At 44.2% G+C, this 144,179-nt stretch overlaps 1 protein-coding gene and 1 long non-coding RNA gene across 4 annotated transcripts in view; both read right to left on the bottom strand.

Moving 5' to 3' along the window:
• Window positions 1-3,662, bottom strand: part of LOC134174927 (uncharacterized) — an 8,293-nt gene extending 4,631 nt beyond the window's left edge. For both annotated transcript variants that reach the window (XR_009968841.1, XR_009968840.1), the window contains exons 1-3: window positions 3,470-3,662; window positions 1,833-1,998; window positions 1-176 (exon numbers count right to left, since the gene is read on the bottom strand). The exon at window positions 1-176 is cut by the window's left edge. This is a non-coding gene — a long non-coding RNA (uncharacterized LOC134174927). The remainder of the gene's footprint in view (window positions 177-1,832; window positions 1,999-3,469) is intronic.
• A 37,572-nt stretch (window positions 3,663-41,234) lies between these two features.
• BRINP1 (BMP/retinoic acid inducible neural specific 1) lies at window positions 41,235-127,689 on the bottom strand. 2 transcript variants are annotated; one of them, XM_062640345.1, is made up of 8 exons: window positions 127,436-127,689; window positions 100,473-100,740; window positions 67,990-68,180; window positions 62,714-62,883; window positions 61,332-61,437; window positions 55,122-55,358; window positions 49,418-49,640; window positions 41,235-42,920 (listed from the first exon to the last, which is right to left on the bottom strand). In XM_062640345.1, the coding sequence occupies exons 2-8, from the start codon at window positions 100,688-100,690 to the stop codon at window positions 41,780-41,782; spliced, it is 2,286 nt and encodes a 761-aa protein (XP_062496329.1). In that variant the 5' UTR covers window positions 100,691-100,740; window positions 127,436-127,689; the 3' UTR covers window positions 41,235-41,779. The 2 variants fall into 2 exon arrangements, with proteins under 2 accessions (XP_062496329.1, XP_062496330.1); XM_062640346.1 differs by lacking the exons at window positions 100,473-100,740; window positions 127,436-127,689 and adding an exon at window positions 80,445-80,657.
• Between the last annotated feature and the right edge of the window lie 16,490 nt (window positions 127,690-144,179).

Genomic DNA, 144,179 nt, shown 5'->3' with positions numbered 1-144,179 from the left:
TGCCTTCTCTTGTCCCCTAATTACTCCTTTATTCACTTCTTCTGATGTGACACAGCTATAAAGCCAGCTTAACCAGGTGGCAGAAGATTGCTGGCCTCTGGGAAGCCTGCTGTGATAAAGAACCTTCAGTATGGCTCCTGCAGATGGGAACTGATGCCAAACCTTGAGGGCTGTGTCTGGGGAAAAGAAGTGAAAAGACAAATAGTATTGCTGAGATAGAACTCCCTCAAGTCTAAACTTCTGGTTTGTGGGAGTAGATTAAAGCACAAGGGTTAATAACAATGTAAAAATAGATTCTAGACATCTCTGTTCCTTGTTGAAACCGCATTTACTGTACAGGACTTCAGTAAATCCCTGGACATAGCTGATCCTGCTTGAGCTATACCTGATTCTTCCAATATCTCTCTTTCCTCTCTCCTTTTTCGCATTTCCTGACTTTACATGCAATATATTTGTATTGCTGTTGCTGCTGCTGGAGTTCAAATTAATCTTTTAAGGAAGGATGAGCCACATGAACTTTCTTTTGGTTTCAGAAATCACATCCATATTCATAATCCACTAATCATGTTTGATAAATCAGAATTCATTGTGAAACATACTAAGCCTTCGTGTTGCTTCAGTTTTTAATCTTGTAGGAGAAGCAATCATCTATGCACTGCATTTGAAGGGGTTGGGCTGGGCTGTCTTGGGTGTCTGGTTGAGTCAGCTTCCTTGTTTGTACAATTCAGCTTGTGCTGCCGAGTCTAAGCTATCATCTAAAAACATAATTAAGTCTTCAGCACTTCAGTAACAAGAGGAATCTTCACAGTGTGAATCAAACACCACCTTCTCAGTGATGCTGGCCTGAGTCTGCAACTTGTCTGGAAGAGCAGCTCTAAGCTTTCCCCTCCTTCCAGCAGTGCAACCACACTGAAACCTCAAGATCTTATCCTAGCAAGTCAGCAATGGTAAGTATTTTACCTGCAGTCAAAGAATAAACGGGGAGATGACTGTTTATAGAGATCAGTAGTGTCTATTATTAGGCAGTGATTTGTTTAACCTGGGTACAGTTTGTGGCTGATCATAGAATCCTAGAATGGTTTGGGTTGGAAGGGACCTTAAAACTCATCCAATTCCAGCACTCTGCCACACAGACACTTCCACTAGACCAGGTTGCTCCTAGCCCCATCCAGTCTGGCCTTGAACACTGCCAGGGATGGGGCATAAGAGTAAAAAGTTGGTCTTTTTACCCCTTCCTCCTTTGCATATGAGTGCACATGTTCAGATGCTTTTTAACTATTTGCAGTATGGGATATTTGGCAGCACCTGAAAGAATGCAAGTTTAGCTATGTCACAATTTTTTTTCCACATCAGGATTCCATGAATCCTGACCTTTCCCTTCACGAGTCCAGATCCTACAGTCTATTCTGCTTCTCTTGCTGCCTGTTCCGAGGTTACCTCTTCTTCCCCATCACCATGTGGCAACGTGGCTGAGACTAGAGACAAGCAGCCTGTGATAGGGGAAGGACAGTGACCAGGTGAAGAACTCTGGACCCCAGAGCACCTCCTGGGGATGGCGCAAAGATGGCCAGCTCCAGTCCATACACTGTTCTGCTTTTCCCACAGCCCCAAGATTCGGGCACCCATGATTTCCAAAAGAAATATAGCTGTTATTTGCTGAAGCAGATTCTGAGCCTGCCACACTTAATAATTCAGTGGTGAACTTTAGAGCTGAGCGCAGGTTGAAAAATAACTTGCTTTAGTAAGTACAAAATCTCCATTTCTGCTGCCTTTGCTTCTCCCTCCTCCTCTCACCCGTGGCCCCGGCAGCCCCCTGCAATCCAAACACTCACCATTATTATGCGGTGGAGCGAAAAGGAAAGACGGGAGGGGGGGAACTTCATTTCCTCTCTGTGGGATGTTTATTATTTCTTCTGCTCTAAGCGGTCCCAAGGTCTCTGTCGTTTTACGTGGTGTTTTATAACGGGAATTGGCTCTCATAGGCACCAGTGAGTTCATCTGCAGAGACACACGGAGCCTGGAGATCTGAATTTATACCTCCCTGATGCCGCTGTAATTGGGACTCCCAGGAGAGGAAACCCTGGCAAGTGACACAAATAAACCCTGCCAGACCCCTTTCGAGACCTGGAGCATCAGTAACCCCAGGAGGATTCCCATGATCAAATTACCCTTAAACAAATGCTTGGGCAGTAAGTAAGGCTGTAGCTGCTGAAGGTCAACGAGGTGTTTGTAGAACATGTTTACCAGGTTTATTTCCCATCGCCTGCTCCCATTCAAAGACTGAGTTGCAACAGTGGCAAAATGGAACTGGAAGAACGCTGCAGGCCTAATTAAAACTCATGACTCCAAACGGCTAGGAATACATTCATATAGGCCTTTGGTACCTCTGTAGCTATTCAGGCGTAATTAAACCAGCACTGTTTCCCTGAATATAAATAAATAATAGAAAGCACACACATTGTCTCTCCTGTGAACTGAAATTTGGCAATGTCTGTGACATTTGTTTGGGGACTTGATGACAACAATGTAAAGCTGTCTGCATCTCAGTGGAAAACAGGAGGTTAAGGAAGACTGATAGACAGGCAGACAGATACGGATATACAGATAGATCCAGACATATACAAATTATTTAGTTTGCTGCCTTTCTCCCACCCTTTTGCAGTCAGTACCTTTTTTATGCTGGGAGAACTGCACTGCATTGCTGCAATCAAATCTCGACAGCCAAAGCAACTGATCTTTAAATTCAGCCTGTGCCTCAGGTAAAATTATTTGCTGTTCCTCTCATGATACCAACCTGTGCGGCTCTGGGTCAGCCCCTTAACTGCTTGCTCCTGGTTCTTTTCTTTCTTTTTCTTTATCAGATTGCAAGCTTTCTAGGGAAATGACCTGTTGTATAAATGCATGTTATTTCCATGTAGGGGGAAAAACAATTAATACTGATGTGTCATTTAAACAGCTGGGAGGGAACGCATTTCAGGTGCTGCACTGCTTTAACTGCTGGTTAAAAGGGGGAAAGGCCCCATAAGTGACTCACAAAGTGTGCTGGTGTGAAAATTCTGTACTGACTTTGTACAGAACACAAACACCTCCCTATTATAAAAATGACAAGACAGAAATTACAGGTGTAGTTAAAAAATCATGGGATGAAATGCTCAGACCACATTATAAAGGAAGTTCAAACTTGAGGACCAAAAGAACTCATAAGAGTTCATATTCTGGATGTCCTACCAGAGGCTGCTGGGTTTGAAATAAGCTTATTTGTTGGTTAGCACAGAGCTTTGTTTTGAGCTCAATGGCTCAAATAGGTGCTGTATGATAGGTGCTGTATGGAAGCTTGATGGGACCCAGGAACTTCAGCAAGATTTTCTTAGCACTGTGTCAAGGGGTTCCTTCAACCCTTACTCGTTGTTTATCACTTAGTCATTAATTAACTGTTACATTACTGGATCTACCCCTGTTGACAGCTCACCTCTTGGGGTTTTGCTGCAATACAGACCATGTGCAGGCTCTGGATCTCCCTGGTCGTGTTCTGATCATATTCTTGTTAGTGAGCTTAGCTCTTCCATGCAGCCAGAGGAACAACTTGTGCCAAGAGGTTGGCAGTCCCAGGAGCAGAGCACAGCCAGCAAATGTCCCGTTCAGGACTCAGCTGCTGAATATGAGCTCCTATGAATACAGGCTGAGTATGAACTCCTGTTGTCCACATTCTAGTAAAGAGGAAGCCCAGAGATCTTTTCTTGAATGCTGGCCCTACAACCCAGAGGATGTGAGTGAAATCCAGCCCTGGTGCAGACCATGTGCATCAGCTCAAGGAGATGCCCAAAGGCACATTTTGAGCAAAGCCCCAATAGCTGCACCCACACTACCATGCAATACACAGTCTGCCCAGTAGCTCACCAGGTGCTGCACTTCCCAACAGGCCTAAGTTTACCCCATGCCCCAGTTATTCAATGCATGAGATTGTTCTGCGGGGTGATAAAAACTGCAACCACAGAATAGGCCTTTTGTGTGTTTCACTCATCTTACAATCACCAGAAGATGATTTAATTGCACGAGAAAATGTTCTTTTTAATCTCTTAGAATTAGTCATCTCTTCCTCAGTTATCTCTCTATATTTTTGGTTAGAGAGACTGAAAATCTTAATATATCAGTGACATTTATAGCACATGTTAATATTATAAAACGTCAGCGCTCTATTTGCAGAAATGAATACTGATGTGATGGGAGTGTTTTATTATGTCAATGACTTTTATTATAAATATGATAAAACTGTGTCATCTTCCTTTTTTTTTTTTCCCCCCCAAATAAAAAATAAACCCACCTAATCATTTATCTCAAGGTTACTGCTCAGCTACCTGGTTAATTTATTCAATCATGCTGTTAGGAAAAAATACACCCTGCAATGGATTTTCACATTGTGTGGTCATTTGATGGATGTTATCATTTACCTGCATGTTTGTTTAGGATTAGAGCGTGACAATGAATACTGACACAGTGGTTTCCTAGGGACACAAAGCCAGGAGGTGCAACCTAGCTTAAGTGAATAATTAATCATTACCAGGGAGTGAAAGATGGTTTGATATTTTGGATCTCCATTGCTCTCTCCAGCATGGCTATTGAAGCTGCCATGCCTCGATCCTACTAGCTCTGTCTGTAGATGATGCTCCCCTGGCCCTCAGGTTCATTGCCAGACCCGTAGAGATGTAGAGGCTCTGAATGGTATCTTGAATGAACCCATTGTGCTTTAAAACCATCATACTAATTAATCTTTATTCCTACAGCTAGTATTTGCAGTTGTGAGTAAGCTGAACCGATCACAGTAGGTAGCTGCACTTCCAACCCCAATAACAAGGTGGCAGCTTCACAAAAGGAATCGTTGGTTCATTGTAAGGATAATATTTTATGCAAAAATATTGGTAAATAATGAGTGTTAGTATGAATTTCTGCTCTCTGTTGAGATTTCCTTACTCAGTTTTTAAAATTGCAGTGCCAGAAGAATCATCTTTACAAGAAAACAAACAACATATTTAAAAGACAGAATGAGAAATCTTTATTTGATTCATTCAAAGTGCCATGATTCCAAAGACTGGGATTTTTCAGAATACCAAGAAACATCATGAATATGCCTCCAAAGTTGAAGGCAGCCGCCACTATGAATCAGCACATTCTTGGTCCTTGAGTTAACACACGGCAGGATGAGGGATCTATTCCCCTGGGGAGAAAGCACAGGGAGGACAGAGACTGCAGCATTAAGATCCTGCTGTTGCTATGGATAGTTGTGTGCAAGATTGAGGATTTTAGGGGTTTTATTTTAACTTCTAACTTTTTTCTTCTCCTCCCCTTCCCCTTCTGTCTCTCTGCTACCATCACTGGAAAGGGAAACCCAGGATTCCAGTCCTCATAAGGAAGACATCTGTTTTGTCTATCACCTCGGAGGAGGTCAGGAATGGGCTGTCGAGGATGACTGTCATACAGTAGGTAAGGGTGAAATTTAATAAGTGGGTGTATTTAATGGTAGGAATCTGTCTATAGAGAGACACCCAGACTGTGATTTCAGGAGACCCCTGTAACACTGCTGAACCCAGCAGAGTCATTGCATGCATGAGAAGAGCTGTGAGAGGGGTCTGCAGGGAGCATAAAGGGGCTGTTGAGAATGAATGAAGAACCAAGGAGCAAGAGAGACAGCCTTTTCAGATGCCACGGAACCAGAGTAGTGCAGGGCAAGGAAACTCCCTCAGCTGCTACTTGAATGAGAGATATCTCCAAGCTGGCTCCGCTCGCGTGCGCAGTGATTTGATGCTTTGGGGGAAGAGAAATAACTTTCTGCTGGTCTCCAATTCAGAGATCACCTGAAAGGGAGGACATGAAGTGACCGTCCCTGGGGGCACAGTTGATGGTACGCAGTGGGTTGAACCAGGACCATCCCCTGTCTATGCAGGAGAAGCGTTGCTCAAATGCTGCCTGGGTTATTAGGCTGTCTCAGCAGTGCGTTTATGATGGTTCCCCAAGGAGTCCACTCTGAAGTAGCACAGACACACAGGCGTAGAAGGCTTCCACCTCCCAGAAGTGAGCTACAACAGCACTTTAGCTGGAGACAGAGCAGCTCTTTAAAAGAAAATGCTGCAGCTTCTCTTTTAAATGCTCCACTGGGCTCTTGAGGTTTGCAGTCCTCCACAAGGCTCTGAATGCTAAAGGATACAGTAATGAGCCCTACTAATTCACAGCACTGCCCAGCTGTACAAGCAGCGAGTGCAAAGGTTGCAAAGCAGGATGTGGAAATCAGCTCATTTCAGTTTTCTTTACTCTCTTTCTGTTCTTAAGCCTTCAAAGGGGAGAGGAGATACATACCTTCATACATACATAAAATAAGGCTTATTCAGATGATTTCCTAATTAGACCTACAGGAAAGCCTGATCTCCTTCCATTTATACTGCTCTCAAACAAGCTGCTCCTGGTATCATATTATTATGAATGAACCACTCTCACTATAGACCTTCACTGGGGTCTTGTAATTGGAATTTAGCATATTTATAAAGCAAGGTCTATAGAAACACCCTTCTGTACAGCATCCTGTTACACTCAGGAGTTTAAAGACCCATAGGAGATAAGACTAGAGTAAGATCTCTCAAGGCACAGGTAGATTTTTAAGCCCCCAGAGACCACTGTCACTTGGGTTCTCCAGATGTGGCTGCAGATGTGCTGCTGTTCTTGGACCCTGCCAAAAAATAATGGCATTAATGCAAAAGGGTGGGAGAAAGGAAGAGAATCTATAAACAATATTTATATATGTCTTATCAGTAAGTCTATCTGTATCTATCTTCCTACCTATCAGTACATTTCCTTGCAACCCTCCTCTTGACACGTCTCCCATCTGCCCTTCAGCAGCAGTAGAGAGCTCGCCTTCCTCCTTGTTCAGCCAGTCCTGATGCACAATGTTGGGCGAATGCCAGTTGTGTCCTGACCTGGGCTGGGTTTTGTTTGCATTTCTCCAGCAAGGGAGCTTTTATAACCTCCACTTCTAATCTCATGCTTCAGGAGCTGGCTGTTGGGAGGGAGATCGCATGAGGAAAGAAACTCCCTTGTGTATATGCTGGGATTTCAAAACACAGCATGGATGGAGCACTAGAGAGCAAAGCTGACTGGAGGTCACCCAGGAGATGCCTTTAGTGAGTTCCAGAGAGAAAAGCATGGCGTGATGGTGCATATAATACCAGCAAACCAGTGGACCCTGAAGCAGAAGAGTGTCTTCAACCTGGTGGTAACTCTGGAATATAGAAAAGACTGAGACTGAATGGCTAAAAGGGTGAAAGGTACAGCAAAGGGCAGCTCATGGAGGGAGGAGCATGGGCTAAAGGTGAAGGGGAGATAACAATACGGAAGAAACCACTGTAATGACAAAAAAGACAATTAGGGGATTCAGTGAAGAATCAGAGGAAATGTCTGAAGGGCCTTAATACAAAGGTGAAACTGCCAGATCCATGATGTCGCTGATAAACATGAATAGCAAAGGGAAGGAATGAGGCATCTCAGGGACTGAGAGAAAGACTGGGACCAAGGATTTTGAAGAAAGAAAAGCTGCACAGAGATGCTAGAGAAAACCAGAAGCATAGCCCTGAGGGAAAGGATAAAGGATAAAGCAGAGAGATTGATTTATGGAGAGAGGAGGGCCTGGGAAAGGAGGACAGCTAAGGGGAAACACTGGCAAGAAGAATTCATTTGAGGGAGAGCTAATGCCATGGACAGGGACTGCCTGCCAGATCTTGGCACTGTTTTCATTTGAGTTTGTCACTTTGCCGTAATTTCACCTCCATCTACCCTTTCTGCACCCACCTTGCTGAGTTTCTTAAGGATGACTCATTAAAAGGAAAAAAAAAAAAGGCAAAAGAAAAGCAATAGCCACCTATTTCTTATTTACTACGAAAGGGCAAGCTGCGTTTTCTATTTGGGCTAGAAAATGCCTTTCAGATCTCAGCTGGCATTGGATCTGTTTGTTCTTTCTCAGGACTCTTGCTCTCCCTGCTCCTGTTTTTCACAGTTGCTCCTAAGAGGAGGGCAAAGCCAATACCGGCCAGGCTAGAGGTGAACTTTCAAACCCTTAATATTGGAGCAGGTTCAGAAGGAAACAAACAGAGGCTGCTCAGGCATAATGTAGGAAATGCCTGGAGACAGATGGCATTTGGAGCTGAAACAAGAACAGGAAGACCATGAACTCTGAGGCAGCAGGAGGATTTTCTGCTAGTTCCAAGAAGCCACCAGTGCTGTCTGGGGGATAAAGAGGGGTGCTAACAACATCCCCACGTGTGGGATGGAGCCCAGGTAACAGTGGCCTTTCCCTTCATGGAGATGTGACCTCGGCACTGTGGTGACAGTGAGTGGCAATTAATGATGACAGCTTTATAAGCGTATCTGTAACGCGGAGGCTTAGCTCCTGAACAGCTCCAAATGGGACTTTTAAAAGCTATTAAACCAGCTGTGCAGTATTTTTTGTTCCATAAGAACAGCAGTGGCAGGCTCTGTGCCAGTTTTCATTGTGCAGATGGATGTACATGTGGACTCACATATGTATGCATAAAACCTGGAAGGGTTGCAGTGTACTAAAGTCTTCCCTGCTTTCTCAGGCTACTTTCTGATCTCAGGTCTGATCAGAGGAAGAAGGGAGCTGGAAACACAATGTCCTTTGAAAAGAGGAGCATATCTCCTGGCTGTCCATAGAGATGGGGACACAGAGGCAGAAGAAGATAGATGTTTCACTGCTTCCCTACTCCTGGAAGAACATTTTTTTTTCCTAAGCTCACACTCTCAGCACTCATGGATGATATTTTCCTCTGGAATAAAGAGTTTCTGATTACTCCAATTAGAGGACAACAGATAAGCAGGGCCTTATGGCAGGTTGTAGTGGGAGAAACCAGGCATAAATGAGTGGGTATGAAGAAAGGTTTATCAAGAAAGCAGCTACAAGAAGCACGAGGATGTCAACCTTTGACACGAGAATACATCACTTTGAAATGGAAAATAAGAGTAAAATATCCTCATGTTTCACCTGGACAAAATCAATTTGAGAAAGGATATGTCTGAAGGAATCCAAGGAATGTGATTTGCCTCCTGGGAGGTGTTTCACAAGCCAAGAATCTCTGCTATCCCATCCACCTACCTGCATCCCACACTCAGTTCTGGGAGTCACCCATCACTTTGCCAAGCTAAAACACACTCTGGCAGAAGACTCACCACTCCATCTTATCCTTGTCTTGCCTCTGCCTGCCTCCTAGCACAAGTCCTTGCAGAGCAGCCAGGCCGCCAGTATCTCTTTCACTTTGGGTTTGCACAGCCTTTTCCTTGGGATCCAGGGGACTTGTTTGTATTAACATAATTGGCAAACACATTGTTCAAATATTAGCAGTGGCAGCAAAACCATTGTGTGGGGCTAGTCAAGGCAAGCGGTCCCTTCACTCGCAACAGTTAAAACCTGGGCGCTGCTGCCAGGCATGTTAGGCACTGAATATGATCCAGAAAAGCCATCCAGCTCTGAAGCTGGCTCAGTCGTAGTCAGTATTAATTTGACGGGGGATAAAGCTACATATAAAGGCCTCTTTCTGCAACCAAAAGCAAGTGATGAAACATTCAGCCTCATGTTTGGTTGCCTCTGGTGCAGGGAGTGAATGAAGTGGTCCTGGTGCAGGAGCAGGATTAAAGGAGTTGTGCACAAGGAGCTTTCCTGTGTCTGCACACCAGGTCCATTGCATCCCTCCTCTGCACAAATTCCAGCTGCGTTGTCCCAGGAAGAGGTGAAGCAGGAGGGTTGCATAAGGCTGGAGAAAGGTTTGAATCAGCAGCATTAACAACCAGAGGAAAATGTCCTGATGGCTTTGCCACTGCCCTGTGATTATGTAAAATACGAGTAAGAAGGTTTTCCAGATACTTTGTTAAATAGGACTTCATGGGAAATGTTTATAGCAATAAGTCAAATTCCACAACCCCACTGAAATCAATGGCATTTTATGCCAGGTATGAACTGGGTCAATATTTTTATGATGATGCCTTCATTGATATACTGTTTGCCTAAAAAAAGGAATGAAAGCTGTCATAAAGCTCAGTTTTTATGTTCAAACGTATGGACGTGTGAATAATGCAGTTCCTATATGGCAATAAAAAGGGTGGGAGGAAGATCTTTTACATTCTTTATTGATGAATTTAATGTAACAGACAATACCGAGTCAGTGGCATGATAAAGGGGCTAGGGTTGCCAAGTGCAAGACTCTGATTCGAGCCAACCCAACGTGGTTAATGAAAGTGAGAATTTGGGTCATTAAGTTATTCATCTCCCTTCTGAGGCTGTGAAAAAGAAGTACCAAGAGGATCACATTGATTTCCAGATTACTTTCATGTAAAACTCAGTGCCCATAAGAGGAAGCTGAAGAAAGCATCTATGATAGTGAGGATTAATAGGAATGTACTTAGATCTCACTGCACTATATACAAAAACCCTGGCCTTCTCCTCCTTCATCCCACTGTCCAATGGTACTAAATTTCTTTGGTCCTTCAGGCAATCCCCAGTTCTTGGGGACCTGTATTAAGGAAAAAGATTGGTTTTATATAAGAAAACGTGTAGTGCTTTTTTAATGTACATACAGTTGGAACAAAAACAACCCACAACTTCCCCCCCCCACCACGATCCCAGCATATCCTTAAGATTTAAAACAGAGAAGCCACATCAACAAGAATTCAAAACGTGATTGTAAAAACCTCATGCATTTTTTGCAGCTATTCTCACGCTGTTTGAACATGAAAAGTTGGGCATTCTCTGGATACAGTCACCATATCTCCCGCTATAGCTCTGTTGGAGTTGAGATGAGCTACATAAGCAGACAATTTGGCCCTTCATTTTCTTCATGATCAGCAACTTAAAACGTAATCACTGGAGGCAGTGGGTGTTTGCACACAGTTATCTCTGTTTATGATGACCCTTTCCCTTACTGCTCCACCCTGCATGTGCTGTTTAAAGCCTTGGCAATAATACAGCCTGGAGATGGAGTGGCTCTCCACTGTGTCAGTACTACCCAGACCACACTTCTGCTCAGCTAGGCTGAGGCTGGACTACAAAAGTTATAACCCCCTCCCAGCCCACCCTCTCACTTCCACAAACACTTGCCACCTGAAAGAAGTCCATCCAAATCCATCTACCTCAGATATATCACTCTGCTCTGCTCTCATGAGACCCTGCCTGGAGTACTGTGTGCAGTTCTGGTGTCCTCAGCATAAGAGGGACATGGAGCAGAGGAGGCCATGAGGATAACCAGGAGCTGGAGCATTCCCTGTACTAAGATAGACTGAGAAAATTGAGGCTGTTCAGACTGAAGCAGAAAATCAGTTTGGAAACCTCATAGCAGCCTTCTAGTATCTGAAGGGGGCTACAAGGATGCCAGAGAGGGACTTTTCACCAGGGACTGTAGTGATAGGACAAAGAGTGATGGGTTCAAGCTGAAACAGAGGAAATTCAGGTTAGATCTAAAGAAGTTCTCCCCTGTGAGGGTGGTGAGGCACTGAAACAGCTTCCCCAAAGTGGTAAATGCTCCAGCCCTGGCAGTGTTCAAGGCCAGGTTGGACAGGGCCTTCAGTGACATGGTCTAGTGTGAGGCATCCCTGCCCATGGCAGGGGGTTGGAACCGGATGATCTTAAGGTTCTTTCCAGCCCAAACCATTCCATGAGTATATGTCACACCAATGTCATGTCCTCCCTTCTTCTGTGGGTAAATTGAGGTATGGAAGGAACACCTCTACATTAAAAAGGAAGTATCTATAATAATAGAGATTTCATCCCCAAACAATATAACCTCTCATTGGAGTAATTTTCTTCTTACATCCAATCTTACGCTTTCACTGAAAGCCTGTTTAAATAAGAAGAGAGTGAAACCTGTGGTTTCAGCAAAGTGTTTCTGTTAGAACTGGAAAACCCTGGAGCTTTGGGTACATTATTGTGTTCATTTCAAATCTGTGAAAATTAATGGGGTAAAATAAGGGAATGAAAATCATTAAAGGAGGTTTTTTCTTTTAATATATAGAAACTCAAAGAGCTTGATGAACTGAGTCCTTTTTTCTACACAACTGTTCTGTTAATGAAGCATATTGCTGCTTATTTACCTTTACAAATACCCAAGCACAGCTTCACAGCAGGGTTTATCATATTCCCCAGGAAGCAGAAAGTTTGTGGGTTTAGGAAGATGCTTTTATTTAATGTTTATACCAGGGTACAGATATGATTCACACATAGAATTCTGTCCCACTACAATATCTCAATAGATCAACAGGATTGATGGCAGGAAAAGTTAAGCATTAATGGAATTTTGTTGCAAATAAAAGATAGTTTGAAAAATGTTCCAAATATTAAGTTAAAATCTTCCAGTTATGTCAATTTGCCTTATGATAATGATATTTTGGGGCACATTATTCTCTCCCATGGGCTTCAGAGTAGGGCTTATACCTGTCTACTGCAAAGGAAATGTTGAAGCAATTTCTGTGATGCTGATATTTTTCAGGTGATTTTTTTTTTTCCCCATTTTGATAGAAACCAAATACTTCTTTGCAAATATTTTGATGGAAAATCCCTAGCAAATTCCCACAATTCAATTACATCAGTTGGAGTCCTTAAACTGTCCAAATTCCATGAAAACTAGCACCCCAAATCTGTGTCCAAGGGGAATATGTGTACATTTTTAACGGGTTTATTATGTTTGGATCACATTGTGTCCTTGTGCCTCCCTCGATTTCGGCTGTTCCCAGCAATGATTGAGCACTATTATGAATGCTCCCCATCTGAGCATCCTGCTGCTTCTTACTTCCAGACAGTGACCTGGACTGGTGCAGAACATAGGACAAAAGGGAGGATTCCTTTGAAGAACATCATTTCAGATCAACATCAAACATCTGTGACCACCTATCCCTAAAATGCCATTTGCCTCCCATTTCCCCATCCCTGGAAAACTATTGAGAGCAGTCATATTCATTGCTAGCCCATTGCCACTCATCTTTCCAGCCTGTATATACTGATATACCTGTGACAACCACAGGAACAGGAAATCTTCAGATGCAGCTGCAGATTCTGGACCATTTGAGATGTTTCCAAGCTCCTTTTTCTATCTCTATAACCTTACTTCTTTGCTATGAAAAGCAACCACAAAACAATTGGTTCAGCCACATGAAACTGAACACATCTCATTCTCCTTTTCCCTCCCTGGGGTTGTATTTCATACCGAGTTTTAATGAACATTAGGGATATGTGCCCCTGTATGATCTAAAGTTAATATAATAACTAGATCCTGAAAGTACTAGTAGGATAATATATGGGCAGAAAAAGGGGCAGGGGAGACAAAACAAGCAAGAGACAATAGGAAGAAACGGTGATGAAAAAAATAAAGAAGAGGAAAAGAGGGATAGGAACAAAAAGGGAAACATGAAGTGATGCAAAAGCAAAACCAGGGAAAGGATAAAAGGAAAATTGCAGCTGGAGGAAGCAAAACAGAGAAGATGAATGGGTGGGCTGATGGAAGGTAAAAGAAGGGGAAAGCTGAGTAAGGAGTGATGAAAGAACTCCAGAGTGATCAGTTTTGCAGGTGCATCCCAGCAGGTTGCCTCTGATCGGCTCTCTCAGGGACACAGCATGTTACCTGGACTAATTTCTAAAGGAAATGAAAAGGAAATGGACTTGTTATAATGAACACCATTTAATTCACCCCTTCAGACTGCACTGTTTGAGCAGAGAGTATCAAACTACTCAATTGTCATTTGTCTATTCCATTCTTCTCTGTTGCCTGTTGGAAATGACTGGGGAGCACATACACCCCTGAGTAGCTGCACAGCCACTAATTAGCATATATATTGTTTGTCCTGGTACAAATTTATAGCAAACAGCAATATTTTACACTCCAGTAAAGTTAATAAATGAGGCTTTAGGCTATAAAAATTTCATGTGCTTTTGTGCAAAGGTCAATTATAAATAGTTAAGCACAGATTTATCCAAAAACTCCGGGCTTCAGCACTGGAAGTACAAACTATAGTTCGGTCAGTCTGGTTTGCCAGCTGGACAAATTCCTCTCATACAACCTCTGAGACCTCTCTCCAAAAGTGTTTTCAACTGTAGGGTGACTGATGTCCCATTTTAAGTTAGAGTAGAAATCAGGTGCATTCACTCAACAGCTCCAATGATGCTACAAAGGACAAAAACACAAGAAGAGCTAAAACTAAGGAATATGAAAGCCCTTCATTTCCAAGAAGGAATGAAAATCTGGGTTTAAGGATATCACTCCTCAAGACTGAGAGCTTATAATGATATATGGGTATATTTTCTTTCTAGTACAAGGTGAGAGGAAAAGCACTGATCTTCCCTGCAAGAGCCTGGCCTGTGACAGTGTGACAAGGTAACTCAATTGGAGGACATGGGAGATTACAGGAGAGAATAGACAGAACACTGAATGCAGGAGGCTGATACACTGTGAACAAGAGCATCTGAAGACTTGACACTGCAGGAGGTAGGAGAGGAGAAGGCTGGAGCCCAGATCACGGAGGAAGCAGTGTTAAGTAAACTGTCATCCAGGATTTGTCATCAGTGTTAACCTGGTAACCAGGCAACAGAGATATGCAAGAAGCTCACTGCATCATCCAGAGTGAAAGGATGTGTTTGGAAGGGATGAGAAAGGGCTCAAGAGCTTTGTGATTCATGGGATCAGCAGCACATCATCAGGTTGACATCTCAGGGGACACACACACACAGACGCCATAGGGTAGACCATGGGGGATGCAGGAAAGCATGGAAATGAAGGGAAGAGATCAGCACAGATGAGGGCTGTGCAGAAGACCCTAAGCTTCACTCACTGCTATCACCAGCTACCTCTGTGCAGTTCCTGCAGTTATTACTTTGGTTTTGCTTTTCCTCTTCAGGGCTGTGCACCCAGTGTGTCCCTGTGAAGCTTTGTTCTCAGCTATGGATCATTTCCAGGCACTCATATCATCCCTCCACCACCCAGAGACCATGTCAGACACCACCAGCTCAAACAGAGGCAGAGCCATTGGACTACAGTGAACTTCCTCACAGCAGCAGATAGGGATGGAGGGATAAAGTTGAAATAGACCATTGACATCCTGAGACTGGCACAATCGCAGACTGGAGCGTGAGGGCCTCCAGGTTGCAGTGATTTTATACAAGGTATGGTTTGAAGTTCCTACACAATAAAGTTTGGCAGGAAAGAGAAAGCTGTGTACAGAAGAGCTGACATGAGGAATTCTTGGCAAATGGAGACACAGAAGGGGTTGAGGACAAAGAAAAGAGTACAGAGAAAAGGTAGGAGAAAAGGGGAGATACACATCGTGCCACTAAAAGGGTTGTTAATGCTTTACATGCATCCAGAAAGGAGACCAAATCTTGGCTTTCCTACTCACCCTGCTTTTTATCAGATCTCTATGAGGAGCAGCAGTAGGAAACACTCTGGACACCACAGACTTCTGTAATGGGCTTAGCGATAAAGCTGACTGAAACTAACCTGATTCCATCATAATAGCCTATGAGTTCATTTCCCCACATTTCTACCCAACCCATTTTATCTGCTTGACATTCAGGGAGCTCTGCAGTAACAGGCAATCCAACAGACAGCAATAACAGGATTGGAAAGGAGAACCAGTCACCCAAGGTCAGCAGAAGCCTTTGGCTGCTAGTGCCAGGGTGGCTCATCAAAGGTCACACCAAATGGGCAGAGACTCTGTTTTGCAAGAGGTTGCACAGTGTATGAAGGAGACCAGGTCTGAGCTGAGCTAGTCGGGGGTTCAGATGCATCTGGCACCCAAAAGATAAGGGATGCTGATGTCTGCACTTGGTCAGAAGAAGACAAAGATCAGCAAAGAAGACAATCCAGCTGTGACTGTCACGTTGGCTTTGCTTCATTTACAGAACCTGTTAATTACACAAGGTTTGTGTTGGGAACAGCTGGTGAGATCCCTCCTTCTGTCCTGCTTCCACATGAGCTCCTTTGGTTGTGTTCTTTTCAGGATGTCAGTCCCAGGTTATTTGTTTTATCATTTCTCTCAAAGATGACCCAAGTCAGACCCTGGAGGTTCTTGCTTTGGTGTGTTCAGGCACCAGAGTTCTCATTCTTTTCATCTCAAACCAAAAGGATTGACAAAAGAGGGGGGAAAATTAACCAGCATCTTTTCTACTTGGACAGTCTCAGGGCCCCTGTATTCTTCACGTTACAGCGACTCCTAGAGTCAGATGATGGAAGTGTTCAAGTCCCAGGACAGGGCTTGAAGCAACGTGGTCTAGTGGAAGGCATCCCTGCCCATGACAGGGGGTTAGGACTGAATGAGCTTTAAGGTCCCTTCCAAAACAAACCATTCTAGGATCCTCTATTTGTGACTGGAGAGCTCACTTCAAGAAAATGCTTACAGATGATTGGAAATATAACTGCTGGGGTTATAAGGCACCTAAAGTAAGTTTGTGAAGACTTTGAATACAACCTGGAGCTCATTGTAGAAGAGCAAAGGCTTGCATTTACCTACCTGTGAACAAAATCTAGTCTGAAGGTGCTGTGCGCAAGCAAAAGTGACAAGCCTTGTGACAGCACACCAGGGAAGTTAGTAGAGGTCCTGCCCGCCTGGAGTTCGAGCAAAGTGAGCAGAAGTCCACACAAAATGTGTACATATGGTAATATCCTGCATTAAGAGGAGATTTGGATGAGGGTGAATACTGGTTGAGAAGAAAACAACCACAGGAATGTCCTTTTTGTGAGACAAAGTCACTTTCAGTATCTCCCAGTTTCAACTGATGTCTTTAAACTTGCCACCAATGGTGTGGGTCCAGCCCCTCTCCTGATACTGCAGAAATCACCTGGTTTTCAAAGTACTGAATGCTGGGCACTGCTGTAGCAAGGGCAGGATAAGAGCTGCAGCAGCTCTACTATCCTGAAGGCAAGAGATGTTAGAGGAAGGCACATTCATACTAGAGCACATCCAGCTCTGCTGCTGTTACTTCTAGCTTGGAAGTGGGGCTGCACAGGGGGCTGGAAGGAGCCCAAGGAGTATGAGAAGGGGTGTCCTGTGATCCACATCATCTCCTGTAGCTGCAGCTGTGGTGATGCAAGTGGCTGATAGGTAGAGGTTAGCTGTCCACTCTCTCACCTGGATATATTAACTCCTCAGGAGTTCTAAATCTCATATAGATTCAGAAATTTGGAAGCTCAGGCTGGTCTCACCAAAGCTTTCTATGCTCTTACCTCTGCTAGGCAAAGGAAGAGTCCAAACACCCCTCGGAGTTCACCTGTAATAAACAGCTGTGGGGCAAGGGCCCTGTTATTACATCTTCCCTATGTTCAGTACTGCTCCACTCAAACATCTCTGAAGCACAGGGGGCTGCTGGTGGTGATGGGGATCTTACTGAAATTAATTCCTCATCCAAATTAAAATCAGTGCATGCAGTTTACCTTGAGCGCTTCTGCTGGAGCAGAGTAAGGCCAGTGGCTCTTGGCAGTGAGAAAGCTGGGAGGTGGACACCGGAGACTCGCTACCTGAGAAGATAAATGATCACTGAGCTGTTGCAAACTTAAAACTAGCACAAATTATGCCTCTCTTTCCAGTAAAGTCAATAGTCAGGCTTGGACAGCAACAGGATTGCCTTCAGACCACAGTCTTACGTGGTGCAGCAAGTGTCATTTACACCTGGAGAAAGCTTAAGCAGGAAAAATGCCAGTCCTGTGTCAGTATGCAATAGGTACAGCCATCAGAGTGACACAGCAAGGCTGGGTCCCAGAGATGCTGGTCAAACCACTTTTCTCCTGGCAACAGCCATGCTCCAAGTCTAACCTCAGGCTCTGCTGTCCCCTCTCCACTGTGCTGAGAAGAAATAAAACCATCCAAATGTCTGCCACAGCCACAGGTCTCATTTAACATATGACAGGGGCAACATGAGGGAGTTTCCTCCCTGTAGCAGGACTTGGCATCTCCTGATAATATGAGGAGATGCATGAGGAAAGCAGGCTGGTAAAGTCCTGATCAGAGTTATCTGAGTGACTTAGAGAATCCATTTGACCAAATAGCTGAAGGGGTTTTGGGTAGGTGTTCTTGAGCTTGTTCCCAAATCTTCTATCATCATCAGTACCAGAGGAACAGAGCCTCAGCATCTTCAGTGGGAGAGTCAGTAGTGGGTCTCCACTGCTATTCACAAATCTAAATTACAAATACTTCCCTTTGAAATCTCCTTTCAGTTGGGAGTAGAAGCATGGGCTCCAGGGTTTATGTTATGTTTTACTATTTTATTCCCATTCTTTCTTGTCTTCAAAAGGTGCTCCTCACAATGCAAGAGGAGGATCTATTTCCCAGTTTAAGAGGGGAAAAAAGTAAATGTGGAACAATACTTGACAAAATAAGCCTATAAGGAAAAAATCTTCAAGCAGTTTTGCCTTTTATTACCAGTTATTATGTACACCTCCTGCTCTGACATTATTTTATAATCCAAAATACTGCCACGCAGTAAAAAAAAAACATTAAATACAAATATAGTTACCTCTTTGTGTGGCTTAATGATGGACACTTTGGCTAGGGTTACATGCAAGGTATAAGCAGCTGGCGTCCCTACTGCCTTCAACAACTGCTCTTATCCCCTGCTCTGACTCTGCCCCTCATTTCTATACACTGCAGAGCCTATTTACTTGGCCAGCAGCTGGGAGCCTCCCAACTGAGGGAGAAATGCGAGCATACGAAGCTATTTATTGTCATATATATACAACCTCTGACATCAATTTCATGTCTTGTTTTTATTGACCCATTTCATGCTTCCGAAGTCAATTTTCAAAGCCTGTTAGGGGCAGATGTGCTCTCATGTCCTTGTTAAATGGCCATTCTTTTTGGAGCTCCAGAAGAGCATAACCAAGCAGCATCACCTTATAACCAGGGCTCGAACTCCTGGCGCCAGCTGCGGCACATCTCTTCCCTGGAGTGGGAAAGCTTCTGGGGCCATACAGGGAAAAGGTGTGATAGGCAAAGAGGATGGAGAAGGACTGGAAGAGATGCAAGAGAAAGGAATGGCATTAAAAGAATAGCAGGGGAATGTGATTTGCCATGGCAAATGGAGATGGAAAAAGAGAAAGACAGAAGAGCAGGAGGGTAAGATGGTGTTAACATAAAAAGGGTGGTGCAAAGGTGATGGAGGTGGAAGAGCAAAGGTTTATGGGAAGGAGAAAAGGGAGAAGGCAAAAGGAAAGCATTGCAAAATAAGTCTGAAGAAGACAACAAAAGAAGGAAAATTGTAGCAAAGAGACTTTGTCCTTATTCTTCACTGAGTTGCTGGATCAGGTCTGTGGATAAGCAGTCTGGAACTGTGCTTCAGAGGCTTTTCTCACTCACCCATGCAAGTGTCAACATTCTGGGCTGTCCCTGTAGATGGTGGCCTGGTAAGAGAACACTACAATAACTACTAATACTGTAGTTACTACAGCAACTACAATGTACAATAACACTACAGTGACCACCAAAAAAGGTGTGTTTCATCCAAAGGTGAGCTCCTCTTTTCCAGGACATTGCTCTGAGCGTGCATGAGAGTAATATGGGGCTTTCTACACCATCAATAACACTCCTGGCCTCAGGCCAAACACCCTGTGTCCAGCTTTGGGTCTTACTAGCCATACCCATGGGATTCATCCTCAGAATACTCAGCCCTGCAAACTGCTAATTCTTGTTCACAGTATATTCAGAGCTGAACAGGTACTTCAGTATTGCAAAGAACTAGAGCCAGTATGCCCAGTACTTCACAGGATCAATCCCTACCAAAGCAGCAACTTAGGTTTTCATGTTCTAGCCTGCAGCAGCTATTTTCATGTACACAGACATTGTGGATATCATAAATAGAAACATAGATGACAAAGCAGCAGGAATGGAGGGAGTTTTACAAACGTTTAGCTAAATTCTGCCATTATTACCCTATTACTGAGGCCAGATTCTCTTAGGAAGCTCCTAAGGAAAGTGCCTCTCAACCCATTCCACTGTCTTTCAGCAGAACTGGGACCATGGATACAACCATTCCTGGGCCCTGCAGGCTCAAAGCCAGCAAGGGCTGAGCAGAGACTATAAACATCTCCTGCTTCCTCACTTGAAATCACTACCTGCCACCCCCAGCAACTGCTGAAATATGCTCTCCACACCTCCTCTGAGCTCCCCACTGTCAGGAGCCTCTCTGGATTTCCAATTTAACTCCTCCAGGGACAGAGTGCCTGGAAGGAAGGAACATCAGCTTCCTAAAATGAATCTCTTAATCACTGTCATTTTTTGTCCTAAAAAACCCAACCAAAACAATGTATATTTTCTGCAAACAAATGGAAGTCCAGAAGTGAATTCTCCCTTCATCTGATCACATCCCTCTAGAGAAATCTTGCTTGTTGTGCTCATTATACTTTTTTTTATATATATAAAGCATATTTCCTTTGGCATTTTTCATATTCAGTAAGGTGACAGTGCTAGTCTGAATGTTTTATTTCTGTGCAGAGAGCAAAACAATGTGTACACCAAGGTTTGAAGCCTTCTTGACTGAACATAACCACAGCGTTCTCAGGAGGATCCAAACCCAGGGCATATCTTGACAGATGAGGCTGTAACCTCCTACTGCTACCAGTTTGGGCTAAGGCAGAGGACTTGAGTCACCAGTTAGGTGCAGAGTAACACAGACTGGTATTTCCAGGTCACTATTGATGCAGCCATACTCACAATGCCATTAATGTCGCCCCTAACTTCCAGTTGGTCAAAATTGTGATACACCCCATATGAAGCATCATAGATAGATGGACCTGAATGGACAGAGTCTTATTCTCCATGTGAAACTGTCATAACACATTCAGGGTACAGGGGGCAGAAGTAACCCATCTTTCTACACACTGTGGAGCTCACAGGGTTTAATGATGTTCAGGTTTGGCCTGGTGATCCTATGCACCCCCTGTGAGTGAAGTGCCAGTAGATTTATTGCGGTTCACCTGGGATTTTGAACAGACAACTGGTATAGATATTGTCTCCTTGCTATTAATTGTCCTGGGGTAAGTCTCACCATGAAGAAAGGGCTCTGGTTATGTGAAAACGATCTTTGAAGAGGAGACTGAAATGAAATAGCAGAAAGCTCAGTATCTGCAGTGACATTACCTGCATGCCACACACAGAGAGGAAATGGTATGAATCAACAACTGAGCCCTACCTATCATCTATGCAGTGGGCTTCCTACATCTGGGGAATGTTATCCCAGATTTATGGAACAAAAGAAATGCAAAGAAGCCCCACTATCCTCTGCTTTCTCCCCCAGCTGGAGTCAAATTGTGTATTCAGAAAGCAAGTCGAAATGGATTCAATTTAATAAATTCTGTTTGAAAGCTGGGAAGAGGTTTGCATCCAGCAGAGGAAGGAAGCTCTGGAGCAGCCTTCAGCAGGAGAAGTGGGTGGCGGCAGCAGCAGCCTGACTGGTTTGATGATGAAGCTTGATCAGATTACGAGTGGGATTGTGTGGTGTGGTTGCCTGAGATAGCAGGGGACTGGATTCAATGACCTTTGGAGTTCTCTTTCCATCACGTGTTCTTCAACTGCAATGAAGTCACAGGATAGAATAGTCAGAGTTTACGTTTCTTCATGGAAACCACTTTAGTTTATGCCAGCTAAGAATCTGCCCTAGTGTGGCCAAAGTCAAGGCCAGCCACCTTTAATCCTTGTAATGTGTCACAAGACCTCAGTGTTCTCTGCCCGGACCTGGCTTCCTAGTAATACCCATGATGTCTGTATTCTGCAATGTCTTTTTCCATTGTAGAGATGTTAGCAACGACCTCTCTGGTGGCCACATTCAAACATATGTATTTCCTTTTGTCTGGCAATAAAAGATCCCTTGAAAGAGCAAGGATGGTGGTGAGAGTGTCAGGTGGGGTCACAAGGCACAGACATTACACAACAGGGAGCAAAATAACAATGAGAAAATACCTCAAAACACATTCCAGAAATAACAGCCTAATTAATACATCTCTTGTTTGCTCAGTGGCTGAACCTCCTTTTCCTGTGTTTAGGAATGACAACTGGGGAATATTAGACGGAACTCGACTTCGTTTCTAAGGTTTAGCCCTAACAACCAGCTTTGATAAGAGGAACGTGTATGAAATCAGGGGGACCAATCCACAGCATGTGAACTCTGGGCTGCCTCAGAAGCAACCAGTGCAACATGAAGATGGGGTACTGAGTACTAACAATGTACTGCCTATTTTTGTATATATGTCTACCACACAGAGGGACAGAGTGGCCCCAATCAAAGTGCCAGACGGTCCACAAACACAGAACAAGCCAGACAACCTGCAGCAGCTCAACAATTCAAGTTATGACACTGAAAAACAACTGCAGGAAAAAAAATGCTTGGCAAATATATCTGAAGAGCTGATGATCTCACCTGTAGGAGAACTCACAGAAAAGCAAAATGAGACTAATAATTGAGGAAGGATTTCTAAAGCTAAATTAGCCTAATAAATCTGTGGCTAGAAATTAGTCACTGCAGTGGACAGGTACAATGGAACTGACCCTGACCATGGTAAGTGACTCAGTGTGCATGTACCAGCCTGGACACATCAGAGTTGAGGAGTTAAGTGGGACCCAAAGGTTTGTTAACCTCCTGTATGAAACTCTCCCAATCCATTGCTCATCAGGCAGCAGATGTCTCAGTGTCCATTCCTGATAGGAACGGACTGGGTTTGTAGACCTTGAAGATTTGTAAGACTTCCAGCTTTGTAGGGCTTTCTTCTGTGGTCAGCCAAAATGGCATCTGTTGTGATGTTGTTTCTCTAGAGGTCTTCAGAATTCTGCTGTGCAGGCACTGCTAGTTTAAACTGGCAGTGCTGGACTTAGCCCTGTGCCTTCCAGGATACCAAAAAAAGGATCTAGTTTTATAACCCCATAAAATTTGTCCAAGCTACAGAGGAAAGCAAGCCCAGTGGTACATTTTTTAGATTAATTGATCCTATGATGGGCAGCAGCTCAAGGGTACAAAAGCTCTGGTTGTTCTTACTGTCCCATATTACCAAGAAACACCTCTGCTTTTGCCATGGCAATGGCAGAGAGATGTACTTCCATCTAATCCTGTGAAGGGACAGATTAGAAGAGGAAACATGCCAGGTCAGGATTTTGCAACTCAAACTATACAGAAGAGGGAACGATGCTCCCAGATGGATTTCCTGCTCTTGCCAGCACACACAGCAATGTTTTCTGTGCATTCCCACTGCTAGTGAGGAAAGACTTGAAGTTCTGTCTAAAACTCCACTTTTAAGAAGCCTCAGCAGCTGTCCATGGACACAGGTTCACTTAATTGCTGTATCAGTACATTAAAATATAGTTGCTATCTCACTTATTGGCCCTAGCAAAATATGCAGTACCCATTTGCCCTTGAAAGCAGCAAATGATCGCAAAATGATTAGAGTAGTCTTGCACTGGATGGACCAGGTATGTCTTTTGTTCTGCTCCCCCAAAAGCCAGCATCCGCCTTGCCTTCCTACTAGTCACGACAGAGCTCCTTCCTTGCAATTCATGTTTGCACTCTTCTTTTTCCCCTCAGACAGCCTTTAAGACACAGCATTCAGTGACCTCTGGCAAAGGAATGGGAACAGCACAAGCACTAGGCAGCAGCTGTGACAAATTGGTTTACTCTTCTGACACTGGGGGTTTTGAGTAGGGCAGGGGGAGTTTAATAGCCTGAACTTACTTATGCATCTGAAATACACTTTGTAATCTCTCTGATGTCATTTAAAATACTTCAAGCTTGTCGATTTGGGCTTGTCTATTATTGTCTTGGAATGCAGAAAGTTTTGCCCAAATAGATGGAAGTGTCTGGTGGGAAATAAACTTGTTATCATGATATGTTGGGATTTTAATATATTATTTTTTTTTAACAGCTAAATATACATGTTCATTTCTGTATGGATGTGTTCAGCTCTGCCGGGAAAAGGAACAGCAGACACAGTCACAACCACACTTCCCAGCACGAAAATATCCAGCCTTTTCCCAGTGAAAATTGATCATGGAAAGAAAGTACTTTTCCCACTTTGCTCCTCCTAAACCGAACAGAAATAGCGCAGGAGATGGGGATGATTCTTGAAAGTACAAAGTGACGATAACGATGATTTCTGGGTTCACTGTTGTGTGTTTTCCTAGCGCCTCTCCTGCCCTCCAGCACACACACCCCTATGAGCACTGTCACCCGAACCAAACGAAATCTGGTGTTCAAATTCAATTAAAGCTCCACCAACATCAACTCCAGATTGAGGATGCCACATGGACTCATCACTACACTGCTGACTCAACGATTAATTCTTCACGTTTACGGAAAATGATCCAAAATGCGCAATCACTCACCTAATAACGGAGGACCCGCTGCTCCGAGGAGGACCACTTCTGTTCCTGCCCCGGTCGAATCTGATCCGTGGTCACACACAGTCCGTAGCTCCTCCTTGGCTCCTCGAGGACCCCACTCTTAGCCCCGTTGGTAGCTGTGGCTGGAAGCTCTCATGGGCTTTTGTCAGGACTTTTGTTGGGTCTTTAACAGGTCTTTAACAGCTCTTTATGAGGCCTTTGTGAGGGCCACAAGCACATCCCCCTTCGGGGGGTCCTCAGCAGAATGGCACAGGAATTACCGCAATGATTTCCCATGTGGAACTCAAAACGCTGACCCTTTTTGCAAAGCCTGTGAGACCTACTAATGCAAAGCGCTATCAGGTGGGTTTTGTTACCATTGTTGCATTCCTCACTGATTTCAAAATCAAGGACAGGTTATAACACTGGAGAACTTTTCCCTTAGGATCTACATAACGATTTCTTCAAGAACATTTGTATATTTGAATTCTCACCCTGCTCATCTCTCCTCAGTGCACTGTCAGAACAGCGTTTCCAGTGTTCCCATGTCGCCCCTGTATCCTGACCTCAGCGGGATGATCCCAGTGCGGCCTCAGAAAACTGCATGCTCCCTCCTCCGCTTTCTTTTTATGCCTGATGCTATCTTCTGTTATCTTAATTATATGCTTTAAGGATGCCTGCTGCACAGATCATTGATGGAGTTTGATGTTTGTTAATATCACGTTGTGTTATGAAAATCTGGTACATTAAGACCTTGGTGTCTTTCCAAATTATTCTGAAGATATAAAAAACTTAATAAGCAACCCACTTTAACTAATACAGACTAATGGGTTGAGAAGGAAGAGAGTGAGTTTGGGAACACATTGATTTGAGGGGTTGTGAGTAAATGATTAAAAAAATCCTTGATCGGGACTTGCTATTGAAGGTCAGGATTTAGTGTCAAAATTAGGGTTAGTACTGGTGGGGATAGTAGATACCAATTTGTGGTCAAATCAAGTCAACCTTCATGCTTGTATTTAATTTTTCCCTAACCAGCAATTTGTCTTTAAATGCAAACACTTGGCTAAATCAGATGCAGATGGTTGTTTTTATCAAATGAATGCTGCTTTATCACTTTAAAAGCTTTCGGGTTTAGTCAAGTGAAGGAAGTGGGCAGCAATCCCTTGTTTTTGAAAGAAGAAGAGCATATGCTTTTTAATTTGAAATGTAGCACTAATAGCATTATCCACAGGGGGATAGGCTGTGCTATTGTGGCTTGTGGATAATGCATTTATGCTCAAATATCCTTTATTCCCTTCTGAGTGAAAGAATTTAACAGCATATTGTATTACCATGCCATGGAGAATATAGTTTACTCTAAAAGTGAATTTTTTGACAGTATTAACTCTTCTTGTAACTCTGTGTTGAAAAAAACCCCCTTCAACCTATCATGAACAATGAAAAAATACTGTCAAGGGGAGATCTGGAGATAATGCAGACAAGAGCCGGAGACAGCTTCAAAAATAGCTTTACTGACATACCCTTTCCTTCAGTTTCTCAGTCTCTGCTCTCTCCTCCCCAGAAGTTGGTGCTCATGCTACAATGGTGCCAAGCCGGGGGTGCAGCGACATGGAGAGAAGCAGGCTTGAGACAAGCAAACTCAGTCCATTTGTGACTTCTTCTAGCAAACTCCTTTTCCCCAGAGCTGTAAGACAAATGGTTTAATAACCCAGAATGCTGTGCTCTTTGCTTCAGCAAAGTTGACTCTCTGCATTCAACCTTATTCACAGGTATCTTTAACAACCTCCTGGGAAAATGCTGAACAAACAGAGATCAGGGCTTGGAGGTCGGGGGCTGGCCTTGCATTGTTTGCTTTTTATTGTAAGGCTTATCTGGCTGTGTCATATGGTTAAAAACTGGAGCCTTGCCTCCAAGATAGCAGTAGGAAGGCAACAAAAGCTTGTGCACATTTGTCTTCGGGTCAGTCTTATAAATGAATGTACTGATGCAGCCCTCAACGAAAATGCAAGGGAGAGACTACAAGAGAGAGCAAGAACAACTCCTGACTTCTTTCCCATCATGTGGTTTTCTGGAAATGAAAAATCTCAACACCGCTCTCACACTCTCTCAGCAGAGAACTGGCTGCACTCCAATAAGCTTGTGAAGTGCTGGGCTGGGTACTTCCACTCTGAAGCAGCAAGCATGGCCTTAGCTAGCCCAGCTGGAGGTGTATTTGAAAATGAAAACAGGTCTTGTAGTCAGTTCCCACCTGCCCCAGGATCTTGGGATGTCCTAATGGTGTCAGGGACAATAAGCCAAGCCTGCTAGAGATATCAAAAGACAATCAGGTGATTAAGGATGAGAAGCTCAGTGGCAAGAATGTACCGCAGCCTATGGGGAGCAGTGTTCAAGTGGGGTAACAAAGGAGAGAGAAGGGGGTTTTGAAATCAAGCTGGACTCTGAGTGCTCACCCTCTACTTAGTATAAGGAAACACAAAAGTATTCCTGTTTGTCCTGGTTTCAGCTGGGATGAAGTTACCCACAACACTGTTGGCTCCCAGGAGAATCCAGCTGAGGCCACAGCCTGAACCTGAGCTGACCCACTGATGGGCAGCAGTTACTTCAGTGCTGCTCCTGTAGCCCCACTTGTGGCAGCTCCACTTGCAGGATTCACAGAACAACAGTGGTTTGGTGTCCATCACATGGCTTCACCATGAAGCACAGTAATACCTGTGTCTTCTTCAGCAAAGTGAGGATTAAATTTACCCAGCTGTAGCTATGTGAAACTTTAGATGTCTAAGCCAGTGATCTAGCCCTCCTCTACAGGCTGTGAGGAGAAAGGGAGGCATCTCCAGAAAATGAGTCACCTCTTCCCATGTACAGTGTCTAAAGTGGGTGGGATGACTCATCCTCCCAAGGTAACAGCCTCTCTTTCCATGGCTTAAATGACTAGTTCCAACTGAAAGCATAACTTTAGTGGCAGAAATTAACCATCTTTACCATTACCTGCATTTGTCTCAAGTTATTTTCATAAAGGCAGAGAAAGGTGAGTAGCCTTCAAAGGACTATTTTGTGCTTTCATCCAGAATCTGCACTTGTCTTCCAAAAATGGTTTGCTCAACTTTCTTGGAGTCAGAAAGACTAAAGCCTGCTGGAAACAAGGTCACTTGACCCATCCCCAGTCCACAAGCAGAAAAGTGCGATTAAGTTTTGTTATACTTAACGTTTCCTCCTTTCAATAATATCTTCCAACAGTCAGTAAGAACATCTCAGTTGTCTTCCACGGGCTTTTATCCAAGCCTGCGGAGAGAGCAATAGAGAGAATTCAGCTGCAGAGGCAAATCAACAGAGGGGAAAGGTAATGACACGAGAGAGCTTAAAGACGTAATTGTGAGAGAGTGGAGAGAGGGAAACAAAGAGAGGTGCTTTAAAGATTGAGTAGTGGAGGAACACTGAGGCAACGCTCAGTGGAGAGGAGATCTGGGCAGGTGGAGAGGGACGAACTCATACCCTTGAAATACGCATCTCTCCAGCACTGCAGCATCACTTCAATTTGAAAATGCCTAACTGCTCTTCAGTTTAATCATTGCTGCACTTTTGGGTATAAGATGAATAATTAAGCCTGGGAGTAGAATACAGCAAGTGTTAATAGGGCAGAAGGTACTGCAAAGTCCTTATAAAAAGCTGTGCTTGCAGTAGGAAGTGGCTGCTGTTCTCTGCGTCCCCAATCACAAAGTGAGGAACATGAAAGTACTAAACTAAATGAAGTGCATCTGTATCCATTGTGATGTACGTATTTCCCCCTGAGTTTGATGCTATTGCTTGCTAAATAATACCCCGTCTCTAGCAGAGGATGAACAATGTAATTCTAAATTGTCCTTCCAAATCAAATCAGGACAGACATCCTGCACAGCCCGCCCTTCCATGCCTGCACCTGCAGATTCCCACAACACAGTCTTCTCCTTTACAAAAGTTAATGTTTAAAGAAAGTATCTGTTGCCTTAAAAAGACAGTTCAGTCTGAAGTGGCAGTGATACGAAGCCCCTTCTCTTTGAAGAGTTCGAGATTGCTTCCTGTTGCTGCCAGAAGATGAAAAATGAAGAAATAAATGGCCACTTCAAGCTATGAGAGGCAACAATTGCACAACATCTGAGAAGACATGGGGCCAGGCACATTGTCCAGGCACCTTGCAGTGTTGCTCATACATACAGCAAGAGAAGGCACAGCAAGGAAAAGCTTTAACAGGAATAAGATGCAGCCATTAACCCATGTACAAAGTTATTTCAGTTTGCTGCTCCATCTGAAGTCTCTCTTTCCCTGAGCACACTTCTCAGGCTGTGGACTGCCAGGACAACAAAGCTCAAAGAAAGCAGGTCCTATCTAAATCACCCAAAATGCATCCAGAGACAGGGGTCGAGAATTGTTCAGACTGAGTGTGTCACACTAACCAGCAAATGCAAAGCTCCTCTTTTAGGTCTCTGTTTTCTGTATGCATCCAGTTAAACAGAGCTATATAAACTAATCAAATTAGGCTGGAAGAAAGGCAGACTGTTATTTTTAAATACTTGGGAAATGTTTGGGAATGGGAGGTCATAAAGAGGGAGGTCAATAAATAGAAAGGAAGAAATTATTTTTAACTATTGCAGATAAGGTATTTTTAGAGCAATCACCTGAAAGCTCCCTGAACTCCACAGAATGATAAGCACTGCTCACCACAGCAGCAGTAACGGGAGCTGAGCTGCAGCCTGGCTCAGCCCCATCTTTGTTTGCTTCTTTCAAATGAGTTTTCAGTGTAATGGTTTTAGTTCTATCCTTCCTATTCCACCTGCTGTCTTTACTGCTATCACTGAGGGTACCTCAGAGAGTCTGATCCTCCTAAGGAGATTTGAGGAGGTTTTCAGTTGTTGCTAAGTTGTTGCTATTTCCCCACCACCGCCACCCTCTTTGCTTTGTTTTTCATCCTTTTCTTTTTGACTGGTCTCCTCTCACCTCCACACTACGTGGAAGACATGAGCCTCCAAAGGCAGGCATGTGTGAAAAGAAACCAGAGGCTGACTTCTAAAAGGGCTGGAGGACATTGGGACTGGGGGGATGCACATCTGTCTGAAACATCATCAAGGGATGCCACACATGGAACAGTGTGCAGGGATGCTGCCTGAGGAGCACTGCCCCCATCCACCAGAGCCCTGTGCAACAAATCTCCATACTGGAGATAGCAGACACAGGCAGAGCTGCCTGAGGAGTCTGCGTATGTTTGTCTATGGTGAGAGGGGCATCACTGGGGTTTTAATTTCACTTTTGGCTCTTTTTGCACACTATCCCACAGCTTCACCAGCTATCTATATCACACTGCCAGCAAGAGACAGGAACAACACTTTTTTTCATAGTCTGGACAATGGTCCAGGCAAATTTAGGTGAAAGAAAACACCTTTAGATCAGGATGAACTTAGAAAAGGCTTCCCACAGACATTCCCCACTAACGCTGCAGACAAAAGCATGGGATGCACTGACCATACCATTTGATCTCTACTCTTCTTAGAAAGAGACAAATCTTCAAGGTGATTCAGCATCAATCAGGCTATGCCAGAAGCTCTGAATCTAAAACACATGCTTTCAAAGGTAAGGGAAGATCTCTGACTGTCTCCCTCAGCCTGAACTGGTATTTTTCCCTCCTGAATGCCAAGCTTTTCAATGTGTCAATATGTTGACCTGTTGCCATAATTTGGGGAAAATTACTGTTTTGGAGCCATCTTCCTATCTGTTATCTTACGTTGATTGTCTTACTGCATCTTCCCTGTCTTTGCCTTCATGGTTTTCCAAAGTGAGGGCAATGAGAAGAGGTTTTTTCTTTCTTTCAAGGATCAAAGCAAAACACAGAAGATGCCAAATGATAAATATTTGACTTTGAAACATGAAAAAGAACAGAAAGAGCTGCATCAAGGGAATAAATCGTTGGGGATATCCTGCAGTCTGCATGTAATTTTTGTATTGCTAAGATAGCTGTGGATGCGGTGTGTAAAGATGCGGGTTTTACAAGAAAACAGAACCAACCAGAAGACCTCTGGGAAATCACAGAATATGTGTCCACTTTATGGTTTGTATAAAATTAAATGATTTTTTTCTTCTTAGAGATATTGATCCTTGTTCTTTTATTATTATTACTTCTTTTTTTTCCCTCTACTCTTATTTGATTGTCCATATCCAGTCTTTCAAGTCCCTTGTTTGAATTGGTCCTATTTATGTGAAAAAGGTTGATAACTCTCATCTCGTCTCTTTTGCTCTCAATAATTACAGGTCTCCTAGGAAAGCTGGCCTTCAGCAGAAATTTTGTAAAGGGTTTGAAAGATTTTATTAGAAAAGATTTGGATCCTGCACAATTATCAGTTCTGAAAGGTGCTTCGCTCACCCTCCTCCAGTGGATGTGCTATTGATCATCTCACAAAAGGAAGGCATGTACTTAGAGAGAGAAAAGTTGAGGCATGGTTGTCTTTTCAACATCAATGACAAAATTGCATCTAATGCTCACCTCATTCACCTGAACTCCACTGGTCCGCACTAATTAAGGTGGAGCAAGCAGGGCTGGTTAATAAAGAACACTGCAATTCAGCTTGTGCTGGCCAGTGGTTGCAACAAGAGGAAAAACCCGATAACTGATTCAAAAGACGAGCTTTTATTAACAGAAATATCTAGGGCTTTTTTTTCCCCTGATTGTGCAGTGCACGCTGTAAAACCCTGCCACTATCAATAGCTTAGATATAAGACTCAAAATACTTTCTCTCCCTTTTAAGCTGGATTCTAAGTGATAAAGTTGTGCTTTGAAACATTGCACATGATCATCATCTTTCTGCCTTCTATTTGGAAAAAAAAACCCACTGTTCTGCTTGACCATATGTGCCACCACTTCATCCAAGGTCCTATCCTCTGGCAGTCACACACAATAGCTGATTCCTTTTAGAGCAGTCACTTTGGTCCCTCTAATTTAAACACTAGTGTAGTTTACATAGTATTTTGCTGCTGCATCTATTTTAGATATCTAAGTTTGGTTGCCTCTATCCAGGACAGTTCTTCACCACTATCAGAACAGACTTTATTCTTTCACATCACCACCAGCCATCCTGAAGACATGGCCCGCAGTAAGCAGCAGGTCCTCTCTGCAACACAGCTCCTTTCCTACATCCACCACTTAGAGGTGAAAACGTATACAGACAAAATCACTTTCTGGGACAGTAGGAATACATATAAAGGGAAAAGCCAATCTGGGTGCTGTGTGGTATCTTCCCATCATGGCTGATTGCCTTCACAGAGTGTTAACCATGGAAAGTGTGATGGACATCACCTTTTTCAGACTGGCCTGATCATGAAGCAAACCCCGGCATCCCAGCCCTGTCTGGATCAGCATATTGCAGCTGTGTAGACAGGAGACAGAGTAATTTGGGATCACTCCTTCCTCCAAGGCCACTCAGGAGCAGTAAGAAAGGTCTATGTGTCTACTTTTCACACCCCATTAGCCCAGATGTGATGAACTTCCCTTCTCATAACCAGCTCTGCTGCTAGAGCTGACCATTTTTTTTTCCCCAGCTGAACCGTTTTCTCTTACAGAAATGCAAATTCAGCAAAATATATTTTTTTGTTGACATTTTTAATGGGAAATTATTGAAACACTTCATTTCCATTTTAGTATTTGGCCAGTTCTGTCTCATCTGGCATGAAGTAATCAAAACCCATCCGAGAAGCCCTTGTCTCCTTCAATCATTTACCAGAGTTCCCCTTCAAGCATGCTGTCCTGAGATTTCTGAGCTGAAATATGATGGGATGTAGCCTTTCACCCTCAACTTTAAGAATGGCATTTTCCATTTAAGTTTAAAACTTTCCTCCTCAGAATGAAAACAGTGCTCCAGAAAGCTGCTTTTCTAAGGATGAACAGTGTCTTGCACCACCTGAATCATGGAAAGGATGGTTTGACACAAGGCTTTTAAAGAATTAACAGTTGCCACAACAGGACTCCCTCTTAAGCAGCCAAGGCGCTGCAGAGAGGAGTTGGTACAGGGAGCCCTGTGTGGTTTAGGCTTTATATAGTGACAGATTTCTTTGCATAATGTATTTTGGGTGAAGCTTCAGGTTTATTTTATACTTAACTGGTGTCAGGAAAGTATCTATTAAGTCTTCAGAGAAAAAAAAGAAGGAAGGTTTTTTAATCAGCTTATTACAGCCTTCCATGGATAATAAAGCAGATATATGGCAGGAAACCTGGAATCCTGCAGAAGCCTGTTGTAAAGTGACAGATTCAGGTCAGTGCTGTTCATGAACAGCCAGATTGATATGCAATGCATAATGATGGGAGAAATGGCATTGTTGTTTTACAGGAGAGCACAGAAAGGTGGGATATGCCAGGTTTGTTAGCACAATCGGGTTTCCTGGAGTTTAATAGTTTAATACCTTGCCTCTGGCCAATACCTGATGTTTCAGAGAAATCTGGGCTATTCTACAATTGGTGGATAAAGTAGCCACACAATAGACATGTGGGTTTGGCCCTTTAGCTCCCTTCATCTTTTCAACAAACCCTAAATTGCCCTGTTGACTCTTGGTTCTGTAGGTACAGACTCTGAAGACCACTGACATGCTCTGGGTATGTCCTTTGCTTTAGCCCTGAACTAATGATGTGATCATAGGCAACTCTTTCAACATCTATTTCTGCCCTCTTTCATGTTTTAAACCAGTACTTTTAGGAGCACGAGTTTCTCACATCCATGTAATTTATTTCTTGTTCTAAATTTGCTTGATTTTCATTAACTGGATCCTGTAATAAACACACAAGTAATGCTGACCTGAAGGAAATGCTGCTCATCCTATAAAGAATATCAGAGAGGTGAAAAAACATTTTGTAAATGGGAATAGATGTAGAGTAGCAAAAGCAATGGCTTCTGTTCAGCATTTCCTGGGAAGAGAGGGCAGAAGAAAACCACTGCTCTGTGGTCTTGGTGCATGACTGTGGTCCCCCAGTGCTGCATCAGAGATACTAATTCTCATTAAAAAGCAATGTAGTGCACACATATTGTGCACTACACTGGCTGCTCCAGGGTGCAATGTAAGTGTTCATCTTGGTTGAAGTGGCTCTGTGTATGCTCCATCACAGCTGCCTGGGCTTGCTGAATCCAACCCAAACACTGAGATTTAAAAAGTGATTCACGCTGGCAAGCTGGGTTTTGATATTGGGATCCCTGGGCCTTCCGAGCCCTGAGATATGGGATCCCCCCAGAGCTTGACACACATTTCCAGCTATTGAGAACTCTGAACTCGAGCCAGAAAAATATATGGGCATGATCTTAACTGTTACTGTTTTGAACAGTCCTTTTGACTTTCATGCATCTGCCTGCATACATGCAAACACCCAGTGCTGCATTTCATCATGCACTGCACCTTGCAGGACTGAGCCCTTCACTAACCCGTTTAAACCCAAGTCTATTGACTTTCAAAGCAACTCGCAAGGGTTTCTTACCTACATTCCCTTAGCAAGCTCCTTCCTTAGGCTGAGCCTTTTTGCATTAGTCTTCGACCAGAGTTGATTTTGAGCAATGAACATGATTTAATTTTCATATCAAGAGAGACTGAAAGTATGGAGTGAGTTACCAAGTATCCTCGAGTAAGTCAGGAGTGAACTCCCTTCATTATGTTGCTTATAAAACACAGGAAGATCAGAAGCAGTGCCTTAAATCCAACCCAGCCAATATCCACATTTTGCTTTCTCATCCTGGGATGAGTCTTAAAAGGACTCTGAGTTTAAATGTCTTAAGGAAGTTTGGAACCCAGATCTCAGCAGTTGGATGCATGACGTTTGTATAATATAATCCTGTCATCACACTGCAGAACAAGATTCAGTCCTAAACTGTACCACAGCCCAACTCAGAGGGAGATGCTGCATGCTGTCAAGAAGCCTGACCCCAACGGACTGTAGTGAGGCTTCTGTTTGCACCAAATCAGACAAAGCCAGTTCTCTGAGGCTTGACCTAAGCATTTGGGATGTCACAAGTCTGAAACAAAATCCACATCGCAGCAGCATGTCATTTTATGTCTTTCTAAAGGTCATTACTAATGCACATGAGAGTGGGACTCTCAGACATCAGAATATGTTTGTTAGTGGAAATAAAAGCATACCTGGAATAACCATTCCTGCCCTGTTGTCTCTCCTTCTCTTCATACAATGGTCAGTCTGTGATGTGTGGGGTTTGTTCATCAAGAAGTCTGGAGGGAGGGAGGCTCTCTGTGGCTGTGTTATGGGAAACAATGCTCCTTTTGACTCTGTAGGTAATGGGGGGAGGTCAGTTGTATTGTTGCACAGGATTGGGAGAGAGAAAAGGGGGCTGGGTGGCTCGAAGCGGTGTCTTGTTGCAGCGCTTAAGAGGAGGGGGCTGCGGCGGCGACGAGGCTAGCAGTGGACGCTTCTCGAAGCCTCTGGGAGCTTCCCGAAACTTCTCGGTAATGAGACCCCTGCAACAAAGGGAACCAATGGGGAAGAGCCATGTCAACATCCGACTGAGGAGGGGCGACAGGATTGGCTGGGACCTTGACCCGAAAAAGATAAAGGACCGCCTCCCAGGGACCGCGTGTGCGCGGCTGGGGCGGAGCGGAGGCTTCCGCGCGTGCCCAGCGCTGTTTTATCTGCTATCGCTTACTCAGTTTAATATACTTTAAACCGAAATCGGCTACGGTATTGATAACAAGTCTAAATACAGACTCAAACTCTGGTCCCAGCCCTATGCACGTTTTGCCGTAGCAAGGCAGTATTTGTCCTTCTTGGGCTTCCCTTTCTCACCTACAAAAATCAGGCTACCCCTAAAATGATTGTATCTATTTAAATGACAAGCTTGTGTATTATTTGTATGTATACCCAGGACCAAGCACAATGAAAATTGGATTGTAAATGAGACGTCACAATATAGATTAATATATTGATAAATCAGTAGTTACAAATATTATAATAATTATTCATAACTAAAATATGAATAGATATCTATTAATCAAGTTAGTAAGTTAAAATCATACCATTATCCAGGTGCTCTTTCCTCTGCTCCTGGCAGCATCTCTGAGAACTCCTGACCTTCAGCTCCCCTTGGTACACCTTGTTCAAGGACATCTGTGAAGCACTTTGGAAAATCATCCCCGTTTTTTCTTTCCTATTTAAACAAATCTATGTTCTTTACAACATGACTGACAGTATTATAAAGCAGGGATAGTTCAAAAAGTAGTATCCATCCCATGTGTTTCAATCAGAAAAGCTTGACTTTAAAACCTCTCTTTTTTAAGGCCTCCCTTCAAATTTTAGTTGAAATAATTCAGTTGGACATTTTCTACTGGAAGCTGTTGTGTTGTAAAAAACTACAGCAACTCACAGCAATTCATCACTGGCAGAACCATCCCTAATAAACAGAGTGAGTCTGTGTGCTGTTCCCATTTCGTTTTGCTGCTTTGTTCAGTTCATTTTGGTTGACTTTTTCTGTGGCATTAAAATACTATTTTAAGCTGTGTTTATGTGATGTGTGTTATATATAATAGCTCATGGGCTGGTTTTGTTCATTACTGACCCAAAACTGAAAAGAGGGGGTGATGAGAGATGGGATGGGCTTGGGGAGTGAAAGGGGTCTTCCCCAAGCAGTAAGGTCAGTAATGCAATTTCTTCTGTGCCTTCCAATGTCTGTTCGGGGTCACCTAACCAGATCTCACTCCTCCACAGGTTCTCCAGCCATGATTATTTCTTTCTAGCAATACCTTTTGTAGTTCTCCACGGGAAGGACCCATGGCCTATTTTTTTCTAGGTCTCTACACAAGGTCACATTTCCTTGCAAATATTGCAAGTATTGGAGGCCAGCAGGAACTACCCATTGATTACACTGCTGTGCAGATACACACTAAAGATGGGGATACAAAATGGTGTGTCTAGGACCACTTTGTAGATGTCTTTAGTAACACTAAGCTCATTTAAGATGTTTAGCTAGCTAGATCCCATCTCATGCGTCCTGCTAAACTTAATCCAGCTCAGACTGGAAAGGCTATTCTATGATACTCCAATGGTGAGATCCATGCTTACTGTAGTGGCTGGTGGTATGTTTGTCAGTATTTATTTGAGAAGGTGTGGAGCTGGTACCACTGCTCTCTGGTTTCTTGTGATCAGGATTCATATGGCCAGTCTTGTATGTGAGAAGGTTTGTTTTGCTCATCCAAAGGGCACAGACTGGTACCATTTGGTGTTTTTTTTCTTGTTACACAAAAGGAAAGTCATTTTTGGTTGAAGAATGTATTTGTACAAAACACCCATCTCTTGCCAGTTGAAAATTCAGGAGGAAGAACTGAAATTTCCAATAAGGTTTTTATATAGCTTTTTAGTCCTCACTGTTTCTCATGTTTATTTAATATACAGAAGGATAATGATCCTGGTGACATTAAGAGAAGCAGTTTTAGACTATGGCGAAAAGATTACTGGAAGAAGTTGCAAAGGAAATGTGAAGCAATGTTCATTGATATGTGGATTACAAAAAGCATCTTGGACAAGAAGGTCTAGAATCTGACTGGGCCCAGCAGATCCAATGTATCATTTCAAACATCGCGGGGTAGAAAGAACATGGAAATGTCTCCCTTAAGATCTCCTTATGCCTTGTCTCATCTATCTCCCTTCTGCCTCTCCCCTAACACACACCCCACTGACAGCCCACCTCTGTTCCTGCTTTCAGACAAGGAACTGCAGCACCTAATCCTTGTTCTTTTTCCTTTCGACAAGCACCAGGGTATATTCATCAAGGAATGTGCTTTAGCTGGAGACAGCATCACATGGTTTGGATTGCCACCCAGCATTTCTCCTTCAGCACTGGGAGCTGAGCAGCCAGACTAGGGATCTTGCAACACCCTGGCACAGGAGATGCCATCTACCAAATGTCCTCCTGAGTGGTGTTCTAGTAAGTGGGCGAAAAAGCTAAAAAGAACATTCTGTACATGGCAGCTGAAGTCCATCATAGCTTGCTTACAAGATTCTTATGCTGGAGGGAGGCTTGGGCAAGTAGCCAATAAGTGTCTCTCACTTGCCCATGTTTCCCTTTGGAAACAGGGATTCCTAGCTTAGTGTGGCCAGAGACATCTCTAGGGAGCAGGATGGAACCAGGGAGCATTGGCATTCACCAATCAGAGGTGCAGCCTGCCCAAGTGGATGCTTACTCATTATAGAGTTATTCTGGGCCTTTTGGTCCATCTTGATTTCTTTGAGGTTACTGGTGTAAGTGCCATCAGCCCAAAAAGCAACAGATCTCCTGTATTCCTTTATGCAAGAGCAAACAGGCATCCCGGGAAGAGAGAAATAAGAAGGGAAAGTGGCTCCATCCTTTACTTTCCTGCCTTCTGCCCTCATCACCCCTTCCTTGTTACTTGTCCATCCATTTCTTGTGCCTCCAAGAAGACACTTCTGCTCCAGGACATGGTTGTTCTTGGAGCTGTGGGGGTCACTGGGGCTGAGCCCTTTGCCTCTAAGGAGGGCAAAGCTGCTGAGGTCCAGCTTCTTCCTGATGTCATCATGTGATAGCTAATTAATTACCTCCCCATGTTTCCATGGCAACTTCATGCTGTGCTTTTAGCCCTGATCCAAATGGACATTCTGCACACTTCTGAAGCTGTAGCATCAGCATATTAATAAGACTCACTGACGTCCTTTGCTTTCTGCCACATGGCTGCTAAATCTAATTTTGAATGACTTAAAAAAAGCAATTTCTTAGTAAGCTCCCAGTGCATTCTCTCATATGACTTGAAGAAACTGATCCCAGAAGTCTTCTGCATTTGAAGGGAAGAAGCAGGTAGATTCTGCTTTACCTGCTGCTTTTGCCATGCTTTGACTTTGGGGCAGCTGGCATCTAGCTTTCCTTTTTTATTCTGGGTTATTTGGAAGCTCCAGCTTTCATGCAGTCCTTAATTTAATTACAGCAAGGGACAAGTACCTTCTTGTATTAGCTGAACTGGACAATCTTATGGATTAGTCCCTAACTCCTTGTACAGAGGGAGGAAGCTGAATTTCAGTCTTCTACCAGTCAGAGAATGGTTACTCATATTTCAAAGTACAAATGTCTCTTTTATCATTAAACTCTATAACAATACCTACCGATCATGCAGTTCAGTGAATCTGGGTTTATTGGCGAAAGGATTCTCTGAGCTCCACTTAATTCTCCTCTATTAATTATGCTCCATTCTAGTCACTGACTGGCTGTAAACTATCTTTTTCTGACCAAATGGAGGACTTAGATATAATTTCCTTTTAAGCCCATTAACACCACTACAGCACTGGTGTGTCCTCTCTAGGGGGATCTCAGCTTTCTGTTATCAAGAAATATGCCAGATGCCTCCACGTCTTCTATTGACTGCACAGATAACCTAAAACAAACCTTTGGGGTCTGAGTCTGGATCTGGCTGTCACAGACTGTTCCTTTACCTGGGGAAGGGCTTAATGTGGTATTGGCACCCAATGTCTTATGTTTTATTGTGTTGCCCCCTTTCTGAAGCCCAGTAATACTCAGGGCTGATCATCCCAAAGCATTAGTGACAATATATGAGAGCAGTTGATTTGATCCCTAACATTCCCACAGATATGGGGCAAGATTTAGCTAATGTATTGCTAGTTACCCACGAGATCTGAGATTTAATTGCAACTTCTTTGGCTTCCAGTCATGGGAGCTCTATACTTATCTCATAGGAAAGCAATTGATCAAATTAATTTCATTTTGTGTTAGCACGGTCACTGTTCCCAGCCATGAAGGAATCTCATTGAATTCAGAATGCATCTTAGGCTATAGGTTTCTCATAAGCAGTATTCAGTGTTTTTAGAGCAATAACTATAGTTCTTTTCAGTGTCAGCTCTTTGGGTCATACATGTAAATTAAACAGTACGTTTCTATTCCCTGCTTGGATAGATGTAGCTGTCAGGAACATTATTTCCACTCATAATTACAAATCTGACATTCATCTCCCATGAATAGTCTCTACTATTTGCTTAAAACTAAGTTCCATGCATACTCTTGCTGGTGACTTTTATCAGAAATCTTGACACAGGAATGGCGCAACTATAAAGGAACCTCTTTGACTGGTGGGGAAGCACAAACCTCTACTGCACAAAGCAAAGACCAACCAAAGGAAAATCAATCAGACAAACAAACTGGGAAAAGTGCAACCTGTTGCATGGACTGACTGGTAGAGAGAGAAAGATAATGCAAGTTAGGGAAAACACAAAGTTACTACTGATGGAAATCAATAGATGTCCCTAGAAACATTTTTGTTATAACAGATGCATGCATTTCACCACCTTTTGGCAGACGGACAAGGACTAATGTGTGCTTATGTGGCTAGGATTCCTTTTTGCTTTCTTACAGCCTACCCAGATAGTTTCTTTCATGCCCCCATTGCTGGTTCAGCAGAAGATTTCAGTGAATGTGTATTTTTCTCAAGGTATCCAATTCCTCCTCAGGAAACTTGGATGAGCATCAACTGAAACCACACAAATTAAACTAAACCTGAAGCCAAACTGAATTGTCTAAATCCCTGCTGTCACATGAATAACACCACAATGCATTTAGCTCGTTCCATCTTTCTGATGCTATTCTCAGAATTGGAGCCAAAGACCTCAAAGAAAGAAGGTCGAAGTTTCTACAAGACTCCTGATCTCAATTAAATCAACCTGTTAAGTCTTAAGCCAGATCTGAGTTTTGGACTTCGGATCAGAACTATCCATCCTGCTCAAGCATGGTTTTCCCTGGGATCATAGAATCACAGAATAGTTAGGGTTGGAAAGGACTTGAAGATCATCGAGTTCCAATCCCCCTGCCACAGGCAGGGACTCCTCACACCAGCCCATGTCGCCCAAGGCTCTGTCCAACCTGGCTTTGAACACTGCCAGAGTAAGAGTCAGAGAAACACCCTACTACTCACCTCCAACTGTGTTCAGGCTTCATTACCCAGCTCAGATTATCCTACATTCAAATGTTCCATTTGATGTATTATTTGTTTTAAATCCAAACACACACAAACACACACTCCACAACATTTTACCCACCTTTTAGTTATTTTAGTTGCTCTGTTTGATAACTCTCTTTAATTTGTCTTTATCCTTGCAGATTCAGGGTCTATTTGGTTATTGTGCTTTTCCTTCCCACCCCTCAGTTTTAATGCTTTTCCAGGTATCTTAATAAGATTTTCTCATCTGTTTTCTGGACTTACATTTTTAGACAAAGAAAGTGTAAGTGACACAAGGATTTCATTCACAGCCATGGAAACATAAGAAAGTAAAAGGGCTTTTTCCTTCCCCAAATAAAAAATGGACATGTGCATCTTTTAATGCCTCTAAGTTTCCTTGGAAATGTGTTATCTGGTGCTTTGGTGTTTGTGGTGATAAAGGTTTCCCAGCGTTACTGGAAAACTCAGAACCTGAGGCAAAAAGCCAAATGTATGTTTGCCTTTAGGTTTGTCAAAGTGGCGTAGGATTTTGGCTTTCTCTGGTTTAGGGACTCTTGAAATACCTTAAAGATGAGTACCTGAAGATTTACAGGTGCTGGTCCTCCATGGGTTAAGCTCTGGCATCACTGAAGTCAGCAGCATCTGATGCAAGGCATGAACCAAAGTAACCAAAGGGACCAGATCCCATTCTTCAGCAAATGCTGAGACACTACCTCTGGTGAAAAGCTTTCCAAGGTGGAAATCCCAAAGTGAAGCCACCTGAGAGCTGCACCCACCCTCCACCTCTTACATGTCCTCTCACCAATGAGGCATTAGTGTTCCTGTCATAGGACTGCCATCACCTTCTGTCCTCCAGCAAAGCTCAGCAGAGGCTGTGTGAATAACTCCACATAAAGCTGGCATAAATCTCAACAGAAGAAATATCTTTTATCTTTCACCATTTACTCCCACTATAGGAATAATGGTAGCTCTTTTACATTTACATATAACTCTTGTTTGATTCTTTGCTTTGATTGGTTTTGTCTCTTTGTCTTGGCACCTGCATAGCAGAAAACTTTACAGTTCATTACAGAAGATTACCCCTCCCTCTGCTCCTCCCTTTATTTACTCTGCTGCCCCTAAGGAGTAGCAAGCAACACCCCCAAGGTCAAGAGAGAGTAAGGTGTTCCCCTTTTATGACGGATTATAGAAATAACAAACATGCCTGACAGTTTTATACAGCTGCTAGAATGGGCTTAGTTTTTCAACAAATGAAGAATTTCCTCTTTTCTTTTCTCTTCTGTATATTAATTACATTTTACAAATCTCGGGTTTCCCCATTACTTTCCCCCCACTTTTCTTCCTTTTTAATTTTTCCTCTTTTTATTTCTTTTTTCTCTCTTTTATTGTACTTTTTTTTTTTACAGCAAAAGGATCAATCACCAACATGTCCATGGAAAAGTCCGGGTTAGCAGAGTTTGGCTGTCATCTGGTCCGACTGTTTGAGGATCTCGGTGTTGTACAGGTCTAGAGCATGGTTCACGCGGATGATCTCACTGTTGGTGAGTTTCAGGCGGTGCTTGAGCATACAAGAGAACAGATCCAGCTGGGGCTTCCCCGGGGCCACAGGAGGTGCCAGTCTATTGATTCGGTCCCGAATATCCAGCAGCAAGAGCATGACAGAGGAGGAAGAATAGAACTGCCCGCCTTGCGTGTAGGACTGGTTGACCTGCTGCACAGCACTGCGCAGTAGGTCGGCGTTAAAACGCAGGCTGTAGCCATACACCTGCACATCTGAGATCTTGATGTAGAACTGGCGCTTGGTGGGGTCAGAAAGGTCCACAGGCCCTTGGCCAGTCTCATTACGCAGTAGAGAGGGCAGCCGAGTCCGGCTGCGTAGGTAGATGTGGACAGTCTCAAAAAAGGTTTTCCACCGGTTGCCCAGTAGCAGGGTCCAGTTGTAGCACTGGCTGTTTTGGAGGCGGGTTTTCTCCCAGCGTGGGTAGCCGTACTCCCCAAAGGGCATGTTCCAGCCCTCGGAGTGACTCCCGCTGAAGGGGTTGACATAGACAAAGAACATAGGGTCCAGGCTGCTGTTGCGCATCTGGCAGATTCGCATGGAGATCCCGATCACCATGTGGATGAAGTCCATCCGGTTCTTGTTGCTCTTCAAGGTGAGGGACATGCGTTTGCGCCACCTGGGGTCGAAGAAGGTGTCCAGGCGGATCTCGTTGCTGATGAAAGTGGTGTGCACATACAGGCGAGAGTCCATTTTCTGCAGCAGGTACTTCAGCTCTAGGTCTTGGAAGTCCAAGTCTGTCTCAAAGCTGATGAACTGCTCGCTCCGCTCCGAGTCTACATTCTGAGGCTCGCAGCGACCCCGGTAAAGCTTATAGCCCTTGTTGCATGAGCCACAGAGAGAGATGTTGGCAAGGCTGCACATAGCACAGCTGTTGTTGCCTCCGATGATGCAAGGGATGGGGCGCTGGCACAGGCTGGTGCCACCGTGGCAAACGCAGCTCCGTTGGCTTTCCAGAAAGGTCCCCCAGAACCCATTCTCATTGCAGTAGAGCAGAGACTGGACCCGCGTAAGCCATTCCTGTATTGTCCTGCAAGTAGGAAGAAGAAAGCCATTAGCATGGTAGAGTTTCATAGAGTGTTATTGGCATCTTACTAGAACCACAGTGTTTTTAGGGATTCATCTGAAGCAGAGCTCTAGGAACATTGATGCCCTAGATTTAATCATTCATCTGCTGTTTAATTCCTTGGTGGAGTTCACAAGCCCTATAAGAAATAGCTGGAAGTTAGAATTGATCAACTGAAGTCTCTCTCTTCATGCTGCTCTAGGAGCTGAGACTGGCACAGTCTCCTGCCAAGGATCTCATCAGTTCTACAGTGACAGATTTCAGCCATAGGAATAGAGCTGATAAAGCCACGCCAGAGGCTGAGGTGCTATCAGAGATCACAGGTCAGCACAACTCCTAGGCTAGCAGGAGAAAACTCCCCTCCATGGCACTGGCAATTCCTGCATTCTCCAATGTAATGGGATGAGGCAAAGCCAATGGTAACCTCTGCTTACAGTGCAGAGCTCAGGAATAGCAGAAAAGAGGGTGGAAGTCAGGGTGCATAGAGACAAAGCTGCTAAAACAGTCTGCCTTTTAAAAGTCCACTGATAACTGACCACCTCTTCTCTGTAAAACAGTTATACTTGCCCATCCTCAGGCCCCATCACTCCCCAAACTGCTCTATCAGCATCCTCCCCTCCCATCCTGCAGCCCTGGAACAACTCCTGTTGAATAACACTGTAACCCACGTTTGCCTTTGTATAAGTCCCTTGCTATGTTGCCTTGTGGCCCCTTCTTCCCCCTTCCCACTGCCCCGGGGAAATCTCAGCACAGCGACTCCTTTCTCAGCAGCCTTCAGCTGAAGGCCTTGTTCAGCCACCCTCTCCCTCCCTTTCCTCCACCACCCCCCAGCTAATGAATACTTCATTGTCTCCTCTGGGCAAGAAGTTCTTGGTAGTGCTGCAGTGAGAGGACTGACTAATGACAAATTAGGATTCAGTCCCTGTAGAACAGGAGGAGTGATTATGGACAGAGGCTCTCAGAGCTGGATTAGAGAAATTCATGGCACCTGCATCGCCTGACCTCCGAATAATCATTAAGCTGTAGGCTGTATCAAAGAAGGCATTAAATGATACAGCAGCAAAGAACAGCAAGATGATTAGGGGGAGGGAGCGAGTGAAGGGATGAGAGTGGAAACAGAGGAAAGCACTGGAAGGAAAGAAGTAGTCAAGGGGCAGAAGCAGAAAGGGTGGGGGGGAAATGCAGCTAGGAGGAAAAATGAGAGAGAAATACCACAGGCGGGAGGAATAGGCATAGAGAAAGGAGGAAACTGAAACAGCAGCAACAACTGAAAGACAGGACAGGCAGGAATGAAAAGAAGCAGGAAGAAACTGAGTGAAAGGAAAATAATTAGTGAGGAAAAAGGCAGTGAATTAGCAGGAAAATTGTGAAGCCTTGAATGTAGGAACAGTCAACTTTCACATTCCTCCTGTGATACAGGGCTGCCTGGGTCTTTTTCCCTATCCACAGCTAACAGGAGCTCTCCTGCTAATGGAAAAGACAAAGTTGGATGGGGAGCTTGGTAGCAAGGCAGTGACACCTATAAATATCTGCTGCAGAGGGAGACGGCAACAGTCCTGGTCCCTAGAAGTGCACGTCTCCTCCTGGTCTCTAGGACAGCTCTGCTTCAGCAGGGAGAGACAGCACAGCACAGTGTGTCTGCAAAACACATTGCTGACAGCAACAAGCACCCTCCAAACCATCCCCTGGGGGCTGGACTCTGCCTTCTGCTCATCAGTGAATTTTTTCTCACTTTCCCAGCAATACAAATATTTTTTACCCTATCTGAAGCCTCACAGTTCCTGTTTGGAAAGTGCCAAATGCACTTGAATTCAGCAAGGCACCCTGATTCCACATTTCAATCTCCCTAAGGTGCTGTGAACCCACCTCAATTCCTCCATGCACCTCCTTGAAAGCTTCTTTCTTTACTTCTAAGCAATCTAAGCCTGGAGCTAGAGAAGCATAAGCAAGAGGAGAACAAACTAAAACCAAAGCAACCCTCCAATATATACACACAGGCTGCCTGGGGTCACTGGGTTAGGGGAACTGCTGAAGGGAAGCACAAGGTTCCTGCATGCTGCCTCTTCCCATTGTTGGGCTTGATGGCAGTGATGAAAATCAGAGATTGCTTTGAAGGGAATATCTCCTGCAGCCCCAGACTTCATCCCTAGCTCCCACTTCCAATGTAAATTATACTAAGACAAGGAGAAGCCCAGGAGCACAAAGGAAATGAAGAGCTGAGCCAGAGAGCTGGTGGCAGAGAGGTGGTAAATGTCCAGCTCCATCAGGTACTCTCTTAGCATCCCTAGCCCTGTCTATAAGGTAAGGGCAGTATTTCCCTCATATCTATAGCTCTCCCCATGGCCACATTTGTTGCTTTTTGTGGGACTGGGTTTCCAGATGAGGTAGCAATGGCTGCTCATAGGCCTAAGGGTGGTTTCTGAGATGGGTTTGATGAGGTATTATCAGAGTTGTGCTTCTGTACATGTGCTGCCACCACTTTCATACAGCTGCCAACAGCCTCATACAGCTGCGTATGCAAATGACAGCCAAACACAGGCTGAACAACTACCATGCCCAGATCCCAATTCCAGCTCTGTGCAGGTGAACTCAACTGTCCTGATTTCCTCTTGCATAGGATTCCCAGCATATTTGTGCAGTGCTGGCTCAATGCTTTACACAGGTTTGACATGTTGATAATACCATTGAGTTCACGGGACAAGGACTTCAGGGGGCACAATAAAAATTGGAGCCAGCTGATCACATCCTGTCTGTCTGAGGGGAAAAAAAACTCTATCGTTCCATCCCTCTCTTACACTAACAGGGGAATCTCAGCTGATATCTTGCAATCAAAACCAGTTATTTTCCTCTTTCCCAGGTCCACTTTGTGGAGGAAGGATGGGAGGAGATCAAGAGAAAGAGGGCTGAGGTTTTTTTTTGGTGGATATATATGTCTTAGCACTCAGCAAAGACACAAGTAGGACAAAAAAAAAAAAAGGAGCCTACCAACCATCTGCTGATGGCAGCAATAAAGGATGTAATTAAATGAAAATGCAGCATCCAGGGCAGAGCTGGGCATCGGCTACAAACATGACAATGGGAAGTGTGAGAAAATGAGAGAGAGGAAAAGTGGTATAAATTATCCCATTTTGTCTTGTAACTGGGGCAGGATAAGAATATATGGAGACTCAGTCACAGCCCTCGATCTGACAGGAGGTAAACTTCCTAAGACGCATCCCTGTGATGGCTCAGCTTATGTGAATATAACCAAGGGATGTCAGGGCAGAAGGAAGCTGGAAAGACCTACTTTAAAAGCTAAAAGCCAGCAGCAGAGAAGCCATTGGTTTACATTTTAATTATTTTCTTTTTCATTAAAATGTCACTGGTTTATCTTTCTCCCTCTTCATATCATTGCAAATGTTATTTTGCCTAATATTTGCTACCTCTGCTAGTTCAAAGTGTAAAGTACCAGAGCATGTGGAAGTGAAAAAAAGGGAAACTAAGTCTTCAAAGGTCACTGTCAAGCAATTTTGCATTCAGCTTTAATATCTTACATTCCAAAACTAAAATGAAAAAGAACTACATCCAGGGAAAGTGGTGACTGAGAGTTATTTTGTTGTATTTTCTTGCTGGTGCTCACTGGAGACATGCAAACATCACATAGAATGGTTTGGATTGGAAAGGACCTTAAAGCTCATCCAGTTCCAATGCCCTGCCATGGGCAGGGACACCTTCAACTAGAGCAGCTTGCTCCAAGCCCCTATGTCCAACCTGGCCTTGAACACTGCCAGAGATGGGGCAGCCACAGCTTCTCTGGGCACCCTGTGCCAGCACCTCAGCATCCTCACAGGGAAGGCCCCTGGCAATGGTGGGAATGGGGAGCCAGGTAACCACAAAGAGCTGTTTCACCATTTAAAACCTATGTGTTGTGCCAAAAAGGACATGTTTTGCAGGCCAGTGTCAGGTTATACCAAAAGGTGATGAACAATTTTATTTCCTCCTGACTTCAGGATGAATCAGGTCTGGGGAGGGGAAGAAGCTGATGGGTGACCCTTGAGGCAAAGCTACCACTTTGTTGTAGATGGTGTCTGAGCTCATTAGAAAAACAAACCATAGCAAAACAAAAACAGAACCCAAACAAACAAAAACCCCCACAAAAAAAAACCAAAAACAATCAGAAACTGGAGCCAGAAGGACAGATTCTAGTTTTTTAGTTGCTAGAGTAAAAGGTAGGGATTTAACAAGTTCTTTGCAAACTCACCTTCCTCTTTCCAACCAGCACTAGCTGCCGGGGAGGTACTTTTGGGCTTTCAGTGTGGCACAGTGAAGTAAAAAAAAGCTATTTTTACTGTCAGCAGCTGCATGATGTACTCTTAACTAATGACAATCTGGCTGGAGCCCAGAACATGTAGCAGCCCCCCTTTCTTTGGATGTTATTTATATTTTACATCCATAATGCAGCCGTGGGTACTCATTCAACATTGATGTTTTAACAGCTGAGGGGTGCTTCCTTTTTCAGACTTGGAACAAAAACAACAAACTTGCCTGCAAAGAGGTGGTTTTTAAGCAAAAGCAGGAATATTTATGTGTATATATGTTAAAAAACATATATTTGTAAATATAGCCATTATAAATATGTATTTTCATAGCCTTCCTCGCTATTGCAAAGTTCATGGAGAATCAGCCTAATTGCCAAAATCCCTACTCTTTCTCTTGGGATCACCACCCCCTCCTTTCCCTGAGGACCATCAACAGTAATTGTATTTCTCTTTTCCATTGCTTTTGAATATATAATGCAAGGTTGCTATAAAAGAGAAAGGCTTGCTCTAAATAGAACCTTTCCATCCTTTCAAAGCCACTGGCATGCTTGATAAGCATCTGTCATTCTGTACAGTAACAATTAGGAAATTAGAGTATTTCCAGGCTTTGGTGAAAGGCACAGTGAAACGTATACCTCTTCTGCTGCATATCTACTGAGCTGCTCCCCTGCCTTGCTACAAATGCAGCATGACAAATAAGAAAGGAAATGATAATATGCCTGCTTGGTGTTGACTTAAACAAATCAAGCACATCAGTCAGTTAAAAACCCAGCTGCCATCAGCCACTTCATCCTCCTTCCCCCAGATTTTGCAGTATTAGATGGAGGCTGCCTTTCTGCGTGGCTGACTCTTTAAAATAGAAGAGAAATGCTAAAGATGTATTTAGCTGAATGTTTTGCAGCACCATGGTTGGCTGGGTATTTGCTTACTGCTGCTTCGCTTTGTTGTTGTTGTGGTACAACTCAGAATTGTGCCTGGATGTGCTTGCGATTCCTCCACCACTTGGCTTGGTTCTAGCAGCTCAGCCAGCTGGCAGGAATGGGCCTATTTTAGGAAGTTTTCCAAAGGTTTTTTTTCCCCTAATTTCTTAAACTTAATAGATATTTCTCCTCATCCCTAGTAAGTCTATGGAGTCTTTGCCCAGAAACATGAGATTTCTTGGTAATTAAAGAGATGTTAAACCCTGGAAGAGTTTCCTAAGCTGCGCAGTGGTGAAACGAAAGCTCAGTGTGTTTAGTGGCCGGGGAGCTGGAGGATAACAGGGGACAGCAGTCAATAACTTAATTTTCTCTTGAATTTAGGTAATGAATGAGATTCAAAAAGAGTTCCTCCCCTACCCCCAATATTGACCTAATCCTGTCAAGAGAAACATGGACGAAAAGGCACTTGGACTCCTTTATTCCAAGACTTTCAGTGTTATTTCAGACAATGTAGAAAGAAACATCAAGAGATGTTTATTAAAATCTGCTGATATAAGTCTCCAAAAAATGACTAGAAGCAAACGTAAACTGAGCTATAGGTCAGGGCTGAAACGAGCCCCAGAAGGCCAGTATTAGATATCAAAGCCTAATCAATCAATCAATACCAATCAATAGTTGCTGTAGCTGTAATCTACTGAGATTGGTAGGCTTCTGATCAGTACAGGTTTGTGGGGTCACTCTGCATTTTGTAGAAGAGATGCGATTTATCCCAGATGAAACTAAAGCTTCTCTTTCACTCTGGCTACACTCACTGAGGAGCACAACTCCAAAATGGGCTCCAAACATCTTGTGCTCTGTATATCCATCTCAGCAGCAAATGGAGGCTTAAAGCTTGGCTGCAGTACATGAGGCAAAACCGCTTAAAAAGCAGCTTAGTCTGCTTGGCTGTCTGTTGTTAGCCCTGTAATATTCCTGCAGAATACCACAAAATAAGTGGGTGTTCTTTATCTGGGTAGCTAAGACCACACAGAAGGGATGTGAATGTGTTTAGGTGTGTGATAAAGGTTACTTACACGTCCAGAGGTTTCAACACACTCCCAGTCTTTAACATTTCCCCTCACACCTCTATGTTAGCACATCCCATACCCAAACACTTAGGCTGTTGGGTTTAGGTCAAAGCACAAGCCTGGGTCCACCAGTCACCCCTCACACGACACCCATCCCCAATGAAGGGTGAAGATACCTTTCTCTAGGCAGCTGGTGGTTAGGATTGTGCCGACACCGGACACTGAGGCCAAAGAGTTTGCGGGCAGTGCGCTGGATCTTCTGGCGCTGGGCTTCCAGGGAGCTCTGCAGCAGCTTGTAGCGGTTCTGCAGATCCCAGTCATTCCCCCAGTGCTGGTGGATGCTCCCAATGGTCAGGAAGTGGTTGCTAGGTAGCCTTTTCATGAAGGATTTAAACTCATCTGGAACACACAAAAATGTGGAGAAATACAAAGGTTTCTGAACTGTAACAAAACTTCAAAGGTTTTCATTAACAGGATGACTTTAGACTGACAGAGGGGAGATTAAGATCAGACATTAGGCAGAAGCTCTTCCCTGTGAGGGTGCTGAAGCGCTGGCACAGGGTGCCCAGAGAAGCTGTGGCTGCCCCATCGCTGGCAGTGTTCAAGGCCAGGTTGGACACAGGGGCTTGGAGCAATCTGCTCTAGTTGAAGGTGTCCCTGCCCGTGGCAGGGGTTGGAGCTGGAGGAGCTTTAAGGTTCCTTCCGATCCAAACCATTCTATGTTTAGCTCACTGGTCTGACATTCTTCCCCAGCAATCCCACTAATTCCATGGCTGTTGCTGCTCCTACATGAGAACCAAAACCCAGAGAGTATTAGAGTGAAACAATTCATTTAATGCATGGAGAAAAAAAAAGGAGAATAAATTCCCTGGGGCATGGGATCATAGTTTAGGGGTTATGAGCAAAAAGCAGGGAGTTGTAATCATTGTCAGTTAAAGAGTTCTCATTTAAGTTGTGTTTTAGCTGCTCCTAAAATGATGTTTGTTACTGAAGTCAAATCACTTTGTGTTAAAATAAGAGGAAAAAAGGGCTTTATAAAAGTCCCCAGAGGAAGGGTTTTGACTGTGTTCCAATGTCCTGCTTCTCATCTTTCAAAAAGAGCATTTGGTTCTTCTTTTCTCATTTACTTCATTTGAAGTTAAATGAGTTGTTTTCTGTAACAATGAAAACAAAATCAAGCAATTTGCAGGACTAAGGTCAGAACTAAATGTGTCAATTTTAGCCAAAGGGAAAAAAATAACTGATCCAAATATTTGTTGTTAAATGTTGGTTTGTGATCACTTTAGTTCTGTTTGCTTTTGTTTGATAACAAAAAACCCCTCACATTATTTTGGGTTTGTTTGAGGTTTTTTCATTACAAAATAGTATATAGAGATGTTGGTTCTGTTCATGACCACCCCTTCCTAACTGAGAAGTAGTGTTTGCTTAGACTCATTATCAGGCTGGAGTATCCTCATATAGAAAAAACAGACAGTTCCAATTTCCTCATCAGAAAATAACCCATTTTTTGACACCAGAAAGCTGTGTTTGACACAAAGAGAACTGGAGAAATGTGATGAGTGGACCAACAAAACACCTGTGAAGTGCAATAAAGGTAAATACAGTTTTGAACCAGGAGAGAAAAATCCCATGCATCAGTATAGGCTTGGAAACAACCAGTTTAATAAGAGCTGCTAGAAAGGTCCTGGGGGTTATGGCTGGCACCATGCTAAAGGTGGGTTAACACTATGTTCTCACTGGAAGCAGCACTGTATACTGGACTAAATCCAGTAGGCTGCAGAAGTTAATATTCCCCTCTTCATGGTATTGCTAAGGCTGCATCTGCATTTCTGTGACAGCTTTGGGGCCACCCAATTAGAGATGGGTGTTGAGAAACTGGGAGGCCACAGCAAAGGACTACTGCGGTGGTCAAGGGCCACAAGTCCTACAAGGTCAGGCAGAAGAAGCTGCGCTTGTTAAATTGGGTAAAGAGGCCAAGGGGCAACCTAATTACAGCCTACAACTGCTTAAAAGTTACTTACACGTATGAAGGAGAGAAACTCTTCTTATAGTTGATATAACAAGAAGCAATAGATTGCAGATTGAGCACTTCAAATGATTTATTGAACAACTTCTTCACTTGGAGGTAATGCAGCACTGGAATGTGCTGCTCAGAAATGTTGAAGAACACTTTAGACTGCTAAACAGAGCCATGGCTGACCTGATCTAGTAGTGCTGATGGTAGTCTTACTTCTGTAAGGAGGTTGAACTATAGCCCTGCTGTACACTCCACAAAGCATCCAACAAGAAATGCAGCCATCTTTTCCTGTACATTATCTACATCATTTTTCTTCCTTTCCTGATCTTTTCTTAAAACTTCTTCATCTCATTTTCAGAAGAGAGGACAATAGCCAGAAAATGAAAGCTTGAAAAGGCTGATACCTTTTCAATAAAGAAAAATAATCCATAGAAGTATTGAGGAAAATTAGACTAGATAATTTACAGTCTATCATACAAAGCTTGTGGATATTTGTCTAACAGATTTCCTATTATTCAGTAACTTGCAGTTCATGCTTAACTGCCTAACAAAGAATATCTCTGTGTTAGTCAGTACCATCATTACATAGATGCTAAATGGATGTTCATGTCATACTCATCACATGGTGAAACTGAGCACCTAATAAAACTAATCACTATCAAGATCCACGGGAGATCTGCTTGTCTCTTTTCTTTCCCCAAGATAATGGAGAGATACTTTGTTTTTAATCATCTCCCAGGTTTTCACTCTCTTTGCAATGCTGCTTTCAATGCCCTTCTCCTCCCGAAAAATGATTCTCTCCTCTTCAGTGGTCTTCTGAAACTATCATCATGTATAATTGCTTCTGTTGACCATGCTGATTACTCGCGGTACATTTCAGCAGTAAAAGTCTTGCATTCACTTCCCCCCCTTATAAATCAATTCCCTCAAAATCCTGTTTGTGCAAAAGACCAAGCTCTTTTTTCCCTCTGATGATGAATGTGCTACATTTTTCATAGAGACGGGTAAGGGAGAAATTTCAGTGCAGTGTGCACATTTTGATACTGCAGTGCAATGCTGGGGGGAAAACAAATGAGCAAAGAAACCTGGCAGAAGAAAAGCTGGATGGGGTTGGTTTTATAAAGAGGGGAGTGAAAAAAGGAAACTACTTTCTACAATGAATAGTTTCTTCATGTCTCCAGAACTCTCTCTGGAGCTATCTCAAGACTATGGCTGCATGGTGCTAAGTCTTGTGCCTTTCTGGGAATAGTTCATTCTTAACCCTGAGACTTCCCAATTAATTAATCCATCTGTTTGCATTTGGGTTTGTTCTAGTTATCTGCTCAGAAAGTGTTGAAGATGGTCAGGACTACATCTCCCATAATCCCATGGCATCTCTTTGTGCTGAGTCACCCTGTCCCTGCAGGCAGTCCCATGGCAATGACTCAGCGTTACAGATGGTACAGGGCAGAGGGTCCAGCCTCTGGAGAGCATCACAGGGAAACGGCCACATCAAACATCTCTTTCAAAAGTGAAACTTCAGTTTCTCCTCTGATTGTCTTTTCAGTTAAAAAAAAAGAATCACTGTTCCATCAGAAAGCAATTAATACTGCAAAAAATGCCAAAACCAAATCCTGACTTTTAATCAAAAGGCTGTTTTAAAACCCAGAATCACAGCCCTGATGCAGAAATTTTTGGCCAGCCATACTAAAATGTCAAGAATAAGGTAGTGTTGTTTTCCTCCATCTACACATGAGCAATGAAGCACAGGACCGAGAGCTCCTAAGCTGATTTAAAGCAGCATCAGTTCACTGCAGCCTTCTTGACTTTGAAGATACCATCCCAAATCACACCACCTCTTGATTTGCCCTGCAGGATTCTTGCAAATTGATAGAGGAATCCAACACAGATCAGAAACAGAATACAGATCTTTCAGGCTATCTGCAGCTTCCTGCACAAATGGCATTTGTTTTCAGAGCACTCACGTGCCTTTCAGCCCACTTTATTGGAAAAGCCTTCAGATGTCATTAGAGATTTCTTTTCTGCTCTTCATAATGAAGAAAATCCTCTAGTTATTGGGAATATTTATTAAAACCAAAGCAGCAAAATACTAATACTAGAGTCTTTTGTGGTAGCCACTTTCATCTCCAAGGATAAGTTCACGCATGATGCAACAAAGTGATGAATGAGATGCAGCAGCTTTAAACATAAAGATAATCACTCCATCTAGCCCTGAAAAGCCTCCAGCCCTGGATGGAAGATGGCTACAGCACAGCAGAGAATTGCATTGCAATGTGTCACTTTAACACAGCAAATGAAAAACACCTTCCCCTGTTTAAATCTCAAGGGGAAGGAGACTGAATATAATTATCTTTGCTTAGATCTAAGTCTTTGCTTAGATGGAGTGCAACAAGTACAGAATGTAACAGTAAAACAATCACTGTGGGTCTGTAAGTCTTCTCTCTTCATAGGGCTCTCCCCTTCTAGGTGTCTGGGTTAGATCCCCTGGGAGTGTAAAGGGGTTTGATGAGTGGTGGCCATGTGTGGCTCTTGAGCATCTTGCATGAAGACCCTGTGCCAGAACTAGCTACTGCCAGGAATCCTAATCTGCATAGTACTGAGCAAGCAGAAGCTTCTGAAAGCATCATTTCTGGTTTACTCTTGGGTACCTACTCCATCCATGGACCTCCCAGAAAACCACTGACCTCTTCCACTAGTGACCTGCTTCTGGAACTGCCCCAGCCTTTTGGATCCCCGTAGTGTAGAGGTGGAACTTGCCAAGACAGCAGTCAGCCTCACGTCATTAACTACTACTCTAACTTTGCTCAGATGAACACCTAGTTGACAGCATGAGCTGGACATAAGGATGTACAACAGCAGGAACACCAGCAGGGTTCACATATCCAAGCATGAAGCAGTCCTCAACAGCCCATTGAGGAAACATCATAGGCCACTTCATTTCAACCATTAAAGGGATTGTGATGACCTTCAACATGAAGAAAGAAATTGCTGCTGGGAGATTTCTGAAGAAGAATTGAAAGGAGCTAGATGGTCCCTTCCTCATAGCTTTCTTTCCTAACATGGAGACCTAGACAGTTATGACCATAATCATTAAAGAAAATGGGTTGGAAAGTAGCTGGCTAACACTAAGAGGTGTGAGCTAGCACAGGGATAAGTTCTCGATTAAGTTCTGCTTAGTGCCCATGTGGCTTCAGGGTAAGGAGACCACTTGCTAAAGAAAAGGCTATAATTGCACAGGTATGGCTGCTCCTCAAACCCTTGAGGATGCTTACTGCCCAACTATTACAACACACCTACAGTGGGTGTTGCCAGCATCAACATGGAACAAACTTCTCTGACACCCCAAGGACACACTGGGAGAAAATGGAGGGAGAAGAGAAACGTTCACATCAGGGGACACTGGCACTGTAGGAGAGAGAAGTAATTTTCCCTTCTCCTCTCTATCTCAAATGAGGTGTCATCTGGCCTGTGCTCTTTCTCTCTGAATTGCCTTTCACCAAAGCAGAATAAATCATTCATGCAAATCTGAAAAGCAATTTCTGCATCATTCATATTGTGGAAGTTTCTCTGTAGAACTATTAAAGAGAGATTCTGAGGTGGTTTGGTATGAAAAATCAGATTTTTAATCAAACAAATTCTTCCACAGAGAGTATCCACTTACACATAGAATTATGTGTGGTGCGTGGTTTTACCTGTGTGTGTAATAGAGAAAAAAGGCACTCCCTCAAGACTAACATCACATTTTTGGGGTCAATACCCTTTACTTTTTTGTCTAAACTGGAGCATTAGATTGAGAGAAGGAAAGATCCTGACCTGGTGTAATCTGACATGCTTTGCTTGAAACATGAGTTATGCTCGATTACCTGAATTCTCCAGATCTTTATAGGCTTCTGTCCAGGTCTTGCCCATGTTTGCTAACGTGTACTCCATGATCTGGATGTCGGTGATGGGGCAGTTGCACTGCGGGAACTCCTCCGCGCACTGGCAGCCGCACTGGCTGTTCCGGCAGATGTACTCCCCTTCGCCATTGCACATGATGTAGCTCAAGGCAGACTGGACAAACTTCTCCTGTAAATACTGAGGGAAGATGATCTGGAGACCTGGCATAGAAACGAGAGGTGGGGATGTGGGAAGAAGAAAAAAAAAGTCATTTCAGGTACCTGTTCTGCTTTCAAAACGTGTTTCATTAACAGCTTGGGAAAGTGATGCTGAGGAATTAAAAGCTGCTGGGATATTTCTCTTGAAGCTGTCACAAGTAAGGAAGGTGGGGTACAAATTGCACGTCTCCAGTGCAAGGAGTGACTTAGCTAGGAGTAAAGCCCATCTGCTCTGTGAGAGAAGGGTGACAAGTAACTCCCCTCTCCCCAGTACCCAGTGTACCCCCTTCATCTCAGTCCTGGCTCCCAGTGTAATACAAAACAGCTGAATGTGAAGCCACCTTTATTCCCAGATGTGGGGGTTTTATACTTTGCAACAAAATGCTAGTTCAGAAGTGATGAGCAGCATTATGCTGTTCTGACCTGTTTTGAGAGAGACTAAACAGGTTTTGTACCACAGAAACAAGGAAACTACACACTGAAGGAGAAAGGAAAATAATACAAGGAGGGATTTAGAAAAGGCCCTTGCAGAGTTAAGTGCCCAGCTCCCAAGGTGTAAATACAGGAGCTGGGTACCTGAGTCTTTTCAGCTTACTCCCTGCTAGGAAGGCTACTTGCCAAATCCTATAAAAGTGCAAATGGATTTAGTGCCAGTGATTTCAGTGGTGTTCTGAAGATTTACATTACTGGAGAGCGCTATCCCCATATCTCTTTCTCCATCTGAGTGTTTGTGTATCCATCCATCTGTGCAGGCATTAGTGTAGGTGGACGCTTGCTCAGGTATCAGAGGACATGATAACAGTTTGAGCGTTTGCCCTGTGTGCAGTGTGCTTGTTTTTCTGGCCTGTACTTTTCCAGTCCCTGTCTGCAGGCTCCCTACAGGTATCCCTGAGGATCCACAGCTGTTTTCTTCTACCCGGTGAGTCCTGTTTGTCAGACTCAGTCAGTGTCTCTGGTGCGTGAGGCAGGGATGACAGTAACTCTGAGAGAGCATTCACAGGAAGCCTGCACCAGTTGTCTTCCTCATAAAAGGCCCAGGGATTTTGGAAGAGCAGATATAGGAATTTATGGCTTGAGCAGCAGCACTGAACTCCGGTGTAAGGAAGGCACGCGGGTCAATTACCCATCTGTTGGTGTTTCTATTGTGCTGAATTATTGTATCTGTTGCTGACAGCTCATTGGAGTGGAATGAAAATAAGACAATAATTCAGAGGATGAGAGTGTACAGGAAGGGCAAAAGGGGCTGTGACTCCTTTCAGGAGTTCAGGCCCATCTCTGTGATGGGTCATGGTCACCCCAAGCAAGAGGAAAGCAGTGGGCTGTGCCCTTGGGACTCCCATTACCCTTTTGTTTTGGTTCCACAGAGGCACCTCAGCCTTGACAAGGAACCTTTGGAAGACCAAGCACAGGGGGGATCAGGAGGCTATTGAAGGCACAGGACCTCTGCTTCCTCTCCACTCCTGCTATTGCCAGGGCACATGGTGATAACAGGAGGCACATGGCAGTACCATGCCTGGTGGCAGCAACTGCCCCCTTGTCTGACCTAATCCGCAGCAGAGCATGGAATGGTGGCAGCCACCAAGCAGAATGAACACAGAACAACCTTCAGCAGATGAAGACATTTGTGACACTTGCAGAGGGGTTTCAAACCCAGAATTTGGAAGCATCACGTGTGCGTAGATCCTGCTCCCTTTTCTGTGGTGTGTGAAAGGGAGGAAGCATGCAAGGGGCTGAACCCTAATCCTCAGCATCCCTGTGAACACCTCAAAACTTGTCAAATAAGATCAGCATTTTGAGGTCATTTGGGCTTTCCTGAGATGTTTCTCAGCAAAAAGCTCAGCTTTCCTCCTGTGGTCTTCAGGAAGCACTGAAGCTCAATCTCTTTTAGGGGTTTATCTGGAGCAACCACCGCACAGGGATGGTCCCTTTTCACACCTTCACACTGATGTTAGGGATGGTCCCACCTGCCAAGCTCCAAGAACTTTCCTTCAGGATGGAAAAAAAAGGGCTGCTGGAGAATGGAGACCTACAAAAGGGGTTTGGAGAGCCTGAAGTCTGCTGTGGTCACTGAGCTTGCAAGCTCGCAAGAAAGGGGGGTTGAACTCCTTGATGTGCATTGATCCTGTTTATTAATGGTCCACGTCCTATGAATAAGTCTTTCCACTCTCTGATTCACAGAGGAGCAACCTGCCCTGGCCTCAGCCTTTGAATATGAAACCCAAATGATCACAGGTTCTTCTGCTCACCCTGTTTTCTCTTTGAATTTTAAACTGACAGGCTGTTTGGTCCCAGCTACAAATGAAAGTGGTTTTCGAGTTAATTGTGTCTTTCCTGGAGTGAATGGGGGTAAAAAAAGGCAACTAAAGTTTCAGTGAAAGCACTGCCAATTACAATGGTCAATGATTGTGTATGTCAGCACATGCAGACCCAGTAACCAAATACACAGTAACCTCCAAAAGATGACACAGGCTCATCCTGCATTACAGAGGCCTCATGCGGATGCTCTTTTTGCCCATAAAACTCGTGGTTTCTAAAGAAACCTTTCCAGGATCTTCTCTTTAAGAAATAATCTCAGATTTAAAAGGCAATCATCCCTGCATACACTTAGCACCAATTCAAAAGAACACTTATATATAAATACTGAACTTTAATCAGGTAAGCAGCTCTGCTGGAACCCAGGCAGCTAATTGTAGCATTTAACAAGCAGCATATATTCAAATATGTGCTTAGAGCAGGAACTAGTGACACACAAATCCAGCTGCTCATCCAGACACAAGTGTGCATACTCCGAAGCGAAAGCCTTAACTTTAACGCTGCACATATGACTCACAGATATTCCAGCCAGGAATTTCTTTGTGGAAGAAATCTTGTTAAGGTTACTGATAAAGGAGCCTCGTGTCAGCAGCCAAGCAGGGGGGCAGCCTTACAGGCTGAGATACTGGGACCATTTTCATGGGATGAACACCTCAGCCCAAGCTGAGGTGCATAAGGAATGGGCTCAGGAGCTGATAAGCGATGCAGAAGGTAGGTGTGCTGGTGACAAGTGTTAAGGTAACATTGATCAGAAGGAGGAATTCTGCCACCGTGTATAGCATGAAGTTCCCCTTTAAAAATTAAGAGCAGCACAGATTTGATATAAGTTTTCCTTAGATAACTACAGGCAGAACATGAAGTGTCTCACAAGGGGATGTGTCCTTAATTCACCTAGAAAAACTATTAGAGAGAGATGTTTGCCTTTGGACTGTGTATAAAAGGCTTCCTGCATTAAAAGAGGTAAATTTCCCCAGCTCTAAATTGGAGCTATTTGAAACATTTTCCACAGAAGAGTTCTCTGTTGAAAATGCAGTTTCATTGAAGCATTTGGTGAGAGCATGTTGACTCCAAAAGCACTCTTGACAGCGAAAGGTCTAAATGTATTTCTTTTCTACTTCCTCATTTTGTTTCACTGAAAAGCTGGACTGTTTTGTGTTGTCATTACTGCTCTGCTCATCTTGGCAAAGGCTTTAGTATTAATTGTAATGCAAATCTTAATATTCTATTACCACATTTGATGTAACTGCCTAATATGCACTATTTCCTGTTTAATGTCAGAATCTTTGGAATAGCACAGAAGGATTTTACCTTGTTGAAATAGTGCCATGTTGCAATATTGACATATGCTGTCACAGTGTCCAAGAGGATACACCTCTGGAATTTTAATTTTCCCAAACTTTTCAAAGTGATGCATTTTTTTTTTTTTCTACTCAAATGTTCAAATTTCAGCCTAGGACACTCTTCCAGGGAACAAACTCCTGTTTCCCACTAGACCACTGCAGAGCTGTTAGCATCGTCCCCTGCTATGCTCTGATTTACTCCTTTCCCAGGCAGCTCGTGCATCAGCAACGCTGGAAGCAGGGACAGAGGGATACAAAGTGCAAGGAAGTGCAGTCACCTGGGAGATACTGGCCCACCACAGGATCCCCCCCATCCCTTTCAGAGAAGCTGCATCACCACACAGCCCTCCTTACGTACGGGATAGGGAACCTGCCTCCAGGTAAGAAAAAGGGAAACCTAAGCTACTGTGATATGTACTATGTGATATTTATACTGTGATGCACCTGTATATATACTCCAAACACAGATGCAGATACATGCTGCGTCTGTGTGGATACTGGTTTATAAATTAGTGATGCTTTTCAGTCTGTGTAACCATAGGTGCAGAACCAGACACCCTGCACTGTGCAAACACCCAGGTCCTCCCTCAGAATCTCCAGGCTGGCTGACCTTCTGAGCCCTACGTGCAGCAGGAAGGTAGCTTAGCTCTGGGTCTGGCCATTGCATCTCCTAAAGGGCACATCTTTGAAGCCACAGCTCTCAGGGCTGGGCAGCAGCAAGTGCAGAAACAGAAATTCTCCCTGTCACAAAGAAGCTGCTCTTTTATTGAGCCAGCCTCAGAGCTGGAGTGACATGAAGGTAGAAACATGGATTTCTGTTAGCAGCTTATGCTCAGCTGCTAATCAGATCAGAGGAGACTCGGTCACGATCCATTACCTGCAGCCTTGTGACTAATTCCTAATGAGGCCTCTCAGAGCAGAGGAAGGATCCTGGGTAATTATCCCAAGAACCACACTTCAGATTAGGTGGAAAACTCAGGTGTAGCTTTAAAGGTCATTTTGTTCTATTAGGAGGAGTTCTTACTTACTTTCCTCCCTGTATACCTTGGCTGGGTCTGGTCTCTCTTCACTGGATTATGCAACGTGTGGTTGACCCCTGAGGTCTCTGTCTACTCCCATCAGAAATCACAGCCTCATCTACCTTACATACCTCATCTCCTAATTTTTCCCTCTTCCTCCACCTCCTTCCCCCTCTCAGGCACCTTGCTTTTTCTCTTCTTTTGTAGAGTCAAATAGCCGATAGGGATGTATTGATTCACCTACTTATCACTTTGTCTGCCTATAAACCCAGCTGTCTGCTTATTTAACTGTTTACCTAGTTATCTGATGTGTCATGCTCCAGTTTTCATTACCAGCAGCCATCATTGCAGTATATAAAAAGCCTCAAATCACTTATTGTTAATTAGGTAAGAACCAGAACTCAATGATTTAGATAATCACAGGAATAGTGAAAACAACCTGCCTATTATTTTTAAAGGAGAATAACAACAACAACAACAATATATCCACAACATGACTCAGTAAATGAAACCCACTTTCTGTGCAACCAAGATTAAAACAGCACTTGCCAAATTATACTCTAAGCGGAAGATGTAATGTAGCCCATTCATCTGAAAAATTAAAATTGGTGCAAGTACAAGGATTCCAGAAATAAAACCAGATGGGCAAACGAGCAATTAAATCCCACATTTCCTTATTTTGTCAAAAAATTTAGGAATAACCTTAGTAAATTACACACCCAGTGAATTTTCTCATTCTGCTGAAGTTGACTTCTTGCTAACCAGCATGTATGTATGTATTAATTCAGTCATGACCTCTATCTGTTGACTTCTGGACCAGCTCCCCAACTGGGACTGAAGCCATGGCTTCTAGCATCCAAATAAAACCTCTATGACTTTTCCAAAAGATTATGGTCATTAGAGAGTCCCAAAAGCTGATCTGCAAACCTCTCACGTGAATCAGCAATTTGGGAGGGACAGAGAGAGATGGGGTAGAGTGCCCCTTCAGCATTAAAGGAAAAGGTCACATGTATTTATATTGGTGTATGTATTATATGCATAAGTCCATCAAAATTGAATGACAAAAGGCACTTCAATAGGTCCAGCCTGCAGTTCTTTGTGCCTGTAGCTCAGTCCCTGTCAAGCTCTGGCTTTGCTGCGCTGAGCATCAGATGAAGCCACCAGTCTTGCTTCAAGGAACTTACAGTGAAGGCAGCAATCACAGCAGAGGAGTTGAAAATGCTATTCAAAAAGGTTTCTCCCCCCACTCTAATTTCATCCCCCATTCCATCCCTATATCCATCTCCCTTATTCCTGTGCCCTACCTTGCAGGTGGAGTTTGCTCTCAGTGCTTTGCAGAAGGACAGAACTCACAGAGTCCAGATTGTCGTAGCTGTTACAGCCCAGGGGGCCAGTCCGAGTTTCTGTTACCTACGGAGGATGTAGAAAACAGAGAGTGTTCCCTTTGACTGCAGCACCACATCTTCCCTAGGCAGTTTCAGACCTTGTAATACAGTGACTCCTTATCAGCAACTGATGCAATCCAAAATACATCTCCCCTAACACAGAAAAGAAACCGCCCCACATTGGACAGACACAGCTCATGTTTGGCTCACTCAAAAGTGAAAACAGAGCAAACTGTGTCTGCTTTCTTTATGGTACTGCATATTATTCTGGGCTTGGCAATGAGGGCCTGCAGATTGATGTTTCTCACAGAGGATCTCCACTGGAGAACATCAGAAGCCAGTAGAGGAATTATTCCCTGGCTTCTCTTATTGGAAAGCAAGATACAGAGATGGATTTCCAGCCCACTACAGTGCCTAGTGCTCCCAACAACGTATTTGCACACCATCCTTGTGCTGAGGATTGATGGAGGCACAGATGACCTGCGGTGCTGTTGCTGTTGGTTTCCAGACACGGAGGAGAGCTGCCCTTCCTGAATTCACAAAGGATGATTATCTACTGTCACTGTTTCAATATCTCAATACAATCTCCCACCCAAAAGGGAACACACTCAGCCATGAGACACCACAGAGCTGAAACCTTTCAGAAATGGCTAACAATGATGACTCCATCCATATCTCCTTCCCTGGAGTGAACTCTGCAACAGTAAAATCCCTCCCCAGTATAGGATGATTGCTTTCAGAGAAGGCAGCCTTTGTCTGCAGAGCTATTTTCCCTATTTCGTATGCTCTGAGCAGCTTCCCTTCGGTCCTGCTGTAACCCTCAAGCTGTCTCAGCCCGTTCCGTTCAGTAATGCCACACTGAGTTTTTCATCTTTTCTTGTAGTAAATTCACCTGAGAGATGTTCACCAGTCTTACACCCGCAAGATGAGAATACTCCTGGGTTGGATGTGGTTGCCCCTTTCACAGACCTGCCTTTTCCTTCCAAGCTCCATCTCTGATCTGGATTAGCTGTTCCCTCTCTCCCTTCTAGAGGTCGCCACCACACATAGTGGAAGTTTCCTATCCTACACAACTATCACACTGAATACCCCCTCCTCTTTCCAGTTATTACTCACCCCAGGGAAATAAATTCTTCAGTAAGGTCAATAAGAGAACAATTTACCCAGGAACTCAGCGCAAGAACAAAACAACTTGTGATCAAAAAAGACATCACACTGGACTAGCAAAGTCCTGCCCAAATCCCTACAGTATTCGTATGGGCACACAATCTTCTTTCTTTTCCCAAGGCAGGAGACAATACCTTGATTGCTCCGGTAGAGATCTGGATCTCGTGGAGTCTCCTCATGGTGCCATCACGGTCTACAAAGTAGGAGGAAGCAAGCTGGTGCAACGCTTCAACGCTCTGGGTAGCATTTCCTGACTTTCTGTCGAGGCGGCTTTTGTCCATGTACATGGTCAAGGCCTCCTCTCCTGCAGCAGAAAGAAAAGGAGGAGATTTCAGGCTGCTGTGGAGGTTCAGCTGAACAGGAACATGTGGCACCTAGAGAAAGAAAAGTCCAACACCTAAAGCACTTTTAAATGCATCCACCTTTCCTCACCAGTACCAGAACTTCACTGTAGTTAGTATACAAGACCTTTCTTCTCTATTCATCCAGAAAAGCCAGGACTACCACACTTGTAGATCAGCTCCACTGAATCGAGTAGATAACATTGTGGATGTTTATTAGCTAGCATAGCTTTACTACAACTGCTGGAAAGGATTCAGAGCACTTGTCCCTCTTTAGGAATGCTTTTCTCTGTGGGCAGCACACCTAGAATCATGCACACTCAATGGGAGAAGACCAATTTTATGCAGGTGTCTCTGACCTGATATCTGGAAGGATTTACTAATGATTTAAGTTGGCACTAGGACACAGTTATGTAGGTGGGTATAGAGGATAAACGCTAGATGCAACTCTTCAGCTTCCAGTGAGCATGTGAAAGGATGAGGGCAAGGAAGTGAGTGAAGGGGAGCAATCAGAAGAAAGAACAAATAAGAAAGCTAATTTAAAACAACCACCGTTTCTGCTTTTCTTCCTCTCCTAGAGTCTCATTCAGGGAATTTCAGTGGAGAATGAAGAGTATTCTATGAGGTAAGGGACAAGAGGTGATTTTGAACCAGTAACCATGGAGTTGTTGTGGGAGTGAAACAGCTAATACCAAAGAGCCCCAACCATCCTAAACATCAGCAGAAGCCTGAATGTAACAAGAGAGATAAGAAAAGGACATAAAGCTGAGAAGCAATATTTAGCCAAAAGTTCATTCTGTGCTGGATGAGCCAGACTAAAATCCAGCTCATCCTTAACATAAGGCTGGCACTATAGGAGGCGTAAAAGAGTAGAAACCTATCCTGCACCCTTAACATGCGACTTTGATTTTAACAAAGACAATAGACACCCACGGTAGAAATGTGCCATTTCTACATAGCTCTCTTAATGAGAGGAATGACACTTGTTCTCATTTGATAGATGAACCACTGATGAATACATCGCCCCTGGCAATGATAGCATGGTCAAGGAGGAAAATAATGTTCTACCACTTTCTCAGCCAAGAAATGTTTTGCTCTTCAGCATTTTTGCATATTGTGTTTTTTTTAGAGAGCAAGCACTTTTCTTCAAAATTCTTATTAGCTGAAGTAGTTTGATTTGTCCAAATAATTTCTTTTATTGCATACATGCAAAAAATCCCCCCCCCCCCCCCCGTTTTTTTTTCCCTGGATACTTTCCAGCTTTCATCTGGAAGCCAAATGCCTGAAAATAAACCCAAAATATTCTGGCTGAAAATCAAAATATTTCTTATTGGATTTCAGTTTTTTTTTCAAGCTATTGATATGCTGAGGATTGAGCCTTTGGCTTTAAGATGAAAAATGAACTTTTTTTTGGTGGAAAGAAGGTAGTTTTCTTCAAAAGAATCGATCAGTTGAAATCTTTTAATTGGCTTCACAGGAGCTAAAGTGGCGAAGTTTGGCATGGAAAACTTTCTCTCTTTAATATTTTCTTTAGAATAACATCATATCCTTTGCCCACGATCAAAGCTGTTGTAGTAACAGCATCCTCATTGTTACCTCTCACAAATACACTTTCCCTGGAAAATGAGCTGCTTTGATTCCTTTATCACCGTTATCATCATTGTAGATTGAACAGCATGAGGAGGCCTTGGCAGGGATCAAGGCTCTGTCACATCAGGTTCTAGCCACACACAGCAGAAAGATAGATCCTGTCCCAGAGTATTTAAACTCCACACATCTGAGGAGACAACAGCTGTATACAACAGACAGGCAGCAAAGCACAAGGCAATAAGATGACTGTGATTAGCACAAGAAACAGCGGTCACCACACACCAGATGCCCAGCCCCTGTTGATGTGTTGTCAGGTTTCAGCTTTGAGGTGACTTTTACAGGAGGATTTGAGGGAAGGTCAGACTTTGTGAATCTGCATGAGAAAACTTGTTTGCCACCAAAAGGAAGCCTGAATAGGAGTTAGCTAAGAGGCTTGAGGAAAGATAGGCTGATTTTGTGTGAACGAGCCCAAAGTTTTGTATCTTGCATGTAACAGAAGCATTTAACAGCGTGGAGATGCAGCAGACATAAATGATGCTTTGTCACCTCTTTGTAAGGCTGTGACAGGAGAGAGAAGACCTGGATAATCCCCCCCTAGCTGCAATTCTCAGAGGAACCTCTTGGATCCAGGCAACGACTCTAATCCCACCAGTAAATGGAAAATACCAGATTTCTCTGGAAAATTGTCACACCTTTGTTAATAGTCAAGGCACAAAAATCAGAAGCTTTTCACTCCAGACTAGTTCATTTTAGCTAGAAGAATGTTGGGATTGGAGGTGCCTTGAACAGAGCAACCAAGAATCCTGCATTGAATCGCATTAGGCAACACCACTGGTTTCAGATCACCAGGAAATCCACCTGCTTTCTGTCCCTAGACAACACAAAACAAGCAATGAGCAACTGAAACAGCTCCTGACCCCAGAGAGGATAAATCTGTGCTCTAGGGCAGTGCAGATCAGTGATTTCCCCACAAAAAAACTGTCATTTTATCCCCTCTCTGAGGTGTTTGGACCCTTCCAGTGAGAGTAAGAGGAAGAAAGCAGGAAAACAAAGACTATAAGGTTTGATGCTTTTCCTGAGGGACAAATAATGCCCCTAGGAGTGAAGGGTGCTGACCAGAAATACCATTGCTGGAAACCTATTCCACGTGCATGTGTGCAGATGTGGAAAAGCACAGCATCCCCATGGAGCATGTGCATGAGAAAGCAGCACTCTAGATCAAGAGAGGTTAACAGATTTTTGCTGCATTATTAAGTCTTAATTTCTCATTTATTAAGCAGATGCTATGTTCAAAGTTGCCTTTCCTTTAGGGCTTTCCCTGCAAATTGCCTCTCAGCTCTGTGTGCTTCCTCCCAGAGCATGGGTGCCCTCAAAATGACCCTTCACCAATTCCTTTGTCAGAACTAAACTGGAGCAGAGCTGGGTTTTATTGGACCCAAGGGGGATGTGACTGCTTTGTAGGCTGAAAGGCGTCAGAGCTGTTCCTCATGTGGCCAGGTGTGAAAATAGCTGCTGGATTGAGGTGGGCTGGCCTGATCCATCACCCAGCCTCCTGGGGACCATGAAACAGCTGGCATTTAAAAGCAGAACAATTTCCTGTGTGCTTGTCACTCCTTTGCAACCTAATAAGACATCAGGTAAATTACAAACCACTGTAATCCAAAGCAGAATCATTGTTACTCTTCTGAGGAGCCATAAAGTCTTGGGAGAACAAGGGTGCCGGGACATGCCTGGTTTTATATCCCGGTGGTGGTGTTTAGCCCACAGCCTGTGATAAGAATGTGTCCTCCTTGCATAATGCATGCCCAGCTTCATCTACATTTTCTTTGGGACTGCCATTGCCCAGATAAATCCTTCTTCCCTCCCCTCCCATTGCTCACCATGCTCTGGGCTGATGGAGCGTTTAGCACTCCTCTCCACCACCAGTTCTCGTTACAAGCCCCTGCATATTTAAAAGTGTTGTGTTGTAAAACTCAGGAGAAGAAACAAACCCCCGTGAATAATTCACAACCTCAGCCAGGCAAAATTAAAAATATATTTCACTATCAAAGGTCTTCTTTTAGATTTCCATGGATGCGAGTGGCAAGAAAAAGGAATGCGATGGAAAGAATGGCAAACCCACAAAACCACTCTCAATGCTTTACTGGAGTCTTTACTTGGCTGGCTCTTGTAAAATATGGTCCTGAAAAGTGATTTCCTCAATAAAAAGCAGTTTATCTTTATGTAGACTTCATTAAGGCCTGATGCAGGCAGTCACTTGTACCCTTCAGTGCATGGAAACCTGCTTTCTCTCACATTTCTTACAGATGGAGGGATGTTTTGACTGCCTGGGCTGCAAAAGCAGCCCGAGGACCTTTGAAGGACGTTTGCCACATGAGAGGCCATTTGACTTCAGTGGAGCTGCGCCAATCTACCCACCACCTAATTTGTGCATGAATCATATGCACACATCTAATCTCATCTCCGTCTCACCCCAGTGTCTGCAAAATGCTTTGGGAACAGACAGATGGCCAGAAATCCCTCAAAGTTCACTGCAAACTTCGCAAAGTGGCAAGGCTGGGAGTCAGGTACATTAGAAGAAGCCGCAGCAACAAAGTGTACTAAAACTAAGACCCTTCTGCACTGCAGAATCCCTCTTAACAGACAGCAGTTCTCAAAAGAAAAGCATTTAAATACACACCCCAAAGGGGTAAAGAATGGCAAAAATAACACAAGAGATAAAGAAAAATCAGCAGCAACTATCAAGGAGCTGCTATTTTTCACCCAGTTTTCAATACTCAGTACTTGAAATGTTCGTGCAGCACCCATAGCAGTGCACACTCATGGGTTAACGGCCCTACAGCGCTGTATCTTATGTCATCACTGACATATTCCACTTGCACACACAAGCCTCTCTGCAGTCCTTGCACATACACTGAGTTTTACTCAACTATTGTTTTTTCAAGAGCCTACCCCACATTACTGTGCTCACTTATGTATTCAGCACAGGCCTTTCTGGCTGCACACATTCCCTGCCCAACTCCTTGAACTCCCTCTTCCTGGAGCTGTTTAAAATTCCTCCAGTTCCAGCAAGAAAAGATGATTTTCCCCCTAAATTTGGGTTCATTCTGGAAAGAAAAAGGAGAGGGATCACACATCCTATTGTCAAATGAAGGACAGAGGAGCAGGAATGACAGACAGGCTTCGCAGCTAAATGAAGCATGTTTATCTTGACACACACCGGTACACACACACTGTTGTCAGAGGAGCACCAGTGCACACGTAGCACAGATGCTGAATGCACACACATCACATTGTGAATTCATTTGCAAAGGCTATTTCTACTCCAGGGATGCTCCCACCATGGGACAGGCTTCAGCTGGTGGAGCTGCATCCTGGCTCCATGCTACCAACCATCCTCCAAGGTGCTTTGTAGGTGCTGCCCAATGCCTTCACCCCCCCACCACCCGTGTGAGGAAGCCGCCCAGGTTGCCACCTACCTCCCAGGGTGGCAGAGATGAGGATGTGGGTGCCGTACTTTTTGATGATGGTATCGATGAACTGCTGCGTGGTGGGTCTCCTGCCCAGGAGGCGGATGCTCCTCTGAAACTCAGGCATCAGGGGCAGTGGATTGTGGAGCAGGTCCCTCCGCTCGATGGCTGTGTTCCTCACCTTCCAACGGGCAAACTCCCTATGCGACAACATAGGAACACAACAGGGGTGAGGCTCTGAGTCTGGAGGGGAAGGGAGAGCCACCGGGGGCAGGAAAGGAGGGAGAAAGGGACAATCCTGTTGAACATCCCCGCATGGACACACACATGGCTAGACAAAGAGAAAGGGTGAGGAGAAGGAGAAAGGAGAGACATTACTGCACAATGACAATACACTTTAAGGATCAGGGTCTGGGCTGATGAGGAGGTAGCCTCAGAGTTTGCAGAGATGTGTGGAAAAGGGCTGCATTTCCCTTCCAGCAAAGGAAGTAGGCTGGCCCTATCATCCACACTCACTTTGAGGTCTTAAACCTCTCCATAAAGCAGTAAATCCTAGTTTGGGTCAGAAAAGCTTATCAGTTAGACTGCAGATCTAGCCCAATCTGATCATTGCTATACTCCTGTGTCCACAAGCCTTCGTGGCATGCTTTTGCAAAGCAAAGCTGAAGGAAACGCTTTCTCTAAGCATCTTAATCTTTCAGCACCAGGAGTACAGCAAAAGATCATTCAGAAATACAGCCTAAAAGGATCAATTCAGATATAAGCAGAGGCCAGGATGAAAATTGAGGTTTTGGTTTTCTTCCTTTCCTTTTGTAAATCAAATAAAGTGATTTTCAAATCCCTCCTTTTAAACTGAGAGTTACTAGGGGGCAAAAAGTGATGCTTGCAAAAGCAGCTCTTTATTGCAGGTATCCATTCTGAAACAACACAGAGGGAAATGCCTAGAGAAAACCTTGCACATCTGCGATCTGAAAGACAGGCCTCAAACATTACCAGCTGAGCACCTAAAAGGTGAGAAGCCTGTTAATGTCATTTGAAAACTATTGAGCAAGGCCTTCTTAAAAGGCAAGGATATTATTTATAACTCCCCTCCTGCAATGCACCTGCTCTATCTTAAGCTCTCTGCCAAATAATCAAGTCACAAGCTTCTCTGTCACTTTTCATTCACTTATTCCTGTAGCTCGGGTTTAAGACAAAGCTTTAAGTCGTAGATGTTGGGGTTTAACCCCAGCTGGCAACTGAGCCCCACATAGTCACTTGCTCACTGCCCCTTCAGTGGGAGGGGGGGAAAGAATCAGAAGAATAAAAGCGAGAAAACTCATGGGTTGAGATAAAGACAGAGTAGAAGCAAAGCAAGCCAAGGAATCCATTCACACTTCCCATAGTCAGGCAGGTGCTCAACATCCCCAGGACACCAGGGCTCTACCATATGTAACAGTGACTTGGGAAGACAAACACCATCACTCCCAACATCCCCCCTTTCTCCTTCTTCCCCAGCTCTATACGCTGAGCATGATTCCATATGGTCTGGGATACCCTTTTGGTCATTTGGGATCAGCTGTCCTGGCTGCATGTCATCGTCCCCCCCAACCCCTTGTGCCCCCCCCAGCTGCCTGATGGGATGCGAGGAGCAGAGCAGCGCTGTGTGAATGGCTGTGCAAGCGCTGCTCAGCAGGAGCCCAACAGCCCGGGGCTGGCAACGCTGATTCCATAGGAACCAAAACATCCCGGGGTTGGCACCAGTTCTCAGCACAAACATCGCTGGATTGGCAATTTTGTTTCCAGCACCATCGCCCCATACTGGCTACTATGGGAAAATGAACTCTATCCCAGTGTTAGAGAAGAAATTAGATTAACTATTCTCTCCAAATAGTCCTGTTTAGCATTAGTAGCTTAACATTAGCAGCTGAAGTAGCTGAAGACTTCAGCTGCACAAGCTGACGGAGAGTAAACTATGAGGAAATTAATGCTGCTTACACAGAACCAGCTGGATTTAGCAGATACAAGTGGGATAAAGAAGGCAAGGACCGAGGAAACAATTCCAAGAGAACAAAGTACCTTCAGAAGAAGGCTAGCCCATAAGAAAATGAGAGACAACCGACCAATATTACGTGGCTGGACTTGGGGAGGGTGCTGGTGGTACAGGTATGAGAGGCATGAGTTGGAGTAGAGGTCCCTCTTCAGAGGCACCCAGCTCAAGCTGTAACCTAAGAATTAATAAAAAACTAACTGGAAACCTTCACTTGGACTTGGTATTCTCAGTGGGATCCTATTGCCCAACCCTGTTTTGGTGCTGTGTGTTAATCCATGACACCCAGTCTGACCCATTTCAATAGGATTGACAATACCTTGCATTTCTGATCAAATTGTGTCACCCGGCACCAGCAATCCCAGTTTGTAGGTAGAGAACCTGGTAAGCAGGCAGATTTAGAAGATGTTTTAAGTTACAAAGCCAGGATCCCAAAACAGATCTTTTTCTCCCCAGGTTGATCCTACTTTGTGTGCATCAGGTTGTTTTACTTAATGCAGTTATGCATGTATTTAGATTGCACCCATCACAACACCCCAGGCTGCCCAGCAGTAGCTGCATTCATTAAAATAGGAAAATGCCAGCTTGTTACTTAAATATGTCTTTACACCTGAGCTAAAGCCCCCTCTGTAGCTTCCAGGCTTTCGTAAGGCAAGTAAAAATGCCAAAACAAAGCACCCTTCTTTCCTCATCCAAAGAGCCATTAGTGTCAAACCTTGAAATCCACAGAAACACTGGTCTTAGCTAAAAAAAAAATAATCAAAAAAGGCCAAAAAACCCACCCAAAAATAACCTTTACACCAGGATCTTACTACAAGGAGTGGAGAAAACAGACCATTGGCTCCAAAGTTGTCTGCAGGTAATCAGTACATCACTAATGTGTTCACTGTATGGAGTAGAACATAGGGAGTTTCATCTGCTATCCCAGAATAGTGTCCAATCCCAGTATTTAGAATGTGTGGAAGGGATATGTTTGGGGTCCCACACTTGATTTTTGAGACAGATAAAACCTTAAAAGTAAAGATAAATAGCTTCTGTCTGACAGTACAGAGAGAGGTTGCTCTTATTCCCAATTTGTGTTGCAATCCCAGATCTAACTATACAAAGAAATCCTCTTCGCATAAGGAAGGAGTGGTCTGGGAAGAGGTATATCTGAGTGCTGAAAGACAGGCAAGGTTTATAATAAATACAGATTCCCATGTTCCTATCATAAAGATTATCACTAGCAAACATAGGAAAAATGCCATCTGTGCTTCTCTGCAAAGAGACAATTATTGCTTCCTGTAAAACAGGAAAGCAGTGAACAATGAAGATGGGAGAAGGTAGGAATAGAGACTGGAAACATGGTAAATGGTGTATTCAAAGGGGAAGTGGGTTCATTTTTTACATGAGGTCCAACAGCATCTGATTATACCACTGGCAGGAGGAAAAAAGGAGGAGTTCAAAAGAAATCATTGCCGTATCTTCAGCCTTGCCTGGTGCCAGGAGACAATTCCAGTCCCTGTTCATGCAGAAGAGAAGCCTTTAGCAGAATCCACATCTAAACCAACTTTTGCTCCCCCTTACTTCCTACGTATGTCACCCCTCCCTGGGGCTTCCTGCTCCTAGGGCATATCACTGAGGTGAAAGCCCAGTTCTGCTATACTTTCCTAACGTTTGGATGTGTGGCTTTCATAGCTGATGAGAAAAGCTGAGCAAATACGTTATGATGAATAATTTATGCAACTAACTTAGATGTTTATCTTCTGCTCATAGAATATCCATGAGCCAGTTGCCATTACCTATAATTTATGTATTATTTGAATTTATTTAGTGATATTTTCCAAGCTTTTTTCCAAGGTTTTGCATAACATTTGGCTGTATCCTTTCTTTGGTTGGGATTGCTCAGGCAAACGATCTGGTATTGTGGAGCTTCCTGATCAATGACCAAAAATACACTTTAAGCTTGGCTTCCCCAGTTCCAGAGGACTGTATATTGAAAGCAAGCCTTTAATATTAGCAATCTTCCACACAACCTATAGAACTCTGTGCTGGAATATGCACCTGAGGTCAAGATAGTGGTAGAGAGTGGCAGAAAATAGACAACATTAATAGATACGTCTAGTGAAATTACTTAGCATTACTGAGGTGGTAAAAAAGGTGAAGTATATTTGCAGTGAACTGTATAGCTCTGACCTTTGGAATGATCCAACCTGTAACTCCTGAAGTCTGTGATAAAACACCTCCAAGAACAGGTTTTCTATTAGCTTGCAATGCGGGACTGAATTGCATTTCCTGCAGAAGCAGCTTCTATTGGCCCAAACTGAGTTCATGGCACTGGCAAGTGCACTCTTATTTGTCTCCACTGATTCCTTCAATCTGGGAATCTTTGGATGATTTACCAAGGCCTTGGATTCAGGGATGTTGTGTCTAGAAAGGCATTGAAATCTTTCCTCTCAGAAATCACTCTCAGACCCCATTTCACTGTCATTGCTTCTCAGTGCCATCAGGGACACCACGGTCTTGATGCCACTGCCTGGGAAGCACAGGTGAAGCCTCTACAGGTCTCAAGGCACTTATAAAGACAAATAGTGCACTGTTGCTCATTTTCCCGGTGAAGAAGTTGCCAAACTTGACCAGGATTATGATGGCACTCCATGATACAGTTAAGATTAGAACAGTCTCCTGACCCTCAGGGGAAACCCCCAACAAGGACCTGAATGTCTGCCAGTGGGGAAGCTTTTAAGGGCTTTGGAGAGATGATAAACCTCTTAGCAAGGAGGAGGAAGAGTGTGTATCTCTGATGCAGAGATGGGATAAGGAGAAACTATGACCTAACGTCTGAATAGTGGGGGGAGAGGCAGTTGTTTATGCTCTAATGTCTCGCCAGTGTAGACAGCCCATACTAATGTGGAGTGTGCCCAGGCAAATGCATTCCAGGTCAGCAGAGGAGAGTCTGCTCTCTTCTGGTGAAAGCACTGAAGAGTCGACTCTTCTAATGGCTGGAAAGGGTAGGTGGTGCTAATGCCAAAAGAGGGAAAGGAGAGGAAATATAAGGATGAAGTACTGCCTCAGGAAATGCGTATTTCAGCCCTTCCTCCCTGTAACAGTAAGGGGATGGTTTATTTGTATATGGCTATAGCTGAGAAAATGCTTGCCCCTTCATAGTTTGCATCAAGGCCATACACATCAGAGAGAGGGGGCCACCAGGGTTGTCTCAGTGTCACTATGACCCCTCCAAGGAAACAGGAAAAAGCAGGAGAAAATATTGAAAAGGGAGGAAAAGCCAAAAGCCTGGAATGGGTGCATCACCCAGAACCACTGCTGCACCAGCAGAGAGATGAGGAGAGTCCAAGGGCATAAGCATCGCTACCCAGGGAGGGAAGTCTGAAAGAGAGAGGCCATCAGAGCAAATTAAATTCCCCATTTTCAAATAGCCAAGACAACTAAAGTATGTGAGTGAACAAACAAGTTCAGCACAGACCTCAGGGGCTGGCACTCGAAACCAGAAAGAAATTAAATGCATTAAACAATGCTCGAGACAGAGTCTGTTTGAAAAGGGAAAAAGCAGAACAGGATGGCACTGAGCAAAGCCTGTAGCTGTCATGCTGACTGGAACACCCCAGCACCTCCTGATGCTGGATGGGCTGCCTGCAGGGCAGTCAGTGCATCCCAATCACAGTGCACACCGATCAAACAGGAGCAGCCCTAGCGCTCCCTGGGAACTGGGCAAGGAAAAGGCAGCAGCTCCTTTCTGTTCAGCACTTATCTTTCTTATAGATCGCAGCTGAAACGCCATCAACAGCTCCCGTAGGTGATGAGCAGACAGAGCCTCTCCAAAGGCAGCACCCTCTTCAGTGACAGCACAAGATGCAAACATCCCAATGTCCTCTGCCTGGCATATTGCACACATTATTGACTCTGCTGTCACTACGATCCCCAGCCAGAGACAGAGAACTCCAAGAGCCTTCTTGCTGTCTTGGCTTTTGGTGTATATACAAGAGCATGTGCCTAGGCATGTCTCTGCACCGTCTTTTCATCCAAGCATCTCACAATCGTCAAGACAGACATTTTCAGACACCCCTATGTGCACTGCAAACAAGTGTTATTAGCCGTTAGAATGAATGTGAAGCAAAACAGATTTTAAGCCTTGCCCAGGTAAAAAGCAAGTTCTGTATTCACACCAGAAACTTGGCCCAGTGTCTTCCAGAATCATTCCAGGTGCTGCTACAACAAAGCTGTTGGTTTGGAAGTCTTTGTCTTTCCTTTTCTTAGCCCAATTGTCCTGATCATAGGCTGCACAAAGGAATAGTTATCTCCAGTCCTCAGGGTGATAGCTCTTCCAGGTTACTGTGAGCCCTTGACTCTGCAAACAACACCATCGGGGCAGGATATGAGCATGAGAACAGCACTATAATGCTTATCTTTTACTGCCAGAGCTGCCTTAATGTGTCTGTAAGGGGGGTGGTGTATCTGTGATTATGATGGGGTCAGTGATGGTTTATTTCTAGTCTGCACCCTCAAAATGCCAGACAGCCCCAGGCTGAACGGTGTGATATTCCTTTAGCAGTTTACTCTGCAGTTTGGCCTCCTCTCTAACTAGGCCAGCATGAAGAAGCCAGTCTTCAAAGCTGAGCTTTTCAAAGGACCTACAAGAATTAGTTTCCTGTGAGGGTTTGGCACTCATCCCCCCTAATCTATTTAAGAAAACTCCAGTCCGTAGATTCAAACTAGTTCCAAATTAGAGGCTGAAGCTCTGCCATGAAAGAGAGAGGAAAAAAAAGCCCCTCACCGAAATCTAATTTCAGAGAAATATGAAAAAGGAATCACTTATGCAAAATGCTGTCAGGCTTTCAGCTTAACAAGCAGGCAAGCAGACAGGCAAGCAGATGACAGCTGGCAGGTGAATAAGATAAATAAATTGACTATTGATCTATTGATAAATGCTGTGCTGGCTGCAGCAGTTTTACTTCTATAAGGACATTTGCTGTGATAAGACCGAACCCAAGGAGAAGACTATCAGTGTTTGGATCACTCAATCACAGGGCTGATAAAACACTGCTTCTGAACTACTTGCTCCTTCACCTCACTGCTTGCAAAGGACAATAGATGAATCTTTTGTTGTGGTTTCTTCCCCTTGGTCTACATGCTTTGGCCATGTGTTTGGTGTTGGTCTGAGGTGTCTGAAACCTCACTACTTCCCTTTTTCTAGGCTGTAATTTCATCCCTTTGGATTTTCCTGCTACAAACAGAGTTTTCATCTCTAATATTTTCCTTAAAAACATGAACTATGGTTGAAAACTTGGAGGGTTCTGGGGTTTATTTCCATAGAAGGTGAGGGGGGACAAGTAGTAGATCCAGAATGACCTGAAGTTTGCAAGAAGTAATAAGAAATGACTTCAAAGTTAGGAGGATTTCCTGTGCCCTTGAAAGCATCAGGTAAACAGATTGTTCCAGCACTGAATTAAAAACCAATCAGGCAGACGTGACTCTGAGTCTTGTGTTCTTGCTTAGGATAGGACTACATTTGTCTCTCTTGGGAGGCAACATGTAATTGTTGGGTGCTGAGAACATTGATTTGTTTAAAAAAAGATGAAGCTGGAATAAATGTATTACTAGAGAGTCAAAGCAGAGTGATTCAGCATAGGTAAGTACAAGTTAAGAGACAGGCCATTAAATCTGATCATTGCAAAGGTTGCTTATTATTAAATTTGATCATGGCCAGGCCATGGCTACGATTCCTAGCTCTGACTTCAAACCTGAACACAGCAACATTGTGATCAATCACAGGCAAATGTGGTAGAGTAGGTTACTACCCCCTGAACCAATCAGTCATCTTCAAGTTACATGTTTATGCAGCCTCAGATTACTCTGAAGTTTAGAATTTACTGTGCTAGCTCACCAGCTACCTTCATCTCCCATCTATTCATCTGTTATCACATTTCACCCAAGCCAGCTGCTAAATTCCCTTTCTTCCCACCCTTCAGTTACAATGCAACCTACTTGTGGGACATTTATTCCACTCAACTTTCCCCATAGTGTTCTTTGGGCAGATTTCATTGCAAAAAAGCACCCACCCTAGGCTCTAGAGACACCCTTTCCAATATCAGCCTACTTGAGCCTTGTCCACCCTTGGAGACTTGCTTTAAGTGGTTCCCATTACTGTTAACACCATTTCAGCTGGTTTGAGTTTTGGGCTGAAGGCACTTCTAATCCACTACCATTTACATCGTGGTTGATACCAGCTGCTGGAAGCTGGAGTGACATGTCTACAAGAGCTCCCAGCATTGTTAGCACTGCTGCAGCTTAACAAACATTATCAGCAAGAGGAAATGTTCTGTCCTGTTGCTGTTTTCATCCTAAAAGCTTACCTAAACCAGACATGGTTTATTAAGCTACTGAGGAAGCTATTCTAATAGGCTGCAGGGTCCTGTGCTCCAAGCACTGCAACGGACAATAGAGACACCCATTCCTTCACTATGAATCAGGGTAAAAATCACAAGAGATACAGCCAGACCAATTCCCCATTAAAATACCTGAGCTAGCCTAGAGAAACACATCTATGAACCAGGCATTCTGGGTTCTATAGTTGTGATTACAACAGCACTGGCATTTTCATAGCATGATCTCCTGGACTTAGATTTCTATGAGTTTGACTCAGAATTCAGGATCACGCAGATGCTGGGAAGTCAAGGAGCTGTCAAGAAGCTGCTTTCAAAGAACAACACTTGAAGCAACAGATGGAAACATCTGATTCACTGAAGGAATTTTAGAGAGTTTTGAGGAAACCTGGGATAATCTGTATGATCTCAGGTTCTCTTCTCCACACTTCTTCCATTTCCCTTCTTGTGCACTGCTTTACTCGACACAGAGTCCTTGTCTAGAGAGCTCATGGCATACATCAGTCAATTGCTTTTAGCCAACAACAGGTTGGAAGAGAAGGTAAGATACAAGAGGGTGAGATAACCAAGAGAGACCTTTTCACATTGGTGATTTTGGACTCTAGTAGGTTAGAGGATTAAACTCCTGAAGTTAAACTCCCTCTTCCTATGGGTAAGTAGTACATGAAAGCATTTAAACCTGTTACTTCTAAAAGCAAGCTTAAAATGCAAGACTAGCAGAAAGGCTTTCATTTATAGTGCACCTAAAATCTCATAGCGGAGGACTGTCCCATGCTAAGTCATGGTGAGCACTCTTTACCCCATGGACCCCGCCCCAAAATTCATCATTATATTCACTGCCTACCAGTGTTCGTATGAACACAGCAGCACAAATAAAAGGCTATAACAAGAACTTGATTTGGAACAAGTAATTTCATTAATTTGCACTTGCTTTACTTCCTGAAGATATAGGTGTGTGGACTACAGGCTTTTTTGCCTTTTAGCTGTAGCAAGCTGATAACCTCAGCCCTTGACACTATAACCCCAAGCTTTGCTCTTGACTTACCATGATTCACAGCCAGCTCAGATGAAATAACTGTGAGAAATGTGGACTTGAACCTTAATTTCTCACATTACAGGCAAGGGTACCTGGCTACTGCTCAACTGGCAAATGAAGCACAGCATTTATCAATGCTGGGAGAGCAAGTATCAGGAATTTAGCCTTGATTACCCCTTTTTAACTCCAAAAGCACAATCCTTTCCTCCAACACAGCATGGAGCCATGTTTCAAAACTTGAACTGTTCTTAGGAAATGGAGACATCACCCTCCCTCTGGTCAGTTGTGCTACTCACTTGGCAAAGGCTCAAATTCACTGGTTTCAGGAGGAAACGAGAAAAGTGATGTTTAAATACAAAGCCCCTCCTGCCTCCTATCCCCTACTCTGCCCTCAAGGCCATCCTGGCAGAGCCACCTGGGCACAGCTACCATGCTTGCGGGCTCAGCAAGGACAGGCAGTGATGGGAAAATGGGAAAGCTGTCCCATCTCACTCATCCCCTTGCCCCTGAGTCATTCTCAGCTGATGGAGACATAAGTGATCATGTAAGGCTGGTGCTGGTGGGTGGCTTGGATGCCTAAAGACTTCAGCAGTTGGCAAAGCCACCTGTTTACATCAGGGATCTGTTGCTGCAGGCCACATGAGGGACTTTGGTCCAGGTTAAGTGAAGTGAAGGCATCCATAACCTGCCCTGCCAGTGAATATCCTTCAGCTGGAAGGGCATGATGCAGGCTGCATGTAGAGAATGTGGAGGGAAATCATGGCCTGCTGAGATGCAATGGGACAGACCCATCACTGCCTGCTCCTCAAGCCATACCTAGATCCAACACATGGTCACAGCCTCAGAATAACTCAGGAGATGTGATGAGGACTAGCAACCTTCATCACCATGCTGCTGCAAGCAATAGTGCATTCACAAGTACATGGTTTAAGTCTAAATGCAAGTGAAGAAAAAGTGTTTTGACATCATAAAACCCCAGTCCTTTCTCACACTGACACTTTCTACTTTATTCCTATAGTTGTGACATTTCCTTCAAGTTGATTTAGGAGAAACCTGGTTTCCTCTCATGTTTCCTCATCCATTTCTGTGCCTTTACCTTAAGAGCTGTGGCTCAATAGCCTTTTGGTTTTCAAGCTGTGCTGTTCGGTTCAGGCCGTTCACCAAGGGCTGTTATTTTAACAGTGACATCCAGCGAGCAGGGATATACACAGCTGGTATATGCAGAGACTGTCCCCTCTTGGGATAGGATTCAGATGGTGACTGGGCCTGAAATTACTGTCGAAGGGCAGAAGGTAAGAGGTGAAGAGCTGAAATAATTAGGCTGCAGAGTATAACAGCAGCAAAATTCAAGCCATCCATAATGAGAGACATTTGTGCTTTGTTCAAGACTGAAAAAAACCCAAACTCTGTCCCCAAAAGCCTGTGACATTTCAGAGTTACAGTAAAATGGAAGAAATTTTCTCTAGGAAAAAGGTGACCCATTTCCTCAGACTACAGCCCTCTTTAGGGAAAAAAAAACCACAACCCTGAACACAAGCAGTGAGAAAGCCTTGAACATTCCCTGGTTGCTCAAACCCCTCATTTCAAAAAGAATCAGGTTTGATGTATTTAATTTTCCTTCCTAGTCATGCCATTTCCAACTCAGACATGTTTTGATGGAGGCAATAAAAAGACTACAGTAAAATCCAAACTCACAACCTCCTGAAGAAAGGCAATCTCTTTGCATGTTGCAAAGTGGGCTGCAATAAAAAGATAACCATGTTTTTTGTGCAACAGTAAGGAAAAGCTTTCTTTTTGCCCTGTCCTATCCAGGGAACAGGGAGTAGTGACTGCAAATCCTTTTGTTTGCTGGGTCTGTTTGTGAAGCACTTGGTTGTTCACGCACGTGCTTAGCAATTTCCCAGTCATGAGTCACGTTTCCCTTAGCTGTTAGTTGTGACTTTGATACATGGTTCTTAAAGCACTTCTAAATGTGTCATTGTAGACAGAGAAGCTATCACTTGTTGAAGGTAGCAGGGGATGTACAACTTCTCCAAGGAAGAGATCCAGCATAAAGGACAATCACGGACAAAATTAACCCAGAGGCCAAAGCATTTCATGAGCAAGGACTAAAGGAGATGGTGGGGTCAAGGCTAAATTTGCTGCCCATTTAGCCTGTGCCCAGGGTTCTCTCTGCCTGCCCTGTTTCCCCATCACAGTCAGTAAGGCTAAGGGTGGTGATGGCAATGTACAAACACAACCCAAGAGTCACAGAGCAGAAGTACGCACCCACCAAAACCACCACGCATAGATTCCCAAACCCCAACCCTTTGGGAGGACACCAGAGCCATGTGCAAGCAGTGGAAAAACATGGAATGAGTTAGAGCATTGCCACAGTTGGTGTTGAACCTTACCTATAGCAAAAGTGAGAAGGATCCACTGCACAGCCCAGCATTTATCGTCTATGAGGTAATAGGACCCCAAAGACTGTGAAATCAATTTAATGAAATGCAAACCACTTCCTTTGGGAAGGTTGTGTTGATTGTTGACTGCTGTGTTCAACATGTTCAGCAAAGAACATGCCAGATAGTCTTGGAGAAAAGGCTGAAGAGCTCCAAGGCCTCCAGCAATGCTAATCTGTACCACTGCAGGTTGTGCCTGTCTGAATTCCTGCAGTGTTATGAATATAGCATAGCCAGGAGACTCTTCTAGTGTAAAAAAGGCCAGGTTGGACACAGGGGCTTGGAGCAATATCCTCTAGTGGAAGGTGTCCCTGCCCATGGGAAGGGTTTGGAACTGGGTGAGCTTTAAGGTCCCTTCCAACCCAAAACATTCTGTGATTCTATGGAAAAAAAGGCCACCTTTCTTAACTAAGCCTCAAATACATCTTAAATAGCTGAAAGGGGCGTATGCTGTGGGCATAAAATCTGCTGCATATTGGAGGGAGCTCAGTGAAAGGGTACTACGTGAAAACTGCCCCACAACATGCACAGAGCACAAGTCACTCAATTCAGCTACTAAAGTGGTAAAATCCACTCACGTGCTGAAGTCCGGATATGAAATTCAGGTCTTGAAGAAGTTAAGAGTAAAACCTTCTTTAGTGCAAGCAGCATCCAACCCCACGAGCAAAAGCAGTGCCAAAGCCCAGCAGATTCCTAAGCTGTAAGCAGGGTTACACTCCTCCACCCAAACTTATGGTTACGGGCAGGAGCTGAGTCCTGCTGCTAAACAAAGGGCATAGTCCCTTTCCCTGAATACAAAACTCCCTCCTATGGGGCAAGATAGGGCCAGCTGCAGAGATTTATAACCTCACCATTCAAAGTGTATTTAGGGGAGAATGAGCTCAGCTGTGTGGGGAGGGGGTTTTAAGTTTAGTAAGGAGTGAAACAGAGGGTAAAGGGGGTTATTCTTAAAAAGGACTTTTAGATCTCTGGTTTTCATTTTGGCTTAGTAGGTATCTGCTTTACACTTTCATCGTGGTTCAGGAATCCTTTGCTGAGTCTGGGTGGGAGTGTCTGTGGGGCTGGTTCTTCCCTTCTTGCCTGTGCTTTCTTTCATGGTAGGCTTTTTTATATGTGTTAAGTTAAAGTCATGATCTCCCCAAGGAAAGATACTGGAAACAGTCTGGGGGGATCAGATGCTGCAGGAGAACTCCCTTCATATCTATTTTATGGAGTGAGGACTGGGCAAAGTAAAAGCATCATCTCCTGTGCTAACGAAAGCCACACATATGGCTGAATGAAGGATTATGTTCTATTGCACATCTGAGCCTCTGTTCAGGCATAATGAACTGGACCCCAGCATTTTGAAGCACATGCATATGTATATATTTATCTACTGAACAAAACAACAATATCTGCACTGCTGTTTATTTGTCTTCTGGGGTTTAAGATTTAAAGACTCATATTTTCTGGCTTTTCTTTGCAATCCTAAAAGACAGCCTACTCTTATTTTCTTTTTAATGGAAGTTGTGAGTTATACAATTATATGACTCAAGCCTGGAGTACTTAAAGGAGACAGGAAAAAAGCGAGTATGAATCCCCCAACTCTTACTGGAGAAAAATAAATAACTATATATATCTGTGCAGTCTGGTAGAGAGCTGGTTCTACTGTTTCCTGCTACTGAATAGGAACATCACAACTTCCAGTGCCCAAGGAAGTATCAGGAAGAAGGGGAAGAAACCCATGCCTCCTCACCATGGGCTACATAATTATCCCTGGGCTACATCCCTACCTTCTCTGAGCCAGCAGAATGCTTTTTAGCACTCCCCTCTGTAGCAAGGTGCTCACTTTTCTTCTTTCTCCTGCTCTTTGGTGGAATTCCTTTCCTTCTTCATGTTTCCCAGCCCTCATTTTCTTTTTCCTCTCCCCCAGCTGCTGCATTGAGCTGAGCAGCACAGATTTAGCATCCTACAGACCATATTCTTATGGCAGGATGCAGAACCTAAAGTAAACTTCAACTTGTCCACTGCAGGGGCTGTTGCAAGCCTGATACTGGGGGGTAGAAGTGTCTTAAAGCTGCCTCCAGCGGGAGGAATCAATTATATGACCCTGTGCAAGAGCATCACCCAGAGGCCTTCACAATAAGTGCATGTTTATGTCAAATGCTGGCTCTGCAGCAGACCCATTTGTTCTGCTCCTCTCACAAAGTCCAGCTCCTGGCTAATTTGCTGATGTCCAGGTATAAGAAGCAGTGGCTCCGTACTAAGGTGTCTTTTTGCGGCTCTGGTATTGCTCCTGCTTTAGCTGATTCCGAACAGGAGCTGTACCGGGTATTCCCCCTTCCCCGAGCCTCGTTCCCTGCCTGCCCATCTCTCCTTGCCCCATGTTTGGAAGGGCAGGTGGTGGCTGTATTTAAAGCCTCAATCTTCCTGGGCGCTGAACCATCACAAACAGCGCTCTCATCAGCAGCGCAGAGTTTCACTGACTGATTGTCTTCTGATTCTCTTTGGCATTTTATCCTGGCTGCATAGAAAGCATATTATAAAATCATGTTTGCGTTCCACGGATTATATCCGTGGCTCAGTGCAGCAGGAATATGAAGCATGACAAGCAGAGTGGCAAAGCCCCTGCCAAGGTGACAGGGGCCAAACTGCAGTGCAGTCACGGTGTATGCAGAGAGAAGAGCCCCTTGATCAGCCACGGGGTAGCCTGGGGGTGGTTTAGCTGTTGCAGTTCTCCTGACCGAATCTGTGCCACATGCCACAAATAAATGTTCTAAACACAGATTAGGTTTGTATTAGATGACTGCAAGAAGCCCTGCAGCTATTCAAAATCTGTTAGTCTTTCCACCAGACAGCCCCAGGCTAGAGCCTGCCATTCAATCACACCTGTAGCAAGTTCTGCAGCCTGTGGTAGAACTAGAGGATTATTACTTAGGTTTTTGGTCGTTACTTAGGTTCTGTTACGAAGGCCTGTGGTCTGCAAAAAGACCTCCCCATCTTATCCTAGAGGTTTGGGACTGTAATTCTTCAAACAGCAAAACATTGTGCCTGGTAGAGTGGGAGATAGGAAGCTGTGACTCTGTGAAGTCCTTCTAGTTAGGTGTTCCTTGGGTTGGGATACCAGATGCTAAATCCTCTCTGTCCTTCCACCACCTTCCATGTGACCCAAAAGAGAGGTATCCTGCAAGATCAGCTAGGCATGGCAGCAAAGAGACACTCTGAGTTGCCTATGCCGCAAAAATAAAGACAACTATCCTTATCAAACCGTGCTTTTTCCATCTTCTTCCTAGCTATGTTTCCTGAATGCCTCCTAGCACTGCACAGAGCAGTATGAGTGGGATATGACTGGTGGGATTCCTCATACCTTCCTCCCCTTGGCCTCTCTCCTGGGGAGAGCTGAACATGTGGACTACTGTTTTGAGGCTGTTTGACAGGAACATTCCCAAAACAGGAAAGGTGTCCACAGGAAAAGGTCAAGCAGAACCAAGTATCACCTGTAGAGATGATGTCTCCAGCAAGACACAGCTTGCTGGAGAGGTGGGAAAATGTTACCACCTCCCTCTCTCCAGAGCTGATTCTGGTCTCTAAAACACGCACTTGAGAGGGAGCTCCTCTATTTCCCCCATCCCTGAGCACAGACAGATCTGCCAGATTCTCCTACCCACATCCACTGCTCATCTAAGAGCAAGCAGTCCCCCCTCTTCACAAGCTGATCACAAGATGCTGGTGGTGCAAGAGGCTTCACGTCAGTGGGGCTGGCCATCTGGAACCCCCATCCAGCTCTTCATCTCATCGACTGTTTGTTCCCTTTCAGTCTCAGCTGAAATAGGATCTTTTTTCTCTCCTCCTTTGCCTGTGACTCTTATTTTCTCCCTCATACTGCCTCTGCTGCTATTTATGACTTACTCTCTGTAACTGTCCTATTTAATGCTGCAAAATGGTCGGGAACACAGTTTCTGTGGACGGTGTTGTAGGTAGCAAAGAGGTCCTGTCATTTACCCATCACAACGGAGCCGACTAAGCACGCCCCAGCACTGTGAGAGATGGAAATCTCACACCAACACCATGGATTCTTTGCTGCCCGATACAGTCAGGAGCACAGTGAAATGGTCACAATGCCTTGAAGAAGCTGTCAGGGAGATGCTTATGGGAACTTCTGGCCAAAGCAAGCAGCCTTCAGGATCAGACTGGGAGCTTCTTTCCTCACAGCAAGCTTGGAACATCACCTTACTCCTAAAGAACTGACTGCCCTTTCCTGGAGGAGCAGCTTGGGATGGTACAAGTGCCATCATACAGCCTTCACCCAGGCTGGAGCACACTCTCAATAGCCCATAGGTGTTACAGTCTCACCATTCCTGGAAACCCTGGGATCTGCAGGAATCAGATCAGCAGAACACGGATGAGTCTGTGAGGCTTCTTCCTACACTGGGATTTTTATCACATGAATGCCAAGCTGCAGCTGGTTCTGGGAAGTCCTCTGCCCACACGCTAAATAAATCCTGGTGTGGTGCACTGATTCTCTATGGAAACTGTACCCTGCATTTCTCTCTATAGGATTTGTTTCTTTTCAGGTTCCATAATAAATTAACAAGAAGATGTTTTCTTTACACCAGCCATAGGAAAAACTCTTTTCTGTACTCGATTAATCTTTAGTGATCTATATTAAATATTTATCTGAAGAAACGAGGGCTGTATTGCAGCAACATTTTCTATTATGAGACTTTATCATATCGAAAGATGTTTTCCTGGCTCTGCCTCCTTCATATACACCCAGCCAGAGACTCTGATGGAAGGGCACTCTTTTTTTTCCTTTCCTTTCTCTCCCAGTGACCTTTTCCCTCCGTAACAAGCTGCTGATATGTTAGAATTTACTGGGTTATAAACATTTTTTATCGAGTAGGAGGAAGCTGGGTGATTTGGCATCAGCTTCCCTAATAAAACCCAGGGGAGAGGCTGTGTGTTTGACACCTATAAAGGCATGGAAGAAGCTGCAGCCTCCTGGGATGCTGGTCACGGATGACAAGGGCAGTCAGTGAGTGTCAGTCACGTAGTTTTGCTCTGCTGAGGCACTTTTGGAAGGAGGCCAGTTTGCTGGCATGGGAGAGGGAGCTGGAAGGGACCTGGTAAAGGACTCCTCTGTTCTTTCCCAGTGTGACCGAAACTGTGTGGTCTATCACAGAGCAGTGAACCAGGATCCCTAAAACCTCTTTTCCTGCAACTGGGACATGGAGAGACACTTAAATAGTGGAGACATCTCAGAAGGGATGAGGACCTCGGTGTTGGGTTTAGGCACTGGTCCTACAGGAACATGGAGAACTCAGATCATAGTTCAATCTTGAATTAGTAGTTGAATTTTCCTACCTCAGATAGACCTGGCATTGGCTAAAGAGAGTTTTAGCTATGTTTATTGAGGTAGTGTCAAAAGGAAACCCAGACACAGGACTCTGCGGAGTCAGATGCTGAACAACAAAAAAGATGATCCAAGAGCACAACCTAACATGTCCCTGCATCCCAAGGGAGCAGTGCTTTAAACTGGTCAATAACTAACTCAGTCCACAAAAGCCTGAATAAATCATCTGATGACTAGATATACACACATTATAAATGTTTCGCTCTGATAATATATGACTGAGCTGTTATTCGACAAATAGCAAGTGATTAATAGATTTGATGAAGTGCATAATATTTTACTAATGATTAATGTATTCATTTGAAACAAACAAACAAAACCCAGCCTTTTCCTTAGTGATCACAAGGAACTCTTAAGTAATGGCTGCAAAGAGCTTGGAGACCCCTGGATGAGCTGTGCCTGTTATTCCTCCTTTTATCATTGTGTATTTCTAGTGATTCATTACCAGGGATAATACATTCATGGGTTATATTACTGATGGCCTCATTTAGGCCTATGGGAAATCCTGTTCAAAAGCTTGGAACTAGATGATCTTTCAGGTCCCTTCCAACCCAAACCGTTCTATATGCCCACTAAAATCTACAGGTATTTGGCATTTAGGCAGTTAAGTACCCACACAAAATGCTTAAATATCTTTTTTACGTGTGGGCCAACCTTATCTGCTTGATCTGACTGGAGACAGAAGCGGTGTGATTTGGGATAGTTTTAGCACGGCAGGTTACTGCATACAGCACTGCAGTCCATAAGGTTTAGTTGAGCATTGCCCTGGCTTCAGTTCTCCCTCTCCCTCCCTCTTAATCCCATTGTGAAATATAATTTCTGTGAGTCCCCAGAGAAGATAAAGGACCAAAGAGCAGGAGCTCTTCCTCAGAGCTTTTCTGCAAAGGCAGACTGATTGATTACAGATTGGACGCTGCTCCAAGTCTCTTTCTTAAATGAAAAATTGAGAGCTCTTAAAAATGGAATATTCTCTTCTAAAGAAGGAATTTTCACTGGCACAAGCACAATAAGAGGTAGTAGTGGCTTGCTCAATACTTCTGTGTGCACTGGTTAATCCTTTACTACTCAGCCCCTTTGCACTGTCCCTGTGGCACCTGATGATAACTCATCTGTAATTGGTAAGGGATTCAGTTTTGTGTATCCAGACAAAGCTTAAATCGCTCACATTTGGGCGAGCTCCCTCTTCAGTAGTCACTGGAGTTTTCTGGGTGCTTATTCCATTTTGCAGCAATTTTCAGGGCTGCAGAATCTGGTTTGTTTTTTTTTTTCCATGCTGGAAGACTCTGGAACAGCCAGTAGTGTTTTCATTAGACAAATTCCTGTCAAAACAGCTCATTTCTTGGATCTCTCTTTTTCACCATAGTCACTAGTGACCAGAGAGGCTGAGACTTCAAAACTGTGTTGAATGCAATCCATCACCTGAAACACTGTATTGCTGACAAAATCAAAGAGTTTGACAAAACCTTACTTTGGAGCAAACATTCTTCTACCTCACTGAGCTGATTTTATTACACCTAAAATGCAAAGACTTTGCCAGCTTGGCACTTGCCTTCCTCAATCCTTGTAGAACTTTACCAGATCTGCTCCCCTCTTGGTGCACAATACCCACTACCATGAGTTAAAATCCCACCCTGGTTCTACAAACACTTGCAAGACTCTGACAGAGAGGTGACATATTCCTATTCCAGCTATTAGACACCAGCAATGCATATAAAGTCCTCACCTTCAGATGCTCATCTACAGTTGTATAGGAGACGGTCACCAGTGGAGCTGATGTGTTCAAGCAGGGAGGTAAAGCACTGTCTTTAAAATATCTGAGTCCCCAGGAGTGAAAACAATAAACCTATTTATGACTCTTCTGAAGGAGAAAATTAAGTCCAAGTATAGTTGGCAAATATGCTGTAAGATTATTATGTAGCAGCATTCAGCCTGTTCCACACTCTTAGTTCCTCCTTTGTTAGATGCTACACGAGCTGGGGAGGCTTTTTTTGTCCCCTATTGTGGAGCTATTTCACAGAAAAGTCTGCTTGAGTCTCTGTGTGAGTCTCAAACCTCTTATCTGCACAGAGGCACCTATGAGACTCTGTGAACATCTATGAGCACGGTGAGCTCTGCTGCCTCCCTACCTCTTCAGTACATATGATTCTTAAATTGAACAGGACAGCCTCAATAAACATGTATGTAGAAGGTAATCCCCCTTCATTTCAAAACACCAGCATCCCTGAGTTTGTGTGTGTGTAAAGACTCCAGGAATAAAATGCCCCTGGGTGATGCATATACCTCATAGAAACATTGGAACAAGTTGTTTCAACATCCAAAGGCTTTTCTCCCCTTTCAGATCAATTAGTTCACCTGAGATTATCAAATTGTTAGCACAACTTCCGTTCTGATATTGCTAACTTATTCACATGCCTGCTCAGTGTGCAGACTTGTGGTAGGATGGAAGGCTCTAGAATATATTTCTCTCTGGGTTTGCAATGCTATTGCTCTGTGGCTTGCTTTCCCTGCTTATGCATGCTGAGGAGATTTACTATTATGAATTGCCCCACAAAACTACCTTCAAACTCAAATTTAATAACCTAAGTATTATGAAGATCAATATTATGGCTATTCTCATTCATATGATTAGCACTAATATAATTTGGGGAAATATTTATGCTGCAGTAGTGACTAGAGACCTGGATTAAGAGGAGATCCTCGGCATCTATACAGAAGAAAAAGACACTATTCTCTCCAGCTGTGTACTGAAGTGCAATACTCAATCTCAGAGTCTCCCTGGGTTTGGATATTTTATGTAAGTTATCTAATAAGATAACAAACCAGCCTTACAATCCCTACAGCCATATTGCTAACTGTTTGAAAATCATGAGTCAGGCTCCAAAAAAGAATTAAGAGATTGGTTTTAAAATTCATGAGACTTTTAAAATCTGATAAACTTTAGGGGTTGGGTTGGTTTTTTTTTCCCCCTTCTTCTTCCTTTTTTTGCCTTCTGCTTTCTGAGTATGTAGGAGTCGCATTATCAAGTTTTCCTCTGCAATTATAAAGGCCGTAAACTTACTTTAAAAATCAAGTTGAGACTCTTTACATAATCACAGGCCTTTAAAAGTGTGGGCTTTGAAGAGACATTAAATAGTCTTCAGATATAGTTCATCCTGTGACTCGGCAACGCTCACCTGCTGAATTGGTATAACCCAGATATCAAATACTCCCAAGAAACAGTCTGGAGTCTATGGGAATGAGGAGGGGATCTGAGACTTTCACAGTTTGTGCATGAAAAGGGGGCAAAGGGAGGAAAACGGAGAGGAGGAAGACAAAATTCAAGGAGAGTATGTTAGTCTGGTGGAGACAATTTACTTTTAACCAGAGATGAAGCTAACAACCTTATTTTCTTATTCCTCTTTCTCCTGCTTGCTCCTATCCATGCAACACACAGTTCTCCTTGTGCACCAAGCTCTCTTCTTAGCCTTACCTGGGCTGTGTGCCTGTGCTCCCCAGAGAAAGCCCCAGACATTTGGAGAGGAGTAAAAAGTAATGTTCTTTCTAGGTTTTGGCTCAAGAGCTGGAAGCTAACACTGAAATATTTAACACAGAATACTCACTAGGCAGGTTTTCCTTTGCTGGGAGGGAAAGAACCAGTCTGAAGGGAAGGAAAAGCAAAATGATGTTGGGCAGGGATGCACGGACAATGAAAACACCTTTGTCTTCTCAACACAGTGCTGCTTCTTCCATCTCCAGGTAGCTGTTGGGGGGCAGTGTGCCTCACTGATCGTTGACTGTGCCTTCATCCAAGCTCAATCCCCTGAGTGCACTGTGATGGTCCCCTACTGAAATTACACCAAAGTCTGTGCTCCAGTAGACCTGTTAGTCACTGCCAGTCCATGAAACCTTAGTCTGCGCCTTGCTGAAGGGCACTTCTATGGCAGAAACTACATCAGCAGCCACACCAGCGAGGGGTGTCAGCATCCAGATGCTTGCAAGATCTAACACTAAGTCAGTCGGAGTACCAGAGATAGATCCCAGGTATAATTTATAGGGAGAACAGCTCTTTCACAGGCTATTCATGGTACTCATTCATGGGAATGAGAGGTTGCTGCAGTATCAGGCATATTTGAGCCTCAGACCCTGGTATGCTAGCTGAGAGCATAGTTATCCAATGAATCATGCCAAAGATGTATCTCTGAGAGATGGAGAGTACCCAGACTGGAGTCTAGTTGTTCCAATTGCTCCCTTCCCCTACTGAAAAGGAGGGCACATGAAAGCCCAGCATTGGGTTTCAGGCCAGCAAGTGTTGAAGGGTAGAATGCTGCATGGTCTTAACAGTCCCTTCAGTTTGGACTAAGGAGGCAAAACACCTCCTGCCATAATCCCAGAGCAGACAATTTCATGTCACTGCTTAAAAAGTGCTGCACACCATTGTTACAGATCAGCCTGCAGGAGCACAGAGTCAGGAGCTGGCTCTTGCTACCTCTAGATGATGGCTGTCCACAAGCAGAGGCTGTGTTAGTGTGAAAATTAGCCCTACAAGGCAGCATGAGAGCCATGTACAGCCAGAGTGTAATGGTGTAATTGGTGTAACTGGTGTAATTCTGCCACAGCACAGCTTTAATGGAAACTCTCCCTTCTCCAAGCAAGCTCTTTCATTGCAAGCAGAAGCACAGGCAGGCCTGACCTGATTGGGAATTGGATGTAATGGCTTCTCTCTCCCGGCTCCTTACCCCTCTGCTGGGAGCCGTCTGCACATTAAAGCAGATGTTGGTTGCACTCGGGTCATGTTTCCAAGCTTTCTTTTGCAGCCATCAGAGCTAGAGACTCTTTCCTCCCTCCCTGCACTCGTTTCTTAATTAAAGCTTAAATTCTGATGCCGTCACATGACTGTAGGAGCAGAGCCCCAGGCAGGCATTTAGTGCTCTGTGCTGTCAGCGGGACTTTGATTTAGAAGCATAGCAGATACGTTAGAGAGTCCCGTCCCTGTGCTACACCCCAGCCTGGCCCTGCTCACAGCTGCCGGTGTCACACCTCAAGGCTTGCTTCGCCTTTCAGGGCAGGCGCTGGAGCAGGTTGGAGGCTTTCCCATGCCACAGAGTATGGGGATGGAGGGAATCTCTGTCCTGTTGAAACAGAGCGGCTTGAGAGCCAGGCAGCTGCGAGGAGTCTGGCAGGGAGGGAGGAGGAGGAGGAGGCAGCACCTGCCTGCAGCCCAGATGAATGGAAACACTGCCGTGACCTGCAGCTCTCATCCGTTTCCATCTCCTCCCTTCCCTTCCCTCCCGGCATTTCTCATCAGATGGGGTGTATTTAACCAGCAAACATGACTCCTTGGTGAAGGAAACCTCACTGCAGCTTCCTTGTAAATACTTCGTGGTCACTGTGTGGAAGCCTGAGGGTATGAAACGGGGTCTGATCACCCGAGACACAGAGCTGCCAGGCTTGGTCACCAGTGACAGCATCCCTAGTGCTCAGACCTGGCAGCCCAAGTAGCGCCTGCATCCTGTTCTCCAGAAGCACAGAAGGTACCAACTGCCCAGGGCTCTCTACAGGGGATGCTGAGAATGGACCAAGCTGCCCACGTGCTGCGTCAGCTCCTTCACCAGGCACACGTGTGCTGCAAGCACACAGAGGAACTGCTGGCTCCACACAGGCATATTTGATTTCACACCACCTGGAGAGGAGATTCTGACACAAAGAGCTGACCCAAACCCTTCTCCCTGCTTGCTGCAGACAAAGCTGATTCCTGGGTTTCTTTTCAGAGGTGTCCTTGGCTTCTGTACCTGCAGTTAGTAGTTTAACACAGGAAACCAGCCCGGATGGCTCCGACTGCCCCGGTGGGATGCATCTTGTTCCATTTACAGAGGCTGGTGGGTGGCAATCAGCAAAAAAGAAAGGGGAAAAAACTACTTTCTGGAACCCAAGGGAAACATCAGATGGATCCAGAAATAGAAAACCCCCTGTAATAGGGGGGGTCATGCCATCTCCCAGTGCTACTGGTGCCAGAACAAAATTATCCCATGCATCTAATAGGATGACTTTTTTGTGTGTGTGCAACAGCTTCTCTGCTGAAATAAGCATCTGCCTGATTTGAAAGCAGAATTAATAATGTGCTAAAAAAAAAACAGTGAAGGCTTCTCCTCGGCTTGTTAGCCTTTAAAATATGCTCCCAAGCCACTGGACCACAGTCTGCTGGTCTGAAGAAATCAGAGCTGAACGTGCAGAGTCACTGCTGCTGCAGCAGGCTGGGGAGCAGCCTGAGGAGGTATGTGATCAGAGCCCTCCCTGTGCTATGCAGAGGGGAAAAGATTCCCCACCAAGCAAGTCCCAGAGGGGACTGTGTGGACAGCCCAGCGGGATGCACATCTCTTTGGAAAGGTTCAGTGACTGAAAATATTTGCCTGTGCCTCTTCTGGGAGCATGGTTAAAATATTTCATAGAATCGTGGAATCATGGAATGGTTTGGGTTGGAAGGGACCTTAAAGCTCATCCAGCTCCAACCCCTGCCACAGGCAGGGACCCCTTCCACTGGAGCAGCTTGCTCCAAGCCCCTGTGTCCAACCTGGCCTTGAACACTGCCAGGGATGGGGCAGCCACAGCTTCTCTGGGCACCCTGTGCCAGCGCCTCAGCACCCTCCCAGGGAAGAGCTTCTTCCTGATGTCTAATCTAGATCTACCCTCTTTCAATTTAAAGCCATTTCATCCTGGATTCAGAAAGGGGATTTTTGTGCTGGAGCATGCAACTGCAGAACTGCACTAACCCTCAGCCAGCCCAGCTAAGAGCTTACCCAGGTCAGCAGGCAGGGCAACCAGTCAGTGAGATGCCTTTCTAGACATACAGCTCATGCACATGCTTTTCTCCAGAGGAACCAGCCAGCACTAACCACAAGCTTATCAACTGCATTGCTTCGGCACCATTCCCTACAGCTTCTGCACTATTCTCTACTTGCACTGCCTCGTTGGGATGAGGGCCTGCCCTTCCCCAAAGGTTGGCCAGATGTCCTGTTCTCATATCTTCGCAGCTCTGAGCATACCAAAGGCTGGTGCCATTTATCCTTTCCTTTGCCCTCTGTTCTCAAGGATATCAAAGAGGAGGAGAGGTGTGTGCTTCTGTCAAGTCCTGCAGCTGCCAGTGCTGTTTGCAAGCCCTCACCATCTGCATCCAAATGCAGTCAGAGCAGCTGCTCCTCCAGCCCCAATGAAGTCAAGCTCCTTGTCTGCTCAGCCCAACAGCCCCAGGACAAAGCACAGTATAGCTCAGCCATTCCCCGTCATCCCCTACTCCTGCCATTATTCTGCTTATGCAAATACATTATAAGCTTCCCCTATGCAGGGAGATGCATTATGCAGGGAATGTAATAACACTGGTCCCTGAAGTGCAAGAATAATGAAGGTGGTGGCTAAAGCAGAGGCAATGTGATGGAATTGGCTGGTTTACACCCATTACTGAAGGGCCTGTGTTTGCCAAACTGCCATGTTAGAGCTGGTGAGACAGGAATGTAAATTGTGGCTCTCTTGTAAAGTTGCATAAACTTGTAGTAATGTCATTTTTGAGATTAACATTTCCATTGAGGAGAACACTGGAAGCCTTCATTGTTTACATGCACTATGGAAATAGATTTAAATTTTGGGTTTACACACATTTATTTACAAGGCTTTTACTGATTACAAACCAATGTACATCACCCGTTCACATGCATAATGTAAACTATGGAGATTTCCTATTTCTTGCCATGCAATGCTGTACGGCTTTCCATTGTTCATTCCACACAGAGGCAAGAGCCTCCTTTCATCTCAGCTCCCTCTGTCCTTCAATTCCTGCTTTGCCTCTCCTAAAAAAGCCTTGCTCTGACTGTGAAACATAAAAGCTGATGTCCCCTTTAACAGATAGCATAAAAACCTAATAGGAAAACCTTGTCAGCAGAACTCCAGCGTGACTAAAAAAGCCAAAGCAAAGATTAAACAGCCTAACAGTGCCTATCAATTTGTACCAGTGCAAAGCATCACCTTAATGCTGTTTGAGAAGAACCTTCACGGTGCTTTTTTGGTTGCTTCAGGCATCCAAATAACTGGAACAGGACTGAAAACTTGCCAGGGTATGTGTGTGAGAGAGGAGCTATGACTGCACATGTAGAGCACGGTTTGTCTCAGCCAGTGGCACCCAGATCTCAGCATCCAGCTTCAGTTTGAACAAGCACATCAAAGCTCAATCCTACTGCTCACCACGGCTCTGCCTCTCTTGCCCAGCAGTGTTGGGGAAAGTATTACTTCTTCTTTATTCTGAGATGCTAAAAGCCAAACCCAAGGGAAGTCAAAGAGTTTCAGAGTGATCAATATGGACATTCAGCCTATTTTATTTTCTCCTTCCCTATTTCAAGGACAGAAAGAGTACTTGCAGATTTCAACATAAACTGATTGAGCAAGTTGAAGAGCAAAGAGCTAAACAAAATACACTCAAAATCAAAATGTCTCCTGTCTGACATGTTTTAACTGGCATTGCTTGACTTTGCGTTTTGAGATGAGATTATATGTCTTAAAAATCGCAATAAAAGAAAAGGTTTTTCACTGGATTAATAAAATGAAAACAAGGAGCAAAGCTTAAACTTCTCACTGAGGCTAAAATGAAATGTTTTGATTTTTCCATTTTACAAACATCCATTTCAAATCAACCCATTTTTAATGTTATTTTTCGTTCCATACAACCAGTGAACCACAAAATCAATTATTTGTACAGCTCTAGTGACCAGTAGATTAAATTCAATGCAATAGAGAGACAGCAGAAAGAGTCAATGAGGAGTGGAGTGATGTGCTGAAAAAAGAGTGGAAGCAGCTCTGCTAGATCTTGTCCCTGCCAAAACTTAGCGTGTATTTTCACAACCACTTTAATACTACTTTAATCCACATTGCTGCTGAAAACAGCAGTCTCACCAGTCCCCTTCCTACTTCCATCCACACAGTCATAGAATCATAGAATGATCAGGGTTGGAAAGGACCTTAAACTCATCCAGTTCCAGCTCCCTGCCATGGGCAGGGACACCTCACACTAAACCATGTCAACCAAACCATACAACCTGACCTGAACATTGCCAGGGATAGAGTATTTGCCACTTCTTTTGGCAATCTGTTTCAATGCCTCAGCACCATCACAGTAAAGAACTTCTTCCTTATATCCAGCCTGAACTTCCCTTGTTTCAATTTGAACCCATCACCCCTTGTCCTATCACTACAGTCCCTGATCTTCACTCTCTCTCCAACATTCTTGCACCTCCATTCAGATACTGGAAGCTTCTCAGAGGTCTCTACACAGCTTCTCTTCTCCAGACTGGAGAGCCCCAACATAGTTTTCTGCCAGATCAGTTCCTCAGCTGTGAAAATCAGAGGTTTACATGCAACCTGCCTGGAAGTTCTGATCAGGAAAGGCAAAACATCTGTAATAGAAGCTGCTAAAACCAGCCATAGAAGCCTCACGTTCGCTCACCACATTGTCCAAGTCCTGTGCCTGGATGTAGGAGCCAGATTTGGCTTTTGCTTACAAATAATAACAGCTCATCATTCCCCCAGCCAGCGAGGGCAAGCAGCCTTCTAACCCCTGGAGCTGTGTAAGCCCCTGGGCAATGCTGGATATGCTATCCCAGATTCTCCAGGCAATAAATCGGTGAACTTTCCTTTATGTCACAGAGAATCTGGCTCATTGTTTTTAACTTGTGGTGCCATAAAACTTAGAAAGTTTTGTGAGACCAGATTGTCCTCTTTTTTAATATTATTTATTTTTCCTCTCAGGGAAAACTGAAGCAGCAGAACAGCACATGTATTTCTAAGTCATTTGTAGGCTGTGTTACGTGCACAGCAAAGATCCTCACTTTATGATCATTCTCTTCCTCTTTGCTAGGGGAATGACACTTTAAGAGACCACGATTTGTGGGTTTTCTAGGACTAAATAAAACCCTCCAGTGTGGCTGAATGCGCTCAGCAGTACCAATCCTTTTATGAGCACACAGTTTAGTGTCCACTTTGAATTGGAGAAACAGGGGAATCACAGAAGTGTTGGTTAGATGAGACCCTAAGGGTCTTTAATCCAGCTTCTACTTGAAGCAGGACTATCACCAGCCCTTGAGTGGACAGAACTGTGGCTTTGTCCATCCAAGCCTTGAAAACCACCACGGATAGAGGCACCCCTCACCTCTCCACTGACCTGCCTTAGACCTGCACCATCCTCCTGATAAAACAACCCTTTAAGGGGAGGAGATCAGCTTTTTTTTCTCTCCTAGGCATCATTCCAACCTATTTATAGCTAGCTTGTGCATCCAGTTACTCACATACTCACAACCCTTCCTGTCTCAGGAGCTGTATTTCCATTTTATATATTCAGGGACCTTACTGTAACGAGTGTACGTAAGCAATCAGTTCTGTCCTGTCACTCTGCAAGTGGAGGGATGGGACAGGCCTGACTGGTTTGTTGTCACATCCTCTACTGCGTTTGGAATCTGTTAATTCATTTTATCCAGATTTGGCAGAGTGTATTTGCAGGTTTCATGGAATTAGGCAGCCTCTAAATGATCCTGCTGCAGGAGAAGTGCAAGGTGAGCAGATCTCCTCTTTATACTCCAGGGTCTCCCTGCTAACCTACACGGAGAGCCAGATTTCCTGGTTCCTACTTGCATTGCAGAAAATGGAATTAAACTCCCACACATAGAAAATCCACCTTTTTTCTTGCTCATTCCCCTTCCAGCCCTGTGCAAACATCCATTTTATATTGCTGTCGTCCCTTATGTCCAAACGTCTTGCAACATTTAATTAAGTCTGCCCAGCAATGCAGAGCAGACAAGCGCTGTCATCTCTCATTCTCAGGGAGTGGGGAGGGAACCAAGGCATAGAGAAGTGAGTTTACCCACAGCCACACCTCAGCCTGGGGCAATAACATATAGATATACATAATCTATACAGATACAATATAGACCCTGACAGTGTAACCATAAGCCTGTCTGCTCAGCTGGATGAGACCATCTCACCTCTTCCCTCTCTGCCTCCTGTGCCTTACCTCTGACATTGAACAACAAAGACTCATTCTTTCCTAGGAAAGATTTGTTTTTCTAGAACTTACTTAAACTGAGCAGCATCATTAGCAAGATGCCTCTGCGTCAGTGCTTCTGCCTGTCTAGCTGCAGAGTGTATTCAAGTGCTCAGTTTATTGTTGCTTTTGCTTTGCCTTATAGCTAAATAATCAGTTTCTGGGAAAAGAAGAAACGACAACGTGACAGTATACTTCAAAGAAGTGGACTGAAGCTGTTAACTACTGTCTTGTGGCAACAGGAATGTTTTCTGGGCTGAGCAGTGCCCTAGTCCCAAAGCCAAGCTGAGCTTCATCTGTTTTCCAGCCTTCACGCAGTACCTACTACCCAAGGCTCCCATGACTAGGAACAGCCAGGATAGTGATAATGAATATTCAGACGCCCCACAAACCACTCTCAGCATCTGCCATCCTATCTGCATTAGCATCAGAGTGCACAGATAATGATCAAAGCAGCATTTTCCTGCCAGAGGCCCCCCTAAACCAGCCTTATTAGTATGAATTGATGCTGATTAATGTGCTTCCTTAATGCAATTGTATCTGCCCCTACTGTTCATGATTTAACATATAAAACATCTCTCCCTTTACTTGCCTCATAATATCACATGAAAAGTGCAGACCTTGACTGAGGATACCAGAAAAATCAGTGGTCTAAGTTTTGTGAGAAAGGAACCTAAAATATACTAAAATGAAATACACAGAAGAAGGGAATAAGCCTTTGGATAGATCTGGATTCAGGCATCCTATGAAAAGATATTGGCAGCTCTGCTGTGCCAGAGCAGTTCTGCTTATGCAGCATGTAAAATTGCCTGGCTAACTAAAATAGGCTCTTTGCTTGCTGTTGGCAGACTTCTGGACTTTAGTTCTGAGGGTTTCATGTTTAGTTTGGTGTCGCTCCCTTTCTAACATCACCTGTAAAAATGAACAAATACTGTGGTTTGCCTTCTGCTCTGTGTAGCACTGACAGTGGCTTTATCTGTATGGGTTTTCAGTGTAAATGACATGGCCCTAATGCGTTGTGTCCATGCTCCTGCACAGCAAGACACTGGGGAAATCACCACTAAACAGATGACAGAGTTTCAATTAGGAATGGGTGAGGTCCTCTTGCCTGATTTCACTTCCACTCCAAATCCTTGGTTGCTCTGGCTGGTTTGAGGTCTGCTGCTTAGAAAAGCAGTGGTCAGGTTAAACCTCATTCAACTAAATCACAAGTGCCTCAAGGAACTGTCTGACCAAAGGACAAAGAACAAACCAGCCACCCCCAAAAAAGTATGGGAGGAAAGGAACATTGAAAGAGAAGAGTACACAGAAAACTCCCATGTGTCGTATCTGCTGCTTTTCTAAGGAAAGGAGCAATATCCTTAATGTAGGATATGTGCCTCCCTTGGGCTAGTCTAGTGCAAAGAGCAATTGAGAGACATCATTTGGTAGGAAAGAAGCTTCTGTGTTGGAATTAAAGAGTTGACAAAATCCCCACAGCTTTACAGCTTCTCCAAGTCAATTTAAGGATCCCACAAAATGAGATTTTACCCCTGTGGGTTTCAGTAAAATGATATGTTCGGGGGGGGGGGGGTGCATGTTCTGAATCCAGCTCTCAACTGCTGGAATTGGCTGTGGCTCCACTAAATTCACCATAACCAGACTGATTTTAACGCTCCCTCAAAAACTGCATGGGACCAGGTTTGAAGTGACCAGTTCTGCCAACAGGGTAGGGTATTAGAAACAACCAACCCTCCATCATCTGGGCAGCCACCTACTTTCTGGCTCCATCTGCTGAAGCACATGAGGCTCTCCCCTCCTCCTCAGCTGACTGCAGTGGGAGCAGGAGATAGACCCAGAGAGTGTTTCCAAAGCGCTCAGCTCCCAGCAGCTCAGACCATGACACTCGTGGCTGGATTTCTCCAAGCCCCCAGCTCCCTCCCTCAGCTTAGTGCATGATATTTGGCCATGAGATGCCCAAAGTGCCCTTGCAATCTTGCCCTGTGTCTCTAAACTCTTTTCCTAACTCCTTCCACTGGACTTTGTCTCATCTCCAATTTCTTTTGCAAGTACCAGCACTGTGACCATCTGTGTCTCCTATGCATGTAGGGTGCTGCTGCCCATTTTCTTCCATGTTGGAAGAAGGAGGACATTGTCTCCTCCTCATGCTACAACTGCTTTAGCAATATCCAGCAGAAATGGAGAAAGAGATCCCTTTCTGCTTCCTGTATATTCAGGTCACCCTTAACTAAGATAAGCCTTCAAATTCTTACCAGCCTCCTACAAACTAAAGGGGAATTTCCTCCTCACCACACAGCAGATACAACTAGAAATCACAGGCTTCACGTACAAACAACATTTTAGTTCCTTTATAAAAGTGGGGACAGCAAAGCCGTGGTGCAGGCTCCCTGCTCTGGGTGTGAATTCTCCATCATGGGAAACCTTTGAGGTTGCCCACAAACCTCTGTCAGATGTGACACAGGTATGTCTGAGTCTGCCTTGGGGAAGAGGCGCGGATTAAATGACCTCTCAAGGCCCTTCCAGACCCATTTTTCCATGATTCTTGGAGACAGAATCCCAGGCTTGGTGGATCTCTGGCCTGACCTACAGTGACAGTTCATAGATGTGTCTGAACACATACATTGCATGCATTTCTCTCCCACTACAGCCCCTGTGGACCAGTGAGGTGGTATTCAGGGCTGAATAGCTCTTTAGCAAAAGGCAGAGCCTCTACCAGGGGCATTGTGTGGGGCAGAGATTTGCAGCCTCTATCACAGTGTTTGGTGTTAGGCAGGGCAGGAGGAGAGCTGGGGATATCCACACATAGGAAGAAAGTCTGACTGAAAAAGGCATGTTTTCTCTGTTCCTCTGGGCAAGCAAAGACAGTGAGACGCCCTTAGTGGATGCATGGCAGCATGGTATCTAGGTCTGGGGCTGTCTTCCCCCCTGAGCTGTTTTGAATGAAGAGGACAAGCCAGAACAGTATCTTCAACCCATGTTTACCTGCCTTTGCTCTGCAGGTTGGTGCGAGGGGAGGGGATGCTGCACTCCCTGGAGGCCATGGGACAGGCACATCTCATTTTTCTTCCCCACACATAGATGATGTCTTGCACATCACTCTTATTCTGCAAGTGCTTTTGGCTCTCTGCCCATGGGGAACACAGCCTAAACACATGTGGTTTCCCTGCTCCCCCCAGTCATCACCTATGTGTGTCTGCGTGCATGCTGCCAGTAGGCTATTCACTAGTGCTTTCTTACCTACTAGTTTGCAACAGTTGTGTTTGCAAGTGTCTTTCTGAAACACACCAGGACTATATAATTATGTAAATGTGCACATGTCTATGAGGGTTTTGCAGTCTCTTTAGGTTTTAACACAAATCTCATGACATTTGCTGGCTTATTCCCCTTCACTCCAAAGCACTTGCTGTGTTAATAGGAGGCTCATATGGGTGCCCCAGCTTTTCATGTTAAAATGAGAAATGAAAAGCATGTTTCTGGATATCACAGTGGGCAAGAAGAGCTGGAAACAAGCAACAACAAAAGCTTCAAAACCTAGAAGGCAAAGGAAAATCCAGATTCTGCCTATCCTCTGGAGTTTTTTAGTTGTAAGTCTCTTAAACCAAGATCACAGTTCTGGGGCAAGTCCAGCTCCTACATGGAGATAATCTGCAGTATGCAGTACATAGCTAAAGCTCATCACTGCAGTATGCAGTAGGCAGTACATAGCTAAAGCTCATCACTCTCAGCAGTGTGAGAACTGCCATACTGATGTGTGTCTTGATATCTTTATGTCTGTTCTCACCCATGTGAACCTTAAGCTATTGGCAGTTTACATGTATGACTACAGAGGCTTGGGGTCTGCCCATTGGTACATTGGTCTGACAAACATGCTTGTGAACCTGGCTATGAACTTATCTGTCGTCACAAATGAAGTACACCCACACCCTTGGTCCCTTTTGTCACGGTATTACCTTCATCTCCCTATCAGAGCTAATGCTGAGTCTTTGGAGCAATTTTCATTGCCAGCTGAGGACCATGAAGAACAAAAGAAGCGCTTCCAGATGAAACAGGGACAATGATGTGTCTCAAACTGACTACAAGCCTTGAGCCCATGGGAACTGACTGAGTTCCCACCACCTAACAAGTTATCCAAGCTCCAGGTGCTGTAGGAAACCAACGTACCTGTATATTTTATATCTGGTTGTAAATCCTTGACGATGTCTTTCCACAAAGGATAAGTAGCTCCGTGAGTGGTGGAAAGGCCCCCTGTCTGAAATAAGCCAATCAAACTCCTTGGAGACATGTTGGTTGGTAGCAGCTGGGTCCTGGTGGGAGGGCTGTACTAGTATATGGTCCCATATAAACAGGAGGTAGAGGAACTCAACAAGCCTCCAGTTCATGCTTTTCTGTCTGCCTTTTTCCTCTCATTCTTGCTCCATTCTGTGGAGTCCTGTTGAAAAAGAGAAGGAAGAGGAGGAAGGAAAGAGAGAGAGAAATGGAGGGGAGAGGGAGGAGGGAGAGAAAGAGAGAATTTAAAATGGGAATTGCTTTGATCCTTCGACAACTGTCTCTCAGGGTGAAAACAGACATGAAAAATCAAGTTTTAAAAGACTTCCCTCTGCCTGTGTTACAGCTTAGGGTATTTGGCAGTGTTTTACTCATGTACCTAAGTGGTGTCTTTAACCTCCTGAGCATATATCACCTTTGAAATAACCAGGTCCTAACCTGAGACATCCTTACCCCAGCTTTTCCATCACTTCCCTCATGAAGTTCTCTGCAGTGTCGCAGAGGCAAGTGAAGCTGGGCGCAGAAGGTGACTGCACCCTAGGCTACAATTACCCCTTTCCTGTCCCTTTAATGCCATGCCAGAGAAACGTGTCTTCTGCTTTCATGCCTGTCTGATGATCTGTAATCCATACTCCGTGCAACCCGAGCAATCTATGAAGGCCCAGCTCTTACTTCAAAGTGTTGCCAAAAAGAGAAATAAAACAAAATAATTACCCAGGCTCCAGTGAGGAGCACATTCGGACACACAGACACACACACGACTATGAAATCCTGCCAAACTCTGAAGGAGAAAAATCACCTCAACCTGCTTTCCTGCCTGTGTGTCTGGGAGGTGTGTGTCTGGTAGAGGGGGAACAAGGTCTGTTGCTATTTCGATTACAGGAGGACCTCCAGGCTCTTTGCAAGATCAAGGCTCTGCAAGGTGACACAGTGAACTTGCATATTCAGTGCAGATTTACTAGGCAGCTTAAGGGGATGCTTCACAGCACCTGGTGCAGGACATGTTGTCATTCATATGATGGGAGAGTGGTTGTTCCACTGCACCCCCACATCAAATCATGGCTGAGGCCAGTCCTGCTATGAGCCAGCTCCTCTCCCCGACGTGTTTAACAGCTAAATAGACAAGACATATGATGAGTGGGAAGGGAAACAGAGGGGTGAAATGCCTTGCCAAAGGTTACACAGCAAGCCACGGATACAGCTGGAAGAGAGCCCTCATCTCCTGACTCCTATTCGCAATGTTTCAGCCATTAGATCATCCACCTCCACAGTCATGCTGTTGGCACAATGCCCCTCTCTGAACAAAGCTGTGTGTTCTATTGGTGGAAGGTGAGCAGCTTGCTTAGCTGACACCCCACGCCTGACATGGATACCCTCACTTTCTACTTCCTAACTCTGGCTGCAGCAGCGTCCCAGCTTGCTGGGTTGTGTTGCGTGTTGCTGATGCTGCTCGGAAAAAGTCATCTCCATACACAGGACATGTTCCTCCTCCTGCCCACCTCCTGTCCATCTGGCTGCCTCGCTGAGTCTGGTGAAGGATGTGCCAGCACAGTGGGCATACCTGGGCAGGCAGAGAGATCTTGAGGCTGCATCCCCCACTCCTGGAGCAAAAACCTTGCTAAAAGTTGTCCTCAGGACAGGTTATACCCATCTATTTCTGCAGAATAGAGTGCAGAGAGACTGTTGCTACTCTCTGAAGCAGGAAAAGTTAGGCTATGCAAAGCTCTGCTACAAGGAAATTTAGCGTCAGGTTTATTTGTACATCCCCAGAAACCATTCTGATTTTGAGTCTGAGTCCACCATAAGCCCTCAAACTAAAAGTTTGTGAGCCCCAAATATGACAGGTTTTGCTAAGAGCGTAGGAGAGGCCAAACCAAGGTGTGCTAGAGGTGCCATGTGCACTTGTAGCACTGCATGTGAATGTGAGACCTTGGCTGATGTAAGCAGCGCAGTGTAGACCAGAGAGCATCACCATCTGCTGGCATGGGTGTCTCCTGCACCAGGATCTATTCCCAGGAGCACAGCAGAGCTGCAGCCCATGTCTCTGAGCATCCAGGTCTCCTGTGCCGGGAGTGTGACAGGGAGCACAAGTGCCGAGTGCGTGTGTGGGAGTCTGCACGTGTGCACAGCATGTGTTTGTGGAGCTGCAGTGTGCTCTGCAGCACTTATCAAAGCTGAGTTGTGTAAGTCTGGTTAAAAACGACACTCAGCTGTTGTATTACATGAAGGAATGAAAAACGTTAAGTATGGGAAAGTCAACGAATGTTCGCTTTTTCTGTTGGGCAGAAGTTCTGTTCGAACTTCTTTCCAAATGCCAATAGAATATTACTGTTATTAAAACTAATGGTACCTGTAGCTCCTGACTGAAGAGGCTGTTCTTGTTCTGAAGGCATGTGTTTAATAGTGGCCTTCAGCACTAACTCTTACTGCACCTATTAGTGTGGCAGCTCTCTGTGTTTCAGCCCATCTCCTCTCAGAAAGGATCGGTTCTACTTTACCTTACAAACCCAGGGTTTGGGGATAAAGGGATATGCTCTATTCCCACACTGAAAAGAATAAAGTATATTCCAAGTGAACTACATTATATCTCTTCTTCCACTCACACTGGTCATGATCCCAAGGTGATTACTGGGAAATGCTCCCAGCTGTATCGCACCCTGAGGATTTCCGAATTCCAGTTCAGGAACCCATTCCTCCTTCTCCATCCAGGCTACTTCTCTGCCTTGCTGCTCTTTGCAGATCTGCAACACTGTCCCATCACAGTAAGCAGCTGCAAACTCAGCATATTTGCCATTAGATGGGTACGCACATTTGTTCTGATAGCTATCAGTACACATTGTCCAGACTTGCTTGGGTGTCTGTTCATTAAACTCATCCAAAACTACCTACTTCATCAGCCAGCCTGGACCAGTTTTGCTTTAAACATTTCACTTTCTATTGAATTTCTATTGCAAAGAGAGGAGCTTTCACATACCTAAATGGAGTGATAACTCCCCTCCAGTTCCCAGGCAGTGCAAGTGTGAACTGAACTATAAGAAGAACCAAATAAAACGTGTTTCAGAGAAGTCCCAATGTGTCCTCCCACATGAGAGCATCACACACTGAGGAAATATCAACTTATAAAAGAGAGGAGATACTCACTAATCCCCCCCACGCACGTCTTCATTCCCCCTTCCTCTCCTTTTAGATTGAAGCTAGTGTCAGGATGATAAGAGTTGTGATAGCTCTTAACCACAGGTTAAGACATGGGGAGAACATGCCTTCAGATCGCTAGCAGAAAAGGACACATCTCCAGTCTGGAAGCTGGATCAGCGCTGAGAGCAGGGAATGGTGCCTGAGGCAATGAAGGATGGTAGAGCACAGTTGGGTCTAGACAACTATCACACCATCAACTTTAATTTTTTAGTAGTATCTTTTTCCCCCCTGTAGCTGCTGTAGAGATGTTGTTTCACATTAAAGATTAATACACACCATGGGGCTGGTCCCCACGGAAGCTATAAAGCTTACTAAAGTGGGATTATTTTGCGTCTAAGGCAATATTATATGAGGTGCATTCAATCTAACTCCTAACAAGACTGAATCTGAAATTAATTTGTTAGGTGTCTTTATGGGGCTCAGCTGATGTGCAATGTGTTCTGGGGATTTTGCAAAGGGGATGGGGAAAAAGGGGCAAGGAGGTGATGTCTCTAAGTATATACAGCTTGGGTAGGAGAGCCAAGACTAAGTAAAAGCCATCTCTGCATTAAAAGGGGAGGCTTGGGAGAGCCAGACACTGGGTTTTCATCCAGGTATCTAGGTTTCTGCTCAGCTCTGCACCTTCTATGATCTTGGGCAATGCCCTTCCATGCTTTTTTGCCTTGCTTTCCAGCATAGAAACACAATAACATTTGACTACTTGGACCACAAACTTGTAGGAGAGGCCATCATCTGGTTATAGCACCTAACAAAAGGCAGTCCTGCTGCCCCCACAGCTCACTAGGTGTTCCTGCCCTATAAGCAATGAATGAAAACCCTCTTGAGGTGACAGGAAGGTTTGTAATACAGCAGTTAACAAAAAAACAAGCTACAAAGGCCATTTCCACTCCGGAGCCTTACAGAGCAATGCAGTCATCTGGGTCCTTCTGGCTCATGTCAGCAAATATGATCATGCAATTAGCACATCTGTTAATAAACATGATCAGTGGGTGAGCTAAGACATAGGCTGCAGTTCACAGTAAATAAGAACTGGGAGAAGAAAATGTTAGATGTACTGATTCTGACTCACATTACAGTCGGTTTCCAGCATCGTCCATCACAAAGGCACATCCATCAGTGCAAATAGGGGTTTCTGTTACAACCCTTTTTATTTTGTTGGGTGGTTTAAGATGGCCTTATTCTAATACAGATCCAGCCTGGAACATTAAATGTTCCTTGTCATGTGAGTCTTAAGGGTTCTTGGAGGAAAAATAGGCAAGTACTTTCTGTAAAGTGCAAGTTGTATTTGAATGTACACTTAATTTCACTGTGATTGATATCTCTGTGTTAATTATATTCTATTTTAGGCAATACCTTTTCTGTCACAAGGCAGTGCCTTTTATCCAAGGAGTTCAAATTGAATTAGAGACATTAATTAAAGCTCTCAGCACTCTAGTAAGGCAGGCAAGTGCTGTTACTCCCATTGTTTCTTGAAACAAGAAGAAAGGAATAGAGCTGGGTGTCTACTTAGCCACTTAAAAGGTAATTTTTATACAGTGGGATAGCTCAGAATGATAGATTTTGCACAGAATGATACTGCAAGGTCTGTTTCATACAAGGGAGGTTGTGTAGCGCCAAATGACTGCTACAAACAGGAAAGGCAGAACGTAAGAGCTCTGACTCTCCATCACTTGCTGTGAATACTTCACTACTCCTCTGCCTCCTGGGATTTTCTACCTTTCTTCTAACCTCTGTACCTTTCATTCATCCCTTCTATTAGATTCAAGTTGATTTTGCACATATCCCTTCTGTTTTCTCCTCCTCGTGTTGTAAACTCTTTCCATCAGGAATAGCAGACTCAGGAAAGAGAAATTACTGAACACATTATTTCCAGTAAAGAAATAAGTCCCCTATCTCTTTAAGCTTCATGCACCAATAATTCTTTCTTGTGTCCCACATTTGTTTCTTGGCAGGTTGAGAGAGGTTTCTGCCTGCTGCCATTTACCAGAGGGAAGAGGCTAACAATCGCTATTTGTATCTGAAACGCTTCTGTTCTGCAGCAACTTCACACACTGCTTTAGGATGCTGATAAATTAGTAAAAGACTGAAGTGTCAAGGGAGAGATGAAACAGCTTATATTAGTTTAGAGCTCGACCCTGCAAAGTGACAATAGTCTGACCTCATTTCAGCAAACAGCTTAAGTGCATCCTTAATTTTAAGTCTGGGAGATACTCTTCTAGATTTTATTCAACTACCCCTTCTTTAAGTTAACTGTACGTTCACATTCCTGCTAGACAGGTAACTACTGCCCTACACCTTTAGGATTTAACTCGTGTTAGGTCACTGAGTGCAACTGGAATGACAATATTTATGTCCTGCCCCTAATTCAGAGATGGCTCATGAAAGTGCTGGGAGGTAGATACTGCCCATGAAACTGCTTTAACTGTCCTTTGGAAACAGTGGTCAGCGATCCAACCAAGCTGAGGACATCTTTTCTGTGTCAGGGCCAGGGGAAAACAGGGAACAGGGATGGAAAAGGATCAGGAAACAAATCTGTCAAGGTTTGTCAAGTCATGAGAACTTCTGTGGATAAACCTGAGCTCTGGGAAAAAAGAATTTGGCTGCTTCTCATCTACATGTCTCTATAGCTCAAACTACAGGGGCTGATAACTGACTAGAGTCAGAGATGGAGCTGCAAGTCAGCAGTGGTTCTGACTTTCTGGATGTCTCTGGCAAGCAACATTGTAAAATCCTGAATGATTATAAAGCTATTATTTGGTGGAAGCGTGATTTCTCCATTTGAGGCAGTGATGGGTGAATCCCTCCCCAAACCTTGGCTATTTTCCACTGACCAGTGCCTACATTTCCACTTAACCAGTTCAGTTTAAAATATGCCTGAGTGATTAGACCTGAAGGATACTCATCAGCTGAAACATTTCTGGGTGAGGAAAAGCAAGGAGAAAGGATACGAAATATCTCACCAAAAATACCAACACAACCCCTGGACTCACTTTTTTGCCAGATTGTTCAGGCTGAAAAAAATAACGACTGGGAGATGTCAGTGTTTTGGCTGTGAGAGCACCAAGGGGAAACATTTCCAAATCTCCGTTTAAAACTATCAGACTTTTTCCCTTTTCTTCTTCTGATTTGTCTTTCCAGCTTCTTAAGGGAGAACACTGATGAAAATAGTTCCTTTGACCCCAAGTGATTTAGAGGAGAAAAGGCTTTTTTTTTCCTTTCAGTTTGTCAACACTGTGCTCACAACTTGTCAGAATATTCAGTGAACCAAAAACATCCTACAAATCCTTTGTTATCAATGCAGTTCAATCAGTAGCCTAGAGGGAGCAGGTTTTGAGCAGAAACTTGACTTACTCCCTGCCTCTATCGAGGTGAGAATCACACTGGTAACAACTAAATACCTGTTTTCAGCTCATTTGTCCCCACACTTCAGCTAATTATAAACTGCTGGTTCTGTTTTGATGAGGATGAGAAGCTCTTTGAAACCAAAGAACTGCAGCAGGCTTGTAACCTCCATCAGGTACAACATCAGGTAGTCCTCATCATAAATCCAGCAGCCAAGGTGCCAAAGCCACCACTCTGAAATCCAGGATCCATAGGCACTAGGTTTATGGATTTGCTTAGAAAGAGGATCCATCTAACAGTGCTCAGTAGAACTGGGAATTAAATTAAAAGGAACTTATGCATGTACACACTGATTTACGTGGTGAAGTATCACATTCTGAAGACAGCCCTGCTGAATCTGAGACTGGAACAGGTATCATGCTAGGTGCTGCACAAACAGACACCAGAAAGGTGGTCCATGCCCCCAAAAGCTTGCAGTCTGATCAGAAGACCAAGGACACCAGATGGCCAGGGACAGATGGGGGAGCACAAGGGAACAGTGAGATAATGCTGCTCAGCGGGCTCAGAGCAGTGGTGTCAGCACACCAGCAGCCCTACTGTTGGCAAGATTGTGATAGCTATTGTCAGAAATGAGAGTTCTAAATAGGGAGGCTGGATAATGAGCTAGCTTTGGAGATGTTTGTGAGGAACTCCTCTCATTTGTGAAGTGGCAGAGATAGAATGAATATAGATGGTAATAATAATGATAAATAGCACTTTTCTGAGCTGCTTATTAAAAAAAAATATGGTGGGTGGTGAGCAGTGATTTCTATTAAACACTGCCCTGAACTTGAAATTATTCCTACTATTATTAAATTATTGTCCAAGCTAAGCCACTTCTCCATAATTTCATTTTAAATTACACCAAAAAATGCAGCTCTGTCCTCTGTCTTCCTCAGTATTTACACACCTCATATCAAAGTCCTGTAATCTCATAAGTGTTAATAGGTTTCTATCCTTGCAGCAGCTCTAAAAGATTGGGAAATGCTGTTTTTTCCCATTCTGCAGAATGGGAATTGAGACACAGGCTTGATTAATGGCTTGTCCCAGATCATTTTCTAACTGCTTCAGGAATTCAACCTGAATCTCTTAAGTCTCAGCTCAATGCGACATCTCCTTGCAGTACCCTTCCTACGCACCTTCACGCTACTATTCCTGAATTAGCTAGGACTTGCCATGGAGCTGCTTAGGATTTTTTTGGACTGCTCATTTTATGTCAAAAAATGCCAATTCATCAGAGGCAGAACACTTGGTAGAAATTTGTTGATTTAAAGGGGGGAAAAAGAAGCATTTTGATAAAGTCAGCTTTTCTTTGGAACAGAATGTGTTGAGTGTTCCATTTGGAAAGGCTCGGTTCAAGATTGTGTTTTGTTTTTCATTACATGTTGAGTACTATACATTCAAAATCAAAATGAAGTGTTTTCTTAAACAGCGTGTTTTGACTGAGCCAAATTTATTTCGTAATTTATGCTTTCTGCAATGTCCAAATTCATTTAGTGCTCTTCTTGCATTTTGAAAAAAAGAAATACCTGTGAACTATACCAAACAAACCAAACAAAAATCAGACTATTCCGTATTGTTGAATTGAGTAATCTGAAAACTAAGTTCAAAGAGGTCTGTCAGAGTCCAGAAACCCTGCTTTTTGCTTTCAAGCCTGTTCCATTCTCTGTCCCAAACTTGCCTTTCTAATACCTTTCATTGCAACAATTAGGACCTGTAAGCAGAAAGCTTGAAGGAAAAAAGTAATCGATGACCAAAACTGCCCTGAAGAGCAATAATGTAACATTTGATCCTAAAGGTCAACTGTTACCCCACACCTAACATTCTTTACAACAATTTTGTTGTTCTGAAATTCGTTCTTGGGCAGGGACTTCACCACCACTGTCACACAGAGTAATCTCACTCCATGGGCAAGGTAATGCTGTTGATTTTGGCATGCTAGGAAGCTGAGGTTACCTAACAATCCTTACAAATGATCCATCTTCCTGGTTTTCTTATCCCTCAGAAAGGAGCTTAGCTCTTAACCTGGGGCTTTTGTGCTCCTCAGCTCTTATTGGAGGAGCAGAACAGGTTAAAATCCACAGGCTATTGCATCTGCTGGTACAGCTCCTGCTGCTTGGATAATGACAGCCCTGCCTGCCAGGATGAAAAGCATCATTTAACTGAGCGCTTCCTATGGGCGCCAGGTTCTGCCACCATTCACGCTGGATGAAGCCAAGGGAACCAGAAGCAGTTGAAGAGGGGAAAGAAAAAAGACCCCAAGTTGTTGATGACTGCAAATTCTATGCCTGGGCTCATCCACCTCTCTTACCACACTGAGAGAATGAAGAATTTGCTATGGCCATAAGAATCTCACTGTGCATTTAGACACACAGGCTCCTGCAGCTTTAGACCATTGAGCAACAGCCCTGCAAGGATACTCAAGAGACAAGGTGAGTCCTCATAAGGTCTCAGACTTCTGCAGGCTGAAGATATGTGGTTACTGCCATGGACTTTATACACCTGCAACTACCTAATAGATGATGCCCAGTGACTTAGAGATGTGTTATGGGAATCTCTTAAGTATTTAGGACAGATTCCTTTAGTGCACAGGACACTGGTCTGAGGCTGAAAACACCTGGGCCCAGGTCTCTCGATCACCCTGCCTTCCAGTATAGTGGAAGTTACACACACATTAACGCACAGGCACTTTAACTCAGGCTAGACATGTGAGCCAGAATGTGTAATAACACCATTTTATCTGCAGCTTCTGAAACAGAAGCCAGGAATCCTGAGCGTGGGTCTCCCTCTCTAAGCACACATTTAGGCAGGCTCTGCAGCCGCAGGTTCTGTTGGAAGGTCTATTGAAGTCAATGAGCCTTGGGTTGGATCTCATTGCAAAAATATAATCAAATAGCATATTAACTCTTAATTTGGAATAGTATATTAAATTAGAAGCTCAAATTAACCTGAAAATGCATTTATATAATGGGAAGATTTAAAATCTGTGTATCATGAAGGTGGGAGAACTCCAAGCCAAAGGGGTTTTCACCAGCCTTGAATCCCAGAGCCAATCTGCCCAAAACACTACATTTCAGCCTAATCCCTAGTGGATTTCCACTGAGACAGAGGGATGTGTGGAAAATAAAGCCATCACATACTTATCAATATTAATCTGTCAAACACAGAGGACAGGTACTAGCTAGACCCCAACCAATGCCAAGAACTGAAAAATACCACAGGATACTAAGGATCTGCACTGGCGTTCCACCATCACAAACAGCATCTTCCATCAGCACACCAATCCTGCAGCACAGATTTGTTAGAACACTGAAGGAACTCAGTCGTTGCTAGGATTAAAGGCTGAAACCACGCAGGTCTGAGCATCTCAAACATGAAAGCAGCTTGGTATCCAAGTTTAAGACCATCTCTAGCTGTGAGTTTTCTTTATTTCCTTCTTTGAGTCTGTTCTGCTCTGTGCTAAATCCATCTTCTGACCACCTGGAGCGTTTGAGTCTTGGCTGTGATGTTTGTCTGTTTAGATAGACTGCAAGTAGAGCTGGTCACACAATTGTGACAGAACAGTTCTTAGCAGGAAAACGCCTCTCTCTTACAATCGAAACGTTGCATGGGAACGTGTCAATTCTGACAAACTTTTTGATGTCTAAGGTGTCAAAACAAATCATTTTGATTCTCTCCATTTCAGTCATACTGGAACGTTTCATTTTGAGGAGAGAAACACATTTTTATGTTGTTTCAATTAATTTGTTTTGACATTTTTACATATTCTGTATTGTATTGATATATTTCAAATATACTGCATCTTGTAGAAAATATTTGTTATTTGTTTATTTATGTGTTATCATTAAACAATGCTAAATATTTCCTACAGCATTCTAGTTCTTCAGCACCACAGAAACAGAAGATAATGAAGGTCTCAAGTTAGCATTGCTTTTGAATTTTCAGGCCATAAAAGCTTTGTGGGAGCATGGTTCTCATCCAAACTGGAGCTTAAAAGCACAACCACAAATCATAAGGGAAGATTTTTCCCAAGGAAAAAACATGTCCATTTTCCAAGCAGCTCCGTCAGCTCAATGACTGCATAACACAGCTTCCCTCCCCTCCTCAGATCAGAAAACCAACTTCTCTGCTGGTTAAAAGAAGTCTACCTGATTTTCCTTTTCTTCTTTTAAACCAGATTTTTGCTCCTCTGCATAGCAGAGGGGAATTGCTACCCATGAATTCACACCATCGAGTCTGTGGTAAAAATGGGTTGAAAAACAGGGCAAGGCAAGTGGCAAAGGGAAGGAAGGAGAGAACAGTGGTGCGGAGCCTGTAATGAGGCAACTCTATTGATTCTTCATTTCATGGATGAAAATGTCCCCAACGGCTCCTGTGCATTCACTGCAGTTCAATAAGAGATGGAGGGCAGCAGGTCTCAGTGCTGAAGTCTGAGTGCTGCGTGCTGCTGGTGCCTCTTTGCAGGGCTGAACGTGAGAGGACAGGCTCTGTTCTAAATGTGCATACAGAGAACAGCATGCACAAAGGCAGGGCCCTGATCTACGGCTGTGCATGGAGCAAGAGGCAGTGCATGGCTATGCATGACCACATTTCCCTTCTCCTCCCTTTCATCAGGCTAAAACCAAGTTTAAATAAGGAGCAAAGGCTGCTCCTTTCCATGGCAAGTCTGCCACCTCCCCTTGGAGAGAGGGTTTAGTGCCAACCACCATTCAGGTGATGCAGGTGAGCACAGTGGTTTATGCAATGGGAACAGAAAGGAGAAGCATCCCCACTCTTTGGAGGTTTATTTGAAGTAGCAGGGAGCTTTTCTGTCTGCTTTTCCTCTTAAAGGGATATGCCTCCACCGCCAGACACTGCAGTCTGGAATGTGAATTCCCCCACGCAGCTGCTTCAGCGTGCACCTCTGCATGCAGATGTGCCTGGTTAGCTACTCTTGCTCCAGCTGGGCTGTCACTACAGATTACAGCTTTTTGCTAATAGTGAGTAGTGCTGGAGCCTGAGACTTCCATTAAAAGCTGATGTTTCCACCTCCCTGCCCCACAAATGGCTCTGTCCCAGCCGATGTTTCTGTACACATGGCCTCATCTCTGGGGTGGGAAAGGAGCAAAGTGCCTCAATTTGTTTCTGTCTTGGGCAACAATGGAACAAGTTGAAGGCAGAAGATATTTGAGGATAATATGTTTTGAAAACTGTGGATTATTTACTTGAAAATTGAACTTATCCCTGGTCATCAGCGCATTCTAACACTGTAACCCCATCACTCTGACAGCTGAGCACTGAATCACCCCTTTGGAAGAATCCTTGAAGGAAACGCTTCATCACCTGAAGCAACAAGAGAGACTCTATCTAGGAAGAAGGAATGCTCCTGCAGGGAGAGAGTGCCCATCCATGCCAGACACTGCAAATCATTAGCCCTTCATTGCTAGATGATTTGAAAGCTGCTGACAGATGAAGAATTGGCATGGACACTTGACCTTTCTCCATTGCCAGGAGGAAATCGCTGACCAGGAAGAACAGCACAGGCTCTACTGGGCTCTACAAAGGAGAAGAAGAGGGTCTGGAAGAATTCAGAGCACTTTGTAAAACAAACACTGCTGCTTCAGCACAGCCTGTGCAAATGGTCAGCATTGCCATCACTCATGCGCATGCTGATGGAGTGACTTCCAGTTTAGCATGTGCCAGATGCCTTCACAACTCCTCCTGCTCCAAAGAGGACATTCAGAATGAATGCACAGAAGACTTTCTTATGGACACTGAAAGACTCACACCTTTGCAGGCTGGGAACAGAGCAGAACACACTAAACTGTGGTTTACAGTTTCACTGACATGGTGTCCTGCCAAAGGAAGTGAGGAGTCCCTTCCACCAGCATGCACACTGCTGACTTCGGCTAGATTGTTAGCTTTTCCCTGCTGCTCGATAGATCCTACATGCCTCTGCAGCCTCCCCGAGTGACTCTGTCTGAAAGCAATCCAGAGCAGGTGTCACATTTGTTTCTTCAACAGCCTGACTCCCATAAAGATCTTGTGCAATCAGCTGGCCAAAGCCAAAGCCAAAAAAACACCTCCATCGCTGGTCATGAGTAATTAATTCTGCTTTGACATTCCCCAGGGCACCTCACAGCTAGTAAGAGCTGCTGGAGAAAGAGACACTGCTGTGGAAAAGGAATAAACAGACTTGCCTCAACTGCAGCCATGGAATTAGATAATAAATAGCTAGCTAGATGAATAATATTCTGTGAGTGCAAAATCAAATGCAGAACAGGAATACAGCTAGCTGGCTTATCCCTGGGAAATCAAAGGTGTTTGGAAGGAGTTTCTAAAGAAAGAAGGGTATTTAGAGTCTACTGTGCTCAGGAACACATAGCCTGAAGTTATCCATCACATCTAATGTGACTGTTACAATGACAGACAGCTATTCTTGCACATTTTATTCTTGGTATAATATTCTTGGACCAAAGCAGCTCAAGGAAATTTCCTCCTAATTTACATCTCTGTTCTCCCCCTCCTCCTGCCTGGATTGCAGACTACACAGCGTCTTTGTTCCCATGGCATCAACACAGTTTCCCCCACTTGCTGTTGTGGGCTTGGTCTGTGTTCCTCAGGGAACTATAGGTATCAACCTGAAGCATGGATCCTTCAGCTTCTTCTATCTGCCCCTTAAATGCCTCTCCCCACTAAATCCATAGCTTCTGTCCAGATTTGTCCATTAATGACACAACTGAGTTTCCAGTGACAAAAACATTATTCTGCAAGACTTGAAGAAGTCAGCGGGAGTTGCAGCAACATCCCAGATTCAGGTACCAAGCCTGTGATGTGCATTGTACCAAGCAGATGGTGGTGTAATCCCTGCCAGCATGCAATGCCCAGTGCGCAGAGAGCACCCGTAACCCCTGTCTGATTGAATATGCATATTCACACCTGAGTTTACTCAGATGTGCACAGGGGCTTCTAGTGCCTGTGCACAAACTCATCCAGATAAATCAAGAGCAAGAGATCCACATCTGAGGTCCTGTCACAACAAAGAGGAGGAATCTGCTGGTTCCTCTTCACGTACACATCACCCAGTCTTACAAGTCTTTGCTCTCCTTTTGGTCCCTGTATCCCTGAGGATACAAGTCCCAACCTTTCAGAAATGCTTATGTATTCAGTTTGGACTTCCTGCTCCCATTGCATTGGGGGTTTCTAAGCATGCAGCCGATTTCTGTGTTCCTGCATACCTTCAGCTGGAGTCTGAAATCAGTTCAGATTACTGTCTTCCATCCCTCCTTGCTACTCTTCTTCACCCACCATGCTCATTTATCCATCACAGCGAGCGCAGCCAAGACACCTTATTAACATTTGCCACTTCATTAGTAACCTTCTACACGAGGAGCAGAGGAGGAGAAAAGAGGAAAGCATGTAAAACTGGAATGTAAAGAACTCTGAATTAAGAGTAACACAGAACTGAAGGTGTGAATGAGAAAGTGCAGGAGCAGAAGTATGAGTAAAGTCTTATGTGTGAGAAAGATTTATAATTAATCCACAGTCTAGTGAGAGCAGGGGAATGCAAGTCAAGACTATAGTCTTCTCTATATGCTTCTGCTACTGGTTTACTCAGACAAATCATTTTACTTTCTCCTTTCCTCCCCCCCACTGCTCTCTACCCTTTGAGTATATGTTATTTGAGATACAAATTGTCTTTAACTGTGTGTAGCATAAAGGAAACTGCAATCATAGGCACTAAAGACGCAAGACATTTTAAACGCATAGTTAAATTAGGCACAGCGAAGCGCTTGGGGATTGACTGCCAGTGTTTATTAATTCAGGTTGAATTTGTTAGATAGTTACTGTCAAAAAATGGATTGGGGAAAATTCAAAAGCATCAAGGTACATGACTGAGTTATTCCTTAACTTAAATGCTTCAGATTGAAATGTTTACAAAGTGCATCTAGAAGGAAATAAAGTGAAAAACAGTTATGAGAAAAAGTTATGCATTTCTGCATCATTTAAACTTTAGAAGTGATTTTCTATTCTCCTTTCCTTTTAGTCCCACATATAAAAGACTTTTCATTCTTCCCCCCATGTCAATTATGTTTGAAAAGCTAAAATTCATTTTTCCCCCTTCCTTTTTTTTGCTTTAGACTGACAAAAAACCCCAAAACCAAAAATGATTATTCACCTATCCCTACCAGGAATTACAATAACTGCCTGTCAGATCTTCATAGCAACATGAGGGATCACAGCAAGGCTGAAAGTCTGAGTTTAAGCTGATGATTTCATAGTCCTCTGCTCTCTGCATTCAAAGAAGAACTTACAGGGAAATAATTAGATTTACAGAAAAATAAATGAACAAATCCTTGTATCAAAAATGAGAGAAAAGTTCCCAAGAAATAATCTTGGGATTGGTTTTACTTTTTCCATTAGAAATAGCTGTATTTTCCTGATTTATTCTACAGTCACACCATCTGTTTTAACCATCTATTTCTCTGAATTATCTCTTTTCACTTCTCTGGCTTTCCTTTTATTTCATTTCATTTTCTAACATGTAACCAAACAAGCCTGAGGTTCCTACAGCAAATCGGAACATATGATGTCCAACTCCATCTGACATTGAGCAAAATTAAAAGCAGAACTCCCTGCAATCAGCCATCCCTGATTCAAACCACCAAAGTGCTCTTTGGATGAGACACAGACAGGCAAGGATGGGAACAGCATGTACCAGGGCTGCTGCTCCTCAGACAACATCTGGCATCTGCTCCTGATCTCTCAAGCACAGGACCCTGCTCCCAACCACGTACCAGCAATCTTTGTCCCAGAGGTATTCAGGGAAGCATCACCTGCTTTGCTTCCTTCATCCACTGGATTGAATGAAAATGAGGCCCCTATCTAGAAGCCAGCAGTCTAAATAAATATCTGAGTGTTTCTAAGTTGCCAAAGAATTTGGCTCCTGCATTCCTTAGTCATAAGCATTGCATTTGTATTAGTTTGCTTTTGGGGTTTCTTCAGGAGGAAACAAGCTTCCATTAAGAAGAAACTCAGTTCTGGGTGTATTTTACTTTCTTAACATCAGTTGTGGGCAATATGAGCAAGCACAAACCCTCCAATGGTTTACTGTCATCTTCCACAGTCCTTCAGTGCTATCCCAGAAGATAGAGCACCATCAAACCCGCACACACATGGGGCACAGAAAATGCTTCCTGAGCATCTTGCTACAAAAATAGTGTATTACTGAGCTGGAAATCAGCCCTCACATCCTTTCAAGAGCCTAGAAATTTAAAATTACACATAAAAATAAAATCCAGAGTGTCTCTCAGCTCTCCTGTTGATTTCCCCAGTTTCAAATCTTATTTATGGAGGTCTGCAGAAGAGCAGTAATGCTGTGCAAGGGCAGCAGAGTGTGTATTTGTCCGCAGGCCTTCTGTCCACCTCTATTATGGCACCCGAGGGAGGGTCATGCCCCCAGCATCACAATGTCCCTGTTATCTGAGACACGATAGGTTTGGGGACTGTAATTCACTGGTCTCAAGGCTCTACAGAAGAGCTCCCTTGGATGAGCAGCAGAGAAAGGGAGGGGAAAAAAAACATGCCATGGACAAGATTTCTGGCTTCAAACTTGAAACCAAAGTAATGAGAAGCACTGCAGGAGAATCTACTGGTAACAAGGACTTATCAGCCTCTTCTTTTTAACGTAAGCAGCTTTATCATTAATTGCTATTTACTGCAAATGCTGAAGTTGGTAAAAAGACTAATATGCTGCACTGAAACAGCAGGTTTGATTCAGGCTTATTAAAGCACAATGCACACGTGTGTGTGCACACGTACGCTTGCACACTTCATTTTGTGTTATGCAAGTCAAAGCCCTATATCTGTGTGCAACAGAATGAAACAAGATACAATTACCATATTCTTCCCTTACATATTCCAGTAAAAGGCCAACTTCATTAGTGATCTTAGGCAATGAGAAGAGAAATTAATTCAGGCCAGATTGCTAAACATTGAGCCATTTTGTTGGGGTAAAGGAGAAATGGATGAAATCCAGTGTTGCTTTTGCCCAGCGCTGGAAAGGTAAAGACTCAGCACTGCTGAACACCAGTCTTTGGGGGGCTGTATTTCCTGAGGACATAGGTTGCCAAATCCTTAAGGAAAGAAAAACCCACATTTTTCCTCATACCAAACTTGAAGCTGAGTTCTCTGGGTGGTTCACATCCACGGTGTGAGCTGGAGGGCTCAGACCGCAGCGCTGACTGCAAGAAATTCAGTTCCTGTGCATGGGAACACATGCATTTAAAAAGCTTTTCTGAAAGGTATCAGCCTGAGTGACCTGCCCAAGGTCATATATAATATGTCAGTGAGCACTGGGATTGAACTATCTTGCTACAGTGCTGCTTTATTCACACAGTGCTGTTGCATCCCGAAACAGCCACTGCTCTCGGTCCACTGTTACCTTCCACTCCTTATCACAGCCTCCTTAGAGAGACATCTGTCCTGTGCTCCGTAAACCATAATATAACTACAGTCTTTTATTCACTCTCTGTCACCATGCAGTTTTATTACAGAACCCTGAATTATCCAGCTTAGTCTACAATCTACTTATTCCTGCCATCCATTCTTCCTTTCAACCCTCGCCCCACCTTTCAGCCTTGTCAGTGTTTTAAGTCTTCCAGGTACTTGAAATGCAGTGACCATTCTGATTCTCATGGGGAAACCCAGTTGCATTTCACTGAGGCCAGTCTGCTGGGTTCATTTCTCTTTTAAATGCAGATGGTTGGAAATCAGGAACTAGCACTGGTCTCTGCAGTCACATTTAAACCAATCCTTCAAGAATACTAACACACAACTGCCATTTTAAAGCTCTGATCCCATTCTTGCCGTCTATAAAATTTTATTCCCTTCCCTTCTCTGCTCCTTTCATCAGAAATCAATCGTTCAGTAATGCAGGTAAACTGCAATCCTACCTCATAGTTATTTTCTTTTTCATGCATCTTTCTCATGCATTTTGCAGAATGAAAGCTCTCCTGTCCATCCTTTCCCTTTCCAGCCAAGCCTGGAAGCACAGCAATCATCACACCTACACAACACCTCATCGGCAGATTTGCACCTGCTGGTCACATCTCTCTCTTGTTTGCAACCCAAGCAGCAAAGGAATCATTCATCCTGATGTAGCAATTCATCTTAGCATTCACACTTGCCTTGCCAGTAAACTTGGTATTCCTACCTTCCAGCTCCCCCCTCCTTCACCCACCACCAGTCACACATTTCTCAGGGTTTTATTCCATCTACTGTTTAGGCTTTCCTCATAGCCAACAGCTTTTCGTCCTTCCCACCTTTCTGAAGGAAACTCAGTTTTATTACCTGTCTCAGCCCCAGTGCAGATGACACCATGGAAGAGGAGTCTCCTCTCTGCTCACCTGGAGATGCTTACGGCCACTGGACAAGTGGCTCTCAGCAAGTGCCACCTGTAGAAGCTGCACACCCCTGTCTGTACACAACAGCCTGTTCTCTCTTCACACAAACGTGTCTTCATCAACAGGAAAAAATGGCTGATATGAAAGAAAGAGTATCGAGGAAGGCAGATTCTTCCTTCTTCCCACCAATAAGGAAGGCCCCAGTGATGGTGGAAGACCATGGACAGGATGCAGGACTGTGCCCAGCACAAGAAGGTGGACCTCCACGTGGGGGAGGCACTGAGGGACCCTCTGGTGCATGGGGACAAATGTGGGGAGGGGAGATTGGACACTAATTGGCTCCATAACTGAGCTCTCTCCACTGTTATTTCTACCAGGCTAGCTTGGTTAAATATCTAGATTTAATGCACACAGGACTTCTCTCTGTCACATCCTTCCCATGTAAGCGTGGTCAAATTCCTTCAGGTGACATTTTACAAACACCTTGGAGGCTGATTTTCCAAGTGCTCAGCATGCCCTACTGTGATATTTAATGTCCTGTTTTCTAAACATGTTCCATCACCTTACCATCGATGTCTTTCCAATTCTGCTGAGGCCAAGCCAGACCTCCTGTTCTGCAAACTGAAATGCTTCCACTGACCCTAATAGAATTTGAATTGATCCCTGAGCCTTGTGCTGCACTTTCTGTGATACTGAGCAGAATGGACAGCATTCCTTGTTTCTTTTCCTCTGTCTGGACTGTACAGTATAAAGCACAAGGAGACTCCAGGCTCATCTGAGCTCTGCACCGTCCTGCAGATCACAATGCTGATAGAGGAAACTGAAACGAGTGGCTCAGGGTCATTGCTGCTGCTTATAACCACTCATTTTATGTCCTACTTCAATATCTACTGTAATCAGTGAAATTACTTTTGTGGGAGTTGACACAGAAGAAGAGATTGTTGGATTGATATTCTGTCTGGCATTGATAAAAACCTTTTCCTAATACCTTAATCCAGCACCCACAGAAAGCAATTTGCTAATCTCTTGCTGATTTAGCTTCTAGCAGGATCGACCATATCCAGTCACATTACCTGGCCAGCCACATTATCTTCTTTCTATGCAGAGAAAGAATGTCCTTCCTGACCCCAGAAGATGGTCATCTTTTGCTTTGAAGTGTGAGATCTGATTACCATTGTCCCAGATTGCAGAGCTGTGAGTGCTATTAATTGCTACCAAGTTACGTAGCCTTTTACACTTCATATCCAACTAGACTTTCATCTTGGTGACATCCTGCAGCAGAGAATTGTGTAGCTTCACTATACACTGATGAAAAGGACTATGTCCTTTTAATTTGCTTTAAAAGTTGTGCCCTTTAATTTTGATGTGTCCCCTTGTTCTTGTATCATCAAAGCATTAAGATACTTCTGATCACTTTTTATTCTAACCTTCATATTAGAATTCAAAAGTCCCTTCTTACTCCTAGCTTTCCCAGACTAAACTATTATTTCCAGGCTTTCCTTATTTAACTTGTTAGTATTTATAAAGCAATTCAAAATGTATTAATATGGTTCAATTATAACATCACTTCTGTTTTCCAGCCTTCCTTTTAATGTCTCAAGTGTCCATCTAATTTGCCATCAATCTCCATTGATTCTCCCTCTGATGATATGTTAGTCTTTATAATATACCAGGGAATATTTCTGGGCCTTCCTGACCAGCATTTTCAGAACAAAGCAGCTGAACTCTGGCAGATCATAAACATGATTCACTCTGCACTTAGCATATATATACGGATTTGCTGTTGCTTAGATTTTGATCCTGGAAACAGGTTTCATTATATGCATGGGACTGTAATTAAAAATTCATCTGTGTGATGCAGACTGCAGGATCAGGACCTTTGCAGTCATGATAGCACGGGCCAGCGACACTTGAGCATGCGTTTGAAAGCAAGCCTGTATGTGATATACTTTCAGCAATATACAAGTACTGGATTGCATACTCTGCAGAAGTGGGGCCTACACACCATTTAGACAAGGGGAGTGATTTGATGCCTACCCAGTCACAAATGGGGGAGAGATGGATGGTGAGAAATGTTCTCACCTTATCCTGCCCATAGGAAGTTGGAGGCACCCAAGGAAATCATGTGGTAACAGATCTAAATATCCCAAACAAAATATTTTTGCAGACAATTCGTAAGTAATTCCATTGCTGCAGAGCAGTATGAAAACTAAAAACATAAAAAGGCTCAATAAAGACATAGTCATACCTACAAGATCTCGGATTCCTAGTGGCATTACACATGACAATCCCGATACAGCTACTGACTTTGCATGTCCCCAAACAGCTTAAAGGTTATCCCAGGAGCAACTGCATTCATCCATGCCCTTCTAATCCCTTCAGTGTCCTACTCTCTTGGTTAGACCCCTTCCCAGCTTTTCCCAGTCTTAATAAGGCCTGATCCAGCTCCACCATGAAAACATATCACTCCTTCCTCCATGTCACTACCAGATATGCAGAGCAACAGTGATCCAGTTCTGATCGCTGTCTTTAAACACTAACTCTTTTCCCTCAAGAAGCAAATAAAAGGATTGATAAATATACATTACTAAATGCACAAAAAGGATTCTACCAAAATATTTACGAGAACTCATATTACCCCTATTAGGCTATTTTAAGCCAGAATCACACAAATTGTGGGAGAATCCTAACTGGTGCCTTTTCCCTGGCTGATTAGATTTATCTAGTCGCTGGCCTAAAATACAGTAAAGCAGCCCACCATCATTTTCTAATACTTTAGTTCTCTTTTAGGAGTGTGGAAATGGCAGATAAACACATTATCAGCATTCTCAGGCATAAAACAGCAAAGCCTGGAGTTGTTTTGCAGAAGCTACTCTGAATTTGGACAACACGACATAAGCAATTCTAGAAATAGCTGCTGGTCTTAAGGCTACATTGCATGTATCCTCGCTGCTGCTTCTTTATCTCTGTTCACCATTTCAGCACAAACGTTATGCTGCCCTTTGCTCATTCTTGACTTGGACTTTCGCAGCATCTCTGAAGCATTCTTCAGTCTCACCTTGTACATCCTCAGCTTTCCCAGCTGGCTTGAAACACACCCTTGATTTTGACTGCAAATCTCAGCCAGCATAGAGCAGTGTGAGAAGTGTCTGCAGTGACGGTAGTATCCTCATTCTCTAGGCAAAGAGGTGGCGTGAGCCAGGAGAGACCCATAGCCACATATGTAACCCAGCATATGTCCAAAGGCTTTGCTTACCCGCTCACCATCTGTACCTGCTTGCAGAGCAGTCACATGCCGAAAGCAGGCAGACTGCTCCAGCACTGGTACCTGCCTCACTGCTGTCTGCTCCACTGATCCCACAAGTCCACCTGCTCATTCCGGTTCTCTCTGCCTGCCCAGAATCATCAGCCTTTTCCCTTGGGTCGCAGTTCATTCCCTTCCATCCTTCCTCTGTTTTAATTTCTTTGCAATTTTCTATCTATTGCTCTGAACTATTGAACAAGTCCCTCGTATTTATTCCTCTGGTCCTGCAGCTACACCTGGAATGTGCTGCCCACATGAGGCAATGGTTTTAAGGCTCACCCTCCCCGTCCTCCATGCAGCTTTGTTGAGGCAGCATTCACAACTGCAGAGGATAAATTACAACAAAGGTCTCCAATGTTAGCAATGTATCTGACAACCTCGTACGCAGCTCCAGGAGGGTAAAGAGATGGCTAAATGGGATCAGTTGTGCCGACTCAGGACTTCTGGCCAAAACTACATCCAAATTCATGATGGACACAGCAGAGTCTAGAGCAGAGGCCAGGTTCTAAATCATGCTCTAAATCAAACCCTAAGAAAGAGATCCTCACTCACCATGAAGCCAGTTAACTCACTGGCTTTGACAGGCTGTGATGATTTACAGCAAGTGCTTCCAAGCTTTTCATGGGTACTCACTGTACATATTTCAGCTGTAATATGCATAGATATTAAAGTTCAAGCTGTAAGACAACCTCTCACAAGGCTTCAGGCTTTATCTTCTATAACCACCAGGTGAAAGAGCACACGTTCTATTAGGACAGCAGCGAGACAGGTTCCAAGCATGAAGACATTGAAAGAACCAGAGCTACTGTACTGGAAATCAGGCAGTGCAGAAGGATGGATAGGAGTGCGAGAGCTCCCTCTGCTCCTATATTCTGTTCCGATTTCCAGCAAAAAACCCTGGAGCAAATTGTAATTTCTAGAGCTTCTCTTACATGTGAGAAGCTCACATGGCTTGGTTTGCAAGCTGTTGTGCCATTGCTTGGTACGTGTCAGCCCAGAGCTAGCTTAATGTCATTTGTGAACCTCTGGGAGGAAAGATGTCACTGATGGCAATATTCCCCTGCACAGTGCCCACTGCTAACCCACAGAGAGAATTTGTCCTAGGGCTTGAGAGCCATACTGGTGTTCCTGGCACCTGAATTTCTACGTCTGTCCAGCATTTCTACCACCAAAATAAACAGTGAAACAACAGTGTGAGTCTGGCAAAGGCTATTCACTCCTTCCTCCTCTGCAGGCCACCGTTTGAAGCTGTTGTAGATTATTTACTCCAATCAGTTGCTGCTGCTCTGACTTACTGTTATTTCTATTGCCAGTGTAAGAGGTGATCTATCAGCAGTGCAACTAGTTGTTTTCATGAAGCAGGAGCAGAGAATCATGCATATGAGTCCAGGGCACTGGGGAACACTATGTCTACATTTAGAGGCATGCCACAGCCAGAGCTGCAGAGGCATCAGTACCGCCATAGGTACCACTCTTACTGTGGTACTCACCCAACACTGTGCTCCAGAGGGGCCTGTCAGCAGGCACAGCAACAGCGCTGTGCATAGCTAAGCTCTCTCAGCTGCATCTTGTAGGCAACAATAAAATGGATGTAGAGCACATGACTTCAGAAGAACAAATAGCAAAAATAAATAAGCATCTTTCTCCCCTGTGATGCTGTTGCAGGTCCTGCCTCAAGGCTGCAAAGAAACAGCTCACTGAGCAGAGGGTTGCAAAGGCTTAGATGTTGTATTAAACTCCCCAACCCAACCACAGGAGGAATCCTGGGTCTGACTTTTAGCTCCTTTTCAAAATTACATGTTTATACCCAGTTTATGACATCTTCACTTAGGATCTGGTCCAGCATCTCTGAAGTTATCTTCAGCTCAATCTAAATTAGCTGATCCTCTGATTTCTGCGGTTTCTCCCATTCTTCCCTCTCGCTAGTCCTAGCACTTCTTCCCTGAAACAGCACAGCTCAGCCTGTCAAGTCAGCATAGCTACCCTATACCTACTCCCCAACCCCAGTGAATGTCACCTCATTTGTCAAGTCCTTCTCTGCCCGTGTTTGACTCTCTCCAGACGCAAGAACCCGGCAGATATACCCAGTTTCCTGTTCCCCAGGCCCCTCTGATAGCATTTCCTTTCTGCACACCGATTACAAGCTATAAGCCTGCTGCAGCCCTGTCCAGCCCAGCTCCAGTCCCCATGGGTCAGCTGGCCACGGCAGTGCGGTGGCACAGCAAGCAAGGAAAAACCTCCCCAGCATCCAAGAACACCCTGGGGTACCACACACATCTTATCCTGACCCAGCTCAGCACCATGCAGTAACTCAGGATCCTGCTCTGGGTGGCAGCCATCTTCCAGGCAAGAGGAAGATTCACGGGATAGGACCACAATCCATGGGTCTGTTTAGCAGCCAGATCTCTGTGCATGCATGGATATTCTGGGAAGCTGCTCTGGAAGCAAACAGACCAAGGTCCTTGTGGCTGTTAAAAATCTCATGATACTTTTGCAAGAGGGATGGTGTAAATCAAGCCACAAGGCACAAGCTACTTAACTCTGGGTAATTTATATTCTGCCTCACTAAGTTCATCTCTGCACTTTCAATGCATGAAGTGATTTTTCACTTCCCCTGTAGTATTGGCTGGCACGGAAAAGCTGCTGGGCTCTGTCCCAGAAGTAGCTGCATTTCATCACCGGGTAAAAGATTCCTGCGTGCACCAGGCCAGATCCTCAGCACTCCCGCACGCCCCAGAGGGCCGGGAAGGATCTGGCCCGGACCATTCAGCTGCACCTGGGCCCCTGGGAGAAGAGAGCCCCGTTGTTACGCACCGCTCCCCCCCGTACTATTATTATCTTCGGCGCTTGGCTCCAGCGCCACGGGGCCGGGGGGGAGTCGGTCCCGCTCCGCGCCGCTGCGCGCCCGGCGCTGCATGGAGCCACAGTGCCCCCTACTGGGCCAGGGAGGTGCCGCCCGCCTCCCTCCGCGGGAGCGCAGCGCTGTGCGGTGGAGGAGGAAAGGGGGGTGGTGGTGGTGGTGCCGAAATCCCTCCCTTACTCCCTATCCACGAACGTGGTGCTTTGGGCTCTGCTGGCGCTCTCCATCCTCGCTTCCCATCTTCAGCCGTTTATTCCCCCCCCCCCCGAAGTAAATTTTCCCTGCCTTCCCTGCGTCAGCTGGATCGAGGGTGTAGGCTGGGAGCCTTGGATAAACTCTGGAAACACACATCCATGCCTGGAGGCAGGCACGGCTGCGCGGGTCTGGGCTGGAGCCAGTTTCTGCAGCGCCTTCCCGAGCAGCGCTCCCCAGGCAGGCAGAGGGGCTTCTGCCGGAGCGAGGACGGGAGGATTTGGCTTTGAACCATTTCTGTTATGCAGACGGCAGTGAGGATTGTCTCCTGGCAGACCCGTCCTCACTTAAGGTTCAGTATCAGCCTTACACATACTCTTAATATAGTAAACAGCAGAGGTGAGAAGGGAACACAGTGCACCCTCCACCACCTCTTTTGGGATACCCTCTTCCTACAGCAAGCCCATTCCCCACACATTCTTCCTCTGAAGTTTTAACGCAGACTTCAGCCTCATTCTATCCTTGCACAGCCTCCTCACTAGGCCCCATAGAAAGAGAGGAAGAAGAGGAAGGTCAGAGCAGGGTGTTACTTAAATACATCTAACACCAGTGACAACAACCCCCTGCACATATGATGCTGTTTCTGACCAAAGGGGCTTGCAAAGGCTCGGGGGTGTTGGCACTCAGAGGATGGGAGGGTTTTGCTCTGAAGCAGAGTAAGACTGAAGCAGAGCCTAGCACTGTATGTTTTAAGCTATAGACGCATATGTGGTTTTGCTCACACACAGAGAGAAGCAGTGTGGCTCCAGCAGAGCCCTTCCCATACTCACAGACCCCAGCTCTTGATCAGAGAGGGTGTGATGGATTTGGGATTGCCACCGCTGCCCCCAGTCCCTGCCTGCCACTCGCCTGCCTTTCGAGTAGTAAAATCATCACTGAGTCCTGGGAACATGCAAAGAGCCATAAAACAGACGAAGACACACAAAACGTAGCAGCTTTTTCTGCTGAGTTGCAAAGAGCCTGAGAGTCAAGCAAACCCTGAATCAATGCCTGGAACTGGCTATGAGGGAGAGGATGATGCTGGGGAACAAACCACACACTGAGAGACCTGCACAGGAGACAGCGCGTGTATGCTCATACGAGCATCTGAATGTTTGATTCACATCATAAGAATATCAATGTGGTTATTTCTGCATGCTACAGTGTGTTCCTGTGTAGGTCAAATATGTGTCTGAGTGTGGGGAACTGCAGAGCTTGAACAGGTCCTCGAATCGGTGAAAGAACGAGACCAAGATGCTGCGCTGAAGCGTGGGGGGGGACTTGCGCGAGTTCGGCAGCGTGTGTCCTGTGTGCTTAGCGTGTACATGCCTGCCAGGGACAGCGCGACTGCTTGTCCGTGTGGTGTGTGGGAGGGGGAGAGAGCCCGGGTTTGTCTGTCTGTCACTCACACACAGATCTGATCAATCTTTTTCCTTTATAAGGAATTGAAAAAAATATATAACCCTTTCATATTTCTTACACCAAAGCCTCGTCTCCCCTTCACTCACTACCTCCTGCTCACCATTCCCAAAACACTTCTCTGCAACTCTTAAGAAAGCAGCTTTACTGCCGTTAACGAATTAATATGCACCCAGATGAGCAGCCAGGGTAAAGCATGAAAGACCCTCCTGTCCTACCTAGTGCAGATGTCAATCATAAGGCTAAATCCATGCATCAAGACTCCTAGCACTTGCTTCTCTCCATGAAGACTGCATTTGGGAAGTGACAACCCCTCCCCTTCCCTACTCGCAAGTAAATGCACGGGAGGACTCTTCAAAGCCACACACTCACACCGGCAGCCTCCCCTCTCCGGATCATAATAGCCGGGCTACGCTGGCCCCCGGGGATGATGCAATGGCGTGGAGGTGCCCTCCGGGCTCCCCATTCCCCCGCGGACTGGAAAAGGCAAAGTTACGCTCCGCACCAGCCTCATAAGCAGCTGAGCCGGAGAGCACCAACCCCCTGCGCTGTGAGATGCAGCCCCAGGCATCGCTCCCCCCCCACCCCCGGCATCTCTTCCTCCCCCCTGAAAGTAGAGGCGAGCCGCCCAGTGTGGGATCCAAGGCGCCAGACTTCCCTTTTCGTGCGCGATTTGCTTTTGTCACTCGCGAAACCCGAGCAGCGGATTAAGCAGCGATGACACCATCTCCTTGGGGAGGGTCCCTGTGTCCCCCCCAGCCGCTCCGGGCTGTATCGATACTCCGAAATACAGATGGATCCTGGCTGCCTCTCACCCCCACTCGCGGCCAGCCCCCAGGGGCTGCGCCTTTCCCGGTAGGAACCAGTGCTCCCAGTGTTCCCGGTACCGGCGAATCTTGGCCCCGCGCTCCCGCACACACTCGCTAACCGGGCTGCAGGACTTGTGCATCCCTCCGCCCGGTAACTCCCCGCTGCCGGGGGCCCGGGGGAACCGAGGGGCCGTTACACAACGCGGCCGAGCAGGACCAGGGAGCCCGTCGGGAACGGTGCCGGTGCTGGGCTGCAGCCGCAGCGCTCGCCTTACCTGATGCTAATGTCCCTCTCTGGCGGAGATCTGATCGCCCGTGGGTTTTATTCGGCTCGGTAGGAACTTGTGGGAGAGCTTCTGTGTCCAGCTCGCATACTGGGTGCTGGGCTGATAATGCAGGCGTGAAAATCCTGGGGCTCTAGCAGTCCTTTTCATGCTCAGACAGAAAATCCCCTTCCTTGATCCAGATCGCGGGCATTAAGGGCAGAGGCAAAAAAAAAATTAAAAATAAATCCTTTTCTTCCCCCTCTTTCCCTTGTTTTGTTTTGTTTTTTTTTTCCTTCCCCCTTCCCTTATTCCCGCGCCCCCCCCTCTCTTCTGCTGCTCAGTTCGTAGCCATCGGGGGAAGGAGCAGAGGCAGCAGGGAGAATGGAGAGGGGGTTAGAAATAAAAATGAAAAGGGCTCCAGGAGGGAAGAGAGAGGCTGGGCTTGCTGCCGGGGGAGGGGCTTGGAGCGGTCTGGAGAGGATGAATGGGGAAGAGGGAAGCAGGGAGGAGCCCCAGCCTGGCCATCTTATTCTAAGTGCTTTGTACATAATTAGGGGAGGGGCGGGATGGGGAGCAAAAAGGAGGGACTTAAGCTCCGGCCAGACAGAGCCTGAGCCGCGGAAAGGGAGGATGACACCGGGAAGGGCCGCTGGACGGGGATCTAAACTTGTCTGCCCCTCGGATTTGGGGAGGGGACTGGTTGGATTCTAGGCAGCTCCTTCCATGTAATATTTATTTCTCCCTCTTCGCCTTCGATTTTCCCCTCATGGATCCCGATCCGCCGAGCAGGGAGCTGCGGGGAAACGAGGTGTCCCCGTCTCCTCCTCGCCTGGGGGGGTCTCACCTCCCTCAGCGGTAGGGAGAAGGAGCTGCCGCCTCTTCCCCCACAGCCCCGAGCAGCGCAGTGCGGTTGTGGTTCAGCACCGCGGACAGCGGCGGCCCGGCGGGGCGGTGACGGGCGCAGCGGGCAGGGAGCGGAGCAGGGAGGGGACGGGCGATCCCCGGAGCCTCCTGTCCCGACTGCTCGGCTGGGTCTGCACGGCAGGGGTGGGAAAAGCCCCCCAGGGAAGGTTTGAGATAGGGAATGGAGGTGGGGATGCCTCAAGGACACGGCCCACCCAGGCGAACCTCAGCAGCTCAGTAAAGGCCACCCAGCGTAGGCAGAGCACTTCACAGCTCCTGCCACTGTGTGAGGCTTCAAGCCAAGGACCCCTCGGACAAGTCAGGCACTGGCTGTGCTGACAGGGAAAAAAATCCACCACCTTCTTCAGGGGTGGCAAGGAGGGCAACAGGAGGCACCCTTCCTTTCATCTCCATTCCCTGGCCTGCAAGGACACTACGTCCTTCTCTCTGCAACTACAGAGCATTGTCTTATGCTAAATCTTCAGCAAATCTTTCCAAAGAAGAATTAGAAGTTTGGTCAGACTCCAAGCTATACCAACAGGGCTGTAGCTTAGTTTATTGCAGTTACAGTATACCCAAAGTAGTTTTACTTTTTTCCAAGTGACTAGTCAGCCGCAAAGCACCTTTGCTGGTAAAGCCACCCCTGATTCTGTCACACGGGCTTAAATGAAAGGCTGAAGTGATTCTCATAGATTCCCCTGGTACAAGGCCACAAAGGAACGGCGTACACCATGGCAGAGAAGATTGAAGGATCAGATCTTATGCAAAACACAAACAAGCACTTTTCACTTGTTTAAACATATAAATGGTGTTTGGGGTTATCACTAGTGTGTTGCTTCATTAGTGCTTGTGGCATTTGCCAAAAATGGAAGAGGAATCTTTCCATCCTATATGAGGCTGGCTGAAATCAAAGCAAAGGCTCCATGAGCAAGCTCTGGACTTAGCCAGGATTTATTGATTCAACTAATGCGACTGTACTGGGTGTCTTTCCTCACTACATCCAAGAAGGCCCTTGTGTGATCGGGTCCAGCAGGACTTAGCACCACCCAGCCTGATATTTCATACTCCCTATGAAGAGGGAATGAGAGAAAACGGGTGATATGATGCTCTTCAGGCACCCAAAGGTTTCATGACCCTAGAAAACTCAAATATTCTCTACAAAGTAACACCTTCTTCTTGTTCAGAGTCAACAAACTTTAGGACCAGTGTCTTGCCTGGAAATAATAGTTGCTATCAATATAAAAATACAAGGGGAAAACACAAAAAAAAGCAAAGAGTAGTTCTGCTCATCATTTTCCTGTCCCAGGATGTTTTCTCTCTATTCCCCCATTTCATACATACACTATCGCTTCCTCTCCCAACAGTTTTTACTGTCTCTGTATCAAAAGAGGATTATTTGGTGCATTGAGTATTCAACATGTTCTTTTACAGTATTGTTGTGTTCAATGAGCTTTGCTCATCTGAATGGACACTCACTGCATAGTCCACTGGTTTAATTTGCTGCTTTGGAAACCTAAGCAGGTTACAGCATATTTAACTGTGTGTCTGTTCTTATGTGTCAAAGATAAGGTTTCTGGATGTCATTTTAAAAAACAAAATTATTTCACTTCAGTAATTTTCTCTTTTCAGTGGTTTCTCTTTAGTCTTGGGTATTGCAACTCTCCTTCTCCCTGCAATGAAGAAAACCTGGATCTTCAGCCCAAATCAGCAAAGCTCCATTGAACAAGAATTTCTATTTCTTCTTCCAGTAAGGACTTTAAGCTATTAACAGTTTTAGCATGTCAAATCCTCACTATCTTTTCCTCTTCTTTCAACAGTTGTCTTAAAAGCAATGCTTCGATTTTTCCAAGCTATAATATTCTTCCCATGAAATAAATAGAAGCTAGTCAATCACAGGAAGATACGAAGAACAGAAAATCACAATGCACGTGGTATAAAAAGAGTCTACCAATTGCAAGCATGAGGCCCCCCAATATTATGGTTGTGACAAGGATAGGAAAACAGTAATTTGGACTGTCTAGGAGAAGTTCTGGAAGACATCACATGAAACAGATCTAGAAAGCAGAAAACAGTGTTCATGTTTTTTCATATAACAGCTGCCACAAAGATGAGCAAAATGGGTTTTCACCATGTACTCCAAATGTGTTGTGGGTGTGAATTAACTACAGTATTCAACTAGACACTGCAGAGTCACTCACTCCCCATGGGGGAAGAGGAAAGGGTGAGTAAAAGGGGAAAAGGGGAAAAAAGGGCAAGGGGAAAAAAATGTTAATAACTGAAGGAGCACTAGAAGATGAGAAAGAAAAAACAAGTGATGCAAAGGTAATCACTCATCTTCCATAGTTAGATCAATATCAAGCTGGTTCCCAAGCAAAATATGGCTAACCAAACTAAAATTCCCCCTTTTACCTTTTTATTTCAGAGCATGTTGTTATATGGCATGGAATATCTCTTTGGTTAGCTCAGGTCATCCACCTGGTCACATCCCCTCCCAACCACCTGCATATCCCCCAGTCTATATACTGGAGGAGCAGGGTGAGAAGCAGACGACCTCAATGCTGGGCCAACACCGTTCAGCAACAGCCAAGCACCAGCATGTTAACAACATTGTTTTGGTCACACATCTAGAACACAAAACCATGTGAGCTTCTGTAAAAGACATTGACTCCATTGACTCCATCCCAGACAGGGCAGCACAAAGTGCCATTATCTAGTGCAAAAAGAGTGCCAACTACATACAGTAAATGCTTCACTTATGTTTGTGATACAGCTGCAAAAACTCACTTTAGAGTCCCATGAGCTGATGACCCTACCCTGAGTTCTTCTTACACTACCAGCAAACATTTTCTTTCCACATATCCTGTTGTGTTGCCCTCCTTGAGGAGGCAGAATGTATTCTTGTCAAGGTTTCGTAGACTTCACTGTTTATCACAGGCTACAAATGGATTAAACTTGCTTTGTGAACATTGTATTGATATTCTGGAGCTCTCCCAGTCTCTTGTGAAATGTATTTCCCTTTTCTCCTCTGCAAACAATATCACAGTAAGTAGTGATCTCATTTAGGTTGTGCTTTGCATTGGTTGCAGAGATATCCACCTCCTAAACACTAACTGTATTAATTTACTGCTGGTATCCCTTAAAACATGGGTGTCTTACTGTTCACAAGGCAGGATGGGTGATAAAAAGGGCTGTGTGGCCAGGAAAATGCCAGGCTGTTTTGATGGATGATGGGAAGAAGTCTGGGAGTGGGCTTAAGCACCAGGGCTAAGAGGCAAGGAGCTAGCAGAAACTGTTTCCACCATCCGCAATGCAAGAGTCAAGGATTGAGTAGGGGCTGGAGGGAAGGCTGGAACCCCCTGCCAAGCTAAGCAAAAACATTGGCAGGTCCCAGCAGAGTGGGAAGAAACAGTTGGGAATGGTTTTGGCTTTTATATCTGACAGGAGTTTCTGATAGCTTGTTCCTCTGCATTAAACTGAATCATCCTCAGTGCAGCTCTGGAAGCCTGAAAGGCTTTGAACTCACTAAACTTTCCAAGGAAGTGCTTCTCCATCTTTGCACTGCTCCTCAATTGACATATCCCAAGTTTATCTTTTGATATAAATTCATTCCAGCATCAAACCAATAAAGGAAGAAATGCCACAACTTCAAAATTGAGCGTGAGCTGTACTAAGCACTCGGGATACTTGTTCTGAGCGCTGTGAGTTTTTGGGGATTGCAGAATGGGATTTTCAATCTCCTGAGATTTAGCTTTCCAATTACCTTTAAGTATTTTTCCCACTTGTCCTGGGTAGGAAGCAGATGTCTTGTGACAAAGGAGTAATAGTGGTTTGTGTCTCATTGAGGATGACAACAGTCACTATGAGGTCAGCTGTAGGAAAATGTACTAGGAAGAAAGAAAAGTGAGAACTACTGTTTAGCAGCTTAGAAGGTTGCTTCCAACTGTCATTGATGTGAAGGGTCCTGACCAAGGCTAACTAATGCAAAATTATGTGATCCATTGAATTAATGGGGAATTAGAACTGTCCAGGCGCTGGGCTTCAGGTATTTGTCTAAATACCCTCTCCAGTTAACAGAAAAGGGTAATTTTAACTCTACAAGAGTCATCTTCCTGTTACATAAAACACTACCTTTGATATGGATGAATTTCCTTCTGAAATTCACTGTATGTTGACTCTCAAGGGAACAAAATCAGCAACTTAGACTGAATTCCTTACTTTGAGAGGGATGAAGCTAAAGGAATTGAATATTTTCCTCTAGAGCTTGCTGAGGTACACAAAAGTCAACCAAATGAATCTGTATCTGCCAATTTTCCCATCTTTGGCACAAATCCAACTGCTTTATTAGCGATCTTTCATATTCACTATTGTTACTATTGTCTGGTACCAAGTACAAGTCATCAGTATTCATCATCTGCAGCTCAGTTTCCTTCTGAACTTGGACTAAGGCTTTCAAAGGGGAACCACCTGTAACTCCCAACCCATCATGAGCTGTACACTGCACACAGGGCTTCAAGCCTCTCTCTGCTTCTATCTGCAATCACTCAGCACTTCAGACCACTCAAAAAGGTGTTGGTAGTTGAAACCCACACAGTCAAATGAGGGGACTAAAATGTTCAATTGAACTTTTTCCCCCCTTATTTCTCACTCCAACATATCTATGTTCTTAAGTCTGCTTCATAACTCCCAGAGCCCCAAAACTGTTCATTGCAAAGGAGATGGTAAAGCAAGGGGCACTGCTAAGCTCCTGATGTTTGCAAAGCAGGCATGAGAAAGATCTCAGTCTTTTAACAGGGGTTGCTGGAGGAGGCAGATAGCCACTGGCATCCATAGTCTAAACTAATTCTGAAGCATGTCCATGAGAGTTAGAGGGTCAGTGCTTCTTTTCTGATTTACCCAAGAGAAGCCAGTGCACATGAACAGGACAGTGCTAAGGCTGCATGATCAGACGTTGGTACAGAATAACCGTACCACCCCCAGCATCAAATCAATTCATAACATGTATGCACATCTGACTGCATGAGTGTTAAACTGATGCTGATGTATTGTAATTGTAAGAGCAAATTTTTTCAGCTTCTGGAAGGGATGGTTCTGTCTTACTCTCTTTGCATTATAACTAATGCTCAAGCCACTTGGCTATCTGCCACACAACGAAGAGGTTAAATTCCATTTTCTTGATCCCAAGGATCCAAATCACCAGGGAAGGGAGGCTGGCATGTTACAACAGATTCGTACAACCACACTGCACTTTTTTATCAACAGTAGTCTAGGTCAGAATGGACTATCATCATTACCTTTGGACAAAACAGTCTATCTAGTAAGTATTGAATATAGGAAGAAGAGTAAGTAATTCCCCCTCCTTCCTCCTTTCCCCCTGGGTGTCATTTATTATTTATCTGGGAGAAAATTTGAATTTGAAGCACTAAGGAATGACATGTTTTAGAGCATGCTGCTACTCTGAGATAACTGCACTTTGCCTCAGGTATGCAGTGAGTCACCAGGTTGATAGCTGGTGCATACCGGCACCCTGAGAAGCGGGGTTATTGTTACCATGCAGTAACCACATGCCTTGAGCAACGTTATTTCTCACATACAATACTGACTTTTCATCTTGTTAAGAAAAAGTTGATGCAATCGATTTTCAGAAGCTACACTTGAGAGGTACACACCAAAATGCTTTACAAAAACTCTGCCTAAACAGCCTCTCGTGCTATTTTGGTTAGTGGTCAGAGCAGGAAAGTTCAATCAGTTTCTAGAAACACAGTTGGGTAAACTAAGAACAAGCCATAGCATACCTTGTGCAGGTGCTTAACACCAGGCTCTTCGCATGTAGCGTGAAACACAGCTGCTAGACGGTGTAAATGTAGCTTTTATGCCACAGTTTCCAAGCAGCATGTTAAAGAGTGTGCATAAAAACTCCATTTTGTTTATTTTATTTGGATGCTTCCCAAAGCAAAGACTGCTACTTGTTCTGTGTATGCACATCTCTCCCTAAGCAGTCCTGAACTCAGCTGCTACCTTTCCCTGCTAATGGTAATATTGCTAACAATGAACTTCGCCTATGTGCTTCTGCACCTCCTGCTGTCCAGACATGCTCTGAAACCAGCATGTTCCAGCTTTCCATACCAGACACTTCATTCCTTGAGCTTCTGCAGGAGTGGGTTGAACATTAGGCAGAAATTCAGTCTAGGGGATCCTGCAGGTTCTGATTTCCCATCTTTTCTCTTTTGGTATTTATTTGTCCATGGCAGCTCTGCCAGCCCAGTAATCTCCCCTACAGCACTGCCATCCCCAATGTCCCAATGCTGTTACAGTAAACTCATACCCTAGGCTTCAGAGCTGACACTGTTTTATGGTTGCCAGAGATGAATTCTGCACACAGACACTCAAGGCAACTGAAAGAGCTGTGGCTGGCAAGCGCTTCTTTATGTAATGTTCAATTCTTGTTTTCAAGCTTAGCTTCTCTTTGGCTTGTGACACCTTCTCCAGAAATAAACACTTCTTCTTCTGCTAATTTTAGCTAGTTTCCCTCCAAGGCAGTCAGCATTTAACTCTTCCTATGTCACTTGAGGAAAATCACCCAGTTCACCTCTGGAGTGAGTGATCTATTGCATAAAGCATGCAGGACCAACTCTGACTCCTGGGTTCTGTTTATGGCTCTCCTGCTGGATGGCCACATAATCTCAAGGGGATGACTTTGCTTTGCTTCTGCTTCCATCTATGCAATACAAGTGATAGTACACCAGTCTAGCGCTCTCATCTTGTCAGGATTATTGTTTGTATAACTTTCACCTAGAAGCCAGAACTGAGCTAAGTGCAGTTACCCACCTGGATTCTTGTCTACACAGCAGCATGAAGGAATGATGGTAGTGACATATTAAGCTATCTGGGGGAAATGTTAGTACTGAGAGCAACATGGTTTGCACCTACATCTCCACTCCTGCCGTTATCCACACTAAGCCATCACAGGAATGCTAACACACTCCACCAAAGCCTCAGTTGGCTTAGTAGATCATCATGAAGGAAGCTGTAAAGCTTACATCGCAAACTTCAGTATCACAACAGGCAAAACCAAAAGGAACCAGTAGTCACCCTGTTTAAGAGGGATGTAGAAAGAGTATGTTTTACACAAAACCAGAGGCAGAATTGAGACAAACCCAGGTATTCCAAGCCTCACTTAAACATCTCTTCATCTCCAAATCATCCATCCTTACACATGCCCTGAGAAAACCCACTATATAAGGGCAAAGTAATTATTTTTATTCCCTTTCTTGCCTTGCTGCTTCACCAATAACCGATCAATCCTGTCATTACAGCTCTGAGAAGAGGTTCAGTTGGTTAATCTGCAGCTTGAGTACAACACAAAGGAAAACAAAAAACCCTGAGTCATGTAGCTCTTCCACAGCCATCACCAGTCCCTTTGTTTGGTAAAAGGGGCACATCCATGGCTATGTTTCTCACAAAGGAGAGGGTACACCGGCAAGGGTTTTCAATAGGCATTTGGAGCCTAGGAGATATTTTTCACTAGGGAAAATTTGTAGGTAGGTCAGATTTAGAGAATGAACTGACTGAGGTATCCTTTAAATAGCTGGCTTACTGTATACTTAGTGTATTGCTTTAACAGGCTTATGCTACCGTTAAGTCTTCTATGGAAGAAGGGAACCATTGTGCCAGTGTAACACCAACTTAATTAGCTTTGCTGAGGATTTATTTAACAGGTTTATTCTAACAGGTTTATTCTAACAAGTTTATTCTTTAAAAGGCTGATAACTGATTTGTTATAACTCTTCTTAATGAGTCTGTCTTCCTCTGTCGGGTTCAATTCTTTTTGCTGCTGTATCTACACAGAAGGCTGACTGTACAATGTTTAGGCTTTGATAAGCTTTAATCTTACAGCAGATATTAATTTCAGTGTACCAAAGTAGGTGGATGTACCTATATTCATAGAAACATGTGGAAGAAGGAACTTTTTTCTGTTACATTTCAGTACAGTGCCTTTCATCCCAGAGAGGCCCAAGCATTCTTTACAAACTACCACATTCAAATCCTACTTGCCAAAAAGGAAAAAGGCTCCTAGTGATTTCAAGTGGGTTTCTAATCAGACCCACAGATGAAACTCCCAATCAGTGCACTCAATGAAATGGTAGGTGGGGAATTGCGTACATAATGACCTCAAGTATGGTGTGATCCTGCTTGTATGTCCACAGCACCCTGAAGTTCCCTTGGATGACTGGGTGAGAAGCTCCCTGGACTTTAAGACTAGCAGAATGTTAGGACATTGGGTTGTTACAATTCTGATGCTGAAGGTGAGATAGATTCAAACCCTCTGACTGGGCAAAGTATTCTGTTACAACCTCTTTTGCTGTAGGGTACTGTATGTCAGAATGTGCATAGATGCACACTTCGCTGCTTTCTATAGCTCCAAACACCTCTGAAGGTACTTAAACACAAGTTTAGCTTCACTTTAATGAGACACTTTCTATATTCCTTCTGCAGATAGGGAAACTCAAGCAAGAACTCTCAGAGCATTAATCAGAATTGCCCCATGGATCACTGGATTTTAGTTTTCCCAGCCCAGCTCTGTAAACTAAGTTTGTGTTCTCCACACAGAAAGAAACAAACAATCTTATTACAGACTAGAAGAGGAACAGACATCTATGTTTAGGCCAAAGTATATTATTACTGTTCTTATATATATAGTCATATATTCTTATATAATACTTCACGCTTAATTTATAACTAATACTTTTGGGCATTACTTATTACATAGAACTACATTATCACATATAACTATGCTTATTACGTACAACTATCCCCACATACCCCTTGACTCAGCTCTTGGTGGACAAACTCCTCTTTCGATAGCTTACTCGCAGTCACATTCAACCAGGATGTGCCTCAGCTACAGAGAGCACCATGAAACTGATTTCTGGTGGCAGAAACTTGTGTCATCTTTAGAATGTTATTTTGCTCAGCAAAGAGAAAAGAAGGTTTAGGGATAAGCTAACACTTTTACCTCTTAGAAGCTGTGAACGTGCTGTAAGAATGAAGTAACAGCTCTGTGGAAAGGGAGAAGGGAGTATAGGTATATGCCTGTGTGCACACAGGGAGACAGAAAGCCTCAGTCTTCTAGGTTTATTTCCTAACACATGTAGGATAAGGTGGAAATATTCTTTTTATAGATGAAAACCTGACAGACTGATGGGACTTATCTGTGAAGTAACATAGAAAAGATATGCTCAGACAACATATTGACCTGCTGCTTCCAAAATAGCAAGCCTGTTTCCTAACCACTGAATCAACCTCCTATTGGAAGCTTTCAGTCCACAGTGCCTCAAACCCCAGGATTTCATATCATCAGAAATAAGTGAAGAATTAGGTAGCATAGTTTTGTGTATAAAGGAAGTCAGGAGGCCCTGGAAGTAACTGGTTATTCATATTTTCACCACCTTAACTCTGCCATTGTCTCTTTTTGAGGGTCTGCTAGCAAAGGTTTTACAATTCAAAGGAAAAGGGGGAATTCAAAATCATTCTCCACCAAAATTTTACTAAAGTTCTCAGCACGGAGGGAACTATTTCCACCACATGATGTTATATCTGTTTCCTGCTATTAAAAATAAACTATTCCATCCCTTGGAGTTCAAATGGAGAAACATCTCTAATAGCAGCGGCGCCCAGGGCAATCCATCAAAAACATGGTTTCCCCAAACATGTCATATTCACAGGAGACAAAATGTTCCTCTCAGCATTTCTCACAAACATACAAGCTGACCATATCTAGAGAATAGAGATGGATGTTCATTCCCCAATGCAATGAGTTTTGATTCAAAAACAGTCTTCCAACACCAAATTTTGCAAGGAAAAGGTTTTTGTTTCACCAGAAGTTCTCAGCCATGGGATTTTATTTACAGTAAAAACAAAGAAAAAGAAACTTTCAGTCTGACACCAAGGGATGCGCAGATGAGTCCAGGAGGTCAGTACCTGGTACTTTGACTTGGCCTTAGTCCTTGCATGATCTCCCTCAGGTCTCTGTCAGACCACTCCCTTAAGCATAATTCATAGGAAAGGGCACTGGATGAGTCTTATGGTTTTCTTATTCCTCCCATCCCTTGTGCTCAACCTTGTGTCCTACCAAGTGATACCAAAGGTAGGTATAAGTGAAGGGGAAAAAAAATCCTTAGTCCCTGTGTTCTTTGACACAAAGAGGAATGCAGATATTGGGACTGCAGTATGATTTGTGTCCCTCTCTTCTCCAAATCCCAGGTAGGGCCTGGAATTGAGGAATGACCATGTTTTGCTTCTGGAACACATCTATCTATCTACAGTCATAGCCTCTTCCCTTGCAGGCAGTGTATTACAGAAGTGAATTGAGACAGGCCAAGGAGAGGGGTTCTCAGGACAACAATTCCATCCCATCACAGCTGACTCTGTGACAATAAAAAAATCAGCTCAGTTTTAGCCAAAGCCTGACCTTAAAAGAGGTACAAATTGCACAGAGACTGTTTACTGAGGATTTGTTTAACATTTCTGATTCAAAGGAGAGCCTCATCCCCACAGCTCTCCAGTTTGAACTGTAATGTATAAGTAAATCTCTACTGTTCAAAAATAAGCTAAGCCTCTTCCACTACCATGGCTCTCCAAATACCACCATTTATTCCAATCCCTCCGCCTGCAGTGATGTGACTGCAGGACAGTGCCTTTGAGTAGTAAGCAATGAATTCCGAGACGACCTCCATAGGCTTAGGCATTATCTAGCCATGGCAGCAAGGCCAGGATCTACCAATGAGCTTCTGTTCCCTTTGCAGGGGTAATTAAAAGAGATATACCTTCACTCCCCACCAGTTTAACACAGTTGTTTAATACAGCAATTCTGTGAGAATGTGCATGTTGTGAATGACTTACTGTTATTACATGCATTTAGGGCAGCCTGAAGATTCAAAAACACAGATAAACCTTCATCCAAAGGACCCCTTTGCCCAGTGTTTATGAAAATCATTTAATTCTCTTGCAATTTGATTTTCCATTTTATTAAACTGTAAAGCATTTTAAAATGAGAGTGGAAATACATCTGCTTGCTAGACTCACCTCAGCCAGATCAGGAGAGGGCACGGGATAACCTCTCACATTTCTCTGCTGCCTTCTGAGAAGAACTATGGTCTTGGAATTGAAGTAATGGGACTTAACTGATTGAGGTATTTTCTTCCAGCTGAGGGTATAGTACCAGAGAAGCTTAGAAACCAGGCTGTGAAGGTGGACATAAGTTATCAGTTCTAATCATCACAGCTCCACCTCTTGGGCAATCCACAGCAAGTCCCTGAGCAGTTACCTTCACTTTTGCAAAGCAGGGGACTGGGAAAAACTCCTTTTTCTCCCGTTTCTCCACTCCTTTATTTCAGAGAAGGCTTTTATTACAGTCCAAGCTTTCATTATGAGCTCCATAATACATGGAACTTCAGCTTACTGAAGGTTCATAATGCCAAGGCTTTGTCTATTTGCTTCATTTTGATTACATGAGAATTGATTCCTTCATTGGAAAAAAAAAAGAAGTCCTTTCATACCTCCTTACACCAGTAGAAGAGTACAAATCTTACATAGAAATGAAAAGGCTCATTCCACTGCTCCAAATCCCAGCGTTGTTGATTTAAATTCTTGTATACTTATGTCATTATTGTTACCTTGGAGAACACTCTTCATTTTAGAATATTCTGGATTCCAAAAATTCCTAGCTATTCAGACATGAATCTCAGAGCGGGTATTTCTCTACTTATGCATTTGAATATCCCTTAGTACAACACAGCCTTGGTCTCCATCAGGATTCCAAATTGCTCTCCTACTGCAGTGAATGGTAATGTTTTTCTGATTTTTCACTGGAATCATTTCATCAGCTGCTACATGAAACAAGGAGAATGTTCCTAATGCTTCTTAATAGGTGCTCTTTCTGAAGATTAATTAGAGAAGGCAAAAACATCACTATCACCCCACCCAGCACACTGGATCTTGTCTTCTTACCAGCTTTGGAAGGCTGAAGTATGCAGGAATGCTTACAGAAGTATAGATGTAACATTGCTCTGCCATTATTCTTTCAATTAATGGCTGGTTAATGCTGGATCCCAATCCATGCATAATTTCTGACCACTGCACTTCCAGTGACACAGCCAAAGAGCTGAAAGGGAAATACTGTGTGCTAAGATTAGAAAATAGTAGAGATAGCTAGAAAATGGTATATCCTGTGAGAAAAAGAATGGTGATATAGCAGCTGTGTGTTCAGCCTTCAGAAGGGAAAGCTCCAGGAGGAAATCCATGCATTGACATCAGTTCTGTGTTGTTCAGTACTGATAAGTTCAAGCATTTAAAGAATTGCAGCATTTTTCTCTACAATCTGTGTAAGGTACTTTCTGTGAAATACAAAACTAACTTAGACAGGAAAGGATCTTTTATTTGCCTTCTATTTTCAGATCCTTCAGAATGCTCACAAGAGATATTTTGTAGGGTTTTTCTGCTATGAAAACTGAAAACTTGATTCTTACAGTGAGTAGGTAAAAGACGAACTATCCAAATTATAATATGACACCTGAATCTGGGTCTCTCAGAAAGTAGTTGATATGAGATTTATAACAACCTGGTTAAAATGATATCAGTGCACATTACTGAAGTCCTTTTTGAGCTTATTTTGTCAAGATGCTTTTGATAAATCTTGTAAGTAATACAAGAACTCACATTTTCCCCTCACAAATGTTCCTCCCTCCTTTCTGACTCTATTCTCAGGCTCCAGCAAACACTGGAATAAATTCTCATATTATTTGGAATAAATTTGTGCTCCTTGAATTAAGATACCACAAAGGGACAGGATGACCTGTCAGCAAAGTAAGGCATCTGATAGGAAAGGCTATAGAAAGGATAGTGGCAAGAAGCTGCACAGAGCTTGAAGACACCCTGCCCACAGAGCCAGATGTAGGAGAACAATCCAGCCCAACTGGCTTTTCCACCCACTGTATTTCCTAAGCCTTGATTAGGTTCTGCAATCACAGATCTATTGATAATTTCATAAAACTGACTGAATGGTTGTCAACACTGCAATCAGCCCAGTATGATGTGCACGCATTGACCTTCAATCCTCTGCCCAGGAGCGTGTGTCAAAGATAAAATGCCTCTTTGCAATGCCTCTCCCTCCCACACTCCCCAGGCTATTGCTCTTTATGGACTGAGTAAGCTTCATTTAATTGGTTACTACAAACAGAGAAATAAATAAAACCAATGCAGAGCCTGCATTCAGTGATTCCCAGATGGCTGGAAAGAGGAGGCTTTGCTCTACAGGTGGCCCTCAGGAAACGTTTAAGTCTTCTACAAGGGAAAACACACACTGGCTTTTACCTCCACAACTGAGGATAGTATTTCTTCTGTGCCTTAGTAATGGGAGTGAAATAAGAATCATTGGAAAGGGATTTTCCATGCACTTTCCACCCATACTCCAAGCTGGCTGTCCTTTCTTCTCCAGTTCCTCAGTGTGCATGATGAGGACACAGACAAAAAGCTATTTCCCTTCTCTGTACTTCCTCTTTTCCCATCCCATCCCATCCCTCTGGATGTATGTCCAGCCTTGAATGAGTACTGGTATTAGCCAAGACATGGGAAAGGCGGCAGAGAAGTAAATTAGTAACAGTTACTCAGGAAGACTGACCTCAAGCCCTCCAAAAGCATGAATGTTTTTATCTGCTTCTATTTGCACACCATCTAAACCCAAATAAATGCAGTGATTCCTATTTACTCATGTTTCTACGTGTGCATCCCCCACTTTTTTTTTCCCTGCAAGGAATTTGTTATTCTTGGAGCTTGGTGAAGAATTTACAAGCCGTATATAAACTTTTGCTACTGCCAGAGTATTCCATGAACAGATTTTCATCTTCTGAAACATTTTTATTGTGCAAAGCCATCACAACGCAGACCCCTCTAACAGATGCTCAGAGATGTTCACAACCTAATCATTACTGTGCAGCAACTGGTCACTTCAATTATAAGGTCCTGTCGAACCTGTTTCCATATTAGATGATGGCTCCCAAACACTTACAACTAGAGGCTCACAGACAGTTTACGCAAGTCCTCATGCAACTTTGCATTCAGCCCAACGTGACTGTTCACCTTCACATAGCCTAGAAGCAAACACAAATTGCTGGCTACTTAGAAATTCCAGTCGAGATTCCCAGGAACCTTGTGTTGAACAACTGTTCCACAATTGCTGCTCTATATCGCTCTCTAATCATGACAAAGTAAGCCTTTTTGACTTTGGCACAAACATGGCATGAAGCGTGAAATCAAGCCATGTTGTACATCGTTTGGAATGGCCAGTCACATGCAGAGTCTCAATAATTAGCAAAATAATTAATACCCTGCTAAATAATTACACATAATTAGGTATGGACAAAAATGAGAGCCTGAGCATGTGGGCTCCTTGAGTTTGGGTTGTAGTGAACAAGCTCAGAATATAAACTAAGTTTTTAGCCCATCATTGCAAGATCTGGCTGCTGTGGCTTTGGGGTAACTGTTGCAAGGATGTAATGTGGGTCCTGATACTATTCAGAAAAAATGACATTTTTCTCTTCTACTATTCCCCATTGATTAATATTTGGGGCAATCTCCTCTAACTTTTTTAGAGGATCTCTGTTCCCAATGACTTCTGAAGAAGAGGTAGGATTTACTGCTCTTGAAATCCACCTCCAGAAACCAGTGATGGGCAACCAGGACCAATGGTGGGCAGGGGACATGCCTCATTGCTTTCATCATAACGTTCCCACACAGCCCCCTAGAATCACATATTTGGGCCTGCATTTCCCTGGCTGAGTTATCTTTCTCTGGATGTGTCATCATTCAAGCTACTTTGAGTGACACTTTTCACCCACACTTCAGGTTTGCGTGGGAGAGGACAGGGGAAGAGTTGTCGGTACTAGATGACCTGGGACTTTCTACAGCAGGAAAGAACATACTCCCTGAAGAAAATGTTTGTTCAACTTCCACAAGGAAACGCTCATTCACCAGAATCACAGGATGATTGTTCATCTCCATGACTAAGCCCAGCAGTACTAGCTATGCAATGAAAAGCCGTAAGAACCCAGAAGCCTTCGTAGAGTCAGAGGATGGCCACCTGATAGAAGAACATTTGGTACGCACCTCAAAAGTTGCGGTGGACAAAGATTTGCATGATACCTTCAAGCCTTCCAATGAACCATTCATCACTGAGGCATGGCAAGGACACAATAAGCAAATCCCATCTCTCAAGAGTGTTCTGTTTCAAGCGCACATGCGGGTCTCCATCTGTGGTTGTGCTGAGCCAGGCCTCCCCTGTGTGGGTGTGGGGAGGGAAACCTTGGCTGCAGTTTTTCCCCCTGAGGCTGATGTGATATATTAGGTACAGGTGACACTTGGGTCAAGTGAGCACCTGTTCTCCTGAGGCCTCAGGGGAGGCTTACTAACATGGGAAGAATTTATCTTAACAGCTAGAAACCGGGGAAGATTATCTGAGAACATTCTCTCCCTGGGAGTTGTAAAGCGCTGGAATTCACTTCTCCCCCTTTAGGATGCTGTGAGGAAGAGAGAAAGGGTCTTTCTACAAGGGCAGGAGGAAGGCCTTTATACTACAGAGCTGATCTCTATGTCAACTTTCAATCTGGATTGCAATAGTCAATAGGTACCCTTGGTCTGCTACTAATAACAAGCAAACCTCTCCATCACAGAGGCTGGAGTACAGGACTGAGCCCATTTTAGTTTGTCCAGAATGTCTTAACAGAAATCACGAGGGGATGACTTTCATACAAAGACCTTTTGGAAAGCAGGGTCTAAAACCAATGTCATGCACTTACAT

This window comes from Pezoporus occidentalis, unplaced genomic scaffold (genome assembly GCF_034315485.1).
Source record: "Pezoporus occidentalis ecotype Australia unplaced genomic scaffold, CSIRO_AGI_Poc_V1 ctg64, whole genome shotgun sequence".
Classification (NCBI taxonomy): Eukaryota; Metazoa; Chordata; class Aves; order Psittaciformes; family Psittacidae; genus Pezoporus; species Pezoporus occidentalis.
This window is presented reverse-complemented; position numbering and strand designations above follow the sequence as displayed.

Coding starts and splice junctions, on each gene's coding strand:
- BRINP1 (XM_062640345.1), bottom strand. CDS start 100,690: ATGAACTGGAGGCTTGTTGAGTTCCTCTACCTCCTGTTTATATGGGAC. Junction 68,181..100,472: donor ACCAGATATAAAATATACAG/GTACGTTGGTTT, acceptor GTTGTCGCATAG/GGAGTTTGCCCGTTGGAAGG. Junction 42,921..49,417: donor CACCAGCTGCCTAGAGAAAG/GTATCTTCACCC, acceptor TCCTACTTGCAG/GACAATACAGGAATGGCTTA.